We start from the raw sequence: 143,754 nt of genomic DNA on the forward strand, positions 1-143,754 counted from the left end.
CTTCCCAGTGGAGTAATCCCCTGGTAAATAACCCTAACCCCCGTTAGGCATGCTCTGTCCCGGTCAGTTCCATGGGACCAGGTCCAATTCTAAGTGTGCTTCCGTGTCGGTTATTTGGGATTCAAGAAGCAATGATATGATGAATGGAGCTGAAGTTAAAGGAGAGTTCAAGTTTAAAAACATTCCCACAGAGTCCCGTTACCTCCAGGTATTAAGACAAATAAAATGGGTGAAATGTTGGTATTTTATTCCTTCCAGGCTGGATAACGAAATTAAGACAAAACATCAAATGATCATCAATTTCTTTTAGAATAATAGAGACACAATAGAGGCAGATTTTCTCTGAAAGCAGGAGAGCATTGCCGGCCGTGGAGGGCTGAGCTTGTGTGTGAGTGAGAGAGAGAAAGAGAGGGAGAGAGTGTATGCGAGTGCGAGTGTGTGTGTGTGTGTGTGTGTGTGTGTGTGTGTGTGTGTGTGTGTGTGTGTGTGTGTGTGTGTGTGTGTGTGTGTGTGTGTGTTCCGGACTGGAGAGACAGACAAGCTGACAGCAGAAACCATTAAGGATCCTTACTGGCGCCCCACCCTGTGTCTAATGGGTGTGTACCACTCACCAGCCTAGTAACGCTCCATTCATGTGTGTGTGTGTGCGCGCATGCCTGGGTGTATGTGTGTTTTCATGTTCACTCCTTTTTATTTGACCCAACAATTGAAAGTGAATTAAACAGATGTTCATTGAAGATGTGAAAACACCTTAATTGAAACCAATCAGTCAGAATTCCCTTCCATCACTGTGACAGTTCATAGATGTCACTAAAGCTATGTACAGTTGTGGCCAAAAGTTTTGAGAATGACACAAATATACATTTTCACAAAGTCTGCTGCCTCAGTTTGTATGATGGTAATTTGCATATACTCCAGAATGTTATGAAGAGTGATCAGATTAATTGCAATTCATTGCAAAGTCCCTCTTTGCCATGCAAATGAACTGAACCAAAAAAACATTTCCACTGCATTTCAGCCCTGCCACAAAAGGACCAGCTGACATCATGTCAGTGATTCTCTCGTTAACACAGGTGTGAGTGTTGATGAGGACAAGGCTGGAGATCACTCTGTCATGCTGATTGAGTTCGAATAACAGACTGGAAGCTTCAAAAGAGGGTGGTGCTTGGAACCATTGTTTTTTCTCTGTCAACCGTGGTTACCTGCAAGGAAACACGTGCCATCATCATTGCTTTGCACAAAAAGGGCTTCACAGGCAAGGATATTGCTGCCAGTAAGATTGCACCTAAATCAACCATTTATCGGATCATCAAGAACTTCAAGGAGAGCGGTTCAATTGTTGTGAAGAAGCCTTCAGGGCACCCAAGAAAGTCCAGCAAGCGCCAGGACCGTCTCCTAAAGTTGATTCAGCTGCAGGATTGGGGCACCACCAGTACAGAGCTTGCTCAGAAATGGCAGCAGACATGTGCAGTGAGGCGAAGACTTTTGGAGGATGGCTTGGTGTCAAGAAGGACAGCAAAGAAGCCACTTCTCTCCAGGAAAAACATCAGGGACAGACTGATATTCTAGAACAGGTACAGGGATTGGACTGCTGAGGACTGGGGTAAAGTCATTTTCTCTGATGAATCCCCTTTCCAATTGTTTGGGGCATCTGGAAAAAAGCTTTTCCGGTGAAGACAAGGTGAGTGCTACCATCAGTCCTGTGTCATGCCAACAGTAAAGCATCCTGAGACCATTCATGTGTGGGGTTGCTTCTCAGCTAAGGGAGTGGGCTCACTCACAACTTTGCCTAAGAACACAGCCATGAATAAAGAATGGTACCAACACATCCTCTGAGAGCAACTTCTCCCAACCATCCAGGAACAGTTTGGTGATGAACAATGCCTTTTCCAGCATGATGGAGCACCTTGCCATAAGGAAAAAGTGATAACTAAGTGGCTCGGGGAACATAACATCGATATTTTGGGTCCATGTGCAGGAAACTCCCCAGACCTTAATCCTGTTGAGAACTTGTGGTCAATCCTCAAGAGGTGGGGGGACAAACAAAAACCGACAAATTATGACAAACTCCAAGCATTGATTATGCAAGAATGGGCTGCCATCAGTCAGGATGTGGCCCAGAAGTTAATTGACAGATTGCCAGGGCGGATTGCAGAGGTATTGAAAAGGAAGATTCAACACTGCAAATATTGACTCTTTACATCAACTTCATGTAATTGTCAATAAAAGCCTTTGACACGTATGAAATGCTTGTAATTATACTTCAGTATTCCATAGTAACATCTGGCAAAAATATCTAAAGACACTGAAGCAGCAAACTTTGTGGAAATTGATATTTGTGTCATTCTCAAAACTTTTGGCCACGGCTGTATACACACCTATATGGTATTATTTTTCTGGTTTGATTTCAGAATACAGTGCATTCAGAAAGTATTCATACCCCTTGACTTATTCCACATTTTGTTGTGTTACAGGATTTTTTCCCCAAACAATATCCCACAATGACAAAGTGAAAACATGTTTTTAAAAATGTTTGTAAATGTATTGAAAATTAAATACGGATATCTAATTTACGTAAGTATTCACACCCCTGAGTCAATACTTTGTAGAAGCACCTTTAGCAGCAATTACAGCTGTGAGTCTTTCTGGGTAAGTCTCGAAGAGCTTTCCACACCTGGACTGTTCAACATTTGCCCATTATTATTTTCAAGATTCTTCAAGCTCTGTCAAATTGGTTGTAGATCATTACTAGACAACCATTTTTAAATATTGTCATAGATTTTCAAGTAGATTTAAGTCAAAACTGTAACTCGACCACTCAGGAACATTCACTGTCTTCTTGGTAAGCAACTCCAGTGTAGTTTTGACCTTGTGTTTTAGGTTATTGTTCAGCTGAAAGGTAAATTTATCTCCCAGTGTCTGTGGAAAGTAGACTGAACCAGGTTTTCCTCTAGGATTTTGCCTGTGCTTATCTCCATTCAATTGATTTTTTTATTCTGAAAAACTCACCAACCCTTAATGATTACTAGCATACCCATAACATGATGAAGCCACCACAATGCTTGAAAATAAATGTTATTTGGGGATTTGCCACAAACATAACAATTTGTATTCAGGCCATCAAATTACTTGCTTTGCCAAATTTTTTTGCAGTATTACTTTAGTGCCTTGTTGCAAACAGGATGCCTGTTTTGGAATATATTTTATTCTGTACAGGCTTCCTTCTTTTTAATCAATTAGGTTACTATCGCGGATTAACTACAATGTTGATGACCCATCCTCAGTTTTCTCCTATTATAGCCATTAAACTCTGTAACGGTCTTAAAGTCACCATTGACCTCATTGTGAAATCCCTGAGTGGTTTCCTTCCTCTCTGGTAACTGAGTTAGGAAGGATGCCTGTATATTTGTGGTGACTGGGTTTATTGATACACCATCCAAAGGGTAATTAGTAACTTCATCATGCTCAAAGGGCTATTAAATGTCTGCTTTTTTTCTCTTTCTTTTTTTTACCCATCTACCAATAGGTGCCCTTTTTGTGAGGCATTGGAAAACCTCCCTGGTCTTTGTGGTTGAATCTGTGTTTGAAATTCACTGCTCCACTGAGGGACCCTACATTTAATTGTGTGTGTGGTGTACAGAGAATAGGTAGCCATTTAAAAATCATGTTAAACACTATTATTGCACACGGAGTGAGTCCATGCAACTTATGTGACTTTTTAAGGAACGATTTACTCCTGAATGTATTTAGGCTTGCCACAACAAAGGGGTTGAATACTTATTGACTCAAGACATTTAATATTTTCATTTTTTATTAATTTGTAAAAATGTCAAAAAAACATTATTCCACTTTGACATTATGGAGTATTGTGACAAAAAACATCACAATGTAATCAATTTTAAATTCAGGCTGTAACACAACAAAATGTGGAAAAGTTAAGGGTAGTGAATACTTTCTGAAAGCACTTTAGTTAAATGCATTAGATTTTGCATTGGTTAGGGTTTCATGTAATAATCAGTGTAGTTTTATTACCTGGTTTATGGCAGTAATATTGTTATATAATACCGCTATATAAAATCTGTAATTACTATGGTAGTTAGTTGTAAGTTATAATAAATAGGTTATATAAATAATGGTTAACCACTGTAGGCCTAGTTTGATATCAGTTTAGTTGAATGGTTTTAACAGTTTTATTGACACTGCACCCGGGGGAATGATATGACGTGATTTCTGCTCTCTGATTGGACGAAGCGCGCCAACGTAGCAAATGAAGTCATCCCGATTGACGCGTCTTTAGCAAATGAGCGCCGGCCAGAGGCGGGGCTAGCCGACCACAGAGCTAGACTCGCCTATCAGAGAAAACGACAGGAGTGGCAGGATTCTAACTTCAATATTCACCCACCTGTCTGTCTATGTAGTGATGTGTGCATTTATGTGTGTGTATGTGTTTGGCATAGATAATGTATGTGGATTTTAAAAAGCAGAAGTTTAGAAATCTTGCATCGCATCCCAACTAAAGGCAATAAAAAAATCGATTGTTCCTAGAAGGGAGTCATTCTCTGGAACAGTCTTAACTAGACCATCATCAGGCCAGTAGACCAGCAGCGCAGGGAGGATGGATCCGTTGTTGTATCTCGGTGGACTGGTAGTTCTCTTTCTGTTGTGGATCAAGGTGAAAGGCTTAGACTACGTGATCGTTCACCAGAGATGGATATTCGTCTGTCTATTTCTGCTGCCGCTCTCAGTCATATTTGATGTATATTATTACATTCGCGCGTGGCTCATTTTCAAGTTTCATGTGTTCCGCGCCAAAACAGTACTGGAACTGGACGACCTCACAGTCGGTACGCTATGCACATCATTATCATTATATCTGCATATCATCAGTATATATTGTTGGCTCAGGTTTTCTGGTGTATGGTGGTATATGTTTTTGTGTATGGTTTTGAGTTATTGGTATATGGTATATAATTATAATAATAATTGTTGCATGGCTGTTATATGGTATATATGGTGGTATATGCAATGATGTATATAAACCCCAGATTGCTGATGCTATGTATTGGCCATTGGCTTCTTTCACGCTTCTAGGTTTGTAGAACGGAAGTTCAGCAAAGTGGTATTGTTTATGTTCTGGTTTATCTTCTGGTCGCTAGCAACAGCGCAGAATTATCAAGCTTGCATAATGGCGGCACAATCCTCTCACCGAAGCTGTTGTAGTGTCCCTTTTTGTTCCAACAACAAACAAAAACCATATCTCAGCTTTCACGACTTCCCAAGGATGCAACTTTACGTGACAGCGGGGTGAGAGCAATTAGAAGAGATGAGGGCCCTGACGTCACTATTTTACGTGGGAGCACCTTCGTCTGTAGCCTGCATTTTAACCTGGCCAACTGTCGGCCATATTGGCACTCCCCAGTAGGAGCAGTCCTCCATAGGAATGAATGGAATTCTACACTATTTCAATTAAGGACAAAAGTATATGTATTTAAGTATTTTTATTGTTGTAGTGGAGACAGTAAAATTATACTTGAAGGAAAATGTTTTTACATCTATTTATTTTAATTTTAGTGTTTAGTTCACATAATAGAATTTATACTGAACAAAAATATATAAACTGTCACATCGTGTATGTAGGTAGCAGGGAAGTCAAGCGCAGGAGAATTAAACTTGGTATAAATGGAGTATTTTAATAACTTAAAACACAGACTCCAAAACCAAAGTCCATAATAAAATAAATGTGGGTACAAGAACCCGTCGCACATCAATCCATAAAACATGAACATAACAATAAACAATCTCTGACAAGGACATGAGGGTTAAATATACAACATATAATGAATGGGATTGGAACCAGGTGTGTAAGAAGACCAGACAAAACCAATGGAAAATGAAACATAGATCAATGATGGCTAGAAGACCGGTGACGTCGATCGCCGAGCACCACCTGAACAAGGAGAGGCATCAACTTCGGCAGAAGTTGTGACATAAACACAGGCCTCCCGAGTGGCGCAGCGGTCTAAAACACGCAGTGTTGCAGCGTCACTACAGCCTGGGGTTCACATAGGGAGTCCCATAGGGCGGCACACAATTGGTCCAGAGTTGTCCGAGTTAGGGGCAGATAATGCCAAGAGTGTGCAAAGCTGTCATTAAGGCTACTTTGAATAATCTCAAATATGAAATATATTTTGATTTGTTTAACACCTTTTTGGTTACTACATGATTCCATATGTGTTATTTCATAGTTCTGATGTCTTCACTATTATTATACAATGTAGAAAATTGTAAAAATAAAGAAAACCTCTTGAATGAGTAGGTGTGTCCAAACATTTAACTGGTACTGTATATAAACGCAACATGTAACAATTTCAAAGATTTTACCTTGTTATAGTTCATATAAGGAAATCAGTCAATTGAAATAAATAAATTAGGCCCTAATCTATCAATTCTGGGGCATAGGCCCACCCACTTGGCAGCCAGGGCCACCCACTGGGGAGCCAGGTCCAGCCAATCAAAAAGTGTTTTTCCCCAGAAAAGGGCTTTATTACGGATAGAAATACTGATCATGCAGCTTAATCAGTTTCTTGATAAGCCACACATGTCAGGTGGATGGATTATCTTGGCAAAGGAGAAATGCTCACTAACGGGGACGTAAACAAATTTGTGCACAAAATTTGAGAGAAAATAGCTTTTTGTGTGTATGGAACATTTCTGGTTGCACGGTGGCTTCAACCCAGCGCCCCATGTCAGTCATCTAGCGTATATATGAATCATTGGGTATATATTGTTGTTCGGCTGTGTTATATGGTGTATATATATGGTGGTATGTTGTTGTTATTGTTGTTGTTCTATAGAACAACTGACTGATTGTCATCCAGAGAGGTATACTACAAAGCAGGATCAATGAGTTAGCAGGATCAATGAGTTAGTCAGCTGACTTGCCTATCTATTCTGAAATAACCTTTTTTTAAGATAAGCTTGAAATGGGCATGGACTAATTGACTCAACAACCAAAAACACATATCTACTTTTAGTTTTCTTAATGAACCAGAAAATCAATAGTTATTTCTGGTTGTTGATCAAAGTTAGCTGGCTAACTCATTGATTCTGCTTTGTAGTATACCCCTCTGTAGCTGAGTGTTTCCATGGCATCTTATCCATCAGGGTTGTTTATTTCCTGTTGGGAGCATCATCACCCTCTCTTATTGGATTAGAGGATCAATTGTTTATAGATGGTAGAGTTCCGAGGGTGAAACTCAGAGGAAATGGCTTCAGAGTGCACAGCACTCCTGGATCAGATTCCATAATGGTTTTCCGGATCCATAAATGTTAGAGCAACAGCTTAATGTTTTCTCTTCAGCATGCTGTAGATTGATCTGGAGCACCACAGAGAATGACACACACACACACACACACACACACACACACACACACACACACACACACACACACAATAAACTGTTTGAGTGTTTACGCTGCTCTCTGCTTCACCTGTGAGGAGATTGAGTTCCCCAAGTCCCTAAAGTGTTGTTGTTTTGTCTATGTGTCCTGTATTGTTGGTGTTGTAAATTGACTGTGTCCCTGAGCACTAGTGTGCCCCAACTGTCTTTTGTTTACTGAATAATCAAGCATACCTGTCCACCCCACCCCTCCCTCTTTCTCGCTCTCCATCTACAGGAGGTCTGGTGATGGGAACAGGCAGGGTAGCCTAGTGGTTAGAGCGTTGGACTAGTAACCGGAAGGTTGCAAGTTCAAATCCCCAAGCTGACAAGGTACAAATCTGTTGTTCTGCCCTGAACAAGGCAGTTAACCCACTGGTCCTAGGCCGTCATTGAAAATAAGAATTTGTTCTTAACTGACTAGTAAAATAAAAAAAAATCCTCTCATATCTACGGACTCTTCCAGCACATCTGTGTTGCCTTTGAGCTGTTGCTGGCTGACGGCAGCCTGGTCCGCTGCACTGAGGTGAGCAGAGCGCTCTTTACTGCTCAGATCTTTAAGAGAACCTTGGTGTCGGAGCAGAGCAATACCTCCAGTTCTGAAGCTCACATCAAGTTCTGTAGCTCACAGAGCAATGCTACAGGCTTCCAGTTCTGTAGCTCACAGAGCAATGCTACAGGCTTCCAGTTCTGTGGCTCACAGAGCAATGCTACAGGCTTCAAGTTCTGTAGCTCACAGAGCAATGCTAAAGGCTTCAAGTTCTGTAGCCCACAGATCAATGCTACAGGCTTCCAGTTCTGTAGCTCACAGAGCAATGCTACAGGCTTCCAGTTCTGTAGCCCACAGAGCAATGCTACAGGCTTCCAGTTCTGTAGCTCACAGAGCAATGCTACAGGCTTCCAGTTCTGTAGCCCACAGAGCAATGCTACAGGCCTCCATTTCTGGAGCTCACAGAGCAATGCTACAGGCTTCCAGTTCTGGAGCTCACAGAGCAATGCTACAGGCTTCCAGTTCTGGAGCTCACAGAGCAATGCTACAGGCCTCCAGTCCTTAGCTCACAGAGCAATGCTACAGGCCTCCAGTTCTGAAGCTCACAGAGCAATGCTACAGGCTTCAAGTTCTGTAGCTCACAGAGCAATGCTACAGGCTTCCAGTTCTGTAGCCCACAGAGCAATGCTACAGGCTTCCAGTTCTGTAGCCCACAGAGCAATGCTACAGGGTTCCAGTTATGTAGCTCACAGAGCAATGCTACAGGCTTCCAGTTCTGTGGCTCACAGAGCAATGCTACAGGCTTCAAGTTCTGTGGCTCACAGAGCAATGCTACTGGCTTCATGTTCCGTAGCTCACAGAGCAATGCTACAGGCTTCAAGTTCTGTAGCCCACAGAGCAATGCTACAGGCTTCAAGTTCTGTAGCCCACAGAGCAATGCTACAGGCTTCCAGTTCTGTAGCCCACAGAGCAATGCTACAGGCTTCCAGTTCTGTAGCCCACAGAGCAATGCTACAGGCTTCCAGTTCTGTAGCCCACAGAGCAATGCTACAGGCTTCCAGTTCTGTAGCTCACAGAGCAATGCTACAGGCTTCCAGTTCTGTAGCTCACAGAGCAATGCTACAGGCTTCCAGTTCTGTGGCTCACAGAGCAATGCTACAGGCTTCCAGTTCTGTGGCTCACAGAGCAATGCTACAGGCTTCAAGTTCTGTAGCTCACAGAGCAATGCTACTGGCTTCAGGTTCCGTAGCTCACAGAGCAATGCTACAGGCTTCAAGTTCTGTAGCCCACAGAGCAATGCTACAGGCTTCAAGTTCTGTAGCCCACAGAGCAATGCTACAGGCTTCCAGTTCTGTAGCCCACAGAGCAATGCTACAGGCTTCCAGTTCTGTAGCCCACAGAGCAATGCTACAGGCTTCCAGTTCTGTAGCTCACAGAGCAATGCTACAGGCTTCCAGTTCTGTAGCTCACAGAGCAATGCTACAGGCTTCCAGTTCTGTGGCTCACAGAGCAATGCTACAGGCTTCAAGTTCTGTAGCTCACAGAGCAATGCTACAGGCTTCAAGTTCTGTAGCCCACAGAGCAATGCTATAGGCTTCCAGTTCTGTAGCCCACAGAGCAATGCTACAGGCTTTAAGTTCTGTAGCCCACAGAGCAATGCTACAGGCTTCCAGTTCTGTAGCCCACAGAGCAATGCTACAGGCTTCCAGTTCTGTAGCCCACAGAGCAATGCTACAGACTTCCAGTTCTGTAGCTCACAGAGCAATGCTACAGGCTTCCAGTTCTGGAGCTCACAGAGCAATGCTACAGGCCTCCAGTTCTGAAGCTCACAGAGCAATGCTACAGGCTTCAAGTTCTGTAGCTCACAGAGCAATGCTACAGGCTTCCAGTTCTGTAGCCCACAGAGCAATGCTACAGGCTTCCAGTTCTGTAGCTCACAGAGCAATGCTACAGGCTTCCAGTTCTGTAGCCCACAGAGCAATGCTACGGGCCTCCATTTCTGGAGCTCACAGAGCAATGCTACAGGCTTCCAGTTCTGGAGCTCACAGAGCAATGCTACAAGCTTCCAGTTCTGGAGCTCACAGAGCAATGCTACAGGCTTCCAGTTCTGTAGCCCACAGAGCAATGCTACAGGCTTCCAGTTCTGTAGCCCACAGAGCAATGCTACAGGCTTCCAGTTCTGTAGCTCACAGAGCAATGCTACAGGCTTCCAGTTCTGGAGCTCACAGAGCAATGCTACAGGCCTCCAGTTCTGAAGCTCACAGAGCAATGCTACAGGCTTCAAGTTCTGTAGCTCACAGAGCAATGCTACAGGCTTCCAGTTCTGTAGCCCACAGAGCAATGCTACAGGCTTCCAGTTCTGTAGCCCACAGAGCAATGCTACAGGCTTCCAGTTCTGTAGCTCACAGAGCAATGCTACAGGCTTCCAGTTCTGTAGCCCACAGAGCAATGCTACGGGCCTCCATTTCTGGAGCTCACAGAGCAATGCTACAGGCTTCCAGTTCTGGAGCTCACAGAGCAATGCTACAAGCTTCCAGTTCTGGAGCTCACAGAGCAATGCTACATGCCTCCAGTCCTTAGCTCACAGAGCAATGCTACAGGCTTCAAGTTCTGAAGCTCACAGAGCAATGCTACAGGCTTCAAGTTCTGTAGCCCACAGAGCAATGCTACAGGCTTCAAGTTATGTAGCTCACAGAGCAATGCTACAGGCTTCAAGTTCTGTAGCTCACAGAGCAATGCTACAAGCTTCCAGTTCTGGAGCTCACAGAGCAATGCTACATGCCTCCAGTCCTTAGCTCACAGAGCAATGCTACAGGCCTCCAGTTCTGAAGCTCACAGAGCAATGCTACAGGCTTCAAGTTCTGTAGCCCACAGAGCAATGCTACAGGCTTCAAGTTATGTAGCTCACAGAGCAATGCTACAGGCTTCAAGTTCTGTAGCTCACAGAGCAATGCTACAGGCTTCCAGTTCTGTAGCCCACAGAGCAATGCTACAGGCTTCCAGTTCTGTAGCCCACAGAGCAATGCTACAGGCTTCCAGTTATGTAGCTCACAGAGCAATGCTACAGGCTTCCAGTTCTGTGGCTCACAGAGCAATGCTACAGGCTTCAAGTTCTGTAGCTCACAGAGCAATGCTACTGGCTTCAGGTTCCGTAGCTCACAGAGCAATGCTACAGGCTTCAAGTTCTGTAGCCCACAGAGCAATGCTACAGGCTTCAAGTTCTGTAGCCCACAGAGCAATGCTACAGGCTTCCAGTTCTGTACCCCACAGAGCAATGCTACAGGCTTCCAGTTCTGTAGCTCACAGAGCAATGCTACAGGCTTCCAGTTCTGTAGCCCACAGAGCAATGCTATAGGCTTCCAGTTCTGTAGCTCACAGAGCAATGCTACAGGCTTCCAGTTCTGTAGCCCACAGAGCAATGCTACAGGCTTCCAGTTCTGTGGCTCACAGAGCAATGCTACAGGCTTCAAGTTCTGTGGCTCACAGAGCAATGCTACTGGCTTCATGTTCCGTAGCTCACAGAGCAATGCTACAGGCTTCAAGTTCTGTAGCCCACAGAGCAATGCTACAGGCTTCCAGTTATGTGGCTCACAGAGCAATGCTACAGGCTTCAAGTTCTGTGGCTCACAGAGCAATGCTACTGGCTTCATGTTCCGTAGCTCACAGAGCAATGCTACAGGCTTCAAGTTCTGTAGCCCACAGAGCAATGCTACAGGCTTCCAGTTCTGTAGCCCACAGAGCAATGCTACAGGCTTCCAGTTCTGTAGCTCACAGAGCAATGCTACAGCATTCCAGTTCTGTAGCCCACAGAGCAATGCTACAGGCCTCCATTTCTGGAACTCACAGAGCAATACTACAGGCTTCCAGTTCTGGAGCTCACAGAGCAATGCTACAGGCTTCCAGTTCTGGAGCTCACAGAGCAATGCTACAGGCCTCCAGTTCTGGAGCTCACAGAGCAATGCTACAGGCCTCCAGTCCTTAGCTCACAGAGCAATGCTACAGGCTTCAAGTTCTGTAGCCCACAGAGCAATGCTACAGGCTTCCAGTTCTGTAGCCCACAGAGCAATGCTACAGGCCTCCAGTCCAGAGCAATGCTACATGCCTCCAGTCCTGTAGCCCATAGAGCAATGCTACAGGCCTCCAGTTCTGTAGCTCACAGAGCAATGCTACAGGCTTCCAGTTCTGTGGCTCACAGAGCAATGCTACAGGCTTCAAGTTCTGTAGCTCACAGAGCAATGCTACTGGCTTCAGGTTCCGTAGCTCACAGAGCAATGCTACAGGCTTCCAGTTCTGTAGCCCACAGAGCAATGCTACAGGCCTCCAGTTCTGTAGCCCACAGAGCAATGCTACAGGCTTCCAGTTCTGGAGCTCACAGAGCAATGCTACAGGCCTCCAGTTCTGGAGCTCACAGAGCAATGCTACAGGCCTCCAGTCCTTAGCTCACAGAGCAATGCTACAGGCCTCCAGTTCTGAAGCTCACAGAGCAATGCTACAGGCTTCAAGTTCTGTGGCTCACAGAGCAATGCTACAGGCTTCCAGTTCTGTAGCTCACAGAGCAATGCTACAGGCTTCCAGTTCTGTAGCCCACAGAGCAATGCTACAGGCCTCCATTTCTGGAGCTCACAGAGCAATGCTACAGGCTTCTAGTTCTGGAGCTCACAGAGCAATGCTGCAGGCCTCCAGTTCTGGAGCTCACAGAGCAATGCTACAGGCTTCCAGTTCTGGAGCTCACAGAGCAATGCTACAGGCCTCCAGTTCTGTAACTAACAGAGCAAAGCTACAGACCTATATTTCTTTAGAAAACATAAAGCCAACACCACTGGAAATGGCAGTTAATCTGGAAAAGAAGGGTCCACAGTACAACCAGAGAGAGCGAGAGAGAAGGAAAGGAGAAAGAAGGAGGATTGCTTCTGCTATGTGGCTCTTACAGAAGGGGAACTGATGTTCTCTGTGTGTTGTGTGTGTGTCTTCTCTAACAGGAAGAGAACTCTGACCTGTTCCACGCAGTTCCATGGTCCTGTGGACCTCTGGGGGTCCTGGTTGCTGCAGAGATAAAGATCGTCCCGGGAAGGTATTGGGTTCGTCAGCAGTATGAGCTAATCAGAGGGCTGGAGAACATCTGCCGTCGTTTCAATGAGGCGTCTGAGGACAAGAACAACACATTTGTAGAAGGACTGCAGTACTCACTTGACAAAGTTGTTATCATGACTGGCACTATGACTGACACGGCTGAACCCGACAAGGTGAGAGAGAGAAATAGAGGAAGAATGATAAGGTACTTTCAGAAGGACAATGGAGGGGAAGAGTGCTGTTTGTCTTCAAGATCTAACCATAACCCTGCACTGTGTGTGTCTGTGTGTGTTTCAGATCAACAGGATCAGCCTGCACTATAAGCCGTGGTTCTTCAGGCACGTTGAGAGATACCTGACAGCGAACAACACAGCAGTGGAGTACATCCCTCTACGCCACTACTACCACAGACACACACGATCCATCTTTTGGGAGCTCCAGGTACACACATACAGACACAACAAAATCAAATTTTATTTGTCACATGCGCCGAATAAACAAGTGTAGACCTTACCATGAAATGCTTACTTATAAGCCCTTAACCAACCGTGCAGTTCAAGAAGTTAAAATAATTACCAAATAAACTAAAGTAAAAAATGTTAAAGTAACACAATAAAATAACAATAACGAGGCCACATACAGGTTGATACCGGTACCGAGTCAGTACGTGGGGGTACAGGCCAGTTGAGGCAATCTGTACATGTAGGTAGGGGTGAAGTGACCATGCATAGACAGCAAACAGCGAGTAGCAGCAGCGTACCAAACAAATGGAGGAGGGGGGGTGGTGTCAATGTAAATAGTCTGGTGGCCATTTTATTAATTGTTCAGCAGTCCCGTGACTTGGGGTAGAAGCTGCCAAGGAGCCCCCCGGTCCTAGACTTGGCGCTCCGGTACCGCCTGCCGTGCGATAGCAGAGAAAACAGTCCTCCTTAAAGGCTGTCTCGCTGTTGTCGGTTCTCAGGCCTACCACTGTTGTGTCGTCAGTAAACTTACTGATGGTGTTGGAGTCGTGTTTTGCCATGCAGTCGTGGTTGAACAGGGAGTACAGGAGGGACCTAAGTACACACACCTGAGGGGCCCCAGTGTTGAGGATCAGCGTGGCCGACGTGTTGTTGCCTACCCTTACCACCTGGGGGCTGTCCGTCAGGAAGTCCAGGATCCAGTTGCAGAGGGTGGTGTTTAGTCCCAGGGTCCATAGCTTAGTGATGAGCTTTATGGGCACTATGGTGTTGAACGCTGAGCTGTAGTCAATGAACAGCATTCTCACATAGGTGTTCCTTTTGTCTAGGTGGGAAAGGGCAGTGTGGAGTGCGATTTGAGATTGCGTCATCTGTTAGGGCGGTATGCAAACTCAAGTGGGTCTAGGGTATCCGGGAGGATGCTGTTGATGTGAGCCATGACCAGCCTTGCAGTAATCATTTAGGCAGGTTACTTTCGCTTCCTTGGGCACAGGGACTGTGGTGGTCTGCTTGAAACCTGTAGGTATTACAGACTCTGTCAGGGAGAGGTTGAAAATGTCAATGAAGACACTTGCCAGTTGGTCCGCGCATGATTTTAGTACACGTCCTGGCAATCAGTCTGGAGCCGCGGCTTTTTGACCTGTTTAAAGGTCTTGATCACATCGGCTACCAATCACGTTGTCACACAGTCATACAAAACAGCTGGTGCTCTTGTGCATGCTTCAGTGTTGCTTGCCTCAAAGCGGGCATAAAAGTAATTTAGCTCGTCTGGTAGGCTCGCGTCACTGGGCAGCTCACTTCTGGGTTTCCCTTTGTAGTCCGTAATAGTTTTCATGCCCTGCCACATCCGACGAGCGTCAGAGCCGGTGTAGTAGGATTCAATCTTCATCCTGTATTGACGCTTTGCTTGTTTGATGGTTCGTCTGAGGGCATAGCAGGATTTCTTATAAGCGTCCGGATTAATGTCCAGTTCCTTGAAATTGGCAGTTCTAGCCTTTGGCTCGATGCGGATGTTGCCTGTAATCCATGGCTTCTGGTTGGGACATGTACGTACGGTCATTGTGGGGATGATGTCGTCAGTGCACTTATTGATGAAGCCCGATGACCACTTCCGTATTGAGCGATTCACTGGTACTTTAGTTTTAGCATGTAAGCAGGAATCAGGAGGATAGAATTATGGTCAGATTTGCCAAATGAAGGGCAGGGGAGAGCTTTGTATGCATCTCTGTGTGTGGAGTAAAGGTGGTCTGTAGTTTTTTTTCCCTCTGGATGCACATGCTGGTAAAAATGTAGTAAAACTGCATTAAAGTCCCTGGCCACTAGGAGCGCCGCTTCTGGGTGAGCATTTTCTTGTTTGCTGATGGCCTTATAGAGTTGGTTGAGTTCCAGCATCGGTCTGTGGTGGTTGGACGGCTACAAATAAAATAAGTTTCGTCTTCATGCCCTTGCTGATGGAAGGAGGTTTTCACTCAAAATCGCACGATACATGGCCCCATTCATTCTTTCCTTTACACGGATCAGTCGTCCTGGTCCCTTTGCAGAAAAACAGCCCCAAAGCATGATGTTTCCACCCCCATGCTTCACAGTAGGTATGGTGTTCTTTGGACGCAACTCAACATTCTTTGTCCTCCAAACACGACGAGTTGAGTTTTTACCAAAAAGTTATATTTTGGTTTCATCTGACCATATGACATTCTCCCAATCTTCTTCTGGATCATCAAAATGCTCTCTAGCAAACTTCAGAGGGGCTGGACCTGTACTGGCTTAAGCAGGGGGACACGTCTGGCACTTCAGGATTTGAGTCCCTGGCGACGTAGTGTGTTTGTTACTTTGGTCCCAGCTCTCTGCAGATCATTCACTAGGTCCCCTCGTGTGGTTCTGGGATTTTTGCTCATTGTTCTTGTGATCTTAATGACCCCATGGGGTGAGATCTTGCGTGGAGCCCCAGATCGAGGGAGATTATCAGTGGTCTTGTATGTCTTCCATTTCCTAATAATTGCTCCCACAGTTGATTTCTTCAAACTAAGCTGCTTACCTATTGCAGTTGCAGTCTTCCCAGCCTGGTGTAGGTCTACAATTTTGTTTCTGGTGTCCTTTGACAGGTCTTTGGTCTTGGCCATCGTGAAGTTTGGAGTGTGACTGTTTGAGGTTGTGGACAGGTGTCTTTTATACTGATAACAAGTTCAAACAGGTGCCATTAATACAGGTAACGAGTGGAGGACAGAAAAGCCTCTTAAAGAAGAAGTTACAGGTCTGTGAGAGCCAGAAATCTTGCTTGTTTGTAGGTGACCAAACACTTATTTTCCACCATAATTTGCAAATAAATTCATTAAAAATCCTACAATGTGATTTTCTGGATTTTTTCCCCCTCATTTTGTCTGTCATAGTTGAAGTGTACCTATGATGAAAATTACAGGCGTCTCTCATTTTTTTAAGTGCGAGAACTTGCACAATTGGTGGCTGACTAAATACTTTTTTGCCCAACTGTACATACACACACACACACACACACACACACACACACACACACACACACACACACACACACACACACACACACACACACACACACACACAGTGCATTAGACAGATGATACAAAGTGACCCTTTTATCCTGCAGATTTCAGCATGTCATCATCTCCTCCCCCAGCACATAACTCTGCATTAGTCTCCCTAATGTACACAGACACACACGCTGCCATTAGGAAGCCACGTGTGGTTTGCTGGTAATTGTTCCTTAACCTTAAATTATGTTCGAAATTAAGCCAAGTTTTTCTCTGACAGTTATATGAGACATTGACGAGGGTCGTGTTCTGTGGGACATATAATAAACAATCTTTCTGAAATAGAAAACTAAAATGTGTTTCACTCCATTTCAAAACTGTTTTTCCCTACTGGACACAACTGTGGAGCTGGAAAGCTGATTGCTGTAAACATGAATGTGTGTTTTTGTCTCTAGGACATCATCCCGTTTGGTAACCACCCAGTGTCCCCGTGTTCCGGTGGATGGTTCCTCCTAAGATCTCTCTGTTGAAGCTGACCCAGGGAGAGACCATCTGACAACTGTATGAGTAGCACCATGTTGTGCAGGACATGCTGGCCCCCATGAAACACATCCAGACCGCTACCGCACGCTTTCACCAGGACATCCATGTAAGACACACAGACACACAAACTAGTACATTTCACATAAGACACATAGCATGCTTCCTCAGCGTAACATACCCTAATACATTATACACACAAGTGTGACTGAGTTGGTTTATCTCATTTTAGGGGTGTGAATGAGTTGGAACAGTATATCTAATTTTAGGGGAGTGACTGAGTTGATATATCTCGTTTAAGGGTGTAACTGTCTCATTGCAGGGGTGTAACTAAGTTGGTATGTCCCTCCCTGCAGGTGTACCCTCTGTGGTTGTGTCCGTTCGTGCTCCCGCCGGCCCGGGGGATGGTTCATCCTAAAGGTGAGGAGGCAGAGCTGTACGTGGACATTGGAGTGTACGGAGAACCCAGGGTTAAACACTTCATGTAGACAGCTGGAGCAGTTTGTCAGAGAGGTGCATGGGTGAGTTTCGATTGTGTGTGTGTGTGTGTGTGTGTAGGTTCCAGATGCTGTATGCTGATGAGTACATGGAGCGTAGTGAGTTCTGGGTGAAGTTTGTCGGGATGTTAAAATCACCGGAGCTGGGCTGTCGGGACGCTTTCCCTGAGGTATACGACAAGATCTGCAAAGCTGCACGTCACTGACCTCTGACCACTAACCCCTGATCCTTTAACATCTGCCATCCCACTAGTAACACGATGAAGATTAGAGCCTTTAAGGAGTGTTCTCAGCCTGTTTGTATTGTAAAGCCCAGTGAATGTGAATGTGCTGATGAAACATATACAGCCATAACACCAGCCTGTTTTGATGTACACTAGCGTTCAAAAGTTTGGGGTCACTTCGAAATTTCCTTGTTTTTGAAAGAAAAGCACATTTTTTTGTCCATTAAAATAACATCAAATTGATCAGAAATACAGTGTAGACATTGTTAATGTTGTAAATGACTATTGTAGCTGGAAACGGCCATTTTTTTTAAATGGAATATCTACATAGGCGTACAGAGGCCCAATTTCAGCAACCATCACTCCTGTGTTCCAATGGCAGGTTGTGTTAGCTAATCCAAGTTTATCATTTTAAAAGGCTAATTGATCATTAGAAAACTGTTGTGTTAACTACACTGCTCAAAAAATAAAGGGAACACTTAAACAACACAATGTAACTCCAAGTCAATCACACTTCTGTGAAATCAAACTGTCCACTGATTGACAATAAATTTCACATGCTGTTGTGCAAATGGAATAGACAACAGGTGGAAACTATAGGCAATTAGCAAGACACCCCCAATAAAGGAGTGGTTCTGCAGGTGGTGACCACAGACCACTTCTCAGTTCCTATGCTTCCTGGCTGATGTTTTGGTCACTTTTGAATGCTGGCGGTGCTTTCACTCTAGTGGTAGCATGAGACGGAGTCTACAACCCACACAAGTGGCTCAGGTATTGCAGCTCATCCAGGATGGAACATCAATGCGAGCTGTGGCAAGAAGGTTTGCTGTTTCTGTCAGCGTAGTGTCCAGAGCATGGAGGCGCTACCAGGCCAGTACATCAGGAGGCATGGAGGAGGCCGTAGGAGGGCAACAACCCAGCAGCAGGACCGCTACCTCCGCCTTTGTGCAAGGAGGAGCAGGAGGAGCACTGCCAGAGCCCTGCAAAATGACCTCCAGCAGGCCACAAATGTGCATGTGTCTGCTCAAACAGTCAGAAACAGACTCCATGAGGGTGGTATGAGGGCCCGACGTCCACAGGTGGGAGTTGTGCTTACAGTCCAACACCGTGCAGGACGTTTGGCATTTGCCAGAGAACACCAAGATTGGCAAATTCGCCACTGGTGCCCTGTGCTCTTCACAGATGAAAGCAGGTTCACACTGAGCATATGTGACTGACGTGACAGAGTCTGGAGACGCCTCCACGTCTCCTTGCATTGTACGAGATATTCAGTTTCTTGGTAATTTCTCACATGGAATAGCCTTCATTTCTCAGAACAAGAATAGACCGACGAGTTTCAGAAGAAAGTTCTTTGTTTCTGGCCATTTTGAGCCTGTATTCAAACCCACAAATACTCAACTAGTCTATAGAAGGCCAGTTTTATTGCTTCTTTAAATCAGCAAAACAGTTTTCAGCTGTGCATAACATAATTGCAAAAGGGTTTTCTAATGATCAATTAGCCTTTTAAAATTATAAACTTGGATTAGCTAACACAACGTGCCATTGGAACACAGGAGTGATGGGTGCTGATAATGGGTCTCTGTACTAGTAGTCGACCGATTTATGATTTTTCAACGCCGATACCAATTATTGGAGGACCCAAAAACACAGATACTGATTAATCGGCCGATTTTTATTTATTTATTTGTAATGATGACAATTACAACAACACTGAATGAACACTTATTGTAACTTAATATGATACATCAATAAAATCAATTTAGCCTCAAATAAATAATGAAACATGTTCAATTTGGTTTAAATAATGCAGAAACAAAGTGTTGGAGAAGAAAGTAAAAGTGCAATATGTGCCATGTAAGAAAGCTAACGTTTAAGTTCCTTGCTCAGAACATGAGAACATATGAAAGCATATGAAAGCTGGCGGTTCCTTTTAACATGAGTCTTCAATATTCCCAGGTAAGAAGTTTTAGGTTGTAGTTATTATAGACATTATAGGACTATTTCTCTCTATATGATTTGTATTTCATATGCCTTTGACTATTGGATGTTCTTATAGGCACTTTAGTATTGCCAGTGTAACAGTATAGCTTCCATCCCTCTCCTCGCCGCCACCTGGACTTGAACCAGGAACACATCGACAACAGCCACCCTCAAAGCAGCGTTACCCATGCAGAGCAAGGGGAACAACCACTCCCAAGTCTCAGAGCGAGTGACGTTTGAAACGCTATTAGGGCGCACCCCGCTAACTAGCTAACCATTTCACATCGGTTACACCAGCCTAATCTCGGGAGTTGATAGGCTTGAAGTCATAAACAGCGCAATGCTTGAAGCATTGCGAAGAGCTGCTGGCAAAACGCATGAAAGTGCTGTTTGAATGAATGCTTACGAGCCTGCTGGTGCCTACCATCGCTCAGTCAGACTGCTCTATCAAATCATAGACTTAATTATAACATAATAACACACAGAAATACGAGCCCTAGGTCATTAATATGGTCAAATCCGGAAACTATCATTTCGAAAACAAAACAAACCGTTCCGAATTTTATCTAACGGATGGCATCCCTAAGTCTAAATATTGCTGTTACATTGCACAACCTTCAATGTTATGTCATAATTACGTACAATTCTGGCAAATTAGTTTGCAATGAGCCAGGCGGCCCAAACTGTTGCATATACCCTGACTGCGTGCAATGAACGCAAGAGAAGTAACACAATCTCACCTGGTTAATATTGCCTGCTAACCTTTCTTTTAGCTAAATATGCAGGTTTAAAAATATATACTTCTGTGTATTGATTTTAAGAAAGGCATTGATGTTTATGGTTAGGTACACGTTGGAGCAGCGACAGTCCTTTTTAGCGAATGCGCACCGCATTGATTATATGCAACGCAGGACACGCTAGATAAACTAGTAATATCATCAACCATATGTAGTTATAACTAGTGATTTATGATTCATTGTTTTTATAAGATAAGTTTAATGCTAGCTAGAAATTTACCTTGGCTTCTTACTGTATTTGCGTAACAGGCAGGCTCCTCGTGAGGCAGGTGGTTAGAGCGTTGGACTAGTTAACCATAAGGTTGCAAGATTGAATCCCTGAGCTGACGAGGTAAAAGTCTGTCGTTCTGCCCCTGAACAAGGCAGTTAACCCACCGTTCCTAGGCTGTCATTGAAAATAAGAATGTGTTCTTAACTGACTTGCCTAGTTAAATAAAGGTGTAAAAAAAATAATGATAACAATAATCTGCAAAATCGGCTATTCCGATTAATCAGTCGACCTCTACTCTGTACGCCCATGTAGATATTCCATTAAAAATGAGCCATTTCCAGCTGCAATAGTCATTTACCACATTAACAGTGTCTACACTGTATTTGTGTTATTTTAATGGACAAAATGTTTTGCTTTTCTTTAAAAAACAAGTACATTTCCTAATTGACCCCAAACTTTTGAACAGTAGTGTACAACTTCTGACCCCTAACCCCAACACCTGCCTGTTCTGACCTCTAAACCCCTAACATGTTCTGACCCCCAACCCTAACCTGGTTATTTCTACTGCCTGGCAGAGAGAAAGGAGATCACTGCTGTTGTCCACAAATGTTTTTGTTGGTGTATGATGATAAAAAAGTTTGTTTTGTCAACAGCAAATCTCTACTACTTTCTACCAAACATAAAAACATCTCCAGTTGATCAATATTGATTTTAATATAGTTGAAAAACTAAACTTGAAATCTGATGGTTTGTAAACATGTATCCGGAGTCTTTGTTCCATGCTGCTTCGATGTGTGTGTGTGTCTAAGCTGATTTCATCAAAGTGTTCCTTCCAGGCTGCACCAGGAAACTCAGTCTGTCCACCGGAACATTTATCGCACGCAACCTCTCCCTGAAACACACAGAGCAATACACACACACACAACACAACACAACTATCACTGTATACTGATAGAAAATGTGATATTTCTTTAATTTCAGGTGAGGTGTATGTGTATGTGTGTGTCTTACTGTGTGTGTTTGTCTCTGTCTGGTTTGTGAAGATATCTCTGTGTCCGGGAACTGAAGGAGGAGGTGTAGCCATTGTCAGTCTTATTACACCCCTTTTCTGCAATGTCATAACGACCAGGACCAACCATGCTCTGATTGGAAGAGAGGCTGTTAGAGTTTTGGGGACAGGGTTAGAGGTCAGAGTTAGAGGTGAAGGTTAAGCTTAACTCACATAATTTCCGTTCTGCAATCTTTCTGTCCTACGGCTGGCACGGGGGGCAGAGGAGAGGAAGGGGGGATGGGTGTGACTCTCTGGACGGGACTGTGGAGAGACGACCTCATACCACCCTGGCCCTGGGAACGTCTGAGGGGAGAGGGATAGAAAGGAGGAATAGAGGGAGAAGAGAAAGATATTATATTTGTTCTTTCACTTTTTGGGGCAGGGGTTGGATGTTAAAGGTTAGCTAGAACGGTTGGAGAGCATTGGGCAGGGTTTGGGGTCAAAGGTTAGGGTACTCACAGCAGGTCGAGGGCATTGGGACAGGGTCCTGTGGTAGATTCTCTCTGTTGGAACAACTGGGTACTGATCCAACATTCCAAACACACCGTGGTTCCGCTTTTCACGACGACACAACTCCTCTCCAAAGCCCCCACTCCCACTGGGGTACTCCCCTGGAGTTAGATTTACACACTTCTACACATGTACACACACACAATAAGTTGATGGTGGTCCCTCAAAATTTGATGTGTTCTGAGGTGTGTGATGTGAGTGTGTTACCGGGGTAGCGAAGTATCCAGCGGTGATGGGTTTGTCTCGTGGTCCAGTGAAGAGATCATATGCGCCTCTCCTGCTGCTGCCGCTGGCCAACAACACCTCTGTGCTGCTCTTTGGAGTATAGGTACAGGGACTCAGCCCACAGTCCTACACAGATGCACACACAGTTAGTTGTAGTATAGCGAGTTTTATAAACTGTGTGGTTCGAGCCCTGAATGTTGATTGGTTGACAGCCATGATGGTATATCAGACCGTTTAGCACAGGCATAACAAAACATTTATTTTTAATGCTCTAATTATGTTGGTAACCAGTTTATAATAGCAATAAGGCACCTTGGGGTTTGTGGTGTATGGCCAATATACCACGGCTAAGGGCTGTATCCAGGCACTCTGCGTTGTGTCACGCTTAAGAACATCACTTAGCCGTGGTATATTGGCCATATACCACACCCCCTTGTACATTATTGCGTAAGTAACCTATACCTTGTTGTTTTCAGTTATAGTGTTGTGTTTGTCATACTGTACTGTTGCCTTCTGGGAAGCGTTGCAGTGAGGAGCTGAGGTGCATGCTAGGAGCCCCATTTAACCCCGACCTCTTCTCCTCCAGCGCTGCCCATGGAACACCCCCATTACCATAGCAACCAGGGCCTGGTGTCCAGCTCTGTAAACACAGAGTTTGAGAAGGGGTTGGGGTGTAAGGCACTTTGAGTATCACGGAGAAAGATTGATCTTAGTAGTTTGTAGCCAGTTTACACCTACTATTAACATTGTGTTAACATGTGACCTACCAACAGTATGCTGAGTATAACATATTGTGTCCTCCTGCCCTCTAGAGCTGCACTGTGGTACCTCTGTGTGTGTGTTGTGTGTTGTGGTACCTGTGCATTTCTGAACCGCTCTTCCCTGCTGTCACACACTCCTCTCACACTGCCTGGTTTCTTCTGCAGCTCCTCTATAAAGTCTGCTACTCTGTAGGTTCCTGGACCCACTTTAGTTTTCTATGGGACAGACAGAGAGACAGAGGTTAGGGGTCAGGTGTGTGTGTGTGTGTGTGCACACATGCGTGCATGTGTGTGTGACCCACCAGGAAGCGTTTGTTTTCCCAGGCATCCCTGTAGAGGAGGTGAGGTATGGCAGCCAACCTGGCAGTCTCCTGGGCCCTCTGCCACCCCGGCCCTTTGGCCCGCTCTGCCACCGACCGTTTACTGAAGTCCCCATGGCCTGCAGCATCATAGGTCCCCGGGCCCATCCGCCTCTCCTGATGTAAACGACACACATATCCTTATAAGTGAAACTGTTTGTTATGATTTTGAAGCATAGAGAGGACGTTTGAGAGAGAGAAATAGTTATTTCACTTTTGTTTATTATTTATTTCACTTGCTTTGGCAATGTAAACATATTGTAATGAAACAGGCAGGGAGCAGGTCACGAACCCTCGACCTTCTAGCCCGAGGTCCGGCGCGCTATCGACTGTGCCGCAAAAGCATGCTCAAAAGTGCCCATTGAATTGAATTGAGGGGGAGAGAGAGAGGTTGGGAGTTACAAGTCATACCAGGTCATTGGTCATATTTTTGCAGTAGGGGATCTCTGTGTAGTTCCCTACTCTCTTATTGGCTGGATGGACCGCTGACACATCAAACCTGCAAACGCACATTGCAGTAAGACATCAGGCCGGCAGTGCTACGGATAACAACATCCATATTGTTTTCCTTATTAATCTTCCATGATTCGCCAGGTCCTTTTGGCGCTTGTCTTACCTCGATGCCTGTGTTCCAAACGGGGCTCCTTTGAACTTTTTTTCAGCCATTGTTTATTTTAGCCTCCCCTGACACAAGAAATGAAACCTGTGTATTTGACAGAGACGTAGCTATGGCAACAGTGACGTATACGAATATCCCATAACGTATTGTTGATAGAGTTCGCGTTGCTAGGAGATACTATCTTTATTATCTTTTTATACAGCAGCACTCTGGCAGGCAGGGTTGCGATCTTCAGTTTGCTGCCTAATTGGCTACTTTCAAAACGATGTCGCCGGTCAAACTGTATTGATCGCGGGTTGCAGGTTTTTGGGCTACTTCTAAATTGCACCACGGCCGCCATGGCATTTTTCTTTCAAATATTTCACTGTGACCTGCTGCTGCTCACTATCAGGTAGTAAGGCAGCCTGTTGCTGAGTGTGTTAGTGGTGGGGAGGGGGCGGAGGGGTGTGCGTATGTTGAGACTGAGCGCCGCTGCAGGCAGAAGTCACATGAGCAGCACGCTCGCACGGCATGACAACTTTTTACCAGTTGTAGGTAGATTGTCATTATGGAGACACATATTCCCAACCCTTTTTCCATAAAACATATTAACGCGCTATGAACTGATGCGCATCAGGAAATAAGGCGTCAATGCACAGAAAAAAAAATACTTTAGGCGCTCTAGAGCGCATTAGATAATGTCGTTCGGAGGTGGTTTAAACTGGATTCATTTGTCGAAAACCACATCAAGAAAATGGTTTTACGTATGCTCCGTTCTTGGGTCTCGAGTGCTGCGCGATTGGAAATTTTAAATTGAAGATTTGGAACTCATTTGCATGCTTCTGACATGGGGAAAAGTACACTGTGAAACTGACATTGAATGTGGAGAGTGATACATCTGTTGACGATATCACTGACTGGAGTCGTTGCAAATCAATTTGTGCCACTTGTGTAGCCTACCGGAGCTGGCAAACTGATTTAATAAATAGGCTATAACTTCAGTTTATTGTTGTTGTAGCCTTGTGTTATTATGCAATTATTAATGGCCATGTTTAGTTAATGCAATTGGAAGTTATCAATCATAATCACAGCTCTATCAGCTGTTAGAATAGTGTAACGACCCTGGGTTTATGACCGCGGAAATCGACTATGCCGCACGAGCTTGCTTTTGCGACACAGTCGATAGCGCTCTGGACCTCGGGCTCGAAGGTCGAGTGTTCGAGACCTGCTCCCTGCTGTTTCATTACATTGGTGTCAGAAGTGGGATACCCAGGGTCGTTACAATACATTCGATTGAAGGTAACAGTCAATCAGATTAGTCTACAGGTTTAAAACAACAACAAAACACACTGGCTGATGACAAGCATAGGCCTATCCAGTTCATATCCATACGATTTAGTGATTGAAATTAAGACCCCATCCTCGGTAGCCTCTTCCAGCAGGCTATCGGGCAACAGAAGCACTTCTTAACTCTAAATCGCCTCGCTATTCATGTTGTATACATTAGTCTGTCAATATGAACTAAGCAAGCTTGCCTAAGCTATTGTAGGCTATAGGCTACCTGCGATTAACATAACTAAACCAAATTTAATTACAATCATAAACTCTGATTTTAGTAGGCCTAGCCTATGCCTATTGAAATGACAAGTCAATCTCGCTAATAGGCCATATATAATCGGTTGTAGTCTTAACGTCTGGCACATAATAACGGCACAATCACCAGAACATAGTTTTAACATTATTTTGACGTTCGTCCAAGTGCTTCTTGCACTAGTTAAATCAACATCCATTGATGGAACATTATCTGGCAACATATTGAAATTCCTTTATTAGTAACGGTTAGCTCGCAGTAATTAGACCAATTATTTTCATGGAAATCCAAATTTAGCTTCTTATGTCGTTACAAATGACTTTGATATTCCTTCTTAATTAATTTGCTCGATAACGTAATGGAAAAAGGGTTCATTGGCTAAATGTGGCAACTCGTCTTGCTGCAGCAAAAACAATGTGGGCTAGTTTTTAGGGTTTGTGGGCGGGTTTTGAGTAGTCATTGGGAGTGAAAACTTAGCTATACCTGGCAACCCTGGCAGGGCGGTTCCGACGTGCGATTCCGAATGCGCTGTTCCGGACATGCGATATCAGCTTCTTGACATCATCATCATGATGCTGGAGACAATAAACAGGAAAATAGCCTACAAAGAACTCTCGTCATACAAAGTTGAATACCAGTAAATTATATATCAAACCTACGGAAATCCCTAGTTAGTTGCAGTAGCAGTGTGTGAGTAAAATCACTGGGGAAGCCAAGCAAGAATAAAAAAACATTATAGGCAATGGGTTGTTATAATTGTGTTGTTTGCTCTAAAACATGTTAGTTCATATGGCTTGTTATATAGGCCTAAGGCCGATACAATATGAAGATGCTGGCAGAATAATTCACACCTTTGTTTCTTCACAAAACCAGAGAGCAACCACTGTTGTGTGAAGTGCACAAAGCTTATTGCATGTAACAAACATGACCTACAGCATGGTCAGGTAAGTTAATGTTCCCAACCTTTTCAGGCCACTAAACAACTATTGATTTAAAACCATGGAGAGTTACCACAAGTTTCAAAGAAAATAGGAGCTGCCTCCACTATTCCAGCACCATTTCAACTTCAACATAATCAAATCACCTATGCATAGTCTAATACAATGACAACTAAAATATACCAAAAACTATTTAGTCCAATCAACTTAAGCTAAATATGATGTGGCTGTCCATGGTTCTGATTTGTGTGTTTGTGCATGCGTGTGTGTTTGTGCAAGTAGAAAAACATGTTGACTCGCCCTACTTGTAGAGAAATGCCAATGCCATCCTCCTATCTTTCATTTTGAAAAATGGTCTCTGTCATACAGTTCAAGCTTTTATTTTATGGTATCCCACTACCTGGCTAAAATGCTTGTTCGCTAGCCCAACTTAATTTCATGTTCATCGTTAGCTAGTTAACATTAGCCTTCTACATCTAGCTACATATTGAACTTTCATCCTGTCCAACTAGGGGCACAATATATGCATTTATGGTTTGATCAGAATCGCCTTAATAGTCATTGACCAGTACGGAGAATTAACTAAAACCACCAGTGCAAATCCTTATCTCCATTGCTAATTTAGAAAAGGTACCATTTTAGCAAGCTAGCAACTGGAGGACAACAACACAATGAGATGCAACAATTCAAGTTGTTTCTGTCAATGAAATATGCTCTCAATGCAATGTGATTGGAGAGAAGCCAAATCCAAACTGGCTTCCCTTAACACTTTTCTTTTGGTGTGCCAAAAAAAGAAGACCATTCATAGTTGAGCTCACTCAGTTTAGCTGAATGCTGATTGGCTTTTATTATTTATTTTTTTATCAAGGGAGGCCAAATGCTTGCTGGCTTCCCTTGCATGCAATGCTACTGGTGGCAACAATGTCATTCTCTTTTGGACAAGACAGCATCAGATAGATGGCCTACCCATGCAGAGACAGAGGGGCGCAGAATGAAAATTATGAAACACAGAGAGATGAAAGATAAATTATTTCATATGTTTTCTGGGGAAGTCTGGCTTTATCAGGAATCAAGGTATGACCCAAGTGCAGACTGTGTGACGTAACAATGATTATTGTAACAGCAGGGGCAGGCAAACAACAGGTCAAGGTAGGCAGGGGTCGAGAATCCAGAGTAGGGGCCAAGGTACAGGACGGCAGGCAGGCTCAGGTCAGGCAGAGGTCGGTAATCCAGAGGTGGAGCAAAGGTAAAGGACGGCAGTCAGGGTCAGGCACAGGCAGTGGTCAGGCGGGCGGGTACAGGGTCAGGACAGGCAAGGGTCAAAAACCAGGAGGATGAGAAAAAAGAAACTGGAACAAGCAGGAGCTGAGACCCAAAATGCTGGTAGGCTTGAACAAACAAGACGAACTGGCAACAGACAGACAGAAAACACAGGTAGATATACACAGGGGATAATGGGCGACACCTGGAAGAGTGTGGAAGCAAGGACAGGTGAAACAGATCAGAGCGTGACAGGCTTCCCTTGGCATCCACGAATACATGCCACTGGTTAGTTGAGCATGCATAGGCTACAGACTTAATATACAGTGCCTTGCGAAAGTATTTGGCCCCCTTGAACTTTGTGACCTTTTGCCACATTTCAGGCTTCAAACATAAAGATATAAAACTGTATTTTTTTGTGAAGAGTCAACAACAAGTGGGACACAATCATGAAGTGGAACAACATTTATTGGATATTTCAAACTTTTTTAACAAATCAAAAACTGAAAAATTGGGCGTGCAAAATTATTCAGCCCCCTTAAGTTAATACTTTGTAGCGCCTCCTTTTGCTGCGATTACAGCTGTAAGTCGCTTGGGGTATGTCTCTATCAGTTTTGCACATCGAGAGACTGACATTTTCTCCCATTCCTCCTTGCAAAACAGCTCGAGCTCAGTGAGGTTGGATGGAGTGCATTTGTGAACAGCAGTTTTCAGTTCTTTCCACAGATTCTCGATTGGATTCAGGTCTGGACTTTGACTTGGCCATTCTAACACATGGATATGTTTATTTTTGAACCATTCCATTGTAGATTTTGCTTTATGTTTTGGATCATTGTCTTGTTGGAAGACAAATCTCCGTCCCTGTCTCAGGTCTTTTGCAGACTCCATCAGGTTTTCCTCCAGAATGGTCCTGTATTTGGCTCCATCCATCTTCCCATCAATTTTAACCATCTTCCCTGTCCCTGCTGAAGAAAAGCAGGCCCAAACCATGATGCTGCCACCACCATGTTTGACAGTGGGTATGGTGTGTTCAGGGTGATGAGCTGTGTTGCTTTTACGCCAAACATAACGTTTTGCATTGTTGCCAAAAAGTTCAATTTTGGTTTCATCTGACCAGAGCACCTTCTTCCACATTTTTGGTGTGTCTCCCAGGTGGCTTGTGGCAAACTTTAAACAACACTTTTTATTGATATCTTTAAGAAATGGCTTTCTTCTTGCCACTTCCATAAAGGCCAGATTTGTACAATATACAACTGATTGTTGTCCTATGGACAGAGTCTCCCACCTCAGCTGTAGATCTCTGCAGTTCATCCAGAGTGATCATGGGCCTCTTGGCTGCATCTCTGATCAGTCTTCTCCTTGTATGAGCTGAAAGTTTAGAGGGACGGCCAGGTCTTGGTAGATTTGCAGTGGTCTGATACTCCTTCCATTTCAATATTATCGCTTGCACAGTGCTCCTTGGGATGTTTAAAGCTTGGGAAATCTTTTTGTATCCAAATCCGGCTTTAAACTTCTTCACAACAGTATCTCAGACCTGCCTGGTGTGTTCCTTGTTCTTCATGATGCTCTCTGCGCTTTTAACGGACCTCTGAGACTATCACAGTGCAGGTGCATTTATACGGAGACTTGATTACACACAGGTGGATTGTATTTATCATAATTAGTCATTTAGGTCAACATTGGATCATTCAGAGATCCTCACTGAACGTCTGGAGAGAGTTTGCTGCACTGAAAGTAAAGGGGCTGAATAATTTTGCACGCCCAATTTTTCAGTTTTTGATTTGTTAAAAAAGTTTGAAATATCCAATAAATGTCGTTCCACTTCATGATTGTGTCCCACATGTTGTTGATTCTTCACAAAAAAATACAGTTTTATATCTTTATGTTTGAAGCCTGAAATGTGGCAAAAGGTCGCAAAGTTCAAGGGGGCCGAATACTTTCACAAGGCACTGTACCTCAGTGGCTACAGAGCATGAAGTCTGTTCTACAATTGTCCTGCAGGGACTCCTCAACTTCAAACTGCAAAATGCACATCAACCCCAGTTTTAGTTCAAGAGAGGAGTTCAACCAGCAATATATCTTTCAATAAAATGATTTCAGTATAATTTCTGATGGGTTTTTCCTGTATGGTGAAATACCCTAGCATTTTATGAGAGCAAAGATCATTTACTGATAATGCGTTATTGTATGTCTTGTATTCATGAGCCAACAAGGAAGCTTCACCCGGAGTCTGTATTACATTTAATATGCTTCTGAATGTTCTTCCTAAATAGATTTGCAATCAGCTAATTTGGTGTTAATAGCCAGCAATCAGCTGGAAGAGTAGAGCTACCCTCCACAGGCGGACCAAGTGTAATGTGTGAATCCATGTTTCTCATGAACAATCAATGATTGAATTTGAACCTAAGATGTGCTTGACAAAAACCTTCACTGGTGAAAAATGTACCACATTATAGGTAATGTATCCAGGGCCGTGTGAATGGTTAATCATTACAGTTTCCCTGAATTGTAAAAGTGTAATGTTACATTAGGTCTACCTTCATCTTTGTTATGTTACCTTAGTACTGTAGAAGCTGATGTGACACTGATGTGTCCCCCAAATGGCACCCTATTCCCTATAGGGCTCTGGTCAAAAGTAGTGCATGTATGTATGGAATAGAATGCATGTATGTATGGAATAGAATGCCATTTGGGACAGAATCACTGATACTCGTAATAAAGGTATTATTAACTGTAAACACCCAGAAGAGAAGTTTCGGCTGTCTTCCTTGACCTCAGTGTGACCTGTAGTGGAGCATAAGTCTGAAGGTGTCAGCTCTCCAGGTTGGGAAAAGTACTAAAAATATGTTCATAGATGCTACAAACCTCCTACGAGTGGGTTGTTACAAGGATGTACTGTATTATCAATTATTGTCAATTATTTTATTTTGTCTGGCCAAATTCCCCTTAGGCTCTACCCTTGTTGAGGGATCTGAATTTGATCACTCGGTTGTCGCTGAGAATTTTCCTGTGCTGCATGATTGACATAAATTCACTGAAACCCTGCAATAACACACGGTTATATTAACAGTATTGCACTTTTCAAGTAGCCTGATTTTGGCCAGCTAATAGCCTAACCACTGATCAAGCAACATTACATCAACGGAAAAGTGTGACTGGACTAAACGTTAAGATCCTGTTGCTGCATGATTATTGTGCTGCAACAATACTGGTCATTTTAAGATCCCATCTGTGCAGTAAAGCAGGGTAACTGGGTAAACAAAACAAGACTGGGTCTGTGTGTTTATCTTCCCGAGGTCTGCCTCCCTCTCACATTATCAAACCTCTTCCAATTCTTGGCTTGGACAAATAGTGCTGACACTGCTGCGCACGCACTGCTGTTCTCACATCATTCTGCTCTTTGGGCAGGCTATCTGTACTGTTGGTGACAACTGTTATAGGGCTGTTACATTTTTAAAGGTGGGCAGGGAGAGTTTTAGCTAGCAGCTGTGTGTGTCATAGTTTTAACCAATAAAACCTGGTAGTGGCCACTCCAAGGTCTGTTTGATTCCATTGTTGGACTGCTCCTTCAACTTTAATGTCTGACAACTGGGACTTTGACTACGCCAGCAGCACAGCAGACTCTTTCTTAGTTCTGTTCTTATCCTCAGGAGGGGATGTTGGTGTGGATCCTGTTTCTGCTCTGCCAGGTGGGGGCACCTGCTCTGGCACAAGACCTCTGCCAGCGCGGTGAGTGACTCAGAGTAGCTAGGTTTATAAGACGCTCACATCCTCATAGCTGGAATTACTTGGTGTTTGGTTTTTATTATTTAGTTTGTAAGTATTACCATTTGTACAATACCAGTTTATTGCTTCCCTGAATGTTTGTTTCAGCTAATATTCCAATAGTTTAATGTAGGGAGAAAGACAGTTTAATATGCCAGCTGATCAGAGTCTTGAGGAACAAGGTACTGGTTGTGAGTGTTTTCATGACTTCAAATGGTCTACACAGGATGTTATCTTGTCTTTGCATTAAATTTGGCTAGTTTAACAGCAGCGAGTGCCTGAGTGGGCAGAGGGCGAACGCGCAGTAAATATTAAAATACTTTATGGTTTGTGGTACAGATAGTGTCCTTCATACTGTCCTGATAAAGAACTGTGAGACTAGATGAGCAGGGTGTCCTATTCACTGTTTGTTTAGTTGGTGTCCTGTTTTTTTGTTATTATACAGTTTATATCAACCGATGTGACTCAAGTCAACATCTTCGTGACTTATTAGACTAGACTATTGTATGCTAATGTTTCATGGTGTCTAAAACATTGAGCACACAATATTTGAGGTAGGGGAGAGAGATAAAAAAAACAACTGTTATTCTCTCTGTAGATACTCCAAACGGCTACAAAGTGCGCATCAGCCTCAAAACTGCGTTGGGAGAGGATGCTGTGAGTACTATGCTTACCAAAAGATACAGCAGATTATTAAATTATTTTCAGAAATGTTCTCTGAAATCAGTAATATGCTCTAAAATACAGAAGGGGTCCTATCGATCAAGAGCTTTGAAATGCTATTAATTTATTATTTTCAACATTATCAACTCAGAAAAATGTGTTTGAATATTGTGATTGGTGATGAGATTATACTTTTTTGTCTGCAGTATGAATGGAATCAGAGTGAAATGTTCTTTTTCCAAGCTACTATGGCCTTTGCCATGAGGAGGCACTTCCAAATGGAAACGTACAAGTAAGAATATATACAGTGCCCGAAAAATGTCTGACACATTATTTAATCAGTCGCTATTTGAACTCAATACAAAGCACATGCTACAGTACATCAGCTTGTAGTACATTATAAATTGGGTTGTTTGAGCCCTGAATGCTGATTGGCTGACAGCTGTGGTATATCACTGTATACCACAGGTATGACAAAATGTTTATTTTTACTGCTCTAATTAAGTTGGTAAGCAGTTTATAATAGTAATAAGGCACCTCGGGGGGTTGTTGTATATGGCCAAATATGTTTTTTCACTTCTTAAAAAAAAAGGTTTATTTCCAGCCTTCCTGTGAGCATGTTTTATGACTTCTGTTTAAGTCAATAAAATTGTCTTCCTGGTGTGTTGTGTAATGCTGTCAACATGGCATTTCTGGCAGTATGATGTTTGTGGGACTTTTCCAGTGTCGACAACATTATCCTGTGTGTTCAGACTTCGAGGGTGTCCTTCTGGTTTGTGGTGACATCACCAGACAACACCACCATGCTTATTCCTAAGGCAGATGTGGAGAAAGCTGTGAGGTAATGCTCTGGTCTACTTTAAAATAAAATGTTCTGGTCTACACATGTGGATAAAACTAAAGTAAGAAAATGAACATAAGCATCCACCTGAATACCTTATAAAACAGAAAATAGATATTCTGCTTACAATGTGAAACACAAGGCAAGCGGTATTTAGACAGATTCAAGTACAGTTTGAGATAACAGACCTGTAAAAGAAGAGATGTACTATCTGGACCTAAATGAACCCCATCTATAACCAACAGGATGTCAAGGCATCGCATCAACAATGCCTTCCTCCTGTCAGATAGGACCCTGGAGTTTCTGGGCATCTACCCTACACTAGCAGTGCCAGTCAACCCTGACACCCCTCCCTGGCTCATCGTGTTTGGAGTGGTCATAGGTGCTGTGTGTGCTGGAATCATTGCCCTGCTCATATCCTCTCTGCTTCAAAAGAGACGGTGAGTCCACCCTTTGACAATACTTCAGTCTTTCTGTTCATAATGATATGTTTGGTTATTTAACTGGTGTTGATGGTTCATCTTGATCTAGGAAAGAGAAAGGGATGACAGAGGATGGGCAGGATGAAGAGGACATGCAGGTGAAAGGAGTGGAGAATGGCATTAACCTGGATGGCACTTACAATAGAGGATTCATAGATGATGATCGCTTTACAAAGCTGTAAAGGCTTTTCCGGTACAATGCTGCCAAGTAAGCACTCCAAAGACACTTTTATGCACTGTGTCTACAGTAAAACAGACTAGCCACTAGGAAAATAAATAAGTGAAAAGAACAGTAAGACGGGTAGCCTTCAACCAATGCGAATTCAATGTGAAATCAACAAAACATGTCACCATGACATTGGATTTAGGTTAAAAGTTGTGGAAAAAAATTACAAAATTCCCTTATGTTCATGACTTTTTAAAAATCAAATCAGTTTTCCACATTGATTTAACTTCATCACATTGCATTTTTGTGGAATCAAGCAGTTTTTGCCCAGTGGGTTCAATCCAATTGTAAATGTATGAAAAGGTGTATTGCATATTTGTTTATACTCAATGAATGAATAAACATTATCTCAGTGGTAGTTTATAAATCAAGCACAAGATTATATGGTTGGGTTTCCTTTTTCCTTTATTTTTGTGGTAGGCTATATGGCGAATATCACAATTCAGTTACAGTTAAAGTCGAAAGTTTACATACACCTCAGCCAAATACATTTAAACTCAGACATTTAATCCTAGTAAAAAATTCCCCGTCTTAGGTCAGTTAGGATCACCACTTTATTTTAAGAATGTGAAATGTCAGAATTATAGTAGAGAGAATGATTTCTTTCAGCTTTTATTTCTTTTATCACATTCCCAGTGGGTCAGAAGTTTACATACACTCAATTAGTATTTGGTAGCATTGCCTTTAAATAGTTTAACTTGGGTCAAACGTTTCGGGTAGCCTTCCACAAGCTTCCCACAAAAAGTTGGGTGAATTTTGGCCCATTTCTCCTGACAGAGCTGGTGTAACGGAGTCAGGTTTGTAGGCCTCCTTCCTCGCACACGCTCTTTCAGTTCTGCCCACCAATTTTCTATAGGATTGAGGTCAGGGCTTTGTGAAGGACACTCCAATACCTTGACTGTGTTGTCCTGAAGCCATTTCCCCACAACTTTGGAAGTATGCTTGGGGTCATTGTGCATTTGGAAGACCCATTTGCGACCAAGCTTTAACTTCCTGACTGATGTCTTGAGATGTTGCTTCAATATATCCACATAATTTCCCTACCTCATGATGCCATCTATTTTGTGAAGTGCATTAGTCCCTCCTGCAGGAAAGCACCCCCACAACATGATGCTGCCATCCCCGTGCTTCACAGTTGTGATAGTGTTCTTCGGCTTGCAAGCATCCCCCTTTTTCCTCCAAACACAACGATGGTCATTATGGCCAAACAGTTATATTGTTGTTTCATCAGACCAGAGGACATTTCTCCAAAAAGTATGGTCTTTGTCCCCATGTGCATTTGCAAACCGTAGTCTGGCTTTTTATGGTGGTTTTGGAGCAGTGGCTTCTTCCTTGCTGAGCGGCCTTTCAGGTTATGTCGATAAAGGACTCGTTTTTACTGTGGATATAGATACTTTGTACCGGTTTCCTCCAGCATCTTCACAGGGTCCCTTGCTGTTGTTCTGGGATTGATTTGCACTTTTCACACCAAAGTACGTTCATCTCTCGGGGACAGAACGCGTATCCTTCCTGAGCAGTATGATGGCTGCGTGGTCCCATGGTGTTTATATTGGGGCGGCAGGTAGCCTAGTGGTTAGCGCGTTGGACTAGCACACCGAAATGGTTGCGAGATTGAATCCCCGAACTGACAAGGTAAAAATATGTTGTTCTGCCCCTTAACAAGGCAGTAAACCCACTGTTCCTAGGCTGTCATTGAAATAAGAATGTGTTCTTAACTGGCTTGCCTAGTTAAAATAAAATAAATACTTGCGTACTATTGTTTGTATAGGTGAACGTGGTACCTTCAGGCAATTGGAAATTGCTCCCAAGGATGAACCAGACTTGTGGAGGTCTACACATTTTTTTCTGAGGTCTTGGCTGATTTCTTATTATTTTCCTATAATGTCAAGCAAAGAGTCACTGAGTTTGAAGGCAGGTCTTGAAATACAGCCACAGGTACACCTGTGACTCAAATGATGTCAATTAGCCTATCAGAAGCTTCTAAAGCCATGACATAATTTTCTGAAATTTTTCAATCTGTTTAAAGGCACAGTCAACTTGGTGTATGTAAACTTCTGACCCACTGGAATTGTGATACAGTGAAATAATCTGTAAACAATTGTTGAAAAAATTACTTGTGTCATGCACAAAGTAGATGTCCTAACCAACTTGCCAAAACTATAGTTTGTTAACAAGAAATGTGTGGAGTGGTTGAAAAACAAGTTAATGACACCAACCTAAATGTATGTAAACTTCCAACCTCAACTGTACAGTATAGGTTATCCATGGCTTTAGTTAAGCATTTCTGCAAACCAAGGAGGTGACAATGGTCTACAATTTTAATATTGTCAAAACTGTGAAATTATAGAAAGAATCCATAAGCATGTTCATTTAGAGATCACAAATACTTCTCAGTGATCGCAGATCTGAAAATAATCCAAATGGAGCAACAATTCAATAAATGTATTTGAGAGGGAGGAAAACCCCACGATAATTGATTTAACTAAGAAATGCATGTAGTTAAGTGTTAAACGCCTATTAATGTTTTTTACCGCTTGTTTTGCACAATGTGAACCACTGGAGAAGAACACGTGAACAGATTGGTTTAAACTTTAAATGGGTTTTGTAGTGGATGTTCTAGTAGTTTGACATAATGGCCATTTTGATATTACTGTAGATTGCTGAATTATGGAAAAATAAACAAATTGTGTGAATCAGAGGATGTGCAAACCATCTGTGATTTAGATGGAACCTCTCTAGTTTGTTGAGATTAAAGCAAATTAAACTTCATTAAGGACGTGAGCTTCCAATTGGCTCATTTATCCCCCTCTGTTACTATTCACCAGGTCGATGCTGTAAATGACAATATGTTCAGTCAATTTACCTGGGGGAAATAAAAAAAGTGTTACCTCTATTCACCTACAGCATACGACAAAAGATTATGGGCACATGATGCAACGCACATTCAGTCAATGCCAGCAATTACATGCATAAGGGGTAGATGTGGGGTCAGCTGTACAGGCGGCGACAAATGCGGCAACGCCCTGAAACGTGGTAGGCCACCAAAAGCATTGTCGCAGAAAGGCCAGGGTCCGCTGGGAGCCTGGGTGGCAGGCAAGCCTAGAGGAATGGGCCCACTCCAGGACAGCGGAGCGGACCGCATCAGGCACGAACATCCGGTTATCTGGGACTCCCCCAGGGTACGGCTGGGACCTGTTTCCCAGCTGAGTCCCGTCACCAGGCACGAGCTGGGAAGGATGGTCTTGGGCTCCGGGGTGGTAGCCGTGCGGCGAGACAGAATATCTGGCTTGTAGGAGAGGGAAGAGTTGAACCGGATAAACAGCAGGGCCCATCTCAATTGCCTGGAGTTGAGGCACTTGGCGGTGCGGAGATACTCCAGGTTTTTGTGGTTGGTCCACACAATGAATGAATGTTCCGCCCCGTCACGCCAGTGCTTCCATTCCTCCAATGCCATCTTCATTGCGAGAAGCTCCCGATTCCCCATATCATAATTCCTCTCTGTGGTGGTGGAAGAAGGCGGCACGGGTTGCAGTTTAAGGTCCAGTGCAGAATGTTGGGACAGAACAGACCCCACTCCGAAGCATCGACCTCCACCATGAATTGACGGGAAGGGTCCAGATGAACCAGGATCAGAGCCGTGGTGAAGCGGTATTTACAGTCCCTGAACGCCCTGTCCGTGGCCTTAGACCACGTGAACGGAACCTTGGTAGAGGTGAGGGCAAACAGGGGGAGGCTAGGATGCTGTACCCCTGGATTAAGCGGCAAAAAAATTGCCGAACCCCAGGAAGCATCGCAGCTGCACCCTGGACGTAGGCTGAGGCAAATCCACCACCACTTTCACCTTCTCGGGATCCATCTTGACGCTCCCAGCAGAGATGATATAGCCCAGAAAGGGAATGGTGGAGCGATGGAGCACTTTTCCACCTTAACAAACAATTGGTTCTCCAGAAGGTGCTGGAGAACCTGCCAGACATGGAGCTAGTGTTCTTGGGGAGAGTGAGAGAAGACGAGGATGTCATCAATGTAGACGAAGACAAACCGGTTCAGCATGTTGCGGAGAACGTCATTCACCAGACCCTGGAACACAGCAGGGGCGTTGGTGAGACCAAAGGGCATGACCAGATATTCGTAGTGGCCGCTGGCAGTGTTGAAGGAGGTCTTCCACTCATCCCCCTCTCGTATCTGCACCAGGTGGTAGGTATTATGTAGATCCAACTTGGAGAACACAGTGGCCCCTTTGGAGTTGTCATGTCCCGACAGTGACTACAGACGCCCTGTGCTGATCCGGTGTTGCCGTTCCGCTGGCGACAGCCCAGCCCTGCCTAGTTGCATGGGCTTGGGAAACAGTGCCTCAGCCCTCCACTGTAATTCTCGAGGAAGGTCAGGATATCTCGGGTGCTCTCGGCCACGGGACCGCCAATGACTTCCGGGATGACTCGGAGGCAAGGTGGAATCCCTGGACGTAGGAGTGAAATCGAATTTCCTCTCCATTCGTCATTCCCGCAGTCGCCCATCGAGGCAGATGGTCAAAGCGATGAGGGAGTCAAAATCTGTGGGTAACTCCCGAGCCGCAAGCTCGTCCTTAACCTCCTCCGAGACGCAGTGCAGGAACATGTCGAACAGTGCTTCCGGGTTCCACACACTCTCTGCATGCCAAAGTACGGAAATCCACCGCATAGTTGACCACAGTGTGGGCGTCCTGCTTCCGGGCAGCTTCTCTCCTGGAGAACGGGGCATCAAAGACCTTCCTCACCTCTCCCACGAACCCCTTCAGGCTCGCACATACGGCCGGCTGCTGTTCCCATATGGTAGTAGCCCAGGTGAGAGCCCTTTCAGACATCAGCGTGATGAGGTAGGCTATTTTGGAGCGGATCCAGGGGGAAGGAGGAGGGCTGAAGCCCGAGAATGGGGGCACACTGAGCTAAAAACGCCCAACAGGTGATTGGCTCTCCATCTATCACCTACTTTTTGCCTTACCTCTCTAACCATACTACATTTGCACACACTGTACATAGATTTTTATATTGTGTTTTTGACTGCATGTTTGTTTATCCGATGTGTAACTCTGTTGTTGTTTTTGTCGCACTGCTTTGCTTTATCTTGGCCAGGTCGCAGCTGTAAACTGGCCTACCTGGTTAAATAACAAAGTAAAATCAGGTATCAAATCAAATCAAATTTATTTATATAGCCCTTCGTACATCAGCTGATATCTCAAAGTGCTGTACAGAAACCCAGCCTAAAACCCCAAACAGCAAGCAATGCAGGTGTAGAAGCACGGTGGTTAGGAAAAACTCCCTAGAAAGGCCAAAACCTAGGAAGAAACCTAGAGAGGAACCAGGCTATGTGGGGTGGCCAGTCCTCTTCTGGCTGTGCCGGGTAGAGATTATAACAGAACATGGCCAAGATGTTCAAATTTTCATAAATGACCAGCATGGTCGAATAATAACAAGGCAGAACAGTTGAAACTGGAGCAGCAGCACGGCCAGGTGGACTGGGGACATCAAGGAGTCATCATGTCAGGTAGTCCTGGGGCATGGTCCTAGGGCTCAGGTCCTCCGAGAGAGAGAAGGAGAGAATTAGAGAACGCACACTTAGATTCACACAGGACACCGAATTGGACAGGAGAAGTACTCCAGATATAACAAACTGACCCCAGCCCCCCGACACATAAACTACTGCAGCATACATACTGGAGGCTTGATACAGGAGGGGTCAGGAGACACTGTGGCCCCATCCGAGGACACCCCCAGGCAGGGCCAAACAGGAAGGATATAACCCCACCCACTTTGCCAAAGCACAGGTATGAAGGTAAGACCCAAATGCAGACCACATCAAATAAACAATAGTTTAATATTCCAACAGGGGCAGCCAATAGACAGGTCAAGGCAGGCAGGTGTCAGTAAACTAGAGGTGGGGCAATGGTACCAGGCAGCAGGCTGGCTCAGGGTAAGGCAGAGGTCGATAATCCAGAGGGGGGCAAAGGTACAGGTCGGCAGGCATGCTCAGGGGCATGAAGGTGGGCTCGGAGTCAGGACAGGCAAGGGTCAAAACCAGGAGGACGAGAAAAGAGAGACTGGAAAAAGCAGGCGCTGTGACACAAACCGCTGGTTGACTTGAACAAACAAGACGAACTGGCTACAGACAAACAGAGAACACGGGTATAAATACACAGGGGATAATGGGGAAGGTGGGCAACACCTGGAGGGTGGTGGAAACAATCACAAAGACAGGTGAAACAGATCAGGGTGTCACAAAATGGGTGGCAATTAACTTCCTACAACCTCTAATGGTTAGGTATTCTACCAGTTTCAGCTCTGGTAGTGGAACACACAAGGGCCTTAGATTTGTTAAATCAAATGTAGCATCAGCAACTAAAGCAGCTTGCAACAACCTCAAGTGTGGCGCTCAAGTGCCTTTGATCCTTCTCCAGAAAGGACATGTTACAAAGGAAAAGCTTCTGTGAGTCATTTGTTTGAGAACATTCTGTTCACTGGCTGAATTGTTTTCTTCCCACATCATAGCCATTTCTAGACAGAAGGGGGAGGCTTTAGCCATGCGGTCAGAACATACAGTTGTTTAGGACATACAGTTGTTTTAGCTATATATGTGTAATATGAGCCAAGGTCGATTAGATTGTCCTTTGCCAAGGCAGCAGCTACTCTTCCTTGGTTCCAGCCAAATTAAGGCTGTTATACAATTGTAAAAACATTACAATACATTTCACAACACATTAAGTGTGTGCTACTACTCTACAACACAAAATCCATGTGTATGTGTGTGTATAGTGCTTATATTATCATGTGGGTTTGCAGTCTTATTATGGCTATTCATTTGATAGATAAGGGGATAACTTCCACCTCCAAAGCATGTATTGTAGGCCTACGGAGACCATCGACAGACTGAAGTATGACCTCTGCTGGTCGATAAGTGTATACCGAAGGTGATTAAGCTGAAGTTTGGAAAGATCTCAATTGAATACTCCTCTCCTTGTCTCCTTCTCAAAACCCATTAGATTCCCTCAGATTACACAGACCCAAAAATAATTTGAAAACAAATCCAATCTTGATAAACTCCCACATCTATTACATGATAAACCACAGTGTGCCATCACAAAAAAGGGCAACCAGTGAAGCACAAACACCAATGTCAATACAACCTATATTTATCTGTTTATATATTTTCCCCTTTTGTACTTCAATTATTTGCTCATTTTTACAACCAATAATATAACATTTGACATGTCTAATCTTTTAAAGCTTTTGTGAGTGTAATGTTTACTGTTCATTTCTGGTTTATTTCCCTTGTTAAATTTATTTTTGTCTATTTTCTATTTCACTTGCTTTGGCAATGTAAACATTTTTCCCATGCCAATAAAACCATTTGAATTTAATTGAAAGACAAAGGTCTCTTCCCTCTGACCTTCTCCTCCAATGGGTTCTGAAAAGAAGAGAGGAAGCTTCATATCCATTGCCAAAACCACTGGCTCCAGGTCATCTATAAGTCGTTGCTAGGTAAAGCCCCGCCATATCTCAGCTCACTGGTCACCATAGCAGCACCCACCCGCAGCACTCGCTCCAGCAGGTATATTTCTCTGGTCACCCCCAAAGCCAATTCCTCCTTCGGCTGCCTTTCCTTCCAGTTCTCTGCTGCCAATGACTGGAACTAACTGCAAAAATCACTGAAGCTGGAGACTCATATCTCCCTCACTAGCTTTAAGCACCAGCTCACAGATCACTGCACCTGTACAAAGCCTATCTGTAAATAGCCCATCCAACTGCAAGTTGATAGCTTGCGAACGTAAATTACTTCCAGACATTGAGAACACTTCACTCTGACAATTTTGCTCGCCGTAGCAGAACTAGTTAGGCTATGTTCATGTTATCTAGAGCGTTAGTGGCTGTAACTGTGTTGCTAGCAACAATTTAATTCAGTTTTTTGTCAACCTTTACTGATACATGTCATATTCAAAGGATGTTTTGCGTTCGTAAATTCATCAGTTAATCTGTGCTCTGGCAGATACGATTCCAATGTAGTTTCCCCATCTCCTCAAAGTATCACTGGTATAGCTACCAATGTGATCTATTTGTACTTTTACTTTCGCATCTAGATCTTCTGAGCACATAACCACAACTACCACACTGGATGTAGCTAGCTTGTCGTAGATTTTACGATTATCTGGGTCAGTTAGCTACTAGATAATTGAAACAGTTACTGCTTAACTCAGAAAATAGCTAGCTATGTCCAAACCAAAGTTTGTTGTGTTTGACCTGGGTAAATTGAACATATAACTACTGTAACGTTAGCTAGCTAACTTTATCTAGCTATGTAGCTAGCTAGCAATGTTATGAGAATGAAGACTCAACAAATAGCATACCTTGCTAATACCAAAGCAGAACAAGAATATTGTTACAGCTAAAGTAGCTTGTCTAGCTATCTGTTATGTGTTTCTGTCATCCTCCATCGTCTGTTTTGTTTTTTCCTTATCTCAGATTATACTCTTTGGCCCTTCTGGGTGAATAGATATGTGGACCCACAATTTCACAAAGACAAAGAGTGGGTTTATTGGTTAAAATCTTGTTGAGTATCAAGCTAATGATGGCTATATCTTTCTCTAAATCCTCTCCCTTCCAACTCTTACACACATCAGCCATGTCTTTTCAAATTTCAAATAATATCTCATCAGCCTTTCCCGACAGGGGAGTGGTGTTGAATGCAAGGAGGGAGAAAATCCAACTGTTCCCCGAAACAGTGGACATATTGACTTCTCTACATGGCCAAGGGATCCAGATTGGAGTGGCATCACGGTCAGTTCATACAGTGATCAACGAATTGTAAAACAAAATCATGCTATTTTATAATCTGATTAAAAATATGTTTTAACATCTATGTAAAATGTGTTTAGACAACGGGCATTTCTGTTTTTAGCCTCTAGAGGATTGTTTGAAATAACATGCCATTGTAAATCAACATTTTATTTATATTTCTCAGCACAGATGAGGTAGATGGAGCCAATCAGCTGTTGTCCCTCTTCAATCTCAACCAATATATATCCTTCAAGGAAATATACCCGGGGTCAAAGGTCCCTCACTTCAAAAAGTAAGTGTCTGAATTTGAGATTACCTTGTTCACGTGCTAGTTGGAACTAGGAAACTCTGACATTTCTGACTTGCTATAACTGGTTGTAGTTAATCACGTGCCACGTTAAGCAAATTAGCAAATCTGAAATTTCTAGCATGTGAATGCAGCATTAACGACCACTACCACTGGACGATTCTTCTGTGAGGATGGAAGTGTGTGTTTGTGTTCATGTCTGGCCGTGAAAGAGTGTTTATAGTGGAACTCACTCTCATTGTGTCTTTGTTCAGGCTCTAGGCAGACAGTGGATTCAAATTCAGTGAGATGATGTTCTTTGATGACGAACACAGGAACATCACAGCAGTCAGTCGACTAGGTACAACTTTCATAACTTTCCACCTCAACTCAAACCAATTTATAATTTCATAAAGTCCACTTTAACTTCGTAAAGTCATTCAAATGCATGCACAACAGGGTAGGTAAAAATATAGATGATTTAAAATGATTCCATATCATGAGTTGACCACGGACATTATGACATGATATCTGTTTTGAAGTATAGCAAATTAGCAAGTACTGTATATTGCATAAACCATTCACACCCAAAGGAGATAACAACACACGTACTTTAACTTACCCTGAACTCTGGTTTCTCTCTCAGGTGTGCACTGTGTTCTGGTCCCTGAACTCTGATTTCTCTCTCAGGTGTGCACTGTGTTCTGGTCCCTGAACTCTGGTTTCTCTCTCAGGTGTCCACTGTGTTCTGGTCCCTGAACTCTGGTTTCTCTCTCAGGTGTGCACTGTGTTCTGGTCCCTGAACTCTGGTTTCTCTCAGGTGTCCAGGTTCTGGTCCCTGAACTCTGGTTCTGGTCCTGTGTTCTGGTCCCTGAACTCTGGTTTCTCTCTCAGGTGTGCACTGTGTTCTGGTCCCTGAACTCTGGTTTCTCTCTCAGGTGTGCACTGTGTTCTGGGTCCCTGAACTCTGGTTTCTCTCTCAGGTGTCTGTGTTCTGGTCCCTGAACTCTGGTTTCTCTCTCAGGTGTGCACTGTGTTCTGGTCCCTGAACTCTGGTTTCTCTCTCAGGTGTGCACTGTGTTCTGGTCCCTGAACTCTGGTTTCTCTCTCAGGTGTGCACTGTGTTCTGGTCCCTGAACTCTGGTTTCTCTCTCAGGTGTGCACTGTGTTCAACTCTGGTTTCTCTCTCAGTGTGCACTGTGTTCTGGTCCCTGAACTCTGGTTTCTCTCTCAGGTGTGCACTGTGTTCTGGTCCCTGAACTCTGGTTTCTCTCTCAGGTGTGCACTGTGTTCCCTGAACTCTGGTTTCTCTCTCAGGTGTGCACTGTGTTCTGGTCCCTGAACTCTGGTTTCTCTCTCAGGTGTGCACTGTGTGGTCCCTGAACTCTGGTTTCTCTCTCAGGTGTGCACTGTGTTCTGGTCCCTGAACTCTGGTTTCTCTCTCAGGTGTGCACTGTGTTCTGGTCCCTGAACTCTGGTTTCTCTCTCAGGTGTGCACTGTGTTCGGGTCCCTGAACTGGTTTCTCTCTCAGGTGTGCACTGTGTTCTGGTCCCTGAACTCTGGTTTCTCTCTCAGGTGTCCACTGTGTTCTGGTCCCTGAACTCTGGTTTCTCTCTCAGGTGTGCACTGTGTTCTGGTCCCTGAACTCTGGTTTCTGGTGTGCACTGTGTTCTGGTCCCTGAACTCTGGTTTCTCTCTCAGGTGTGCACTGTGTTCTGGTCCCTGAACTCTGGTTTCTCTCTCAGGTGTGCACTGTGTTCTGGTCCCTGAACTCTGGTTTCTCTCTCAGGTGTGCACTGTGTTCTGGTCCCTGAACTCTGGTTTCTCTCTCTGTGCACTGTGTTCTGGTCCCTGAACTCTGGTTTCTCTCTCAGGTGTGCACTGTGTTCTGGTCCCTGAACTCTGGTTTCTCTCTCAGGTGTGCACTGTGTTCTGGTCCCTGAACTCTGGTTTCTCTCTCAGGTGTGCACTGTGTTCTGGTCCCTGAACTCTGGTTTCTCTCTCAGGTGTGCACTGTGTTCTGGTCCCTGAACTCTGGTTTCTCTCTCAGGTGTGCACTGTGTTCTGGTCCCTGAACTCTGGTTTCTCTCTCAGGTGTGTACTGTGTTCTGGTCCCTGAACTCTGGTTTCTCTCTCAGGTGTGCACTGTGTTCTGGTCCCTGAACTCTGGTTTCTCTCTCAGGTGTCCACTGTGTTCTGGTCCCTGAACTCTGGTTTCTCTCTCAGGTGTGTACTGTGTTCTGGTCCCTGAACTCTGGTTTCTCTCTCAGGTGTGCACTGTGTTCTGGTCCCTGAACTCTGGTTTCTCTCTCAGGTGTGCACTGTGTTCTGGTCCCTGAACTCTGGTTTCTCTCTCAGGTGTGCACTGTGTTCTGGTCCCTGAACTCTGGTTTCTCTCTCAGGTGTGCACTGTGTTCTGGTCCCTGAACTCTGGTTTCTCTCAGGTGTGCACTGTGTTCTGGTCCCTGAACTCTGGTTTCAGGTGTGCACTGTGTTCTGGTCCCTGAACTCTGGTTTCTCTCTCAGGTGTGCACTGTGTTCTGGTCCCTGAACTCTGGTTTCTCTCTCAGGTGTGCACTGTGTTCTGGTCCCTGAACTCTGGTTTCTCTCTCAGGTGTGCACTGTGTTCTGGTCCCTGAACTCTGGTTTCTCTCTCAGGTGTGCAGGTGTCTGGTTTCTCTCTCAGGTGTGCACTGTGTTCTGGTCCCTGAACTCTGGTTTCTCTCTCAGGTGTGCACTGTGTTCTGGTCCCTGAACTCTGACTGTGTTCTGGTCCCTGAACTCTGGTTTCTCTCTCAGGTGTGCACTGTGTTCTGGTCCCTGAACTCTGGTTTCTCTCTCAGGTGTGTACTGTGTTCTGGTCCCTGAACTCTGGTTTCTCTCTCAGGTGTGTGTTCACTGTGGTCCCTGAACTCTGGTTTCTCTCTCAGGTGTGCACTGTGTTCTGGTCCCTGAACTCTGGTTTCTCTCTCAGGTGTGCACTGTGTTCTGGTCCCTGAACTCTGGTTTCTCTCTCAGGTGTGCACTGTGTTCTGGTCCCTGAACTCTGGTTTCTCTCTCAGGTGTGCACTGTGTTCGGGTCCCTGAACTCTGGTTTCTCTCTCAGGTGTGCACTGTGTTCTGGTCCCTGAACTCTGGTTTCTCTCTCAGGTGTGCACTGTGTTCTGGTCCCTGAACTCTGGTTTCTCTCTCAGGTGTGCACTGTGTTCTGGTCCCTGAACTCTGGTTTCACTCTCAGGTGTCCACTGTGTTCTGGTCCCTGAAGGAGTGACTATGAAATTAGTCAATGAAGCGCTTCTGCAGTTCTCCCAAGGTGCAAAATGAGGACTTGAGGACAGAGTTGATGCACTACATACAGTGCCTTGCAAAAGTATTCATCCCCCTTGGCATTTTTCCTATTTTGTTGCATAACAACCTGTAATTTAAATTGATTTCATGTAATGGACATACACAAAATAGCCCAAATTGGTAAAGTGAAATTTTAAAAATAAATCTAAAAACAGAAAAGTGGTGCTTGCATATGTATTCAAGCCCTTTGCTATGAAGCTCCTAAATAAGATCTGGTTCAACCAATTACCTTCAGAAGTCACATAATTACTTAAATAAAGTCCACCTGTGTTCAAGCTAAGTGTCACATAATCTGTCAAATGATCTCAGTATATATACACCTGTTCTGAAAGGCCACAGAGTCTGCAACACCACTAAGCAAGGGGCACCACCAAGCAAGCGGCACCAGGAAGACCAAGGAGCTCTCCAAACAGGTCAGGGACAAAGTTGTGAAGAAGTGCAGATCAGGGTTGGATTATAAAAAAATATCTGAAACTTTGAACATCCCATGGAGCACCATTAAATCCATTATTAAAAAATGGAAAGAATATGGCAGCACAACAAACCTGCCAAGAGAGGGCCGCCCACCAAAACTCACGGACCAATCAGAGAGGCAACAAAGAGACCATAGATAACCCTGAAGGAGCTGCAAAGCTCCACAGCAGAGATTGGAGTATCTGTCTATAGGACCACTTTAAGCCGTACATTCCACAGTGCTGGGCTTTATGGAAGTGTGACCAGAAAAAAGCACACCCAACACCTCTCATCACCCTGACCACAGCATCCCCACATTGAAGTGTGGTGGCAGCATTAGGCTGTGGGGATGTTTTTCATCGGCAGGGACTGGGAAATTGGTCAGAATTGAAGGAATGATGGATGGCACTAAATACAGGGAAATTCTTGAGGGAAACCTGTTTGTCTTGCAAAGATTTGTGACTGGGATGGAGGTTCACCTTTCAGCAGGGCAATACCCTAAGCATACTGCTAAAGCAACACTCAAGTGGTTTAAGGGGAAACATTTAAATGTCTTGGAATGGACTAGTAAAAGCCCAGACCTCAATCCAATTGAGAATCTGTGGTCTGACTTAAAGATTCTTTATCCCTTTACACTTGTGTGTATAAGGTAGTAGTTTTGGAATTGTTAGGTTAGATTACTCGTTGGTTATTACTGCATTGTCGGAACTAGAAGCACAAGCATTTCACTACACTCACGTTAACATCTGCTAACCATGTGTATGTGACAAATACATTTGATTATATTTTGATTTGAAGATTGCTCTACACCAGCGGAACCCATCCAACTTGAAGGAGCTGGAGCAGTTTTGCCTTGAAGAATGGACAAAAATCCCAGTGGCTAGACGTGCCAAGCTTATAGAGACATACCCCAAGAGACTTGCAGCTATGATTGCTGCAAAAGGTGTCTCTACAAAGTATTGAGTTTGCGGGGGTGAATAGGTATGCACGCTCAAGGCAAAAAATGTTTTGTCTTATTTCTTGTTTGTTTCACAATAAAAAATATTTTGCATCTTCAAAGTGGTAGGCATGTTGTGTAAATCAAATGATTCAAACCCCCCAAAAATCGATTTTAATTCCAGATTGTAAGGCAACAAAATAGGAAAAATTGCTACGAGGTGTGAATACTTTTGCAAGCCACTGTATACTTTACCTCTTGGGACATTGTTGTACTGCCACAAACCTGATTCATACAGATTTTTTTTAAACTCCAGGCTGTGATCTCAAACCTCATTACTTCACTTCATATAGTGTTACTGCAAGATGAGAGCAATGTTTGAGAAGATGGACAAATGTTTTCTTCGTGGCTTTTTATGTGTATAATCAACGATACTTCAAGGGTGGCCAGAGCCATGCAATCAATATGTTATAAATGTATTGAACTGGAATTCAAGGTACATGAAATAATGTTCTCTGTCTTGTTTTTTAATTTGACCAATTCTATTACACTTATTATTACTGTTGCAGAGAAAATATATACAAGTATTTGTTTTTGGCTTCATTTTGTCTTATTTCCATATTAATTTATTTCCTATTCCATATCAACTGTACATAGTCGTGGTAATTTTTTTTATTTTACCTTTATTTAACTAGGCAAGTCAGTTAAGAACAAATTCTTATTTTCAATGACGGCCTAGGAACAGTGGGTTAACTGCCTGTTCAGGGGCAGAACGACAGATTTGTACCTTGTCAGCTCGGGGGTTTGACCACTAGGCTACCCTGCCGCCCCATCATCATTATGTATTCTATTTGTCATTAGTTTTGATATCAATGTTCAATACTCAACTCACATGTTCTATAATATATGCACTGTTATTTTCTGTAATTTAGCCTTAGACTATTCATTCATAGTTTTAATTTACTCCTCTTTCTCATTACCTATTCTTCCTAGAAGCCCCAGGACAATCTCCACACCTAATTTTCTACCCAAAGAACTAAGGATTTTTTTGTCAAATGTATCAAGTACAAATCTAATTCTCATTAAGATGGTTGGTTGATTGAGATTTAATTCCCCTTGATGATCACATAGAGGCCTGGTGGAACAAACAAATGTCAGTTTGACCAAGGCTCCTGGTCTATGCTAAATGTAGTCGTCATATAGTAATCGAAAGTAACATTGTAATCATTCTAAAAGCGATGAGTTTTTTGCAGTATTAGTAGAAATTAGCCATATTGTTTGCAAATCGTGTGTATGTTTTCCCAGTTCCGTCTCAGGTTTAAAGAAAGAGCCGGCTTGTGTAGTAGGAAGGGTTGCAAATATGAAAGCAGACCAGAATATCACGACAGCCCTAAAATCAAGGAACAGGTTTATATTGCCCAACATGTTATATCTGAACTATCTGGGGGAAATAACGTGACGAGACATATTCAACACCAACCATTTAATCGCTTCAAATTATGGGTGTCATTTTTTTGTATTCAGTGAGTGAAATAATGACAGTGTTACTCATAAAGGGACGCTTTCTTGGTTTGTGTGAAATCCTCCACTGAATAATCACCACATTGCAGAGGTTGATATTTACAAAATGCACATAATCATGTCTCTATAGTAGGAAACATTACACTTTTTACAAGGCTCCTTCAAGGACATATTATCTCAGGTATGTGTGCAAATTGCATAGTGTTTCATAGAATTTACTACTGTGATTATAATTACTGGGAGTTACACAATACATAGCTTGTTGGCTACACAATTCAATTCAGAGGAGCCCCTCCTGATTGTGAAGCAACTTAGCACCTGTATACTACAGTGTGTCTACTAAGATGTTATCATCAGAACAGCTTCCATTTGACTGGATGTAATGTGGACAGATTATTCAGTCATGCCTATATATTTATATTAACTCCATGTAAAGTGTGCTTTTTAAATTGGTTCAATTCAGTTTAAATTTAGCATTTGGGAACACAGTGTTCTGAGTGAGAGTGCCCCTATTAAACTATCTATATTAAATATCACAATTCCATTACATTTTTCATGAGGCCTATTTTTCAACAATGCGGCTTTCAGGGCTGGGAATCAATATTTCAGAAAGTTAATTTTTCATAACTTTAGCTAAGTGAATTATTCATATCAGTTACAAGAGAAGTCTAAAAGTGACGGATTTTATATGCTCTTTAATAAACACAGAATGGTGAGTTCATGAGGTGTGCTGAATGGATCCTCTGGCATGTCTCGGCTGTGCTGCATTGCCAATGAGCAGGAAGTTTAGTCATTGAACAGAACATAACTTTCTCTCTGAAGTTGTGCATAACACCCTCGTATTGCTTTTTAAATTGAATCCGTTGGAGTGTTTCTCCTTTCCAAACTGCTACTCAGTGTCTTTGATTCGCAGGTTCTCTAAAAATCCCACCTTGAGACCTCTTTTTCTTCACCCACACTCTCTGTTTTGCTTGTGTCATTGACAACCAAACCTTGGCTTCTATCTCCTACCAGTGTCTCCTCCTCCACTGACCTTCTGTCACACTCCTTTTCTTGTTCTCTCTCTTTGATTATCTTCACCAGCCTTTGGAACTTCTGGTCCAACTTGTCTACTGTTTCCCTCACCCTCTCCTCCTCTCTCTCTCCCTCGCTCTCCAGTGAGCTCAGCGACCCCGCTCGGGAGTCCCCCCCCTCAAACTCGTAGGTCTGCAGTGAGTCGTAGGGTGGCTGGGATAGGTCTAAGGTCACCTGGTCCAGACGGTGCTTCAGGAAATCCTCCATCCTCACAGGCAGGGAGGAGTTACAGTTAGCCCCACCCCCTGCCATGTCAGCCACCAGTCCCCGCTCACAACCCCACCCCCTGCCATATCCCAGCATGCCTCCAGAGAGGGGTAGTAGCTGTGGGGTCAGGTCCCTCCTACTCAGCGCATACATGTTCAGGAATTCTGCACTGCCTGGATACAAAGTAGTCCCGGACACAGGTATCTCTCCACTGTCCTGGTTTAGTGAACCCACAATGCTGTATGTTGAGTCCCCCAGTAGATTAGTGTGGATGTGATTAGTATTTATCTGGCTAACACCAACAGCGTCTTCATTCTTCTCTGAGCTGGGGAGAGAAGAGGGATCTGTGTCTGTGTCTTCTACTGCAGAGCTAGAAGCTCCGGTGGTGGTGGTAGTGTGGGAGGGAATGAGGTCTGGATTGTTCTCCTGCTGCTCTGATGAAGAGATGCTGCTGCTGTGACTCTGAGAGGATGAGCCATTTGGGACAGAATAGGTCAGAACCAGTGCTTCATCTGTCAGTACAGACTCAGGCTGTGTCTGGGGAGGAAATACACAATACTTTTATAACGATTATCAAATACTTTAAAATGAAAAATAGCCTGAGAGATTTACAAAAATAATATTGAGACAGCTGAGGTTGATAATAACAACATTGTTACATCCATTATATATGAAAGCTAATATCTGACTCTGATTGGGCCCCGCTCTGGATGCAGCTGCTGCTGGGTGTCAGTGTTGGTCTCCCTGCCTCCCTCTTTTTCTGTGGGTCTGCTGTTAGCCACCCAGATCTCTGGTCCATCTCTGCTGGGGCACCATGGCTCAGCGGAGTTGAGATGAATCGCCTCAGGCTCCAGTAGATCAAAGGTGCCCTGGTTCTGGATGACTAGGGAGTTATTATCCATGTGATGGCCAGGAAGCCCATAGGTTCCCATCGGTTTGGCCAGCTGCAGACCTGACTGGAACGGTGTTTTCCCCTTGTGACAGTCTCTGAGGACAGGCAGGGTGTGAATGCTGTAGCAGAGGCGTCCGTATACAGGGGCTGAGCCTGGACGCTGTGGGTCCGCAGTAGAGTGTGGGGTTCGGCTCCAGCTGTACGTCATGTCCCTGGCCTGATTCTGCTGGGTGTACCATCTGGGGGAAGACAAGAGCATAAGGCAGAGCAACACAGAGACACGTGCACGCCCACACTCCCTCACGCATGCTCACACACACACGGCCACAAACAGACGTCACAGCTCACATGTTCCTGCTGTCCTGCATGCTCTCTACTCTGTGCATGCTCTGGAGCGCGGTGATGTCAAAGGCAGCAGTGTCTGCCTCCCCTCCCCCTTCGTCATCGTAGGTAATGATGTTCTCCCTCACATCCTCCTCCTCAAATGGGGAGTGGGAGTCTTGCTTCTGATGCCGCAGAGACAGAGACAGAGCACACATCACTGGGGGAGAGAGAGAGAGGCACATTATCGTAAATACCACACACTGACACTGCAGTCCATTTCACGGGATACTGATCTTCAGACAGACAGACACAGGCAGTATACTGAGAACAGTAGAAACAGGCATGTACTATACATCAGACAGTAGACCTCAAGTCTTACCTAGCAGTGTAGTGACACAGGCCAGCAGGGCCAGCAGGGTGACCATACTGAAGATCAGTGATGGAGAGGTTGAGGGCCGGGGCAGACATACCGTCTGTCTCTCCCAGCCCCTGTCCCTCTGTCTCCCCTGCTCCTCGGCCCGCATGCCCCCTCTCAGACAGGGACATACGTTCACGGTGACCGTCCCGGTGTTGGTGAGGCCAGATGCCCCATCCCGCAGCACAATGGGCACGTACAGGGTGAGGAGGGAGAAGGAGAAGTCAGGGAGGGGTTGCAGTGCCGACTGGAGAACAAGGCTGGCTGTGGCACCTGGGATTGAATAAGACAATAACACCAAAAACTCAAGTCAGTCATCAGGTCACTTGTACATGAATGCCATTCTCCAGTTATACGTCATAATATGAATTTCAGTTAACTTCAACAGGCCTATATCGTTACTGTAAGATGCAGGCGCACTGTCATCAAGCATGTAAAATAAAAATAAGCATATTGTCAATGATAATCTAGTTGCATAATTTCTGATTTGACATAAGGGGTTTGAAGAGGGTGACAGCTTGACATAGAGGTTGAACATAGCTAGAATTCACCTCCACTCTCCCTGATGGTGAGGTTTAGAGCAGAGCTGGACTCTGGAGGAATGCTGAAGTGGATGGTGACGCCCTGTCCTCCCTGGTCCCTATCCACTGCCCTCACCACCTGAACAACCTGCGAGACAGAGCAGAGAGAGGAGAACTTCTATTGGACCTGACAAGCTAGGTTTCCATCCAATTGGCGACAGATTTTCATACGAATATTCAAAAATCTGCATAAATAATATATGTACATTTTCCCACCAGAGATGTGATTCCATCAAATTGACTTGTTGCGGATAAAATTCTGTGCATGAAGCATTGACATTAAAGCCAGTAGATGGTGTTAGTGCTGACGTCATCCATGTATTCCTTTGGAAAACTCTCGATGGCGTATGAAGACGGAAGTATTTGAATTTGAAGAACGCCATATTGCCACAGATAGAACAATGAGCAAGATGTTTCAACAGATGTATAAATCTGAAGCCTCCGGTTGACATTTTCCCTCACCAACAAATGGCCCAGTGGCCGGAAGTGGGAGAAGATGGATTTTGGCTGTCATTCTGCTAATTCTCTCATCAATGAAACATTTGATCTCAATACAGTCTTCTTTTCCTGAAAAATATCATCTGTAGTGGACTAAGTTTTGTAAACTTTACCCTTTGCCAAAGTTTCAATATGTTTTATTGTTTAGTAGGAGTGCAAGGGTGAATTTAGTTATTGCACATGCTCACTTCAGGAGTAGGCGTTTCCTAACGGAAATATTCAAATACATGATAGAACATTCCAAAAGGATCTCGCTAGCTCGTGCTTGGCTTGGCCCACCTCCTTGCTTGTTTTGCCCACTATGATTAATTTGCTCCCATGGAAAATTACAGGCTGTGGTCTATCTTGGGTTAGTTGTAAAAATCTTTGATATTGCTGAATGGGTTTGAATGGCACCATAAAATCATGGTGAAAGTGACCGTAACTAGCACAGGATCAAGGTTGATGTAATTGTTTTCATCCTGCCTGAGAGAGTTAACTGGGAACCTCATTGTAGCCTACCAGCCCATGATTGGTCTGGGTCAGCATGTAGTCCTGCGTGACAACAAATGTAGTAGTCAGAATGGATCTCTATTTAATCTCGATTTGTAGCGAACTTGAAAATAATTCACCGTGGGGATCGAATTTGATCATAATAAGCCCATTTTAGATCCCAAAATGGGGGTCAATTTTTGGCCGTTCTGATGATCGTAATTTACATAGGCTTTCTTGGTCAGACCAGGGCTTTTGGCACCGCTCGGTTGCTACTACTGAGGTATAATAAGAACAGTTGCTATGCAGTAGCCGTCCGACAGAGCTTGTGACTTCACGCTCCAGACCGGACATTTTACTTACAAATGCGAGTGTAGCGAAATGCTTGTGCTTCTAGTTCCGACCATGCAGTAATATCTAACAAGTAATCTAACCTAACAATTTCACAACAACCACCTTATACACACAAGTGTAAAAGAATTAATAAGAATATGTACATAAAAATATATGAATGAGTGATGGCCGAACGGCACAGGCAAGATGCAGTAGATGGTACAGAGTACAATATATACATATGAGATGAGTAATGTGGGGTATGTAAACATGACATAAAGTGCTATTGTTTAAAGTGGCTAGTGATACATTTATTACATCAAGATGCAGTAGATGGTATAGAGTACAGTGTATACATATGAGATGAGTAATGTAGGGTATGTAAACATTAGTGGCATTGTTTAAAGTGGCTAGTGATACATTTATTACATAAATATTTCCATTAATAAAGTGGCTAGAGTTGAGTCAGTATGTTGGCAGCAGCCACTCAATGTTAGTGATGGCTGTTTAACAGTCTGATGGCCTTGAGATAGAAGCTATTTTTCAGTTTCTCGGTCCCCGCTTTGATGCACCTGTACTGACCTCGCCTTCTGGATGATAGTGGGGTGAATAGGCAGTGGCTTGGGTGGTTGTTGTCCGTAATGATCTTTTTGGCCTTCCTGTGACATCAGGTGGTGTAGGTGTCCTGGAGGGCAGGTAGTTTGCCCCTGGTGATGCGTTTTGCAGACCTCAATACCCTCTGGAGAGCCTTACGGTTGTGAGCGGAGCAGTTGCTGTACCAGGCGGTGATACAGCACGACAGGAAGCTCTCGGTTGTGCATCTGTAAAAGTTTGTGAGTGTTTTTGGTGACAAGCCAAATGTCTTCAGCCTCCTGAGGTTGAAGAGGCACTGCTGCACCTTCTTCACCACGCTGTCTGTGTGGGTGGACCATATCAGTTTGTCCGTGATGTGTACGCCAAGGAACTTAAAACTTACCACCCTCTCCACTACTGTACCATCAATGTGGATAGGAAGGCTGCTCCCTCTGCTGTTTCCTGAAGTCCACGATCATCTCCATTGTTTTGTTGACATTGAGTGTGAGGTTATTTTCCTGACACCACACTCTGAGGGCCCTCACCTCCTCCCTGTAGGCCGTCTCGTCGTTGTTGGTAATCAAGCCTACCACTGTAGTGTCGTCTGCAAACTTGATGTGCATGGCCACGCAGTCGTGGGTGAACAAGGAGTACAGGAGAGGGCTGAGGACGCACCCTTGTGGGGCCCCAGTGTTGAGGATCAGCGGGGTGGAGATGTTGTTACCTACCCTCACCACCTGGGGGCGGCCTGTCACGAAGTCCAGCACCCAGTTGCACAGAGCGGGGTCGAAACCCAGGGTCTCGAGCTTAATGATGAGTTTGGAGGGTACTATTGTGTTAAATGCTGAGCTGTAATCGATGAACAGCATTCTCACATAGGTATTCTACTTGTCCAGATTGGTTAGGGCAGTGTGCAGAGTGATTGTGTCATTTGTGGACCTATTGGGGCAGTAAGCAAATTGGAGTGGGTCTAGGGTGTCAGGTAGGGTGGAGGTGATATGGTCCTTGACTAGTCGGTTGGTGTATGTGTCCTGGAGGGCAGGTATTTTTGCCCCCAGTGATGCGTTGTGCAGACCTCACTACGCTCTGGAGAGCCTTACGGTTATAGGTGGAGCAGTTGCCGTCTCAAAGCACGTCTCAAAGCACGTCTCAAAGCACTTCATGATGACAGAAGTGAGTGCTACAGGGCGGTAGTCATTGAGCTCAGTTACCTTAGCTTTCTTGTGAACAGGAACAATGGTGGCCCTCTTGAAGCATGTGGGAACAGCATACTGGGATAAGGATTGATTGAATATGTCCGTAAACACACCAGCCAGCTGGTGTCCAATGGCATTGGATAAACATTTGATAATAATAACTCAGCCAAGGGCAATGGATAATAAGAACTCTGGAGAAACAGGACTCATTACACCAATAAGGTGAAGAAGAAAAACAGAAACAGTGATCTGACATCAATTGCTCTTGAGTCAAAAGGAGACGCAATAAAAGGAATAGGAAATCTTCAAAGACTTCTACAAATAATTGTACTGAAGGTTGTAATCAGAAATTAGCATTAAGGTTTTCCGCATGCAGGGCTATAGCTAGACAGACTGATAAAGTGGAGTGTCAAAGTTACATGGGTAAGTGTTAGCAGCACTGACCTGTCCAGGGGTACTGGAGTCACACACAGATGTTGTGTACTGTCTGTCCAACTCTGGTGCATTATCATTCTGGTCCAGTGTCTCTATGGCAACCACAACCCCGGTCACAAGGTTTGGATTGTCTAGAAAAGGAAAGGAGTGCCTAGTGAGTTTAACTTCAACTTCATCACAGCCATCACCAGGGCTACAATGAGTGATATGAGGGAAAACATGACTCTGTACTAAGCCAGAGTGAAGGTATTGTCTGTGGCAGCTGGGTCTGAAAGGGCTTGAACCTCACACCTCTCTGTGTGGCGATGACAGTGATATTATGCCATTGCTCATGCTCCCGGTCCAACTCCATCACCGTGGTGATAAGGCCGCTGTCAGAAGTAATACGGAACAGAGCCTCCAGGTCAGACTGGGGATCAATGGAGTACCTGAGAGAGAGACGGGAGGGGGAGAGAGAATAGTTTGAGTAAAGAAAATGTGAGTGAGTGACAGACACACAGACAGATGGACGGACTGACGGACGGACAGACTGACAGGCTGACTAAGTGAGTGTAGCCTACCTGATGTTTGTGCTTTGTCCTGTGTCTGGGTCAACAGCAGATACTCGGCCCACGCTGCAGACAGGAGGACAGTTCTCAGACACGTCCAGACGGTAACGGGATCGGGAGAAGCGGGGGGGCTCGTCTGCATTGAGGACCATGACCCATACGGTCGCAATGTCCTTAAAGGGACCCTTCCATAGGAACCGTGCATCCACCATGGGGTTCACAACTTCCACTGAGAATGAGAATGAACTGCGACTCTCATAGTCCAGCAACTGAGGAGAGAAATACAGCCAATTATGTTTTACTATACTTTTCTATAACAATTTTTGTCTATTATTTATCTGTCTCCTTTACTTCCTCTCTAACTCGGACACTCTTTCTTTCCCTCTTGTCATCATGCCCTTTTCCTACCCTTGTTCCATAATTATTTCGCTCCCACATTCACTCATCATCACCTCATCCTATCTCATACTCTCACGCTTGTCACACAAACTTTGTTAAATGGAGCTTGCGATGCCCCATGTACTCAACACCACACTGAAAAATACACAGGCTCACAGCCTATTTTCCGGTTGGTGATTTAAATTCAACTGCTAGTCGGAATCTTTAATTTAAATTTGCAGGACTCGTGCAACCACACAACAGGATTGCAAGGGAAAACTGTTAAATGACTGTTTCCAGGGCCTCCCGGGTGGCGCAGTGGTTAAGGGCGCTGTACTGCAGCGCCAGCTGTGCCACCACAGACTCTTTGTTCGCACCCAGGCTCTGTCGCGACCGGGAGGTCCGTGGGGTGACGCACAATTGGCCCAGCATCGTCCGGGTTAGGGAGGGCTTGGCCGGTAGGGATATCCCTGACTCATCGCGCACCAGTGACTCCTGTGGCGGGCCGGGCATAGTGCACCTGACCAGGTTGCCAGGTGCACGGTGTTTCCTCCGACACATTGGTGCGGCTGGCTTCCGGGTTGGATGCGCGCTGTGTTAAGAAACAGTGTGGCTTGGTTGGGTTGTGTATCGGAGGACGCATGACTTTCAATCTTCGTCTCTCCCGAGCCGGTACGGGAGATGTAGCGATGAGACAAGATAGCAGCTACTAAACAATTGGATACCACGAAGTTGGGGAGAAAAAAAGGGTAAAAAAAGTATATTTTTTTACAGATCACATGGCCGTACTGTCTGTTCATCATCATGGCTATCAAATGGCATATAACACGCAGCTTGATAGGAGTGTGTATTATAGGCCTATTAGACCTGTCTGAGGATCCACAATTATTATTATTTTTTTTACTGTTTCCAGACCAAATATTTATTCAAAGCATCCTATTACCAGGCCTGATTATGACTAACTGAAGTCTCTGCAGGCAACACTGTCCTGCTGTTTTAAATGTTTTTCACTGAATTAACTTCCTGGTAAGAGTGCCATGGAGGAGCTATGCTTAGTTTAGCCCCTCATTTTACGCCATTGTGGATGTTTTTGACTTGAGTCTGATTAAGAGCTAAATGCAGTATAAATCTGGTCTCCATTATTTATTTCTCACCTTGTTTAGTACAATGACAGCTTCTTGGTCTCTTCTGGTGATGTTAAATGTGTCTTCCTCCTCTCCGTCCAGGATGGTATATTCCAGCATGGCATTATCTCCCAGATCAGCATCTGTTGCTGAGAGGCGACCCACCTCCACCCCTGGTGCTGCCAGCTCAGAGATAGAGAATGACCAGGCACCTACAGACAAACAGACAGAGAGAGAAAGAAAGAGCGAGAGAGAGAGCGAGAGAGTGAAAGAAAGAGCGAGAGAGAGCGCGAGACCACACAGATGAGTGACAGGCATGGACTAACTAAACATACCGTTTAGACCATAAAATGATAGAGTAGTCATCCAGTAGTCCTCAGGGAAAATGTTTACAGTAATGATAAGTGGAGGGAGAGTATAGGGACAGTCAGAAAAATAAGGACACAGTATAGAGGAATGTATTGTGTCTCAGAGCATTATATTTGGCAGTGATTTTATTGTCTCGGAGCGGAAACGAGTGAACTTTAGATGAAATATTAATAGAATAGAATGTAGAAGCGCTTGGATAAGAAAAGGCTGACATTATCTCTCACTGTTTTTCATGAAGAGCTAGCTTAGTGCTGTTGAGGACCCTAAATAGAGCAATCTCAAGATGTTATTAATTCAGATTGATGACAATGATAACAATAATGATGATGAATACGATGGTGATGATGATGATGGTGGTGAGGAGGAGGATGAAGAGGTAAGCAGCTCATTCATGGAATGTATTCATTAGTTTGCAATGATGAAGGAAGAGTCACATGCACATATCAAGCAACACGGCCTAAAATGAAATCAAAATCAAATATTAGCACAGTAGTCTCTTCTCACAGCTGCTGTGTGACAACCCTGGCAGAGGAGACCCTAAAGGTGCACTTAGCAGCAGAGAGATCAGTGCACCATCACAAGTGCCACAGTACAAGGCATTTCATCACTCTAATCACACACACACACACAAATGGAGCATTACTAGGTGGTAATACATGACATATGCCAATAACAAAACAGTAACAGTAATGTTGCTCACTCTTTCTGAAGTGAGGGGGGTTGTCGTTGACATCACTCAGACTCACAGTGACTGTGGTCGTCCCTGACATCCCCCCCAGGTGCCCCCCATGTCTTTGGCCTCAAGTACTACCAGATAGGTGTCCTGACTCTCCCTGTCCATGTCAGTTACAGCAGTACGTAGGACACCTAGCAGAGAGGAAAAGGAGAGGACATAGGACAGTAAATAACCCCATTACAATGACAAGGACAGCTAAAGGGACAAGCAGACTGTACCAGGATGAGTTATCTGCTTTAATATCACATATCGATATGTCACAAGCTTTTATGTACATAGAATACCTGTAGACTGTCTATGGCTGTACATACAGACAAACAGAAGTGCACAATGTTGTATCTTTACAGATCACATGGCCGTACTGTAGTCTGTTCATCATCATGGCTATCAAATGGCATATAACACGCAGCTTGATAGGAGTGTGTATTATAGGCCTATCAGACCTGTCTGAGGATCCACAGAGAAATACTGCTGGCCCTGGGTCACAGCATACACCAGCCTGGCACTGTTACCATACGTAGGGTCGTCTGCATCCGTGGCTGTCACCTGGATTATGGATGTACCTGTTAGTGAGAGATGGAGTGGTGAGACTACAGCAATGAGAAATAAGCCCTTGAGATAGCCTGACCAGACTGTAATGTAAACCACAGATCAGGACCGGAGACCTGTCAGTCACATGTAGTACCTATATTGGCCATCTCGGGCACAGTGGCGGTGTAGGGCTCATTCTGGAAGACAGGTGGGTTGTCGTTGATATCCTGAACTCTGATGATGAACGTGGACGAGGGTTCGAGGGCGCGGCCTGTCTGGCGGTTGGTTGCTGTAGCAATCAGGCGGTACTGGTCCTTGTCCTCTCGGTCCAGGGACTTGGTGACGTGGATGTTTCCTGTGTTCCCGTCGATGACAAACACAGACCCCACCCCCTCTCCTTCTAATATGTACTTAGTACGCCCATCGCCCCTGTCCATGTCTGTGTGCAGCTGGAGGAGATGGGTATGGACAGAAAATAAAGTCATAACAGTAATCTATGCATTCTGCTTTGAGCCTTGCTTAATGAGCGACTTCTGTTCTCTCTGCCCTATTCTCTAAAACGCCAGGGTTTATGGTTTAACTGATGCTTTTGATATATTGTGTCTGAGCCACCACTGACACAGACAATGCATCCCTCATCAGCTCCATTTATCATCAGCCTAAACAAAAACATGTGATTGTGAAATGAGCGATTGAATCAAGCTCAAGATGTGGTATTCAGTGAGTGTGAATTGAATGGCACCAGGTGTGAAAGGGACAGAGGGGAGCTGAATGAGTACTGATGCGTACCGCTAATTAACTCATTGGACCAAGCAGGCCACTGTGGGATTGTTCGGGGGTTAAAGTACATGACTGTGGACAGTGGCCCCAAATGTCCTGCTCTCACACATACAGAACACTGACAGCCCAATGTGTCCATCTGCATGTGTCGCTCTTTCTGTCTTCTGTTCTGTTATGTTCTGTCCATCTGTCTGTTTCCTTTCCCTCTCTGAATCCATCTGTTTGTTTGTCTCTGTATCTCCCCTTAACTTTGTTTTTCTGTCACCCTCTCTCTCTCTCTCTGGGAACGTGCCTCTCTCTATGACAGTCCATCTGCCCATCTGTTTCTCTCTCTCTCTCTCTGGGAACGTGCCTCTCTCTCTGACAGTCCATCTGCCCATCTGTTTCTCTCTCTCTCTCTCTCTGGGAATGTGCCTCTCTCAATTCAATTCAATTCAAGGGCTTTATTGGCATGGGAAACATGTGTTAACATTGCCAAAGCAAGTAAGGTAGATAATATATAAAGTGAATAATCTCTCTCTGACAGTCCATCTGCCCATCTGTTTCTCTCTCTCTCTCTGGGAACATGCCTCTCTCTCTGACAGTCCATCTGCCCATCTGTTTCTCTCTCTCTCTCTGGGAACGTGCCTCTCTCTCTGACAGTCCATCTGCCCATCTGTTTCTCTCTCTCTCTCTGGGAATGTGCCTCTCTCTCTGACAGTCCATCTGCCCATCTGTTTCTCCCTCTCTCTCTGGGAACGTGCCTCTCTCTCTGACAGTCCATCTGCCCATCTGTTTCTCTCTCTCTCTCTGGGAACGTGCCTCTCTGACAGTCCATCTGCCCATCTGTTTCTCTCTGACAGAGAAACAGATGGGCAGATGGACTCTGGGAACGTGCCTCTCTCTCTGACAGTCCATCTGCCCATCTGTTTCTCCCTCTCTCTCTGGGAACGTGCCTCTCTCTCTGACAGTCCATCTGCCCATCTGTTTCTCCCTCTCTCTCTGGGAACGTGCCTCTCTCTCTGACAGTCCATCTGCCCATCTGTTTCTCTCTCTCTCTCTGGGAACGTGCCTCTCTCTCTGACAGTCCATCTGCCCATCTGTTTCTCTCTCTCTCTCTGGGAACGTGCCTCTCTCTCTGACAGTCCATCTGCCCATCTGTTTCTCTCTCTCTCTCTGGGAACGTGCCTCTCTCTCTGACAGTCCATCTGCCCATCTGTTTCTCTCTCTCTCTCTGGGAACGTGCCTCTCTCTCTGACAGTCCATCTGCCCATCTGTTTCTCTCTCTCTCTCTCTGGGAACGTGCCTCTCTCTCTGACAGTCCATCTGCCCATCTGTTTCTCTCTCTCTCTCTGCGAATGTGCCTCTCTCTCTGACAGTCCATCTGCCCATCTGTTTCTCTCTCTCTCTCTGGGAACATGCCTCTTTCTCTGACAGTCCATCTGCCCATCTGTTTCTCTCTCTCTCTCTGGGAACGTGCCTCTCTCTCTGACAGTCCATCTGCCCATCTGTTTCTCTCTCTCTCTGGGAACGTGCCTCTCCCTCTGACAGTCCATCTGCCCATCTGTTTCTCTCTCTCTCTGTGGACAGTCCATCTGCCCATCTGTTATTCCCTCTGACACAGTCCATCTGCCCATCTGTTTCTCTCTCTCTGGGAACGTGCCTCTCTCTCTGACAGTCCATCTGCCCATCTGTTATTCTCTCTCTCTGGGAACGTGCCTCTCTCTCTGACAGTCCATCTGCCCATCTGTTCCTCTCTCTCTCTCTGGGAACGTGCCTCTCTCTCTGACAGTCCATCTGCCCATCTGTTTCTCTCTCTCTCTTTCTTCATCTGTATCTCTATCTGTCTCTGTTTACTTTGCAGTAAACAGTGCTTGCTTGTTCAGTATTTAATGGCATTAGGGGGACATTACAGGGAGCTGGTTGGGTAAAAGGCCAGATACACAGAAATAGAAAGCTACAAGGATTACTCAAGCCTTCATCACACAGGGCTTTCTGAACAGGAACCTCAACATCTCACTCCCCTTAAGGCACATCTGCACATGTCCATAATCTACTAGGTTTATTCATATCACATCATTTCCTCCGCTCTGCTGCGGACCCTCCGTAAAAGATCAACACAACCTCTATCTTAAACCACAACCCTTTATTTGAACTAAACTCAGCAAAAAAAGAAACGTCCTCTCACTGTCAACTGCGTTTATTTTCAGCAAACTTAACATGTGTAAATATTTGTATGAACATAACAAGATTCAACAACTGAGACATAAGCTGAACAAGTTCCACAGACATGTGACGAACAGAAATGGAATAATCTGTCCCTGAACAAATGGGGGGTCAAAATCAAAAGTAACAGTCAGTATCTGGTGAGGTCACCAGATGCATTAAGTACTGCAGTGCATCTCCTCCTCATGGACTGCACCAGATTTGCCAGTTCTTGCTGTGAGATGTTACCCCACTCTTCCACCAAGGCACATACAAGTTCACAGACATTTCTGGGGGGAATGGTCCTAGCCTCACCCTCCGATCCAACAGGTCCCAGACGTGCTCAATGGGATTGAGATCCGGGCTCTTCGCTGGTCATGGCAGAACACTGACATTCCTGTCTTGCAGGAAATCCCGCACAGAGTGAGCAGTATGGCTGGTGGCATTGTCATGTAGGAGGGTCAGGTCAGGATGAGACCGCAGGAAGGGTACAACATGAGGGAGGAGGATGTTTTCCCTGTAACGCACAGCGTTGAGATTGCAAGCTTAGTCCGATGATGTGACACACCACCCCATTCCTTTGACAATAAACGCGAATCACCCAAGTTGAGACAAAACCACGACTCGTCAGTGAAGAGCACTTTTTGCTAGTCCTGTCTGGTCCAGTGACGGTGGGTTTGTGCCCATAGGCGATGTTGTTGCCGGTGATGTCTGGTGAGGACCTGCCTTACAACAGGCCTACAAGCCCTCAGTCCAGCCTCTCTCAGCCTATTGCGGACAGTCTGAGGACTGATGGAGGGATTGTGCTTTCCTGGTGTAACTCAGGCAGTTGTTGTTGCCATCCTGTACCTGTCCCGCAGGTGTGATGTTCGGATGTACTGATCCTGTGCAGGTGTTGTTCCACGTGGCCTGTCACTGCGAGGACGATCAGCTGTCCATCCTGTCTCCCTGTAGCGCAGTCTTAGGCATCTCACAGTACGGACATTGCAATTTATTGCCCTGGCCACATCTGCAGTCCTCGTACCTCCTTGCAAGATGCCTAAGGCACGTTCATGCAGATGAGCAGGGACCCTGGGCATCTTTCTTTTGGTGTTTTTATCAGAGTCAGTAGAAAGGCCTCTTTAGTGTCCTAAGTTTTCATAACTGTGACCTTAATTGCCTACCGTCTGTATGCTGTTAGTGTCTTAACGACCGCTCCACAGGTGCATGTTCATTAATTGTTTACGGTTCATTGAACAAGCATGGGAAACAGTGTTTAAACCCTTTACTATGAAGATCTGTGAAGTTATTTGGATATTTACGAATTATCTTTGAAAGACAGGGTCCTGAAAAAGGGACCATTCTTTTCTTGCTGAGTTTATAATAAACAGAATGGGTTGTTTGATATTTACTGAGCAGTATACTGCAGGTTTTTACATTAATATGGACACAGCTTTGTGGTCAAACTGTGGTTGTTATATTTATCACGTGAGAATTAAATTCAAGACAAGCCACAGGCAAGGAACATTGTTCATGTTATTATGTCACATAAGCATGGAGAGAGCAAGAGCAAAAGAGTATTATGGCCCCATAGGACTTAAATCACATAGACGTGCATTTCTTCTACAGAAAAACACCAAAGGGATGCATAAACACATTGGTAAACAAGTAAACTGTAATGCATAAACCACAGGTGTATACAGCCGTAGTACACAAGTGTCTCTGGGTGTGAGTGTGTGTGTGTGATGTGTGTGTTAGAGAGAGAACAAGAAAAAGAGAGAAACAGTATGTGTATATGCGTGTAGTTGAGCGTGCAGTTAGGGATTAAAGAAAACACATGATAACACACAGTAAGAAATGCTAGATGAGGGAGTAGGGGGTTTATTCTCCCCAACACCCTCCTGCTCTTCTTCCTCCTTGAATCTGCTTTTATTTGTATCCCACACATCACCACGGGAGACATCTTTGTCATTCTTCCATCCCACTCTCCTAAAAAACATCCCCCCACCCTCTCTCTCTCTCACCAACCCATACCCCCCTACTCTCAATCCAATTGCTAGCTCAGTCCTGCTGTGCATCAGTCGCCATGGCAAAATATTTCTCTGTGGGGTTGAAACTTATCCAATCCATAAAAACAAGAGTGGAGGGGAATTCTTTTTTGAAATGATCTCTGATGGAATTCCCAGAGATCTACTTGTCTTTCCCTATCCTGTTGTCACTCTCCCCACTCTCTTTAATTTAAATGTTCTGTATTCTGCTTGTTGATTTTCTCTTCCTGAAAATGTCTCATTCTTGCCATGATGTACATTATCTTACCCCACTCAATGCTTACTATCAATGACTTTCAAACAGCATAGAACATACACTCTAATCATGTATGTGAGTCTGGGCGTTAATGTATGTTTGTTTCTTTGCGTTGTTTGTAACTTATTTTTTTAACTTATTTTGCACATAATGTTGCTGTTACCATCTCTTATGACCGAAAATAACTTCTGGATATCAGAACTGCGATTACTCACCACGGACTGGCAGAATCCTTCTTTTCCTTTAAAGAGCCTGATGAGCCCGACATGAATGATATACTGCTTTCCCAGGGACAGGCCGAGATCCCCGTTATTTGTGTGAAGAGGAGTTGGAGAAAAAAGGGCCTGAGGGCGGGCTGCCTTCTGAGAATTCGTAGGAGATCGAATAAACCTCCACTTCCTTCCATTCTGCTAGCAAACTTGCAATCTTTGGAAAATTAAATCGATGACCTACGATGAAGATTAAACTACCAACGGGACATTCAAAACTGTTAAATCCACGGAGTCGTGGCTGAACGATGACATTATCAACATACAGCTGGCTGGTTATTTGCTGTTTCGGCAGGGTAGAACAGCGGCATCTGGTAAGACAGGGGGTGGCAGACAATTAATTTTTGTAAATAACAGCTGGTGCATGATATCTAAGGATGTCTCGAGGTTATGCTCGCCTGAGGTAGAGTATCTCATGATAAGCTGTAGTTTACACTATCTACCTAGAGAGTTTTCATCTGTATTTTTCGTAGCTGTCTACATACCAACACAGACTGATGCTGGCACTAAGACCGCACTGAATGAGCTGTATTCCACCAAAAGCAAACAGGAAAACGCTCACCCAGACGCGGCTCTCATAGTAGCTGGGGACTTTAATGAAGGGAAACTTAAATCCGTTTTACCAAATTTCTATTAATGTGCAACCAGAGGGAAAGACAACTCTGGACCACATTTACTCCACACACAGAAATGCATACAAAGCTCTCCCTCACCCTCCATTTGGCAAATCTGACCATAATTCTATCCTTCTGATTCCTGCTTACAAGAAAAAATTAAAGCAGGAAGCACCAGTGACTCCATAAATAAAAAAAGTGGTCAGATGAAGCAGATGCTAAGCTATAATACTGTTTTGCTAGCGCAGACTGGAATATGTTCCGGGATTCCTCCGATGGCATTGAGGAGTACACCACATCAGTCATTGGCTTCATCAATAAGTGCATTGATGACGTCGTCCCCACAGTGACCGTACATACATACCCCAACCAGAAGCCATGGATTACAGGCAACATCCTCACTGAGCTAAAGGCTAGAGCTGCCGCTTTCAAGGAGTGGGACTCTAACCCGGAAGCTTCTAAGAAATCCCATTATGCCCTCCGACAAACCATCAAACAGGCAAAGCATCAATACAGGACAAAGATCGAATCATACTACACTAGCTCTGACGCTCGTCGGATGTGGTAGGGCTTGCAAACCATTACAGACCACAAAGGGAAGCATAGCCGAGAGCTGCCCAGTGACACGAGCCTACCAGACAAGCTGAACTACTTCTATGCTCGCTTCGAGGCAAATAACACTGACACATGCATGAGAGCACCAGCTGTTCCTGAAAGTCTGTGTGATCCCGCTCTCCGCAGCAGATGTGACCATTAAACAGGTCAACATTGGCTGCAGGGCCAGACGGATTACCAGGACGTGTGCTCTGGGCATGTGCTGACCAACTGGTAGGTGTCTTCACTTACATTTTCAACCTCTCCCTGTCCAAGTCTGTAATATCAACATGTTTTAAGCAGACCACCATAGTCCCTTTTGCCCAAGAACACTAAGGTAACCTGCCTAAATAACTATCGACCTGTCGCACTCACACCTGTACCATGAAGTGCTTTGAAAGGCTGGTCATGACTCACATCAACACCATTATCCCAGAAATCCTAGACCTACTCCAATTTGCATACCGCCCTAACAGATCCACAGATGATGCAATCTCTATTGCACTCCACACAGCCCTTTCCCACCTGGACAAAAGGAACATCTATGTGAGAATGCTGTTCATTGACTACAGCTCAGCGTTCAACTTCATAGTGCCCTCAAAGCTCAGCAATAAGCTATGGACCCTGGGACTAAACACCCCCCTCTGCAACTGGATCCTGGACTTCCTGACGGGCTGCCCCCAGGTGGTAAGGGTAAGGGTAGGTAACAACACATCCGCCACGCTGATCCTCAACACTAGGGGCCCCTCAGGGGTGCGTGCTCAGTCCCCTCCTGTACTCCCTGTTCACTCATGACTGCACGGCCAGGCACGACTCCAACACCATCATTAAGTTTGACGATGACACAACAGTGGTAGGCCTGATCACCGACAACAAGGAGACAGCCTATAGGGAGGTCGTCAGAGACCTGGCCATGTGGTGCCAGGACAACAAGCACTCCCCCATTCACATTGACAGGGCTGTAGTAGAGTAGGTTGAGAGCTTCAAGTTCCTTGGTGTCCACATCACCAACAAACTATCATGGTCCAAGCACACCAAGACAGTCATGAAAAGGGCACGACAAAACCTATTCCCCCACAGGAGACTGAAAAGATTTGGCATGGGTCCTCAGATCCTCAAAAGGTTCTACAGCTGCACCATCGAGAGCATCCTGACTGGTTGCATCACTGTCTGGTATGGCAACTGCTCTGCCTCTGACCGCAAGGCACTACAGAGGGTAGTGCGTACGGCCCAGCACATCACTGGGGCCAAGCTTCCTGCCATCCAGCACCTCTATGCCAGGCGGTGTCAGAGGAAGTTCCTAAAAATTGTCAAAGACTCCAGCCACCCTAGTCATAGACTGTTCTCCGTGCTACCGCACAGCAAGCGGTACCGGGGCTCCAAGTCTGGGTCCAAGAGGCTTCTACACAGCCTCTACCCCCAAGCCATAAGACTCCTAAACATCTAATCAAATGTCTACCCAGACTATTTGCATTGCCCCCTCTCTTTTACACCACTGCTACTCTCTATTGTTATCATCTATGTATAGTCACTTTAATAACTCTACCTACATGTACATATTACCTCAACTAACCGGTGCCCCCACACATTGACTCTGTACTGGTACCCCCCTGTGGATAGTCTCGCTATTTTTATTTTACTGCTGCTCTTTAATTACTTGTTACTTTTATTTCTTATTCTTACTCATATTTTTTTCAACTGCATTGTTGGTTAAGAGTTAGTAAGTGAGCATTTCACTGTAAGGTCTACAGCTGTTGTATTCGGAGCATGTGACTAATACAATTGGATTTGATTGGATTTGATCATAAAAACTCCCTCAAAGCCCTAAAAAGCTGCACAAAAAACAACTCCTCCATATGTGAGATCCCTTATGACATCATAGCTATCTCAAGCCCAGAATCAGACTGGTGCACTAACTGCAACATTGCTCTCCACCGCTGGACTACCATCCCTTCCTGACTGTATCAATAAAAGGCAGAGAGGAAGATGGAACATTTACATGGCTGCTTCTACTGTGGCTGGCACAGTTCCGTGTTAGCGTAACAGCTAATAGAATTCACATACACACTAAAGCTGCCAGCAGCTGCATTAACGGTCCACCGCTTTGCCTGTGATGTGCTACAAGTAACCTCCAGGGCTCTAGGTGGATCAGGTGCGAACTGGCTTAAAACGTATTCAATCATCTCATCATCAGACTGGTTGAACCATGACTTCCTGTCAGCTCTATGGTGTTCTTGGTGTGGTGCGACCAACCATATTTATTGACTAACCTTAGTGAACTACAGTATGTCTGACTAGTAGAGTACTGTATCATCAGGCTATTGTTCTAGGAATAACTTAACCAAAGCTACAAATATGACATTTGTATGAACCAAAGCTACAAGTATGACATTTTTTTATGAACCAAAGCTACAAGTATGAACACTTTTATAACACTTTAATTCACACTGTACTTTTAATGACATACAGTATATGAGCATTTGTTTTGATGAGGCCTTACCCGTCCGATGAGCACTGGTTCTGGTCCTCTGTACTCCTCAATCACAAAGAACTGGTTCCACTGCCAACTCCGCCTATGACGAGAGTGAGGCCGCTCCCAGGTTAGAGTTAGCCCCACCACCCCCGCCTGAGACACCAAGCCCCGGGTAGAGATGCTCTTTTTAAGAACTCTGGACTCTGGATGGAAGTCAGTCTGGAGTTTCAAATGATGGCTGGGGTCTCCATTGGGATCTGCCTCCATGGACTCTTGTGCCTCCAGTGACTGAGTGTGAACATTATCCACAGCATCACTCTTGGATATAATTACATTCCAAGTGGTGTGAAGGGTAAAGGCAGTTTGGGTTGATATCTGTACTAGTTCATCCAGGCCATTCTTTCCCTTTTCTGTTAATCCAGGAGCCAGTGGGATGTGGGTAGTCATAAGAACCTCAGCATTCTCACCATGATTCAGCAGAGAGACAGTGTTTTCTCCAGCCGTGACATCTGTTAGGGTTTCCTCACTGTTCTGAACTGGAATTGGTAAACTAACAATTAGTGAGCTCTCACCTCTGTGCTCCTCCCACATACAAACCAAAACTAGAAGAAGCACCGTTGGGGTGGTCATAGTGGAGTTGGTATGTTAGTCAACTAATTTCAACATGAATTCTCCAGAGATTTTTGTTCTTCTCCTTGGATTCTGCTGTCTTCTCGCCACATTGTGCTTTCCTTTGCTATGTCCAGGGTCAGTCTTCATTCTGTTTGGTTTTCATTCAGAGCTGTATTACCTGAGAGGAGAGATAATTAGAGTAATCTCAGCTGTTTTAATTAAAAGGAGAGCAAACAGCTCTGAGGTGTAGGAGGCATGAAGACATGCAGATCTGTTGACAGTATTCTCATTATCTCCTCAAGACCCTCAAGACCAAGCTGGCTGCCATTTTACAACTCCACATTGTGGGGAATATATTGTAATAGCACTGTTCTGTCTGCACAGTTTTTTTGCCTACTGTCTATGTTCAGATTTGTCCATTGTTTAGTGTTTGGTGAATTGAAGGATTAGACACCATAGTCATAGCTAATAGAAAAGCAGAGGCTATTGTCAGTATGTTGTAAAATTGCAGCATATAAATATCTATTGTCTATTTATAACATAATAAAACATTTCAAGGGCTCAGACATGCTCATAACCAGTGAAAAGCATAACACCGGTTAGTTAAAGAATGTCACTTAATACTTAATGACAGAATGGGGCATTTTGGACCTGAATGGGGAGTTTGGACCTGAAGGGCAGAGTGTGTGTCGCAGCCCACTACTTTACTGTGTCAGACACAATTGTCAGTCCATCCGATGATTGATTTCATCCTAAAGATGGCCTCCTCATACCTCAATGCCCATTAGTAGAAGAAGTTACCCTTAAGAGATGAATTGGACTCATGAATATTTTAATACATTTCTGTCCTCATTTCCCAAAAGTTTAACGATCTGAGTTTCGTTGGTATTAGAGTCAGACCCCAGCTATCGATCTTCCAGGCTTTGTACAATGAAGGCTCGTCACCAACTTAACAAGACTTAAAATGTGTAATCCCAATTTCTCCATCTCCCTCTATTTTCTGCAATCGCCGCTCTTTCTTGTGAATCTTCCTGTGAATTTGTCAATGTCACTCTTTACCTTTTTCCTCTCTCACATTTAACACACAATCACAAACACACACTCATATTCAAAGGTCAATTTATATCTATCGATAAGAAATGATATAATGGCCTCATCCCTACAATCCCTGATATAGTAATCCTCTTTTTTATATTGAATAGCCGTATCTGTACTATACAGTGCAATTAAATTATCTGCAATTGTATTACAACACCCATTCATTTAGATGCAAATGAGGGCCTAAGTTAAAATATTATTAACCCAAAATTACTGTGTAATATGTATCAGAATGTTTAATTTATCCAATTGTAGAATGTTTACAACAGGGACACAATACTCATTCATTCCAAATCAGCAATTGCCCTAGTTTCTTAATACTTGAGAACAAAGTACTAATTTGAGCTTTTGATCATAAGAAAAATTGTTGCTTTGTTCTACCCTTCTCCACTCTTCACATCTTTCCTTTCGCAGATAAAAAAATGACTGTTGAAAAGGAATAAGGCTATTTTTTTGCACATATTAAAGCCACCTCATCAATATGAATGCCAGATGTGCACTCAGTCTCTCTGAGCCGATGTGTCTGTTCCCTCATCTTTAAACCATCCCCTATATCTCCGCTCTGGCGCTTTTAGAGCTATTCTCTTTCTTCTGTATAATGTTGCATCTTTAAATCCATTTCTTGGCCCATTTTAAAACAATTAGTTTGAGTATTTTCATATTGTTTTTCATGTCTACCACTCCACAATTAAAGAAAAAACATGCCATTTAATATTATTTTTCAGTATGAGAGATGTAAGTGTTCGTGAGGGGATGGATCGTGGCTAGAAAGAGATAGAACGATAAAGATAGGGAATGAAAGAGGCAGGGCGATTTACTGTTGCTGGCTGATGAGTGGTGACACAGGTCTAAATTGCAAATCGCTGTTTCAGTCTCCCTTCACTCTGTGTGCAGCTTCACTGCAAGGAAGCTGTTTCATTTTTATTAAAAATAGCCTGTGCATGTCAGGCCTTTACATAGATATATAGAGAGAAGAGAGGTAGAGGGGGTAGAAAGGGAGACACAGAGAGGGAGGAGAGAGAGAGAGAAAGAGAGAGGGAGGTGGGGGGGAGAGAGAGAGGGGGGCGGGGGGAGAGATAGAGGAAGAGGGAAAGAGAGAGGGGAATATGTGGTGAAGGGAAAGCTTAGCTGGCTTAAAGACATGCTCTGGAACTTTGGCGACTACTGAGTATTTTTTAAACCTCCCGCTTTGGGCTGGATGTGTCAACGTATAGTTCATACATGCATAATCTATGAGCAGAATTACTGTTTTACCTCAATTGGCCACAAAATCCCTAGTTTTAAAGCGACTGTTTTTCTGGAAGCTATGCTGCACCATTTTCCAATTATTGTCCCCCACATGACCACCCCCCTAGCAAATCGAGTTATAACCAATGAGCTTCAGGCCCTAGACATTTGAGTGACAGCTAGCAAGATGCACACACAGCAGAGCGAGAGAGCAATGACGTAATGCACATATCTGCACATATGTGACTTAGTACTCAATTTTCGGGGAACACTTTTGGCTCGTGAGCGCTAATTTCAGAACTACTGGCTAAAAAGTATACAAAATTACTAAAGAATCTTGGTAAACAGCTAAGGGATGGGACTGGAGAATGTCACTCTCAAATTCATAGACATGGATGCATGGACTGACCATCCATGTTATCAAAATTTGATAAATCACTGCCACTCCAGCTGCTCTTTCTTCATATCTTCTCTCATAGTCCGAGAGCATCTGCGGTAGTGGCACAGGCCTACTCATTTCTCCCAAATGGAGATTTTGTCTTTTCTCCCTCTCTTAACTGACCATCTCCTCATTTCAATTCCATGCTGTCACTGTAACTTTTTCGCTCAACCTTAACATTGTTGTCATCTATCGCCCCCCCTGTGCCCTTGGAGAGTTCCTCAATGAGCTTGACACCTTGATAAGCTAATTTCCTGACGATGGCTCACCGCTCTCCGTACTTGGCGACTTCAATCCCCGGACTTGTGCCTTGGATTCATTTCTTTCTAACTCTATCTTTCCCCTCCTTGCCTCTTTTGGTTGCACCCTTTCCCAATCTCCTCCAACTCACAAGCAAAGCAATACGTTTGACCTCACTAGAGGCTGTTTGCCTACTAAACTCACTGCAACCCCCTCCAGGTCTCTACTTTGTTTCCTTGTCTGTCTCCCTTTCCTCCAACGCAGGCAGCTGAGTGAAAATGGAGGAAAACTAAACTACCAAAGGACCTATTATTCATTCACTCCCTCCTCTCTACCTTCTCTTCCTCTGCATCCACTGCAAAGCCACTTTCTATCACTCCAAAGCTTCTGCTTCTAATGCTATGAAACTCTTTTCCACCCTCTCCTCCCTCCTTTATCCTCCACCCCTCCCCCTCCCTCCCTACAAACAACTTTGTCAACCACTTTGAAAAGAAGGTTGACAACATCCGCTCCTCAGTCACTCAGCCTATTGAGTCCACTGGTTCCACACACACATAATTACCATATGCCCTGTCCTCTTTCTCCCCTCTTTCTCCAGATAAAATCCTGTGACTAGTGAGGTCTGGCCACCCTACAACATGCCCGCTCGACCCCATCCCCTCCTCTTTTCTCCAGACCATCCCTGGAGACCTCCCATTCCTCACTTGCCTCATCAACTCATCCCTGACCACTGGATGCATCCCCTCTGACTTCAAAATGGCTTGAGTTTCACCCTCCTCAAGAAACCAACACTCGATTCATCTGATGTCAAAAACTATGGACCAAGATTCACAAAACCTTCTTAAAAAGAAATGTCTTTTTTCTTTTTTTTGCATTTTCCAATTAAGACCATTCAAAACAAAAGTGAAAAGATATTAGACAACGATAGGACAAAGTGACAGTAACAGACGAGCGTAACAAAACAAATAAAAAAATAATTATATATACAAACATACAATAAGAAAAAAATAATAACGAGACATTGGATCACCTGTCGTAGGCTACATATTATACATTACGTGTGAAACATTATGTGAGGATTATATATAGATTCAATCAATGAGATGTGGGGGGAGATTCTCCATATAGTCAATAAAAGGTTGCCAAATTCTGTAAAATGTCTTTAACTTATTCCTCAAGCAGTAAGTGATTTTCTCCAAAGGGATACAACTATTAACTTCCGATAGCCACATTGCAACTGGCAGGGAGGAATCCAATTTCCATTTCAAGGCAATACATTTCTTGGCAATTGCTAGCAATATTTCTGTTAGCTTTATAGTATGGCTTTGCCTAAGATTGGTGTTAGTAAAGTTACCCAGTAGACAGACCTCCGGGTCTAAAGGGAATGCAACCCCGTGAATTGAGGATATGGTATCGCATACCCCCTGCCAGAAACCGTGTAGTTTTGAACACTGCCAAGTGGAATGGAGGAATGTTCCTTCATCTGAGCCACATCTAAAACATAGGGAGGAGATATCTCGGTTGAACTTGTGCAGTCTAGATGGGGTGATATAGAGCTGATGGAGGAAATGAAACTGGATCAGTCTGTATCTGGAGTTCAATGTGGATGTAACACCATCCCTGCATAGGTCACTCCATAGATCCTCATCAAGATCAATACCCAGATCTTTTTCCCATCTAAGTCGGGGTTTATCTAGCCCAGGCAGTGTTAGTCCTGACATAAGAGCATCGTATACATGGGAAATGGTCTTGAACAGTGGTTGGTCTGCGTGGCAGAGTTGTTCAATAGGTGACATCTTAGGTAGGTTCCATTGTCCCTTGAGAGTCACCCTAATAAAGTTTCGTAGTTGTAGGTAGCTAAAGAAGTCCCTGTTAGGCAAGTGGTATTTCTGTTTCAGCTGATCAAAAGACATAAGAACTCCCTCCTCGTAACAATGTTCCAGAAGAGTGATCCCTTATCAGACCATGGTCTAAAGTTACTATTCTGGAAAAACAAAGGGATCAATCTATTGTTCCATAAAGGGGTTTTGGGGGAAAGGAATCGCTCTCGTCCGAACAACTCATGCAGTTTGCACCATGCCAGGACAGAATGTATGATTAAAGGGTTGTCTGTGATGGTTTTTATAGATTTTCTGTCCCATTTGTAAAACAATTCTGCCCCAGTGTCATCATTTACCTCAAGCTTTTCAATGTTCAACCATGAGGGAGAGGGACCATTGTCAAACCTCTGAGCCAGAAACCTAGACTGTGCATCCCAGTAGTACATTCTAAAATTGGGGAGGTTTAAGCCCCCTTGACTGTAATCAAGGGTCAGTTTATCCAGGCCAACCCTAGGGGTTTTGCCGTGCCAGATAAACCGTCTGGTCAGCTTGTCGAGAGAGGAAAAAAATGCTGCGGGAACAGGGATAGGGAGAGATTGAAACAGATATAGAAATCTGGGCAGGACATTCATTTTAATTACATTGATTCTACCCAGTAGAGTGAGAGGTAAGTCCATCCATTTACAAAGGTCAACCTCCACCTTTTGCAACAAACTGGCCAGATTGAGTTTATAATGGTTGTTCAGATTACCATCCACCATTATGCCCAAATATGTGAAGCCCATAGGCGACCATCTAAAAGGAAACTTGTGCTTGATGGTATGATTGTCAAAGACAGACAATGGTAAGATTTCGCTTTTATCAAAATTGACCTTATATCCAGAGAAAGAACTATAACACTGTAGTAGGATCTGCAAGTGAGAGAGGGAATGTTCTGGGTTTGTTAGCAATAAGATAAGGTCGTCCGCAAAGAGTGATAATTTATGGGTATGGGGGCCCACCTCAAAGCCATGTATGTCAGGGCACGTTCTGATAGCCTCAGCCAATGGCGAGGGCAAAGAGGTGGGGGCTAAGTGGGCAACCTTGTCTGTTCCCCCTATAAAGAGGGAAAGAGGAGGAAGTAATCCCATTGGTAGCAATCCTAGCTTTAGGAGATTTGTAGAGTGATTTTATCAAATTTACAAACACGGTACCTAAACCGAACTTTTCCAAGACTACTCTATCAAAGTCCTTTTCAGCGTCGAGGGAGACCGCAACACCAGGTATTTTGTTTTTGTTAGGCAAGGTGCATTATATCAAAGAACCTTCTGAGATTATTGGAGGACAATCTATTAATTATGAAGCCAGTCTGATCTGGGTTGACCAACAGGGGAAGACGACTCCAGTCTCTTAGATAGCATCTTGGTGACCAGTTTACAATCTGTGTTAAGGAGAGAGATTGGTCTATAGGAGGCGCACATAAGCGGGTTTTTCCCTTTCTTGTGGATTACAGTAATCACTGCTTGAGAGAAGGACTCTGGAAAGCAGTTGTCTTCTCTGGCTTTTTTTAAGTACCTCCATAAGGTAGGGGACCAACAGCTCCCTAAATTCTTTATAGAACTCTGGAGGGAAGCCATCCTCCCCAGGAGATTTATTAGAAGGTAAGGATTTAATGGCCTCCAACAATTCAGGAACTGAGAAGTGTTCACTCAGGCGCTTGCTGTCTTCCCCTGACAGGCATGGGCGGTTGAGAGAGGAGAGAAAGGAGTCTATCTCTGATAGATCATCGCTTGATTGGGAAGTGTAGAGGTCTTCATAGTATTTCTTAAAAGTATTATTAATTTCAATAGGGTCGAAAGATATCTCATTAGTAAGAGTTTCTATGGCATTAATTGTCCTCTTACTTTCCTCTGCTTTCAGTTGCCATGCCAATACTTTGTGAGCTTTCTCTCCAAGCTCGTAATAACGCTGTTTTGATTTAGTGATGGCCCTCTCAGCTTGATATGTGTTCAGGATATTATATTTAAGTTTTTTATTTACCAAAAGCCTGTATAGATCTTTAGTTGGGCCTCTTTGGTAGGTTTTCTCCAGCTCGGAGATTTCAGATTCAAGGGCACTCAGTTCCGCACCGTGTTTTCTCTTCAGCCCTTTAGTATAGGAAATAATCTGTCCCCTCAGATAGGCCTTCAATGTGTCCCAAAGAATGAAGCTGTCAGGAGCAGAGGGTTTGTTTGTCAAAGTAAAAATATTGATCTGCTCTTTGATGAATGCACAAAATTCAAAATTCTGCTTGCTTTAGGAGTGTAGAATTTAGTCTCCATCTATATGCTCCATTTACCTTGGTAGATTGATAATACCAGAGGAGAATGGTCACTAAGCAATCTGGGGAGATACTCGACATCTAACACTCTATGAAACAGTTGTGTCGAAAGTAAAATGTTATCTATGCGTGTGTGTGTCTTGTGTGGGTGTGAATAAAAAGAGTAGTCCCTATCCTGTGGGTGCAACTGTCTCCAGATGTCTATTAAATTGAGATCTTTCATGAATGACAAGAAATGTCTTCTTAACTGACATTTTTCCGTTAACTATAGACTTAAGAAGAAAGTTAAGGAAAGTTGCTATTCCTAAAAATGGTTATTGGAAATGTTCTTGCGGTAAGTAGATTCTTGAAAATAAAGTTTTTGTACACGTTCTTAATTCCAAGATAGCTAAACCCTTGTCTTAAACTCAGGGCAGTGAGATAAAAAGCAATTGAACATATTTCATTCACTCACACACTTCATCTGAAAGTTTCAGTATTGATTATTTTAAACCCAAGAACATGTTTTAGATCAGCAACCTCAGTAATAAATATGCTAAAATCATTGCCATTGTGAGCTAGATAGCTACCTAAAATGTTTGCCTAGCAACAAACATCTTAAGAAGATTTGTAAGTTCGTAAGAAATCATTCAATCTTAAGACATTGTTGAGGAATTGCACTTCTGAACTATGTATATTTTTTCTTAAGAAGCTTCTTTTTTTTCTTTCTTTTAAATGTTTTATTTTTTTTACCCTTTTTTCTCCCCAATTTCGTGGTATCCAATTGTTTTAGTAGCTACTATCTTGTCTCATCGCTACTGGCTCGTGAGAGACGAAGGTTGAAAGTCATGCGTCCTCCAATACACAACCCAACCAAGCCGCACTGCTTCTTAACACAGCGCACATCCAACCCGGAAGCCAGCCGCACCAATGTGTCAGAGCGCACCAATGTGTTAGCACCGTGCACCTGGCAACCTTGGTTAGCGCGCAATGGGCCCGGCCAGCCACAGGAGTTGCTGGTGCTCGATGAGACAATGATATCCCTACAGGGCAAGCCCTCACTAACCCGGACGACGCTAGGCCAATTGTGCGTCGCCCCACGGACCTCCCGGTCGCGGCCGGGTACGACAGAGCCTGGGCGCGAACCCAGAGTCTCTGATGGCACAGCTGGCGCTGCAGTACAGCGCGTAAGAAGTGTTTTGTGAATCTGGTCTTTCCAAAACACTTGAGCGTGTTGTCTTTGATCAACTTTCTCGTTATCTCCCTCAGAGCCATCTTATTGACCCTAACCAGTCAGGCTTCAAGACGAGTCACTCAATCTAGACTGCTCTTCTCTGTGGCACGGAGGCTCTCTGCACTGCCAAAGCTGACTCTCTCCTCTGTTCTCATCCTCCTAGATCTATCTGCTGCCTTTGACACAGTGAACCATCAGATCCTCCTCTCCACCCTTTCAGGGCTGGGTGTCTCAGGCTGTGCACACTATTGGATTGCATCCTACCTGGCAGAGCCGCTCCTACCAGGTGAAGTGGAGAGGATCTGTGTCTGCACCACATACTCTCACTACTGGTGTCCCCCAGGGATCGGTTCAAGGCCCTCTCCTCTTCTCTCTGTACACCAAGTCACTAGGCTCCGTCAAATCTTCGCATGGTCTCTCCTATCATTTCTATGCGGATGGCACTCAACTACTTTTCTCCTTCCCCCTTCTGACACCCAGGTGGCGACATGCATCTTTGCAAGCCTGGCAGATATCTCAACTTGTAGCAACTGTTAATTGCCCCTTTAAGTAACAAAGACAGGCAGAGATTTTACTCCACCCATGCATCTCCCTGGCACTCTTCTTCCTTCCATTCAATTTAACATTTTAAGACTGCTCATCCTCTCTCTCCCTTCTCTCTTTCCCTCTCAGTCTTCACAGCCTGTCCAAATCAAACTGATGAAAGGCCTCATTGTGACTATACTTGGCACATCCCCCATCTTGCTATTGTCACCATCTTACATTCAGACAGTCAGTAAGTAGTAGTTCAATACCCAATCAAAGCTCTGTGTTGTGGCAGGTGTATGCTCTAACAATGTGCTAGTGCTTACGACTCAGCTGTACATTCACTTGACAAATAAATGTGTTCAACAAAGACTACGGTGAGCGGGGACTAGGGAATATATATACCGGCTGGCTGGATACTCTGTGTGTGTGTGTGTGTGTGTGTGTGTGTGTGGAGACTAGCCTATATGCCGAGTGAAATTGGCTGATAATGAATTTCTCTTTGATGTCTAAAGTCAAAGTGTTGTTGATGTGTGAATGTGGTACATGGTCTCTCTCGTTCTCATTCCAAGAGTTTGTTATTTATCTTCCTACTTTCTCTCCTCTTGTGTCACACACATACAAACACACACACACCTCAAAGCTGGGCATTAGCATACTTTAGATAAACTGAACAGCCTGGAGCATGACCTTGTCTTGTTAGAGAACGTTGGAGCTGTGACCCCTCTGACGCATGTTATTGTGATCTGCACACAAACGCTAAAATGTTAACACTGTGGGAACAGTGCCAGGGAAACTTATCCAAGGGATGGATTGCTGTCATAGCTTGTCCATAGACTGTTTACAGGGTAAGGTAACCAATGTGTAATTTGATGAACTAACCCTTTAAGCATGAGGAAATCCGTGTGGACTGTGGAACCAGTGCAGGCTGCAGGTGAGCGTTTCTGAGAGCGCACGCACGCATGTGCATGTGCAAGCGCAAACACACACACGCACGCACGCAAGCGCACAAACACGCAAGCGCACACACACACAAGCAAACGCACGCACGCACGCACGCACGCACGCACACACACACACACACACACACACACACACACACACACACACACACACGCACACACACGCAAGCGCACACACACGCAAGCGACACGCACGCACGCACACACACACACACACACACACACACACACACACACACACAGCCTAGTCCAGGAAGGGAGGTAAGATGACAATCACATTGGTACCATCTGTCAAATCTCTGAGTTTAGTTCAGTCAACCAGAATAGCCACAGTTTGGTCCCATAATTCCAACAGATCTCTTGGATAACTCTGTATTTGTCTGCATTTAGACTGCCGCTAAAACAGCTGACATCTGTTCCTGACATTTGAAGGCGAACATCTTTATTTTGCACATTTTATTTTGGTATAAGCACGTGCACCACACAATTTAGGCTGTATTTCAGATTATATCTATTCAGATTCAAATGGATAGGCTTTTTGTATTGACATTAAAATAAACAAATTTGGGCATGCATAACCCTGTCAACAGTCAATAGCCGTGATAAACCATCCATACCCCATTCATTCTGCAAGATAAATGGGCTAAAGTGAAAGAAGGCTACAAATAAACTGAACCATATTAAGAACAAAACAATTTGTCCTGATGCATTTTTCTCACACCAATTTCAATCTTACCTTTCAATAAAGATATAATCTCATAGCTCTTTCAACTGCCTGTGATTTAAGTGAGCGCGCTGAATGAAATACAACTAGAATCCAACGTTGGAGAGAAGCCTGTGTTCCTTGTGTGCCCGCTCTCACTCTCTCTACTCTCACTGTCCCTGAAAATTATATATCACTCCCCCTCTGTCCTCACAGACCCCTTCCTCCTCCTTGCGGGGCTGACAGTTTGTTTGTCAAATTTTTGGGATATTGTAGACTAGGCTACTATTTTGCCAGCCTTCATGCCATAATGTAATTGTGGGCATGTTTGCTTTGCATCATGTGAATGAATATTTAGCCTAGGGGTTCCCAAACTGTTTTCCTCACAACCCCATTTTTATATCTGAAAATGTTTGGGACCCCAACCATGTGAAACAAATTATGTAGACTTTTTTATTTGGGGCTATGGCAATCAATTGAAAAACATTTTAACAGTATTTCTGACTGTCTTCTCAACTCACAATCACATACTTTTAATGTTTGGCTATGACAGTCAATTACAAATTAGTCTGACAAATTAGTCTGACAAAATGTATATTATCTCACCACCACTAATAAGATGGGTGTGCTTGATGCATGTCATGTCGGAGCATCTCAAAGTCCAGGGGCGTGGATGACAGTGCACACCTCAATACAATGCCATAGATGTCTCAAGTTTTGAGGGAGCGTGCAATTGGCATGCTGACTGCAGGATTGCTCACCAAAGCTGTTGCAGGATGATTTAATGCTAAATTAAGCCATCGTTTTAGTTAAATTGGCAGCAAGTCCAACTGACCTCACAACCACAGACCATGTGTAACCACGCCAGCCCAGGACCTTCACATCCGGCTTCTTCACTTGAGGGATCGTCTGAGACCAGCCACTCAGACAGCTGATGGTTCAATTGTTGTGGAGAAGGCTTCAAGGGCGCCCAAGAAGGTCCAGGAAGCGCCGGGACCGTCTCCTAAAGTTGATTCAGCTGCAGGATTCGGGGCACCACCAGTACAGAGCTTGCTCAGGAATGGCAGCAGGCAGGTGTGAGTGCATCTGCACGCACCGTGAAGCCACTTCTCTCCAGGAAAAACAAACAGGGACTGATATTTTGCAACAGGTACAGGGATTGGACTGCTGAGGACTGGGGTATAGTCCTTTTCTCTGATAAATCCCCTTTCCGATTGTTTGGGGCATCCGGAAATAAGCTTGTCCGGAGAAGACAAGGTGAGTGTTACCATCAGTCCTGTGTCATGCCAACAGTAAAGCATCCTGAGACCATTCATGTGTGGGGTTGCTTCTCAACCACTCACAATTTTGCCTAAGAACACAGCCATGAATAAAGAATGGTACCAACACATCCTCCAAGAGCAACTTCTCCCAACCATCCAGGAACAGTTTGGTGACGAACAACGCATTTTCCAGAATGATGGAGCACTTCACTTTAACTAGTGATCCATTTATTAAAGTGGCCAATAATTTCATGCCTGTATGTAGGCAGCAGCCTCTCTGTGTTAGTGATGGCTGTTTAACAGTCTGATGGCCTTGAGATAGAAGCTGTTTTTCAGTCTCTCGTCCCAGTTTTGATGCACCTGTACTGACCTCATCTTCTGGATGGTAGCGGGGTGAACAGACAGTGGCTCAGGTGGTTGTTGTCCTTGCTGATCTTTTTGGCCTTCCTGTGATATTGGGTGCTGTAGGTGTCCTGGAGGGCAGGTAGTTTTCCCCCGGTGATGCGTTGTGCAGACCGCTCCACCCTCTGGAGAGCCCTGCGGTTGTGGGCGATGCAGTTTCCATACCAGGCGGTGATACAGCCCAACAGTATCAAGTCTCAAGTGTGCATCTGTAAAACTTTGTGGTTTTTAGGTGACAAGCCAAATTTCTTCAGCCTCTTGAGGTTGAAGAGGTGCTGTTGCGCCTTCTTCACCAGACTATCTGTGTGGATGGACTATTTCAGGTTGTCCATGATGTCCAGGGCGAGGAACTTGAAAACTTTTCACCTTCTCCACTGCTGTCTATCGATGTGGATAGGGGGATGCTCCCTCTGCTGTTTCCTGAAGTCCACGATCATCTCCTTTCTTTTGTTGATGTTGAGTGAGAGGTTTTTCTGTCATCACACTCCGAGGGCCCTCACCTCCTCCCTGTAGGCTGTCTCATCGTTGTTGGTAATCAATTACTGTTGTGCCATCTGCAAACTTGATGAATGAGTTGGAGGCCTGCATGGCCACGCAGTCATGGGTGAACAGGGAGTACAGGAGAGGGCTGAGCACACACCCTTGTGGGGCCCCAGTGTTGAGGATCAGCGAAGTGGAGATCTTGTTTCCTACCTTCACCACCTGGGGGCGGCCCGTCAGGAAGTCCAGGACCCAATTGCACAGGGTGGGGTTGGACCTTGTATGCATTGTGGAAGTTAGAGTAGCAGTGATCCAGTGTTTTTCCAGAGCGAGTGCTACAGTCGATATACTGACAGAATTTAGGTAGCCTTGTTCTCAAATTTGCTTTGTTAAAATCCCCAGCTACCATAAATAAAGCCTCAGGATATATGGTCTGCAGTTTGCATAAAGTCCAGTGAAGTTCCTTGAGGGGGATATACACGGCTGTGACAATAACTGAAAAGAATTCTCTTGGGAGATAATACGGTCGACATTTGATTGGGAGGAATTGTACGTCAGGTGAACAAAAGGTGTTGAGTTCCTGTATGTTGTTAGAATTACACCATGAGTCATTAATCATGACACATACACCAGCACCCTTCTTCTTCCCGGAGAGATGTTTATTCCTGTCGGGGTGATGCACAAAGCATCCAGGTGGCTGTACCGACTCTGACAGCATATCCCGAGAGAGCCATGTTTCCGTGAAACAGAGTATGTTACAATCCCTGATGTCTTTCTGGAAAGCAACTCTTTCCCTGATTTCGTTGACCTTGTTATCTAGAGACTGGACATTAGCGAGTAATATACTCGTAAGTGGTGGGTGGTGTGCCCGCCTACAAAGTCAGACCAGAAGACCGCTCTGTCTTCCTCTTCCCCCGGCAGCGTTGTTTTGGGTCAGCCTCTGGAATCAGTTCAAATGCCCTGGGTGGTTCGGACAAAGGGTCCGCTTCGGGAAAGTTGTAATCCTGGTCGTAATGCTGGTAAGTTGACGTCGTTCGGATATCCAATAGTTCTTCCCGGCTGTATGTAATAACACTTAAGATTTTCTGTGCTAACAATGTAAGAAATAATACATGCAAAATACTGCAAAGATTTCTACGGACTAGAAGCGAGGCAGCGCTCTCTGCTGGTGCCATCTTGATCAAGCCTTCATCTGTGACCAACAGATGCGTATCAGTATTCCCAGTCATGTGAAATCCTTAGATTAGGGCCTAATGAATTTATTTCAATTGACTGATTTCCTTATATGAACTGTAACTCAGTAAAGTCTTAGAAATTGTTGCATGTTGTGTTTATATTTTTGTTCAGTGTACTGTACAATCAAAGTTACCTGCTGCAGTTTATCTCAGAGTTCTGTACTCAGCTCTTTTGCCACCAGTTGCTCTCGGTGTATTATACAATGCGTCCATGTGGCAGAGGGATACACATTAATAACCAAAGTGCAGAGGCCTGCCAGCCGTTCCGCTATAGATGAAGCCCCAAACGACCATCATTCAATCCCATGGAATATGTTTTTCGTCAATATAGCCACGCAGCACACTGAACATCCCCTGTGCTGTTTCATGCTTGGGAAACGTGAGACAGAACAATATGTCCTCATGAATATCATCCCCTGACATGTATAGCGAACAAAGGCCAAAACATGGGCATCTCAGCTTTCACAGCTAATGTCCACTTGGAGAGCATAAGCTGGGGAGTCTTGATTGCTAGCAATAGCATAAATTCTTCTTTTAAGTGTTATCTGACAAAGATATTGATGTGAGTTTCTCTGCCTCTGTCTCCCCACACATTGCTTTTACTATATAAATTGTGGCCAGTAATATCAAAGTCTCTGCAATAGTGTGTGGGTTTCATAGCGTAGCAGGCCTAGCAAACACCGTGGGAATGATTCAAGTGCAATGGTCAACTGCGGCACTTTCTCATGATCTAAGGGCACTCTCTGGTTGAATTTTATCTTTTAGATTTGACTGATTTTAATTTATATTTTTAAGGTTAACCACATTACAATGACTTTAAAATACAAAGACCATATTTTTTTGTTGTTGAATACATATGTAGTGCATTCGGAAAGTATTCAGACCACTTAACTTTTTCCACATTTTGTTATATTACAGTCTGATTAAATAGTTATTTTCCTAATCAATCTACACACAATAACCCATAATGACAAAACGAAAACAGATTTTTACATTTTTTAAAATAATTTATTAAAAATGTAAAACAGAAATATTCAGACCCTTTGTTTTGAGACTCGAAATTGAGCTCAGGTGCATCCTGTTTCCATTGATCATCCTTGAGATGTGTCTACAACTTGATTGGAGTTCACCTGTGGTAAATTCAATTGATCGGACATTATTTGGAAAGACACACACCGGTCTATATAAGGTCCCACAGTTGACAGAGCAAAAACCAAGCCACGAGGTCGAAGGGATTTGTCCGTAGAACTCAGAGACAGGATTGTCTCGAGGTACAGATCTGGGGAAGGGTACCAAAACATTTCTGCAGCATTGAAGTTCCCCAAGAACACAGTGGCCTCCATCATTCTTAAATGGAAGAAGTTTGGAATCACCAAGACTCTTCCTCGACCTGGCAGCCCTGCAACACTGAACAATCGGGGGAGAAGAGCTCCAGAGTTCCTCTGTGGAGATGGGAGAAACTTCCAGAAAGAAAACCATCTATGCAGCACTCCACCAATCAGACCTTTATGGTAGAGTGGCCAGGCGGAAGCCACTCCTCAGTAAAAGGCACATGCTCTCAGGCGATGAGAAACAAGATGATCTGGTCTGATGAAACCAAGATTAAACTTTTTGGCCTGAATGCCAAGAGTCACGTCTGGAGGAAACCTGGCATCATCCCTACGGTGATGCATCGCAGCATCATGCAGTGGGGATGTTTTTCAGAAGCAGGGACTTGGAGACTAGTTAGGATCGAGGGAAAGATGAACGGAAAAAAGTACAGAGAAATCCTTGAAGAAAACCTGCTCCTCACCTTCCAAACAGAACAACGACCCTAAGCACACAGCCAAGACAACACAGGAGTGGCTTCGGGACAAGTCTCTGAATGTCCTTGAGGGGCCCAGCCAGTGCCCGGACTTGAACCCGATCCAATGTCTTTGGAGGGAGAGACCTGAAAATAGCTGTGCAGCGACGCTTCCTATCCAACCTGACAGAGCTTGAGAGGATCTGCAGAGAAGAATGGGAGAAACTCCCCAAATACAGGTGTGCCAACACTCAAGGCTGTAATCGCTGCCAAAGGTGCTTCAACAAAGTACTGAGTAATGGGTCTGAATACTTATGTAAATGTGATATTTCAGTTTTGTATTTGTAATAAATTTGCTAAAAACTGTTTTTGCTTTGTCATTATGGGGTATTGCGTGTAGATTGAGGGGGAAAACAATGTCAATACATTTTAGAATAAGGCTGTAACGTAACAAAATGTGGGAAAAATCAAGGGGTCTGAATACTTTCTGAATGCACTGTATATATTTTTTCTTCAGAGTTCTGGGTCTGAATACTTATGTAAATGTGATATTTAGTATTGTATTTGTAAAAAATGTGCTAAAATGCGTAACCTGTTGTTGCCTTGTCATTATAGGGTACTGTGTGTTGATTGAGGCGGAAAAACTATTTCATCATTTTTTAATAAGGCTGTAACGTAACAAAATGTGGAAAAAGTCAAGGGGACTGAATACTTTCTGAATGCACCATATATATTTCCCATGACCCCATTTTCATTTCAGGGACACAACCCTTAGTTTGGGAACCGCTGATATAGCCTATTCTTGTACACTCATCCTAGCACCTGTGACCCAGTACACATTATCACTGACGTCAGAGGGTGCATCCATCAGCCAGTTGTAAACAATATGGTGTTTTTGTTATGGGAAAGTGGAAAGGTTTGAGTCTGAAAATAGTCCGTCACCTTGCAGCCTTGCACTCACAAATAAGAATGCTCTGCATTAGTCATCTCCCCATCAGTCACTCTTCAATGGCCTCTTCGAGGTGGTGGCTGTTGAGGTAGGAATATGCTGTCCCATTGCTGTCCCATTTTGTCAGATAACAGTAGCAATGGTGATATAGTGAAGTTGACCTCTGCAAAAAAACAGCCTAGTCTGACCAATATGAATATGCTTAGTAGAGTAAAACTGAAGTTGGTGAATACCACAAGAGGTTGGTGGCACTTTAATTTGGGAGGACGGGCTCGTGGTAATGGCTATAGCAGAATGGTATCAAATACATCAAACAAATACACTGTGTTCGAATACTCATACTAACCGTACTATTTGTGATGTAAATTGAGTATATAGTATGTTTATTGGTCATGTATGGATATAGTTAAAATGCCAAAAGTTCCCGGATATCGTACTAAATTCTCCAAAATAGAAAGTATACATGCAGTGGACACCATTTCCGTGCTTTTAGGGCCCATAATGCAATTCTTCAGAAAATGGGCGTGGCTTCACAACGTTTTCAGATTTGAAGAAATTGGTGGAAAATATGCAGCTGAAGTCCGACGAGAGCAGATACAAATGAATTGCTTTAGCTAATTATGACAAATGTTAAGAAAATGTTGAGCAATGTAGTAAAGTAATGACTTTTCAAATAAGTTATGTTACACGTTATGTTAGCTGTCAATTTGTTTGCTACGCTATCCTTACGAACCACATAGCATTACAGCAGTATGTACCAGTATGTTACCATTGTTATCTAAGTTAGTTACCGAACGTTAGTTGGCTACTAATACACCGAACAAATGCCAGGCAGTATATTAACTATCTGATATCTAACTGACTACCCAACGTTTAGTGACTTGACTATTCACATCATTCTTAGCTAAGTGGTATAGTCGTTGTGCGTTCTCAATGGACATTGGTAATTCTGGCTATGTGCTACGATTTCAGAGCACTCTCGTCTGAGTGTGCCAGAGCACAGAATAACTGATGAATTTACTAATGCTCAACACCCGTTGAATATGGCTGCTGTCAGTAAACGTTGGCAAAAAAAAAAGAGTAATTAAATTGTTGCCAGCAGCACAGTTAGTCACCAACTCTTACAGTTACAGTCACCAATGTTCTGGATAACATGAAAACAGCCTAACTAGCTTTGCTAGGGTGAGTAAAATGGTCACAGTGAGGTGTTCTCTGTGTCTGGAAGTAGCTAGCCAACGTTAGCCAGTTAGCTTGGGTGCTTAACTGCCGTTGAATGCTTGGATCAATCCTACTCCTCGGCCAGACCGGTCCAGTGTGTGCTCTGCACACTCTGAATTTACGAATGGACAATCTGACAACATTATGGATTTACGAACGCCCAGAGGTCACTCTGGCACTCCAGATTGAATTTACGAACACTTCAAAATTGTAAAATGTTTAGCTAGTCATTTGTTATGCTAACAAGAGGTTGCATAGCAACAGCATAATTTTCCAGTAGACAGGCAAAGCACTAGTACGCTTAACTGAAACAATGCCATCCCTTTAAAATATACTTAAATGAACTAATACTATATAGTATATTGTACAAAAGACTATTGAGAGTAAATATTAGTTCATCATAGGAGAGCTGTAGCTCCGCCCACTGGTGATGTGGCGCAGGGCTTGCTGGCGATCTCTAACTGAGAAGGAAGTAACTAGAGAAAGTACACAAGCCGTGATATGTTCCAGCCATCTCCTGTGACAACCACTAGTTAGTATTCTTTGTTTAATCCAAGGCCAGTGTGCCTATTTCTCACAGTTCATGTGTTGTGGTTGTGGACGCACTCCTTTGTTATGCTAATTATAGTTTTTATTGCGAGCTAGCAACTGTAAGCTTGCTAACCATGTTGTTTTTGTCATCTTATTTCAGACATTTAGTCACAGCCATGTTGTTAGGTTGTATTACACTGTACAGAATTGTAACCATATTATTTATAGCTTATGTAATTGGAGGTTGTATTAAGCCTATACCTACCATTTGCTATTGTATTTCATTTCCCCCTTTTCAGAACCACACACACTCTTGGTTTACACAATTGTCAGGCCATACACTGTGCTGTGCTGAGCTACCACAAAGAGCCGCCAGCCAAAGGCAACCAGAGCACCCACCAGGTCACTAACCAGGTCAGGTTCCATGGATACCTAGGCCAGACACTCAACCCCATCCGCAGCCCCCTAGAGACTTCACTGCCGCAGCAGCAGTGCAGACCTACAGAGGGCCTAGGCCAACCATCCATAACTTCAACAGCCGAGACCCAAGTGAGTTTGCTCTCCTGAAGATCGTACTAGGAAACCTCATGCCAGCTGACGGGAACAAGCTCTTCATCTGATCCTAGTGGATCACTTAAAGCTAGAAGAAACCTGGCTAGTGGCAGATTCATACCTCAACTCCCCCACGCCTTACTCAGACACCATGGCAGCCCTGAATGGGAAGTTTGGACAGCCACACCATGTCGCCTTGAAGAAGATAGCCAGTGTCATGGCCTCTCCCGATGTACGACGTAGAGATACAGCTGCCTTTGAGAAGTTTGCACTACAGGTCCAGTCCTTAGTGGGCATGCTCCAGACACTGGGTCCAGATGGCAACACAGAGCTGATGTGTGGGTCTCATGTGGCATGCCTACTCAGCAAGCTACCACCCGAGATGAGGTCAGACTTCTGCCGTCGCATGTTTCATCAGTCAGGTACCACATACACCTTACTCGAGTTCTCAGAGTGGTTACAGTATGAGTCCTGGTGTCAACACTATGATGGCCAGTCATCAAGCAAAGGGCATAAGGACAGACTTGGGCAGAAGTCAGAAGGTCACCATGGGAAACGTTTAACGTCCATCCTTTACTGAGCTAAAGACAACCCTGAGAGTGGAGCCGCTGCCTCAGCATTCAACAGTTCAGCTGCAAGAAGAAAGGTAAGGTGAAGCCATACTGTCGTTATAGTAACAGCCCTGAGCACTATGGATACCTCAGCCTTCCAGACACTCATCAAGGAGCAAGTAACAGAGTGGAGCAAGACCAAAAAGAAGTGCTGGCGTTGTGGAAGGGACCATCAGGCATCCCAGTGCACCTTCAAGAAGCCCTGCAGTCTCTGCAAGTTAACACATCTACAAGTCCTTCATGAGGTCAACCCCCAAAGAGGCACCCAAAGAGGAGAGCTGCCTGGTAAGCACAACCACATAGGTGCTCTACCTAGACAGACCAGCTGACTGTAATCGCATCCTATTGAAGGTGATCACTTACACTTATTCTGGATAACGGGCCTGAGCGTACCATGCTCCTTCCAGATGCTGCACAGAAGTCTGGGTTACAGGGGACCCCGGAAGAACTAGCCTTCAGAACCATTCACCAGGACATCCAGACCCTCCGTGGTGCATCAGTGACCTTCCTCATCTCTCCTGCCTCGCAACCCAAGACCAGTTTGCAGATCAAAGGGTCCTTCAGTTGCTGGTCTCCAAGAACCAGATGTCAGCCAGTGTACCACATGGAAGGAGCTTCTAGAAGTCACTACGCAAGTGCTACACGGGGCGGCAGGTCAGGGTAGTGACCCTACTGCCGAAGACTACCAGAAAGCGGAGACCGTCAGCTACAAGAGAGCCCAGCGAGTTTCCCAGATAAGCTCCGTCTCCTCAAAGCTGGTAAGCCTGTCATGTCCAGCAGTCGCCTACTTACTTTGTCACCGGAGCTTGACGAGTCTGAAGAGCTCATCGGAGTTGGTGGTAGACTATGTAGTGCCGAAGATCTAGAACATGCTACAGTTCATCCCATCCACCAGACTCCCGATCAAAAATTACGACAACCGTTTGTGCCATCCTGGCCCTGAGAGGGTGTTTGCAGAGATCAGCCGCACCCTCTGCAGGCGGGAAGTCATCCTGCGCTTCCAGCACACCTGCACAGAATGCTGTAGATGGAAATCCAGACTTGCTGTCCCCAAGATATCTGACCTGACAGCTGCACGTCTGCGCCTCTTCAAGCCAGCCTTCCACGCCATGGGCATGTACTGCTTTGAGCCCTTCCAGGTCAAACTGGGGCAGCGCATCGAGACGAGATGGAGGATAATCTTCAAGTGTCTCACCATGAGAGGTGTATGCTTGGACCTCCTGACCAACATCGATGCCGACTCCTTTTTGATGGCCCTTAGAAGATAAATAGGCCGCCATGGGATGCCGGCTAAGCTGTTCTCTGACAAGGGAATGAACTTCTGGAGAGGAGAGAAGGCTCCCAACCTGCAAGAGCAGCTTGCAAAACAGAAGATTCCCTTCCTCTTTAACACCCCTGCAGCACCGCACTTCGGAGGAGTTTGGGAGAAAGAGATTTGCTCTCTTAAGACTGCCCTCTACACTACAGTGGGTGCCCAGTCAATGACCAAAGAAGTGCTCAGAACTGTCCTCATTGAAGTGGAGGGTATCCTGAATTCGAAGCCCTTGGGCTACGTGTCCTCCAGTATCGCAGACCTGGACCCGTGACCCTTAGCCTCCTGTTGATGGGGCGGCCAGACGGATCCCTATCGCAAGTGGTGTACCTGGAGACTGAGCTCCTCAGCAGACTTCGATGGAGACACTGCCTGTTCCTGATGGATCACTTCAGGTGCAGTTACATCAGGTACTATCTCCCCAGCCTGTAAGCCTGCCAGAAGTGGCATGCCATCCCTGCCAACCTCAAAATGGATATGGTGGTCATGTTGGTTGACCCCCAGCTCCCAAGAGCCCTCTGGCACATCGGACGTGTTATTAAAGGTCACCCAAGCGCAGATCGTCATGTGAGGTCAGCCGAGGTAGGATCAAAGACATAACATACACCCGTACTGTTGCCCGGTTGGTAGTCCTGCCAGCTCTCCCGGACAGAGAATACAAAGTCTGCCGTAACCACTCCCAAGAGCCCTTAGCCTTTCTCAGGAGCAAATTGGCGTTGCAATTTGGGGTATGAAAGACTATTTAGAATAAATATTAGTTCATCATAGGAGAGCTTTAGCTCCACCCACCGGTGATGTGGAGCAGAGCATGCTGGGCAATCTCTAACTGAGGAGAAGAAAGTAACTTGAGAAAGTACACAAGTCGTGATAAGTTCCAGTCATCTCCTGTGATTACCTCTAGTTAGTATTCTTTGTTTTAGCCAAGGCCAGTGTGCGTCCTTCAGAAATGTGTGTTCATATTTCTTACAATTTGTGTGTTGTGGATGCACTCCTTTGTTATGCTAATGAGCGTTTTTTACCACGTCCTAGCAACTGTACGCTTGCTAACCCTATTGTTACTGTCATCTCATTTCAGACGTTTAGCATTTCAGTGTCTAGTCTTATATGCCCTGTGGATTTTTGGATGTATACTGTATAGATTATGTGGGTATTTCGTTAGCAATGTGCCTTGTGGATGCATTATACAATCAAGTGCATGCAGTTGTGTGAAGATGATGGTGCTGCTCAGTAGTGCTGTGTAGTTGCACTCTCCTGATCATTCATTAGTGAAGTCACAGCCATGTTGTTAGGTTGTATTGCCCTGTGCAGAAGATAAGCTATACATAATATGGCTACAATTGGTTATGTAATTGGAGGTTGTATTAAGCCTATACCTGCCATTTGCTATTGTATTTCATTTCCCCCTTTTCAGAACCACACACTCTTGGTTAACACAATTGTCAGGCCGTACACTGTGCCATTACTGCTCTATGTGAATCAGCGTCATTAAACAACCACAACTGGAATCCTACTGGTCTGTCACCTGTGCCCTTACAAGCACCTAGGGGAGAACATAGTGCTAAGTATAACCTAACCCTTAAGAATACAGTCCACCAAGTACTCAACTACATCATATATACGCATTAAGTATGTTGTATGTTAGTATCCAAAATGAAATCTAGAATCGGCTTCCTATATCGCAACAAAGCATCCTTCACTGCCAAACATACCCTCGTAAAACTGACCATCCTACCGATCCTCGACTTCGATGATGTCATCTATAAAATAGCCTCCAACACTCTACTCAACAAACTGGATGCACTCTATCACAGTGCCATCCGTCTTTTCAACAAAGCCCCATACACTACCCACCATTGCGACCTGTAAGCGCTCGTTGGTTGGCCCTCACTTCATACTCGTCGCCAAACCCACTGGCTACAGGTTATCTACAAGTCTCTGCTAGGTAAAGCCCCGCCTTATCTCAGCTCACTGGTCACCATAGCAGCACCCACACGTAGCACACGCTCCAGCAGGTATATCTCACTGGTCACCCCCAAAGTCAATTCCTCCTTTGGGCTTTCCTTCCAGTTCTCTGCTGCCAATGACCGGAATGAACTACAAAAATCTCTGAAGCTGATCACTGCACCTGTACATAGCCCATCTATCTACCTACCCCATCCCCATACTGTATTTAACTTGCTCCTTTGCACCCCATTATCTCTACTTGCACATTCATCTTCTGCACATCTACAATTCCAGTGTTTAATTGCTATATTGTAATTACTTCGCCACCATGGCCTATTTATTGCCTTAACTTACCTCATTTGCACTCACTGTATATAGACCTTTTCTTTTGTTCTACTGTATGTTTTGTTTATTCCATGTGTAACTGTTGTTGTATGTGTCGAATTGCTATGTCCAAGAGGCTTCTAAACAGTTTCTACCCCCATGCCATAAGACTCCTGAACATCTAATCAAATCACTAACGAGACTATTTGCATTGCCCACCCCACCATCACTACTGCTCCTCTTATGTATGCATAGTTACTTTAACTCTACATATTACTTCTATACCACCTGTATATAGCTATTTACTGGTGCTCTTTAATGTTAGTTTTTTTTCCCCCTTTAGGTATTTTCTTAACTGCATTGTTGGTTAAGGGCTTGTAAGTAAACATTTCACTGTAAGGTCAGCGCACGTGAAAAATAAAATGTTAATGTCTGGGCTGCATATTGAACCTGGTTAATTCCTTAAGCCTTGAAAGTGAGAGTAGCGCTATTGCTGTTAGCTGAAAACCGCTCATATTTCCTTTGCCCTAATTCTTCATGACAATAATGGAATCGTAAATTACTGGTCTGTTCAATTCACTGTTACCAATAACATTTATTTTATTTTAAAAAGCACACGTTAGATGAGAATGAATGACAACATTTATTAAAAATGTTACAGAGCAGTCAAAATAAAAACAAAAGTCAGCAACACCATTACGTAGCAACACCCCTTTATCGCTGGCAGAGCATGGAAAATGTAGTGACAACCAGGTTACAAATATCTTTAAAGGTCATTTTCAGTCATCCAGATCCTGTGCCAAGTTTGGATGTGTGTAAACACCATTATTTTTTTGATTGAATGGTCCCCAAGGCTGTCACATAACATCTACCCTCCCATACATTCTATTAACCCCTGCCCTTCTCTCACCATACATGAACCAACTCCTCTCTATGCCTTCTCTGCCTGGTACTGTTGGTGCAGCATTAGGACATCTGACTGGGACACTCTGGTCCAGCCCTCACTGTGGACGTGGTAGAGGTTGACCTGTCCTCCACTGTAGGCATCACGGTATGTGGCCTGATAGATGGCCCTGCGACCCAGATCACAGGCCTCCTCCACTGTCAGGTCCTTCTGCTTCAGACCGCTGTCCACGATGCCATACGCGTACATGGAGCCAGAGCCCACTGCAAACAGGTCCCCACACACACGGTTCCCCTCAGAGTCCACGTAGTAGAGACCTGGAAGGGGGCGAAAGTGAAAAGTTAATATTTGTGAACGTTAGCCATGTGCAGTAAATCACCTGTTGGTGTCGCCGAATGGAAGAGATTGAACATGTAGAATCGTTGGGAAAAAATAAATGACGGCGGCTGTACTGTGGTCTGAGGTGATAGGACGGTGTGTTTCCCTTTTTGGATTGTTGTCTTTAGTGCACTTTAATAGGAGCTTTCCCTCCCCAAGGGGAAGGATGTGCCATACATTTATAAAATCATGGGAGATATGACATTTACGCTACTGCAATATGTAAACTCAGCAAAAAAAGAAACGTCCCTTTTTCAGGACCCTGTCTTTCAAAGATTATGTAAAAAAATAGCTTCACAGATCCTCATTGTAAAGGGTCTAAACACTGTTTCCCAGACTTGTTCAATAAACCATTAATGAACATGCACCTGTGGAACGGTCCTTAAGACACTAACAGTTTACAGACGGTAGGCAATTAAGGTCAGTTAGGACACTAAAGAGGCCTTTCTACTGACTGACAGATCACGTGTAACACCTGCACAGGATTGGTACATCCGAACATCACATCTGCGGGACAGGTACAGGATGGCAATGACTGCCCGAGTTAAACCAGGAATGCACAATCCCGCCATAAGTGCTCAGACTGTCCTCAATAGGCTGAGGCTGGACTGAGGGCTTGTAGGCCTTGTAATATTCATGTGTAAACATACTGAATTATAATAAAATGCAGTACTGCAGGATATTTCCTAAAGTAGCTCTTTATTAGCTAGCTATAACCTGCATGTCCACGTATCTCCAACCATGATCAACTGCCCATGACCTAACCATCTGGTTGGTCTTAACCAATCATAGCACAGTATGATACGGCGGTAAAATGCATCCAATTATAATTCAGTATGTTTACACATGCGTGCAAAACAAGACAGTGTCAGAGTAAAAGGTCTTAAAAGATTGAGTTTCTTCACCTCGAATGGACTGGGAGTCTACAAATTTACCCGATGCATGGCGTAAGTACAAACAGCATGTGGAGCTAATGTTCACGGGTCCTCTGAAGGACAGAGGAGAAGAGGAAAAGTGCAGCTACCTGCTACTCTGGATCAGTGAAAAAGGGAGAAATATTATTACAACACATGGACACTTACCGTGGCTGAATCAAAGGTACTGAAAACATACTACGATCGATTTGAAGCATATGTTGTGCCGAAGACCAATATGATTTTCGCTAGGTACAAATTCCATGAGAAAGTACAGGGAGTGAGCGAGTCTTTTGAACAGTTTGTGACTGAGTTGCATCTGCCTGAGGAGAAAAGAAAATGCCCTCAGAGCATCTCAGAATTCTGGAACCATCGTGATGAACTATCACAGATCAACGGAATAATTTTCAAAGGAGAAAATCATTATTCCTACCAGTCTCAGAAGAGATTTTGAAGAAGATCCATGCTGGACACATGGGCGTGGAAAAGTGCAGAGAGCACGGGACATTTTGTTTTGGCCCGGAATGTGCAAACAAAGAGGACATTGTTGGTGAATGCGCCATACGTCTTGAACGACACTCCTCAAACACCAAAGAGCCAATGTTACCTCACTGTATCCCAGGTCGTGGCAACCGATCTGTTCACCTGGAACAACGAGGACTGCATTGTAACAGTGGACTACTACAGCAGATACTTCGAACTCGACAAGCTTCACAGCACCACATATGCAGCTGTGATACACAAGTTGAAAGCAGCCTTTGCCAGGCATGGTATTGTAGAGACTTTAATATCTGACAATGGGCCCTGTTACAAATCAAATGAGTTTGAATCCTTCACAAAAGCATGGGAGTTTACACATGTCACCAGAAGCCCACATTACCCTCAAAGTAATGGCCTTGCTGAAAAATCTGCGCAGATTGCTAAATCACTCATGGACGAGGCCCCTACATCAGTCTCCTTGAATACCGCAACACTCCAGTTGACAACTTTAAATCACCGGCCCAGCTGTTGATGAGCCATAGACTTCGCGCAATCCTTCCCAGCACCAACCTGAGGTCGTCAGCTACAAGGAAATGCATGAAAAACGTGCACAGACAACAAAAGCGATACTACAACAGGTCAGCTTGACCACTGCCACAACTGATGGATGGCTTATGGAATACAGCAGTCGTCATCCAGCCAGCTGATACTGAACATTCATATCACATGTGCACCGCAGAAGGAGCGGTGTACCGCCGCAATCGTCGTCACCTACTGAACACAAAAGAACACCACACTGAGGAGATGAACTGTTCCTCTGAAAGAGAACGTGATGGACTAAACACACAGCACAACATACACCATACTTACCTGCAACACCACAAGAGCTGTTGACTGACACAGAAGCATGCTCAGCATCATATCGCACAAGGTCAGGAAGGGAGGTCAAGCCCAGAGCTGTCCTAGACCTGTGAAATGTCAAAGGGTGTAGGCGGATCGCTGCCCTAAAAGAGTTCCAGACTGTAAACTTGTTATTGAAAGTTCACTTGAAATGCTTTGGTATTGTATTGTTTTGAAATGTTAAGATGTAATTTCTACAGCGAAAGCTGAGTTGCTGAGAGTCGCTTGTTCGAAAAGTAACAGTATGTTGGATCATTGTTCAGAGTCTGTTGATTCAGTTGGTGTAGTATGCAATATAAATGGTTACTTACCTTGAGTTCAAACTGCAGAGCATGTTTTCAAAAGAAACACTTAGAATATGTACACATTTTTTTTAAGGGGGATGTAATATTCATATGTGTAAACATACTGAACTATAATTGGATGCATTTTACCGCCGTATCATACTGTGCTATGATTGGTTAACCCCACCCAGATGGTTAGGTCATGGGCAGTTGATCATGGATGGAGATACGTTGACATGCAAGTTATAACTAGCTAATAAAGAGCTGCGTTAAGAAATATCCTGTAGTACATTTTATTATTTTGTACAAAGCGTGCAAAACAAGACAGGCCTGTTGTCTGGTGAGGACCTGCCTTACATCACCGGCAACAACGTCGCCTATTGGCACAAAACCACCGTCGCTGGACCAGACAGGACTGGCAAAAAGTGCTCTTCACTGACGAGTCGCGGTTGTCTCACCAGGGGTGATGGTTGGATTCGCGTTTATCGGCGAAGGAATGAGCGTTACACCGAGGCCTGTACTCTGGAGCAGGATTGATTTGGAGGTGGAGGGTTCATCATGGTCTGGGGTGGTGTGTCACAGCGTCATCGGACGGAGCTTGTTGTCATTGCAGGCAATCTCAACACTGTGAGTTACAGGGGAGACATCCTCCTCCCTCATGTGGTACCCTTCCTGCAGGCTCATCCTGACATGAACCTCCAGCATGACAATGCCACCAGCCATACTGCTCATTCTGTGCGTGATTTACTGCAAAACAGGAATGTCAGTGTTCTGCCATGGCCAGCGAAGATCTTAATCCCATTGAGGACGCCTGGGACTTGTTGGATCAGAAGGGTGAGGGCTAGGGCCATTCCCACCAGAAATGTCTGGGAACTTTCAGGTGTCTTGGTGGACGAGTGGTGTAACATCTCACAGCAAGAACTGGCAAATCTGGTGCAGTCCATGAGGAGATGCATTGCAGTACTTAATGCAGCTGGTGGCCACACCAGATACTGACTGTTATTTTTTATTTTGACCCCCTCTTTGTTCAGGGACACATTATTCAATTTCTGTTAGTCACATGTCTGTGGAACTTGTTCAGTTTGTGTCTCAGTTGTTGAATCTTATATCCATACAAATATGTTAAATTTGCTGAAAATAAACAGTTGACAGTGAGGACATTTCTTTTTTTGCTGAGTTTGTGGCTCATGTGTGTAATTCAAATTCAGATCCCTAGTTGTCCAATCTTGCATCTGATAGAGGTTAGGGTCTAGATTCCATCCAGACCATGGAATATCCGTATGATATTGTGATTGAAATTTAAAGATGTTTGCGACAAAAATTGCACGTCGGCTCAATCGGAAAATCCCTTTACATTTCAATCTCGCTATAAAATGGATCTTCCATCCTGATGAACCTTGCCCTAGATTTATCAGGGCTGATCTTGTGTGATAGAATGGGTTAGCCTATATTGTCCCTATCCAGCTTAGACTATGTCAGTTGGTGCACGTGTAACAGAGATAAGATCATACTGTAATCTCACTCCACAGCTTCGAATGTCTCCACTCATGTTGCCAAATGACTTACTTTTTGGTGGCGCAACTGGCTAGCATGTTGTCAGTCCTGTGTGTTTGCGAAGCAGAGGATCACTTGTTTGAGCCCAGTAAGAGGACATCGACAGTGAGGGAGGCTATACTGCTATTAAGCTAGAACAGTGAAGCCTGACACACAGTTCATATCATATCCATACCTGGCCCAGTCTTGTCCCAGCCACACACCATGGTTCCCATGCTAAGGCCCATGCCTTTGTACTGGTACACCATGTTGGCCAGTAGTTTTGAGGCGGCTGCCACTGAGATGCGTTCCTTGTTGCGGAGCTCGTAGACGCGGCACTGGCGGGCCAGCAAGCGCTCCCAGAAACTGCAGTCAGCTGCACCTCCAGCCATGGTGCCCAGCAGGTATGGGTTGATCTCTATTACCTTCTTCACTGTCTGGGAGGCGATGTAGGAGCCGGCTGTGGCTCTGGAGTCCACAGCCACAATGACACCATGCTGGAACTAGGGAGAATGGATATGAGGCAGAAGACAATGGTTAGCCTTGATTATTTCAGATGTAGTTGTTTAAACAAGTAGCCTATCGAGAACTAAAATTACCATGGAGGAGCCATTTTAGTCTGATTATATTCTCATTCAATATGCTGTTTGTTGTCTGTCTACGGATGTTACTGGGGGCCCTTTCACATGGGGTTATAGGTCACTTGATGTAGGTACACAGGTGACCTGGAAGTGCTAGGTGTCACAGGTGAGAATTTCTTATGGGATGCACCTCACGTTGGTTCAGTAAGTTAATGTCTTTGCATTGGAACGCTGTAGTTAGCTACTTCATATTCAGTAATACATGGCCCAACTAAAGATCTAACTAACGTTAGCTAGGTCTAGAAAACAAAATGTACGTGGACGCGTGATGAACTTCTCTTAAACTGCGACAATGGCGTTTCATAGTGTTAGCGTTAGTTAATTCATTGATACAAGCTAGCTAGTTAGCTAGCGTGCAAAATGTTGGCGAACTATTCTTTAACTAACTAAAGTTAGCTATGTAGTTAGCCACCGTTCGCAAGCATATTAGCTAGCTACCAAGAAAATTAGCTTAGCATACTTACTTTGAAGGCTAATGTGGTTGTGCCATGAAGGAATTCAATCTTTCTATCTGGTCCATCGCCGTTGGAGCACGAGGTGCTCAGAGCGAAAGAGAGTCGATCTCCTCCAACAGTCTCCAAACCCAACTCTGCTTCATACAAACCCCTGGCGAAGCCATGACGCTGGCGACCATAGTTGGAAAAATCTACTGACTCACTCTGCAACACACTAGCAAGCGCCATCTTTGAACTATGGATGATGATGACGATAGGGAAGGGCTTCTGTTGTTATCGAAGCAATTTTGCCGGTAAAAGGAAATACGTCACTGTTTTGAACATCGTTCGGGGTTTTCTCAAGATAGCTAAAGGACGCAGTATTGTATCCAATGATTATTTATAAATAATGCCTCGTTCAAAATCACTGGGAACTCGGAAATCTCTGAATTCCGTGCGTTCAAAACAACTGGGAATTCAGTTAAGTCAGTTAAGAACAAAGTCTTATTTACAATGACGGCCTACCAAAAGGCCTCCTGCGGGATACAAAATAAAAAATAAATACAATATAAATATAGGACAAAGCACACATCACAACAAGAGAAACATCACAACACCATATAGATGCCTAAGATAACAACATTGCAATCAAAAGCTTTGGCCAAGTCAATAAAAATAGCAGGACAATATTGCTTAGAATCAAGGGCAATGGTGACATCATTGAGGACCTTTAAGGTTGCAGTGACACATCCATAACCTGAGCGAAAACAAGATTGCATACCCGAGAGAATACTATAGACATCAAGAAAGCCAGTCAGTTGATTATTGTCAAGTTTTTCCAACACTTTTGATAAGCAGGACAACATAGAAATAGGCCTATAACAGTTAGGATCAGCTTAACTGTGGCTGCCTTCCAAGCAATGGGAACCTCCCCAGAAAGGAGAGACAAATTAACAAGTTTGTAGATAGGCTTGGCGATGATAGGGGCAGCAACCTTATAGAAGTAAGGGTCTAAACCATCTGACCCAGATGTTTTTTGGGGTCAAGTTTAAGGAGCTCCTTTAGCACCTCAGACTCAGTGCCTGCCAGCAGGGCGAAACTTTGTAGGTGGGCAGGGGAAAAAGAGGGAGAAGCATCAGGAATAGTCGCACTGGAAAGGGTGGGAGATGAGGAAATGTTAGACGGGCAAGGAGGCATGGCTGAGTCAAATAGGAATCCTGACTTAATGAAGTTGTGATTAAAGCGCTCAGCCTTGTGCTTCTTGTCAGTAACAACCACATCATCAACATTAAGGGACATGGGCAGCTGTGAGGGGGAGGGTTTATTCTCCAGGTCTTTGCTGTTTTCCAGAACTTCTTGGGGTTAGACACACAGAGAGAGAACTGCTTCTTAAAGTAACTAACTTTGGCCTTCCGGATAGCCTGAGTGCACTTATTTCTCACTTGCCTGAACAATAACCAGTCAGCCTGAGTATGTATGTGCCGAGCCTTTCACCAAGTGCAATTCTTGACGTGGAGTAACTCTGCAAGATCACGGTTGAACCAGGGGCTGGACCTGTTTTTTATTCTCATTTTCTTTATGGGGCGTGTTTTTTAACAATAGAAGGTCCAAGTGTCTTCGAAAGAGGCGATCAAGCTGATTCTATACCATTTTACAGAGGCCAGTTCATGAAGGAAGGCTTGCTCATCACAAGTTTTTTAGCAAGCTTCTATGACAAATCAGGACAGCAGCCGTTATGAGCACAGGCTGTAAAACAGTGATCACTAAGGTCATTACAGAAAACACCAGACTGATACCTATCAGGATTATTTGTGAGGATAACATCAAGGAGAGTAGCCTTTTCTGGGTGTTTGGAGTCATACCTTGTTGGATTGTTAATAATCTGAGAAAGATTTAGGGAGTCCCATTGCTTTAGGACTTGGTCAGGTGGTTTAAGCATGTCCCATGGTCAGGTCACCTAGCAGGATAAATTCGGATTTAGTGTAAGGAGCCAGGAGAGAGCTTGGGGCAGGTAGGGTACAGGCCGGTGCTGATGGAGGACGATAGCACCCAGCAACAGTCAACAAAGAGCTATTTGAAAGTTTAATGCTTAAAACCAACAAATCAAATTGTTTGGGGAGATACTTGGTGGAGACAACTGAGCACTGAAGTTGATCCTTGGTAAAGATTGCCACTCCCCCCACCTTTGGAAGATCTGTCTTACCAAAAAAGGTTAGAACCAGAAAGGTTAGCATCAGTATTCAAAACACTCTTCCTTAACCACGTCCCAGTAATGACCAACACATCTGGATTGGAGCTGTGAACCCATACTTTCAATTGATCCATTTGAGGTAATACGCTTCTAGTGTTAATGTGCAGAAAACCAAGGCTTTTATGAGAGCAGAAATCAGTGAAGCAGATATCAGAGCACAAGTCAGAATTGAGGCTAGCAACAGTAGATGGGCCAGGGTGTACATGCACATTTCCAGATATCATCAACAGTAATACAATCAAGGCACAGCAGAGGACAGGGAGAGCTCTGCAGTGCTCATTTTTGACATCTGAATGTGCATCAGATGGCAACAAGATCATATTGTACAGCAATTTCATCAGGTAACTTGAATACAAAGCGAGAGGTGGTTAGAATAGGATGGGAGGCCAAAAGTCTGAGTAACCAATAGAGAGTCAGAGTCCCGAGTGTGGGAACATACATAATCTGTCCCATGGTTGGGTAAAGAAAGTTTGTAGTCAACAAAGTATGCAGGAATCATGAGGAAATTCAGAGTCACTCACCCCAACAGTGTGTGTGTGCTGGAGGCGAGCGAAAGCTCAGGAGAGAGTGGTGAGTGTGGTGGAGGTACCTGTACCAGACAGGGGGAGACAGGCCAGGGCAGACGGTGAACAGATCACCAGGTGAAATCCAAGCAGCAGTGCAGTAGACAACGGGGGTAGGTGTCACACCCACTTGGAAGAAGCTTTTATTTCTGGAGGCAGATTTCTTGTAGAAAATGAATGAATGGTCTTTGAACAGCAGGAGGGGCTTCAGAGGATGCTTCAAAGACTCCTGACACTTGTTGGGCCCAAAGTCCTTGCAAGCCTGGGAGCCTTAACTCAGCATTCAGTCCCCATAACGTAAAATATATCATTGTAATGTACATTATTTTAATTGTTTATTTTTCTTCTTGGCTTTCAAAATAGCATCAGACCAAACACTACTCACTCAGTTCCGGGTTGGATGGTGTCCTCAGGTCTCTGCTGTTTGTTTGCTAGAGTACCCTCTGTATGGCTTGGCATGATCCTATCTGTGTTGTATCTGTCCCATTATGGCGTCTGTGAAAGCATGGGCACAGCCATTGAGGCCATCTACTTCTATAGGTTGGTAAACAAACTAAAAGGTACATACTGGCACTTGGAGTGTGTTGTTTAAACCGGTATAAAGCTAAGGTTGGCGATTTACTGCCACCTGTAGTTATGGAATGTTTGCTCACAAGTATAATGCATTGGCCGATCCCTCCTGATGACCTGCGTGGAATTATGTGACCCTTCCTTAAACGCATAGGAAATCGCACCCAGCTGAGTACTTCAAAATGGTGAAAGTCCTCAATGGGCTGCCCAGCTAAAATGGGATTTCGGATATTAGAGTCCTTCATCTCAGTAACTGTAGTTGGCCCCACTAAGATATTTGGATGATTGCCTATAGGTCATTGTCAGCTATAGATGGGTTATGAAAACGATGCACATGCTTCAATGGGTTAGAAGTCTGTGTGTTGTTGTGATTCTGGATGGCCAGATAGCTAGCAACAATGTCAAGAAGCTGCCACGTGTGTAATCGTAGGTGGCTCGTTCTTGATACCATGTCTTGTTTTGAGATGTTTGACTGATGTCAAGTCTATGTTAATATGGCAAAAAAATAGCTCGCTAGCTAACCAATAACTGTAACAATGTATTTGAGAGACAACAAGTGCTCATCGTGCACATTTATTTAAAAATGTTCAATAAACATTGGAGACGAAATATAGTTTATATGTTGTCAACAATCTAAGCCAACCCCCTCTGTTTTGCCCCATAGTTGCGTACAAGCTGATTTTGTTACTAAACAACCAACCCGTCTATAGGCAGAGAGGAAAAGGGTATTTCAATATTATAGAAGTTCATTATGGGTTATTATTTGGTAGAAGTTTGTTTACACATAATAAAGAAAAATATTTATGAAAATATGATGGTTCGCAATAATGAAAATGCAGTATTAGGCTTCATGATACATATTTCTTCTTTGTTGAGAGAAATTACATGTGGTTTTACTGTACTGAAGATCTCTGAACACACAGTATGATTGATTTACCTTAAACAAATACTATGGATTTTACCACCTCACCTCATCTTCGGCCTTGGTTGACCTGTCATGATATATTGCTTGTTTGTTTTCTTGCTCTTGAAGCACTTTGAGATTCTATGAAAGCGCTATAGAAATGTAATAAATTCATATCATTATTATTATTATTAACCTATCCCACCTCCCCATTCTCCCCTCCTGTCAACATACCTAAACAATGAATGACATCACAGTTCTTACAATGTCATAAAAGCTGTATTGTGTTCTGTTTCCATGGCAATTTTTGGGGTATTTTTCTTAAAACTGCATTGTTGGTTAAGGTCTTGTAAGTAAGCATTTCACTGAACCTGTTGTATTCGGCGCATGTGACAAAAAAACAATTTGATTTGATTTTGATTTAGATTTGAATTATGCTTCTAAATTTTTATTTTATTTTATAAAGACAAGAAACTTTCCAAGAGCTTAATTTTGAAAATGTAAAATTAAGAGGAAAGGTGGTAGTACATGTTTCTTATGGCTATACAGACAAGGTGGAGTCCACCCACAGCTACAGTAAAATACAGAGAACTATCAAAGCAAACCCAGACTTTGTCAAAGACAAATATAAGGACAATCCCAGCTATGGACAAGAGATCTGCTGGTTATGGATCGACACGCAACCTTCTTGGACTGGCGAATTTGAGGGTGTCTATGTCCTCCTTGTCCTTTTTATGGATAGTTTCAGAGATGACCTGTCTGCTGCTGACAGTTAAGTCTCGGACGGCTCAACCATACTACCCCAAGGAACCATGCATACATATCCTTTGATAAGACGCAGGCGCACCCAACAGTGACAGTACTTCTTTCTACTGTCAGATCGTGCCCCTTTTATCTCCCGAGGGGCACAGAGCCTCCAGCATGTGGACAGGGTCCCATTCACAGGAAACAAGGTAGATGCAGGTTGAGGACCAGGTTGTGGCCCACCTTCCTTCTGCAGTCCAGAGACATCTTGCATTAATGCCTCCAGAGGCGTCTTGGCAATTCTCCGAAATAAATATGTTTTTAATTCAACGTCATTGTGGTTTAAGACTAAATTCTAAATCAAGCACTACATTTCTATCAAGAATAAATGTGAATGATGTAGTCCATAATCTGGTTTTGAACATAAATTAACACATGACCTCCGATGTTTACAAAAATGATCAATATTCATCAGTCTCCAAACAATCTCAGTAAAACCCTGTAGGGTACAGTTATTGGTCACTTACAAGTTTCTTGTTTTCTTTCTTCTTCTAAGCCTTTATTTCCAACTCTCTTTTGCCTTCTTTAGTTTCACTTCTTTCTACCACTGCTCTGCCCATCTTCCACTCCTTCCTGTTTCTCCCTCCTTTCCTTCACCTTCACTCGTTCTCTCTCCTTCTCTCTGTAATACTCCTCTCTCAATTCCTCTCTGTCCCTGCGAGTCCACCCATGTGAGGTGATATGGTACACATCCACACAGTTCCCAGAGTATGCATCCCTGTGTGTGGCCCTGTACACAGCCTCTCTGGCCAGTGAGATGGCCTCCTCCACCGTCAGCCCCCACCGTACCCCTCCGTCCAGCACAGAGTAGGCATAGGGTGAGCCAGAGCCCACAGAGAACAGCGCTCCCTGCAGGCGAGTCCCGTCACTGCAGACGTAGTACAAGCTGGGGCCAGAGAGCACTAGCTGTTTACCTCCAGCAGAACAGTGCTGCTGACTCATGGCTGGTGAGAGGCACGGATTCCTTCCCCGTGCCTCTGCTTCAGAGATTGAGTCACTTTCTGATGTCTTTGCCAGATCATCTGTTTCATTCCCCATCTTTGATTTGTTCTCTTGCTGATCCGCCCCTTTGCTGCCATGCTCAAGAGGACATGTCTCCAACTCACCTCCGTCCCAACCACACAGAGTGGCTGCCACACACAGCTCAGTGCCCTTAAACGGGTGCAGCATGTGGGCTAGTAGCTTGGCAGCGCCAGCTGTGGACAGCCTTCTGCCATGGCGGAGCTGGTAAAGCCGGAGCTCCCGAGCCAGTATCCTCTTCCATAGGGCACAGTCGGCAGATGTGCCCGAGGTGGTGCCCACCAAGTGGGAGTGGACAGGCAGGATCTTCTGTGAGGCTGGGCAGGCAACCAGCCCATTGCAGCTGGACCGTGTGTCTGCTGCAGCTATCACTCCCCCCTGGAACATGAAGGCCAGGGTGGTGGTGCCATGAGACATGGGGAAAGGCAGAGGGACAGAGGGAGAGGAGGAGGGAGGAAAGCCAGGAGGAAAAGAGAGGAAAGGTAGGGTTGAATCCTGGTGAAGGGGGTTGATATGGTATGGTGCAGTGTTGGGGTTGATTTGGCCAAACTGTATCGGGCTTTCACTGAGGTATTCCGCAGCTGGTATATAAAGATGCAGTGGGCTCTCACTGTTACTCCACGACAATCCCCTGCTTGATATATCTCTGGTTCTCTTCCCAAAAAGCATGGAGGTGTCTTCCTGGGCCATGTGATGTGAAGCTGGAAAATTCCATCTAGAGTTGAGAAAAGAGTCCTTGAAACCGCACAGATCTTGTAATGCCATTGAAAAACTTGTCCCTCAATATATAATGTAACCTATTTATCCATATTTAATTCCCCTCCACCGTTAATCATTGATTCTTCTGTTTTTTCTTTGAGAGTCCAGGTCGGGGTCTGTTTGTCTCTGTGATTGGGGATGCACTGACCTAAATGTAGTAAATCACATCCTTTTATATAGTAAATGATCCCTCAGTTGTATTGTCCAAACAAGTAGCATGACATCAATAGCATTGCATTACCTCATTACTGGGACGCAGAAAAAGTGTGGAGTAAGCCACGCCAGTCATCAAAAACTGTGCTTTTGAATGTGATACCTGTCTCATAAATCATATTGATATGCTGATTGTACTGGCGTTTATTTAGATTGATGAAATGAGATTATGTATCTGTAGTTCAGTCTATCCCCCTATTGGTGAGCCAAAAACTTGCACACCTGTGTTAAAAAAAGTAGGCTACACTGGTCAGGAATCATGAATTTGCCCAAGGTGTGGAAATTCTGTATACAAGGTTAAGGCGAACAAATTCTATAAAGGTTTATTAGACAAACAATAGACAGACATATCCATATGGGGAGACAAGCACTTTCGTCCTCCAAGTGTTCCGGGCCCCTGGTAAAAACATTAAATCAGAGCTGAGACCACTCTGGTCAAAGTAGGCTATACATTTGAACATCTTAATTGCTTGAGAGTAACCCTGACTGGATTACAGCTAAGGGCCCGAATACCAAGCAGGTTCTGCTTTATGGTGACCTCTGACCCTAGAGAGGTTACACAGAGGCTAAATTCCAATTGGGAAGAAGCATACTTTAAAAAAAAATCTTAACGTTACACACTTTTTCTTTGGAGGAAAGTGACTCTCTTTTCCTCCTTTCTATCAGGACATTTCAAACAGCGGGAGAATGAAAGCAGCTTCCATGAACCCAAAAATCCTTCCAGGAAATGAAGAATGATATAAGGAAGGTAAATAGACTTCATGGAACTAACCTACTCTATTGAATAATTGTACTGGATAGGAAGAAAAGCCTGAAGCAATGTTCTGCAGAGGGGCAAAAATCAACATCACATCAATTATACTTTATTAAACATCTCATGCATCATGGTACTCATGGTCTATCAGTTGAAGTCAAGTGAAATGAGTGTTGACTGTATGGTTCATAGTAATATGTTATTAGTAGCTTTCAGCAAACACTTTAATAATGCAATATCTTAGTAAGATCAAGCGTTAACAGCATTCCATTGTTTGATTACGCTCCTAATCTAACAGAGGGATCGAGGTTGCCATTCCTCTCCCGCCCCAGTACATCTGGTGTTTGGGTGAGAGATAAGATGTGCCCCTGGCGTTGTGAACTCAAACAGACTGTAAGAGGCACAGTGAATTTTTTTTAACATACATATATAAATAATTGAATAGGATGCGTTTTTGTCACAGTCTATGTTTTATTTTGAGTGTGTTTCCTTAGGTTACTGCTGGATGGCACCCTTACCTTGTTTCCAGTTTACCCTAATGGTTTCTTATTGGTTTCACCTGTGTTTGATTGCCCTCTCTGTTCACCTGATTGCCTGGCTATTTCGGTTCCTCTGTTGGCCTGGATCCTTGCTTATGTCTTATGTTTTGTTTAGTGCACTCTTGTGCTATTGCCTTGTTTCTGTCAATACTTTAAGTTAAGATCTGGATTTACCCTTACCTCTGCTTGCTGTGTTTCTCTGCGACTGGGTTCGAGTTCATACAAGCATTACTGTAACAGTAGACCTAAGCCAACAATGGACCCAGCAGACATTTTTCAATCGTCTGAGGAACATGCCGAACTCCACCATTTACGGTCGGCTCTCACCCACCATAGAACTATGATTGGCCACCATGAGGCATGGCTGCAGACATTGTCAGATGATTTAATAACTCTTGTGTCCGCTCTGCAGACAGGACAGATGGGAGAAACTGGTGCTGCACCTGTGGCTGTTCCTAACCCTCCAATACCTACCAGCTTAGCATCTTCCTCCCTCTGGGAGCCTCATCTCCCGGCACCAGAGTGCTATGAGGGGCATCCTGGGAGGTGTCGTGGGTTCCTGCCCCAATGCTCTCTGGTCTTCAAGCTGCAGGCATCAACGTTTCCCACAGCGTTCTAGAGTGGCATACGTTATCTCCTTTCTATCAGGACAGACTCTGGCCTGGGCCACGGCCATTTGGGAGCAGCAATCAGACATTTGTTTCGATTGGCAAAGCTTCACCCAGGAGATGAGGGTTTTTTATCACCCAATCAGTGGCTGGAATGCTGCTCAAAGACTCGTGCTTCGGCAGGGCAGCCGGAGCGTAGCGAATTACGCTATTGACTTTCGGATGCTCGCCGCTGAGAGCGGTTGAATACAGAGGCATTTCACTCAGCCTTTCTGAGCGGATTCAGCAAGGTTCTCAAGGATGACCTGGCTTCCCGGGACAACACTGACACTCTGGATGAGCTCATCGTTCTGGCCATTCGGATTGACAACTGGCTTCGGGAACATCGTCGTGAGAGGACGGCGGGGTTCCGAGTGGTTTCCAGTGTTTCGGGTCCCGTTGAGGGAGTCAATTCTTCGGTTGTTCCTCTGTCTTATGTTGCGTCTGCTTGTTCTGTACCCCGTCAGAGTTCTCCACTCTGGAGAGAAGGTGCAGGATTAACGAGCACCGTTTTCTTTGCTGTGGACAGTCTGGACACTTCCGTGCCTCCTGTCCTGAGCTGACGGGAAACGGGATGACTCGTCAGTAGACGGAAGAATACTGGCGAGTCAGATACAGTCTCCAGCTGCCAACACGGTACGCACCTTGCTTCCGGCCAACCTGCGGTGGGACAATGGGCAGTTGGACATTCCTGCTTTCATAGACTGGGGCTACCGGCTGTTTTCTGGATCCCACATTAGCCTAGTGAGATGGGCTGCCTCTCACTAAGTTGGACATTTAGTTGTCGGTCACTGTGCTGGATGGTCAACCCCTAGGGTCTGGGAAGGTGAAACAACTCACCATGCCTATTCAGCTACGAGATCTGGATTATCATGTGGAGTTTATCCAGTTACATCTAGTGGACTTTCATGAGCTTCCCCTGGTTCTTGGACATCCGTGGCTTTCCTCAAATCCTCAAATTGACTGGCCCTCGGGAAGGGTTCTGGGATGGAATCCTTCATGCCAGCTCACATGCCAGCAACTCTTTTCTCATCTTTCCAGTCCTGCTCGTCTGGAGGCTTCCAATGCTCCTGTTCCCCCGTCCGGGGATGGCAAGCCTAATCTTTCCCGCGCACCTCAGGATTACTGGGATCTGGGTCAGGTCTTCAGCAAACGAAGGGCCAGCGAACTGCCTCCTCACAGGTGCTACGATTGTGCCATCACCCTCCTGCCTGGAACAACTTCTCAGAGAGGAGTTCCAGAGACTACAGCCATGAACAGTTACAGTATATTAAGGAGGTGCTGGAGGCCGTCCACGTCACCTGCCGGAGTGGGGGTTTTCTTTGTTGGGAATATGGATGGGGGATAACATTACCATCAAGAACCGCTACCCTCTGCCTCTTATGTCATCATCTTTTGAGAGTCTTCAGGGGGCTACGGACTTCTCAAAATTGGATTTACGGAACGCATACAATCTGGTGCGCATCAGACAGGGAGATAAGTGGAAGACAGCGTTCAACACCCCAAATGGACATGAGTAACATGTCATTCCGTTTGGACTTACTAATGCTGTAGCCATTTTCCAGGCCCTGGTTCATGATGTGCTGTGCGACTTCCTTCACCAGTTCGTGTTTGTATACCTGGATGACATCATCATCTTCGCCAGGTCCTTCAAAGACTGCTCTCTCACCACTTGTTCATGAAGGCCGGAAAGTGTGAGTTTCACGTTCCTCAGATCTCCTTCTTGAGGTACATCATGTCTCAAGGCTGTGTACAGATGGACCCCCAAAAGGTATAAGCTGTGGTCAACTGGCCGCGGCCCAGCACTGTCAAGCAAGTCCAGCGTTTTTAGCGTTTTGCTAACTTCTACCGGAGATTTGTGAGAGACTTTAGTTCTGTGGTGGCGCCATTGACATAGCTCACCAAGGGCTCGGCTGGGCATGTAAGCTGGAATGCATTCCAGGACCTGAAACGTCAGGTTTTCTTCTGCACAGATTCTAGGTCATGTGGATCCTTCTCTTCCCTTCGTGGTAGAGGTGGATGCCTCTGATGTTGGTGTGGGTGCGGTTCTGTCTCAGTGCTCGGCTAATGACCAAAAGCTTCATCCCTATACCTTTTTGTCCAGACTTCTCACTCCAACAGACAGGAACTATGATGTCGGCAATCAGGAGCTGCTTGCGGTCAAACTGGCTTTGGAGGAGTGGTGGCACTGGTTGTAGGGTTCGGAACATCCTTTTACGGTTTGGACAGACCACAAGAACCTGGCCTACATCCAGGAGGCTAAACGCCTCAGTCCCCGACAGGCTCGTTGGGCTCTTTTCTTCACTCAGTTCAGATTCACGTTATCTTACCGTCCGGGATCTAATAACGTAAAGCCGGATGCTCTGTCTCGCCAGTTTCCCAGCTCCAGTGAGGATCGGTCGCTTGGGTCCATCATCCCCAGGTTGCTCATTCTCACGCCGGTGCCCTGGGGTATATACTGTAGTGAGGGAGGTGCAAGGTAGGGAGGCAGTTCCTGATGGCTGTCTTTCTGACAGACTTTTCGTTCCTCTTGGGGCATGGTCCAAGGTACTTCAGTGGGCTCACTTGTCACGTTTCACCTCTCATCCACAAGGGCAGAGAATGCTAGAGTTTTTAGGAGGTTTTGGTGGCCCTCGTGGAGGTGGACACACAGACATCCGTTGCTGCCTGTCTGACATGTGCCCGGAACAAGACTCCACGTCAGCAGCATCTGGGGCTTCTTCATCTGCTGCCAACACCTTCTCAACCATGGTCTCATCTCTCTATGTATTTCATCACAGGTCTTCCATCCTCAGAGGGCCACACTGTCATCCTGGTCATTATGGACCGCTTTTCCAAGGCGGCACATTTCATTCCGCTGCCTAAGCTTCTATCTGCCTGTGAGACTGCTCAGCTAGTCATTCAGCATGTTTTTCGCGTTCACGGACTGCCTCTGGACATCGTCTCCGACCGGGGCCCCAGTTTGCCTCCAGATTCTGGAGGGCATTCTGTACTCTTCTGGGGTCATCAGCCAGTTTGTCCTCAGGCTATCACCCTCAGTCCAATGGTAAAACAGAGCAGGTGAACCAGGATCTGGAGCTGTGGAGCCTTATGGAGCTGTGTGTCCGCCAACCCCGCCACTTGGAGTCAGCACCTTCCCTGGGAGGAGTATGCACACAACACTCTCCAGTGTTCCTCAACCGGCCTGTCACCATTCCAGTTGTTGTACGGTTACCAGCCTCCTCTGTTTCCAGATCAGGAGCTTGAAGTGGTGGTCCCTTCTGCTCAACCTCTCATCTCTTGTTGCCGCCAGACCTGGAAGAGGGCTCGGTCAGTGCTCCTGAGGTCCTCAGCTCAGGTTCAATGACAGGCCAATTGTCATCAACGCTCTAGTCTCCTCCTGCATCCAGATGTCAATCTGACATGATTTCAAATTATTATTTCTCAATTCGATAGAGTTTGAATAACTCCAGTGATTTAAGTAAGATGGCAATTTAATATGAAAAAATGTTTCCATTGCGTGGAACACTATCCAAAATGTCTTAATGTGTTTCTTTTTCTTTTTTGGTTTTGTATGTATTGCTTTGAATGATGTATTACTGCATCTTTGGAGCTAGAAACATAAGCATTTCGTCCCACTTGCGATAACATCTGCAAAGTATGTGTACATGACCAATAAGATTTTATTTGAAAATGTAATTAAATAGATCCAAAGAAATGTTTTTAGTACAAGGTGTTGTGAAACAAAAAGAGCTGATAAGCTGGCACCAACTTTTTCAGGCCAGAATTGTTAAACAACAGGTTTCATGTTTTGACTATTTGATCTCCCAGGGACAGAAAGTACAGAACTCAAGCCATACGTCAATGCAACAGGTCTAGACGATAAGATTACAAATGGAAGGATGTCTGGGATTGTTTTACTTAAGTAGGTTCCTATTTGCTTAATGGGACCATGTGATTATTATTATTTGATCATGCTGGTCATTAATGAATATTTGTACATCTTGGCCATGTTCTGATATAATCTCCACCTGGCATAGCCAGAAGAGGACTGGCCACCCCTCATAGCCTGGTTCCTCTCTAAGTTTCTTCCTAGGTTTTGGCCTTTCTAGGGAGTTTTTCCTAGCCACCGTGCTTCTACACCTGCATTGTTTTCTGTTTGGGGTTTCAGGCTGTACAGCACTTTGGGATATCAGATGATGTAAGAATACATATATATAAATACATTTTATTTTATTTGATGTGTTGTCTGATGTGTCTCCAGTATGAGTATATGTATGGTTTTATCTAGGCTTCCTGACAAAATGCAGTAAGATTGATTAGAAAAGAGAGGGAGGTACATAGGCCTAGTAATAGCGAATATTGACCTTTTTGGACTGATTTATGATTTAGCATACTGAAAACAAATTATTCCAGGAGAGGTCCCCTACCCAGTATTCTGATGAGTTTAACAATTATTCTGTATCACTCCCTTTGAAATGCTTCCTTATGCCTGCTGCCTTGAGAGAGCAGTTAGTGAAATTCTGCAGCTCTATAAAGGTACCCAAAACGGGCCATTAAGGGAGCTACTAATTAATTAAGGCCTGGCCATTTGTTTGTTTTTGCCCCTACATTTTCTGAAGTATCGATTGTCTGAATATTGGTTTCACACATGCAAGTTCTCCTGATGAAACATATACTAGAAAACAATGTGTGACCCTGGAAAGTGTTCCATATTTGTTCTTTGACTTAGAAAATGTGGAGTAAATTGTGTAGTTTAGTAAGAAAAATAATCGAATTGATTCTCTTTGAGATTTAATTTTAAGGCAGCAAAATATTTAGACTATGCAATGGGTGTGTAGACTTTCACTGGGGACTGTAATTTCTCCCTTTCTGTAAGTGTATGTTCTGCCAGTGTCTGTTTTGTGCTAAATTGGGTCTTAAATTCGAATGGTAAACTCATAGTTTATATCTGTTGATAATTTTGACGCCAGGCTGCTGAAGGTGAAGACCGTTTCTAAACCCAGAGGTGCAACATCGCGAGACTTCCGGGAACGATTGCGAAACAGACCAGGCAGGGGTTTGAGAAGTCAATGAGAAAGGTGAACAATTCTTCCTTAGTTGTACATTTTTTCAAAATCTAAAGGCACAACCTAGATTCCAGCAAATGTTTTACATAGTTTAACCTGATATTACTCCAACCTCGTGAAAGTGACAAACTGACACATTTTAATTTGCGTCAAAAACAACTTTATATCGAACGAGTTCCTAAAATTATAAGACTTGCACATGCGCAATTGATGTGATTCTGTGCAGCCAAGACATCGCCTACAAGTGTGATGGGGGATTTCTGTTGGAGAAGCACTTTATGCTTATCTTCACACTGTACTGTCTTTGGCTTTATCGTGCGATAAACTGATTTCCTCGTGTTTATGGAACATTGGTGCTGTGAGATTATGATGTATGAGGAGAAACGTGTTGCTGAAATACTGCCTAGGAATGTATCCAATGATGATGTTTAATACATAATATTTTTTTTGCCACTCTGCACAACCTCGCCAAAGGATCACTGGCTCTGTCGGGGGCGAATGACAGAGTAGCGGAAAGATTTAGTGTATCGTCAGGCTAATTTTGCACGGCGTAATAGGCTCCACCTGCAGAACAGGTGCTACCACATAGCTCCACCTGTATCACAGAAGTGAGGAATAACGAGGCAACGCAACAGAAAGCCGTATTTGGATTAATAACAATGAATTTATCACATTAATACAACTATAACCACGATTTGAACATTAAATAACATTCGATATAGTCCTAAAAAATCGGGAAGACAGAATTCAAGGATTGTATGAAATGCACACTTGAAAATGAAAGTTTTTGAAAGTTTTAACCTTTGTGGACATGCTGTCTCCGTTGTAATTGTTTTGTCGCTGGTAAGAAATATACACAATTGAGTATCTAATACAAGGATAATGAATATGACTATGTAAACGGTAATCTATTTGAATAAATTGCAAACTTGTCTAAATATTTGTGTGTAGTTTACAGACTACCACCACACATCACAACTCACAACTAATATCCACAAATGTCACATTTAGTGCCTGGTCAATAGCTGACCTCGTTTCAAATGTGATGTTTAATATGTACATACCAGACTAGGCCCATGATGCTTTTGGCCATTTTCAGCTATTTAAATCTGTATGAATATGCATTTGACCAGTCTTAAATTTCAACAAAGTGATTATATTCCAGCCATAACACACTGATAGTCACCAGTGTTGCCTGGAGGCATCTCCAAATGGATCTTACAAACAAGTTAGAGTGAGGAAAATTCCCCCAGGCTTTACTCATTATTTCAGTTTTCTTGGTTTTATAAAGGGATAATACACTAGAGACATGACCTATTTATTACAGTAAACCATTCAAGGAGAGGTCTTCTGAACACCAAGCAAGAATGCTATGCAATGGACTTAACGTTACTGTTGAATCCAGCTAATTTCCACCTATATTTAATTCATCTCGACCAGGCACTATGTGAGTCTTCATCCCACATCATGCCTACCTCCTCATCCACAGCTGGAGAGAGCTCAGTGCTGCATGGTGATTCCATACAGTTTGACTTGGTCCCAGACATAGTGATGCATGGCTCAGTGGTCCAAGTTAGTTACCAGTGCTCCAGGGCCTGTGAGGTGGGAGTGGAGGTGGTGGTCTCCACACAGACAAAGACAGGAGTGGCTGTCTTCAGGAGGAGATGGACCAACCACAGACGCCTCCGTGTCCCCAGGACTCATCCAGTGAAGCTTTGGTTCCCTCCAGGCATGGCCTACAGAAAGGACCTCCCCATGAGGCGCACATTGGACGTCCATAATGTGATGGTTCGAGCCTGGTTGGACCACCTTGAGCAAGGCAAAGGAGACAAAGGCCATGTGAAGAGGACCAGCACATACAATGGGTCCCTGGTGAGGACGTTCAAAGTGCTTCAGGCAGTACTTCCCTCTGAGCGTCCAGCTAGACTTTATCCTGGGTGCCCCTCCTGGATGGCTGATCTTATGTGGCAGCTGACCAGAGACAGAATCCGCCAGTGCCCACATGAGTCAGGTCTGGTCTCAATCAACCAATCAGGTTTTGTACTATATGTGTGTGTTACAATTAGACTCACATTGCTGTCAAGTACACTTTATGATAAATAGTTTGGTGCCAGTGAATTGAGACATAGAAAGAAAAATACTGACATTATTTATTTTGTTAAAGAAGGTATTCTCAGTCCTTGTTATAGTTTTAGTGTATACTAATATTTTCTTGAATTGATTTGTAGACACTGTGGATATATTGACATTTCCAATGGTTAGCACTGGAAAGAGTTTTGGAGTGATTCGCAAGATCCACCCTTTCATCAACAGAGATCTTGAGAGAGATCGTGTCCTCACTGTGGAGCAGCCCAGGTTTGGATTTAACTTCCCTCTAAATAGTATTTATTTGCATTCATGACACATTTCCCTACGTTATCACGAGGGCTGATCCTTTGGGTAGTCTTGTGGACAACAACTGCACTGACAATGGCACCTGGAATGACTCACATAAACATGAATAAGTATAACCAGTATAATGCCAAATTAATTATACAATATATATTATGACCTCTCTTACAAAGTGAGTTATTTTAAAGTTCAACTAAAAGGGTCCATGATTTAGCATTTTGAAAATGATAGTTTCAGTCATCTGATATTTCTGACTCCATGCACCTCCTTAGGTCAGTTACAGAAAGATCTCTGTCTGTTCAATGCTGACAGCTCATTTCACTTCCATTTTTAATTCACTTAGCATATACATTTCCATATGCTACAGTTCTTTATTGTTTACACGCTTTAAACAATGCATTGAAAGATCAGCGAACTAACCTATGTAGAAGATGATACCAGTGGGCATGCTTTATGGATGCTTAAGGATGGATGCATAATCTAAAATCTAATCAAGATATAATCACAGATTACAACTACACAAATTCATTAAATCTCCTCCCTGCGGCAGCTATGGAACAGTGACACAGAAAATGTAATGCGAAAGATCTCATTAATCTCCCTTTCCCCAGTATCACAGTGTCTATATGGGTCTTTCTGGTGCAGTGGTGTGACAAGGAACTGTGTGGAATCATCCATCATGTTGATCAGAACAGCAAATACGACACTCCTCTGATGCAGCTCACTAACACAGGTGAGGCATAGCATGGTCTAACATGATACTTATGATGTAATGTTGGACTGTGAATGGGATCAAGCTGCTGTGTCTTTGAGCGGTAGGTAGTGTTATGATTGGATATCAGCATGCATTATGGTAGATGTCTGTCTTAGGATTTAATAAAGTACTGTCTACTGTTTAGGAGATATCATAATTCAGGTTCGTGTGGTGTCTGGGGGAGATAAGGCATTCAGAGCCCACACAGCTCTGCCTCTCTGGACCTGGATCAGACTAGACTGCTTCATACAAGGCTCTAAGGTACCATACAATTGAATTTAATAAACTATTATTCCAATGATTGGAAATTGGATTTATCACCAGCAAGATGTACTGAACAGAAATCTAAATTAAACATGCATTAATTGAAAATATTTTACTAAGTTGCATTTCATATTCATAAGAAATCAGGCAATTTAAATTAATTCATTAGGCCTTAATCTATGGATTTCACATGACTGGCCAGTGGTACTGGGGAGCCAGGCCCAGCCATTCAGAATGAGGTTTTCCCCACAAACGGCCTTTATTACAGACATAAATAATCCTCATCATCCACCACCCTTCAGACGTTCCCACAGGTGAAGAAGCTGGATGTGGAGGTCCTGGTCTGGCGTGTTTACATGTGTTCTGCGGCCAGTTGGACGTACTGTCAAATTCTATAAAACGACAATGGAGGCAGCTTATAGTAGAGAAATGAACATTAAATTATCTGGCAACAGCTCTGGTGGACATTCCTGCAGACAGCATGCCAATTGCATGCTTCCTCAAAACTTATGACATCTGTGGCATTGTGTTGTGTGAAAAAACTACACATTTTAAAGTGGCCTGTTATTGTCCCCAGCACAAGGTGCACCTGTGTAATGGTCATGCTGTTTAATCAGCTTCTTGATATGCCACACTTGTCAGGTGGATGGATACACTTGGTAAAGGATAAATGCTTACTAACAGGGATGTAAACACATTTGTACACAACCTTTGAGATAAAGAAGCTTTTTGTGTGTATAGAAAATGTCTGTGATTTTTTATTTCAGATCATGAAACATGGGACCAACACTTTACATGTTTTGTTTATATTTTTGTTCAGTGTACATACAGCAACAACATATGCGTCAGAGACACAATTGGTAGCTTAGGGTGCTACAGTTAGGAATGGGGTATATCATTAAAGTCCCATGTCAGAATCTACATCCCATCTTTTCACATCATGGTATTTATATATAGTTTATATATTGGAGTTTTGGGGCTATGATTATGAATTTATGTCTTGTGTGTCTTTCAGGTGACACTGCAAGTTAAACCTGAAATGGCATCGGGAGGAATGGTGGGGAACACACACATATTTGAGTAAGGCATCAAAGCTTTTTGGATAATTGCAAACTTTTTTCTGACATAAATATTTTGATATGTAAACACTGAAATGGGATTGGAGTGAACTTTGGTGTTTTTAAGACTTGCACACTTCAAACTGCACCAAAAGCCTTGGGGAGAGCTTTGCATAACTTAGTGTCAATATTTATTTCGAATGTTGAGTGTTGAATATTTTGCAGCTTTCAGAGTGACATCCATTACAATGACACTGGTGGATACTTTGTGATTGGAGGGGGCAGGTTCATGCCAGGTTTCCATGGCTATTTTGGACCAATCAAATACTATCGTTTGGGCACAGAAAAGGTGTGTTCAAATGCCTTAACTTTTTTAAAACAATTGTTCAATATGAGAAATGAAAATGTACAGAAATGTACTATATAGGCCTTACTGTACTACTGTATTAAGAGGTATATGTTCATGTTGTTACAGTTTTATGACATTTAAATATATTACAGGTGATCAACTTCCTTTCCCCTGCCAAGACATTAGAGGGCCTGGAAAAGACTCACAGAGAGTGTGATGTTATCAGAGAAGTCACTGCAGCCTTTCTTCAGGCTGTGACACACAACCAGGAAGTCTTTATGACAGGTGAGCTCTATACTGTGTAGATTCATGTTTAGTCATCTGTGTGAGTGGTGTGCCAACACCAAATGGATCTGTGTCTTGAAGGCAAACCCTAGCACTGTGAATATGGAGTCTGGGGTAGTTTTATGCCACATTATTTTGGAGAAACCAGATCTGACTGAGTTAGATTTTTCAGGTTTGTGTCACTCTCACTACATCAGTTTATGGAGAAGGTTTGGACAGAATACATGTAGGCAGACATGGACCTGGGAAGCACAGAAGAAGCACCGTGTACTTTTCACCTTCTTAGAGACCCAGCTAAAGGACTTCACCACAGGTATATTACCTATAGGCTACCCATCTCATACAGGTGCCTTATGTACTTAAACCTACATCGCCTGCAGGTAGTGTTTGACTGCACCTCACATATTCTTGTTTACATTTACTGTATCTACTCCATTGATACCTGTAGGAACTAAGAACAGGAGATCACCCCTTTACCTTGGAAGCAGATTGTTTGAGCATGTAGTGAATAGACTGTCCAATAGAGGAAGCAACCAGATGGACTCCACCACCACCACCTCCTCCCTGATAGCCCTGCTGCAGATGTCCTCCTGCTATGGCTACCACCACTCCTCCTTGCTGCTCTCCACCATCCACCTGGCTGGCCTGGGGGCCCCTGTGGACCAACAGCAGGTAACGACCAGTCACCTGACCTCGTCACGGGTAATACCACCTTTGTCATGAGCTGTATGTGACCCCGGACCCATGATGAGTGACCTTGTTATGACCTCTGTGTATTCCAGGGTCATGTCTACAGTCTGATTGGTGCCCTGGGAGACAACCGTTTAGCCCTCATGCATTTGGGCTACAAACACACACAAGGAATTGACGGGTTCCCCAAAGACTTTGACATGGCATACAGTTACTACTCCAATGTTGGGGCACAGACCAGTATTGACCAAGGCCGGGTACTGGGGAATCAGGTGAATTTATAAAAAAAGGACTTGTGGAACTTTAGTTGTACTGTTACGTTAGTATAACTGTTAACCATACATTTCCTCTCACCCCAAGCAACATATCACGGAGCACATTCTTATAAGCAACGAGGACCACCTGAACAGCCTAACTCATGAGACAGGTGACACCTTTCAGTATATCAAACTTCAAGCTGACAGAGGAGACGTTGAATCACAGGTACAGTATATATCAAAATACTTAGAATTCATTGCACTTTTAGTCTAGACTAAAGTACTTAGAACCCTCTTCTACGTCAAGTTAGGAATGATTCAAGGGAATCAATCTGAAAATGACACAACTTCATTTATGCAGAAACTTCTTGCAAAGCTTCTATTCTGGGGTCAAAATGGTGTCTCTAAGGACGTTGGGAGTGCAGTTAAGTGGTATGCTAAGAGTGCCATGGAGCTGGAGGATCCTGCAGCGATGTATGAGTACTCTATCTTATTATTTAAGGTAAGCATCATGTCTTGTGTAAGTAGGGGATATAGGACTTCAATATTGCCAGATATGTGTTGTGTATGTGTAGACTGATTAGAGGACTGATCGATAATGGTCTCTCCAGGGACAGGGGGTGAAGAGGAACATGACTCTGGGTCTTCAGATATTGGAGAAAGCTGCAGCCAAGGTATGTGTGCTGTAATACTCTACCTTGTGGTGTGTGTTTGTGTGTGTCTATGTGTGCTTGCCTTTAATGTGCATCTCTGACCCCCAGGGTTCAGTCCAAGCCTTGAATGGGCTGGGATGGTATTACAGCACCATACTGAGAGACTACAAGACTGCCTACAAGTACTTTGAACAGGCTGCCCACAATGGCAGTCATGACGGCATGTTTAACCTGGGTGTGTATCACTTAAATGGGAAGAACCCACACAACCCAGAAAAGAATGAGGTAGGACCAACTTCACCCATCCTTTTTCAAATCTACTTGAGTTTTAAGTTGGAAGCCTTTTTCAGGTTTATGAAGGGTCTAATACTCATTGTGTTTTCTGTACTCCCCAGACTGCTGCGTTTCATCTCTTCCTAAACTCCTCCCTCTATGGTCACGTGGACGGGGCGGTGGAGGCGGCCTGGTACCTGTCCACAGGAAACCTGGAGGGGGTCTCCCGGGACACAGAGAGGGCTGTGATGTAAGTCTCTATTCCGCTCAGCTCAGGGAGTGAAGAAAACCACTGTATGGTCCACTGCACCAGAGGGTAGCTGCAGAAAAGTGTCATCTGACTAAATGCTGGACTAATTTAAGGACCTGTGTATTTGCATATATAAAAATAAGTGCCACTGTCACAGCGTGGCTTAGAGCGAGAGACCCTGCGAAGTGCAGTTACTCGTCTTATGAATCCCCAGATGAATCTGTTAGTGTCACAAAAATATCTTAGATCAGGGCTGATGCATCAGAGTAAGAGTAAACCTTTAGTCACTGAGCTTATTGTAGTCCTTGGTGTTCTGTACCAAATGTGTACAGTCGTGGTCAAAAGTTTTGAGTATGACACAAATATTAATTTTCACAAAGTCTGCTGCCTCAGTTTGTATGATGGCAATTTGCATATACTCCAGAATGTTATAAAGAGTGATCAGATGAATTGCAATTAATTGCAAAGTCCCTCTTTGCCATGCAAATGAACTGAATCCCCAAAAAAAACATTTCCACTGCATTTCAGCCCTGCCACAAAAAGACCAGCTGACATCATCTCAGTGATTCTCTCGTTAACACAGGTGTGAGTGTTGACAAGGACAAGGCTGGAGATCACTCTGTCATGCTGATTGAGTTTGAATAACAGACTGGAAGCTTCAGAAGGAGGGTGGTGCTTGGAATCATTGTTTTTCCTCTGTCAGCCATGGTTACCTGCAAGGAAACACGTGCCATCATCATTGCTTTGCACAAAAAGGGCTTCACAGGCAAGGATATTGCTGCCATTAAGATTGCACCTAAATCAACCATTTATCGGATCATCAAGAACTTCAAGGAGAGCGGTTCAATTGTTGTGAAGAAGTCTTCAGGGCGCCCAAGAAAGTCCAGCAAGCGCCAGGACCGTCTCCTAAAGTTGATTCAGCTGCGGGATCGGGGCATCACCAGTACAGAGCATGCTCAGGAATGGCAGCAGGTAGGTGTGAGTGCATTTGCACGCACAGTGAGGCGAAGACTTTTGGAGGATGGCCTGGTGTCAAGAAGGGCAGCAAAGAAGCCACTTCTCTCCAGGAAAAACATCAGGGACAGACTGATTTTCCACAAAAGGTACAGGGATTGGACTGCTAAGGACTGGGGTAAAGTCATTTTCTCTGATGAATCCCCTTTCCGATTGTTTGGGGCATCCGGAAAAAAGCTTGTCCTGAGAAGACAAGGTGAGCGCTACCATCAGTCCTGTGTCATGCTAACAGTAAAGAATCCTGAGACCATTCATGTGTGGGGTTGCTTCTCAGCCAATGAAGTGGGTTCACTCACAATTTTACCTAAGAACACAGCCATGAATAAAGAATGGTACCAACACATCCTCTGAGAGCAACTTCTCCCAACCATCCAGGAACAGTTTGGTGACGAACAATGCATTTTCCAGCATGATGGAGCACCTTGTCATAAGGCAAAAGTGATAACTAAGTGGCTCGGGGGACAAAACATGGATATTATGGGTCCATGGCCAGGAAACTCCCCAGACCTTAATCCCGTTGAGAACTTGTGGTCAATCCTCAAGAGGCGGGTGGACAAACAAAACCCCACAAATTCTGACAAACTCCAAGCATTGATTATGCAAGAATGGGCTGCCATCAGTCAGGATGTGGCCCAGAAGTTAATTGACAGCATGCCAGGGCAGATTGCAGAGGTCTTGAAAAAGAAGGGTCAACACTGCAAATACTCTTTTCATCAACTTCATGTAATTGTCAATGAAATCCTTTGCCACTTATGAAATGCTTGTAATTATACTTCAGTATTCCATAGTAACATCTGACAACATATCTAAAGACACTGAAGCAGCAAACTTTGTGGAAATTAATATTTGTGTAATTCTCAAAACATTTGGCCACGACTGTACTTTCTGTTGTTTTACGGTAGTAATGATGTCATGATAATAACAATAGTTTATTGATGTCGTTATGTGATGAACCTCTCTGATTCAGTACATGTTTTATGTATTATGTTGTCCTGCCCTCTAGCATGCTGAAACAGATCTGTGAGCAGAATGGTTACCTGGGATACATCGTAAGAGAGGCTCTCCAAGCCTACCTCCAGGGCTTCTTGTGAGAGAAGCAAAATATACTCTAGTTCATCAATCCAATTCTCCTCATATTCATTTGATTTGTCAAATCGAGTTACTGATGTTACAGTGTGTGTGTGTGTGTGTGTGTGTGTGTGTGTGTGTGTGTGTGTGTGTGTGTGTGTGTGTGTGTGTACATGGGTATGGGTTGATGTATTGTATTGTTCCTAAAGGGGAGAGGCTCTGGTCAGGTATGCCTTTGCCGCTGAAACAGGTTTGGGAGTGGCCCAGAATAATGTTGCCTACCTATGTGAGGTAAGGAGTCTGGCATTTGAATTCTTATTTTCTCATAGAAAGATACTGCATCTCTCATATTCTTCTAAAGCCAATTAGTTCAGATTTAGTGACACATTAATTTGAGAGACACACAAAGACACCCCAGGGCATTGACAGAGAGACATTCATTACCATAAGCCATATCATACACTTGAGTTACCACTCTTTTTTGATTGCAGGAGTTGAAGCAGAGCTATGATTGTCAATGGAGGTATTATAACCATTCCACAATGAACTATGCCCCACATGATTCTGGTGAGTTCCTGTCCTACAGTGTCCTCACAGACTATAGTCAGTAGTGGAAAAGCTAGTTTACATAAAGCACCTGTTTCATCTGTTAGCATGGTCCCAGATCTGTTTGTGCTCTTGCCAACTCCATTGCTTTCATTGTCAAGCCAAACATTTGGCATTACAAAGAGTGACAATGAGTAGGCATGATGGCACAGACTGACACTCAGGCTATCGCTCTGGTTCCAGGTTTGCTGAAGATGGGCGACTACTACTACTCAAGCAGCAGGCTAGGAGCTGTTGATCAGGCTATATCACTGTACAGCAGAGCAGCCCTTGCAGGCAGTTCTCAGGTGTCTTACCATGTATTATCACTGTCATTTACATGCTACAATTAAGCCTCCAGAATCTTTGAGCCTTCTGTAAAAGTAACAGTAATCAGAATTATAATGCGCTCATACATGTCAGTTTGCATGTTTTTGATTACTGTTCTTATAATGATTTTTTTCCTTATGAACCCTCAGGGAATATATAAGTTGGTGGTTTTGGCAGAAGAGGGACATGATGTCCCATTGATCATCAGAGACAGATTAAACATATCAATTCATGATGGGCTCGACATTGTGGTGGAGAGACTCTTACAAAGGTACTTCCCCTTCTATATAGCAGAATCATATCAGACTCATCATGACTAATGAATAATAGACTGTGTATGCCAATGCCAATGCTTTGTTTTGTTCTGTTTTTCCCCCATAGATGTGTAGAGTTGGATGAAGATGAGGATCTGACACCATGTACTTTAACTCTACTCAGAGTCCGCATGGGAAAATCCTGGAGAAAAATGACTCAAGACCCTATACAGCTGTCACTGGTAGGCCTTTATCTTTAAGTATGACAAGGACCAGGGTTTCTCCTGCTCATCATGTGATCTGACCATGACTAGTCAGACCCATATGACAATGTCTTTATCAATCACATCCCACTGGTCACTGACGTCAGCTCAAATTTCATCATGTCATTGGATTTAGGTTAAGATTTGGGTGAAAAAAAGACGAAATGGCCTTACGTTGTTGACTTTTTGCAAATCCAATCAGATTTCCTCATTGATTCAACCTCTTCACATTGATTATTTTGGTTGAAATGACATGGGAACAATGTTGATTCAACCTGTTTTTTGCCAAGTGGGATAGCTCATGGTTTTTAACTAAATAAAATGCAAGACAATTTCCAAGCTGTCTAATGGAAATGCAAATGTGATCCTGTATATCCTGTCTTCCAGGTTTACATATCTGTCGTTACTCTCATCATTGCTCTCATTACTGTGCTAATCCAAAGTGCTCTTGGTAAGTCAGTTTCCTGAATACCTCCTTGCTAAAATACTGTTACATTTCAGTGTAATAGTGAATAGTCTTAATGTCCACCTACCATGATCACATTATCCATATCTTATCACCACCTCTGTATAGGCATCTACATATGTATGCCACACGGTGGTACTGTTGCCTCAGTTGGTTATCTGTCACAAACTTGTTGTGTTACAGCTACAGCCTAATGTTAAATACATCAGAGGAGGTTGGTGAAGGGAGGACCGCTTATAATAATGGCTGGATTGGAATCAATGGAATGGTATCAAAAACTTGGAAACCATGTGTTTGATAGTGTCCCATTTATTCCATTCCATCCATTACAATGAGCATGTCCTCCGATTTAGCCACCATTTGAATACTGTGCCGTTCTGCACGTGTCATATTTATTTTTGTCCCCTACATTGTAAATATAGAAAGGCCATGTTAAATTGTAAAAACGACCCATTGTTTTTTCATGACAAACTCTTGTGATTTATTACATCAATGCTTGACTGGTAAACAATTTCTTTGCCTCCAGAGTGTCTCCAAGTGCACATCCCAGCTGGACAACATAGGCATACCACTGACCGTGCAGTAGATGACAGGACAGGGACATCCCCTGTCAATCAAGCAGAAGTCAATGGGAATGGACAGCAGGATCAGAATGACCCCATCAGGAGAGAAGACAGAATGTCCAGAACTGTTAGAATGGCCCAGGGTCTATGGTCCATTCTACTGAGTGATGGACAGAGAGTGCAGCAGACAGTTGACCTGGCTGTTACTGTGTCTGGGGTGTGTCTCTGTGTCCTCTGCACATTGATCCTCCATCATCTGCTCTGATAGTTGTCTTACACAGCACAGGAAATGCCTGAGACAGAAGATAACATATAAAGGAATGTATATGCTTTATGTTGGGAAGCAAGCCTGTAAATATTATAAAACTGCATTTTCTGAGATATCTGACTAATTTTAACTGACAAGTGGGAGTGAACAGACTCATATGACTGATACAGATGTAGGATCTTAATTTGATCACTCTTTTGTTGCTGAGAAGTTTTCTGTACAGCAGGAAATGCAGATGAACTTTGTGATTTGCATAAATTCACTGAAAACTCACATTTACAAACAGTTACATTAACAGTATTGCACTTTTCATGTAGCCTACTTTTGGCCAGCTAATAGCCTAACCGCTGAGCAACATTGTGGACTAAATGTTCAAAACCTGTTGCTGCAGGATTATTTTTCTGTGACAATATAGGGCAAATTAAGATCTTACATCTGTAGGTGTATGAGTCTGCTATCTGTTTGTTTTGTTTCAGCCACATGGTGCTGAATCACACGTTTTTTTCTGGGGCTCCTAAACGTCTGTCTGTTTGGGGCCGGTACGTTAGGTTAGTCCAAGGCCGATCAGAAGGACTAGTGTTTGCTGGTTAACTTATTACAGTTTTTGTCTGAACAATTGTCCAGAATCTGCTTGATTTATTGGTAAGGGTTATGAATCATACGTACAGTTAAAGTCTGAAGTTTACATACACCGTAGCCAAATACATTTAAACTCAGTTTTTCACAATTCCTGACATTTAATCTTAGTAAAAATTTCCTGTCTTAGGTCAGTTAGGATCACCACTTAATTTTAAGAATGTGAAATGTCAGAATAATAGTAGAGATCTTGGTGGTTCCAAACTTCTTCCATTTAAGAATAATGGAGGCCACTGTGTTCTTGGGAACCTTCAATACTGCAGAAATGTTTTGGTATCCGCTCCTGTATCGGAGCTTTACGGACAATTCCTTCGACCTCGTTGCTTGGTTTTTGCTCTGACATGCACTGTCAACTGTGGGACCTTATATAGACAGGTGTGTGCCTTTCCAAATCATGTACAATCAATTGAATTTACCGCAGGTGGACTCCAATGAAGTTGTAGAAACATCTCAAGGATGATCAATGGAAACAGGATGCACCTGAGCTCAATTTCGAGTCTCATAGCAAAGGGTCTGAATACTTATGTAAATAAAAAAAACTAGATTTCTGTTTTAAATTGTTCATACATTTGCGAAAATGTCTAAAAACCTGTTTTCATTTTGTCAGGTGCATTAGGGACACTCATGTGATAATAATAAATGCCATTTAGCAGACACTTTTATCCATAGCAACTTACAATCATGCATGCATACATTTTAGATATGGGTGGCCCCAGCGGGAATCAAACTGACAATATTTGCTGTTGTAAGCGCCATGCTCTACCGAATGAGCCACACAGGACCACCTATGTTGTAACAATCTGTCAGTCGATGACACAGTCGATGATGTAGCACGCAACCATTGGTTGATGTCTGCAATGTCTGGGCAGGAGCAAAAGTACTATCCTTTGCTTGCTCATAGTTAAAATCCCATGATGTACACCAGATGACATCATCCAGAATAGCATTTTATATTGTGATTAACAAGATGCTTCATGATGGTTAAATGCAGCTGTGTCAGTTAGGATTACCACTTAATTTTAAGAAAGTGAAATGTCAGAATAATAGTAGAGATAATCATTTATTTCAGCTTTTATTTCTTTCATCACATTCCCAGTGGGTCAGAAGTTTAAAAAACTCAATTAGTATTTGGTAGCATTACCTGTAAATTGTTTAACTTGGGTGAAACATTTCGGGTAGACATTTCGGGCAAACTTCCACAAACCTACACAATAATTTTGGCCCATTCCTCTTGACAGAGCTGACCCATTTGCGACCAAGCTCTAACTTCCTGACTGATGTCTTGAGATGTTGCTTCAATATATCTCATGATGCTATCTATTTTGTGAAGTGCACCAGTCCCTCCTGCAGCAAAGCACCACCACAACATGATGCTCCCACCCTCGGGCTTCACGGTTGGGATGGTGTTCTTCGGCTTGCAAGCGTCCACCTTTTTCCTCCAAACATAACGATGGTCATTATGGCCAAACAGTTCTATTTTTGTTTCATCAGACCAGAGGACATTTCTCCAAAAAGTACAATCTTTGTCCCCATGTGCAGTTGCAAAGCGTAGTCTTGTCTTTTTTATGGTGGTTTTGGAGCAGTGGCTTCTTCCTTGCTGAGCTACCTTTTCAGGTTATGTCGATATAGGACTCGTTTTACTGTGGATATAGATACTTTTGTACCTGTACCCTCCAGCAACTTCACAAGGTCCTTTGGTGTTGTTCTGTGATTGATTTGCACTTTTCTCACCAAAGTATGTTCATCTTTAGGAGATAGAAAGAGGCACTGAGTTTGAAGGTAGGCCTTGAAATACATCCACAGGTACATCTCCAATTGACTCAAATGATGTCAATTTGCCTTCCAGAATCTTTTAAAGCCATGACATCATTTTCTGGAATTTTCCAAGCTGTTTAAAGGCACAGTCAACTTAGTGTATGTAACTTCTGACCCACTGGAATTGTGATACAGTGAACTATAAGTTAAATAATCTGTCTGTTAACAATTATTGGAAAAATGACTTGCCAAAACTATAGTTTGTTAACAAGAAATGTGTGGAGTGGTTGAAAAACGAGTTTTAATAACTCCAACCTAAGTGTATGTAAACTTCCGGCTTCAACTGTAACTATGATGGGTTACCCAGAGTAAATATGGTGGGTCCACAAGAGTATGTGCAGTGTGTGCAGCATTCCTAGACCCTTGCCCAGGGTTAAGTCTGAATTTTATTCATGCAATGAACTGTCTGTTCTCAGTATGTGGGTCAATGAGTGAGATATGATTGTATTCTGTGAAACACACTACGCCCCGTCTTCATGTAGATACAGTACTTCAGATAAGGATTTCGTATTATGGGGATGGTAGAACTGTTACTCTGTATCTGAGTTATGGATTTCATAATAGGTTGGGGAACTTTGAGGAGTTAAACAGCAGCATCCTTTCTAGTATTTGCTTGATCAGCTGTTATTTACAGCATAAACTGCAACTGTTGGGGGGCTCTCTCTTTCTCATTAATATGCAGTTATTTAATCATTATGTGACGATTGATATTACCTTGAATCTTGGCAACAACAAACACTGTGGCCAAATGTAATAAATGTGACAGTTTAACTGCTGTCACGTTGTACTTTGTAATACTGTTCTGTTTAGTCAAACTCATTTAATAGAAATGTTTCCCAAGGGCAACCTTTATAATCATTTATGTTTTTTTTTCATGGAGACTTTTTGACTTTGTCAACATCCAGGACATACAGAGATTGAGTTGATGTGTGGTCTCAGCCATGCATTATACCATAGTCTATAAACTGTCCTTTCAGAAAATAAAGACCAACATTTATTTGAAACAGCTGAGTATTCAACTATCTATCCAAGGTTATCACCAGTTCCAGAACTTTCTCTACCTGCATATTTTCTTTAATTACTATAACATTACTCAGTCTGAAAGAATAGATTGAATTGGTAATGTATGAATCAATATTTGAGAAATCATAGCAATGATAACCTTGTATTTGGTTTTCTGATTTGCTGCCATTTGTGCCAATTGATGTAGACACTGTAGTTAACTATAAAGTACTATCACCGTATTCAGAGTTCTACTCATGAAGTGCACCTTGGCTTGAGCAGGGGTGGTCTCCCAGGTGAACTATAGGGCAGGACAGGCAAATGCGTGGCAGGAGGTGATGCAGCGTGCGCACAGTGTACCTGCTGGTCTCTATGGGCCAGCAGGATGTTGGCCTTCACTCCTGACCAGGGAAAGGTTCTGCCCAGATAGCTACTGTCCAAAGGCACATTGATACATTTCACTTACTACTATCAGTAGTACACACTGATTCAACCTCCCAAAAACCGGCTACAGCAATGGAGCACAACTCACCCGGGGTAACCAGTCTACTGTACCCATTAGCTTACAGTTATGCATTATCAACCACATGACCAGGCATTTTGAAATCTACAACATAAAATGTATCATAATACCAGCTCAGCCATGCAAATAACCTTTCAGTTGTTTACCTATAAGCATGACACAAACTGATGCATTGGTTTCTAATATTTATTGATGAGAGACAATACTGTGAAACCCATATAAAACAAATACCAACATGTATTCAGTCCGACAGAATGTAAAATTACAGTCAGTCATGCTACAATATACAATGCAATACAGTAAATTATCAAATAGGAACATTACACTATTTGGAAATTATCACAACATTCTGTTTACAACTAACAATTTGTATTACTTACAAATATCAAAAGGTAAAACATTTTTAAATAGTCAGTGTTGCATTAATAATATATTTTTTAAAGTGCATGTTTATCCCATTCTATTTTATCATGAAAGTTGAAATGATACATTCAATAAACATGATCAAAAATATATGACGGATGTGCATAATGAGTCTGTATGATACCATGGAGTGGTTTTAGCTATATATGGTGATGTTCTCCTACAAGAAGTACAGTTGCTGTGTTCGGGCCTTCACCACTTCATGATACAGTATCATCTAAACAGAGACTGGTTAACTCCATAAAGCCTGAGCAAATGTGGAGGATTACATATATGTTATATATGTCTTACAGATATGTTACAGTGAATTCATAACTGTGTCAGAGCTGTGTAGCTTTCACAGTTTCCTTGGGAGCTTCTAGTGGTTCATCGTCTCTGGTTAGGGCTGGGTTATCATACATCTCTTGACTCTTCTTCCTCTCCTTACCACCCTTCTCTTCATCCTCAGTCTTCTGGCAGCACTTACAGCAGCAGCAGCAGCGGGTTCTACAGAAGGCCATGCCAGACATAACCACTCCATCCCAGGGGGCCATGGAGTGCAGGGGGCGGGGCAAGAAGTCCCAGTTCCGGAGCCTGCTGGGCAGGTACCGAGGACAACGCGTCTGCATCAGGTTGACGATGATGATGAAGATGGCCAGGACAACGATGGGCACGGCCACCCCCACCAGGGCCTGCCAGCCGGCCAGGGAGAGCCCCAGGATGGTTAGGGGCATGAGGAAGAAGCAGAGCAGGAGGTAGATCGCTGCGAACCAGCGGTAGTTGGCTGTGCGGTTCCCCAGGGCTCTGGCCAAGCGGATGGGGATCCGAGTGAAGGGGATAGGATACCACAGCAGGATCCCCGCTATGTTGAAGAAGAAATGGCACAGTGCAATCTGCAGAGGAGATGCAAACAGGGTGAGTGAGACTTCAATAACACTGATGTATAGAGAGACAGAGTGGACAGAGAGCAATATGACACCGCCATAAAAATAAATGATTACTACAACAAACCTGGAGTGAGTTGGCCAGGGTTTCCCCGGGAGCAGCCATAGCAGCAAGAATAGCAGTGGTAGTTGTGCCGATATTAGAGCCCAATGTCAGGGGATAGGCTCTCTCAAGGCTAATAACACCAATACCTGTTGGACGATAGAGAGAAGGAATAAGACATGGACCAGAGAAAAATAATACAAGCAGGGTTACATGATACTGAAAGAATACTTGAGTGTACCAGTAGGTTTGGATGCCATAGGAGCCAGCTAAAGGTAAATGGATAGATAGACGCTAAACAAATATGCCTAACTACTCACCGACAAGGGGCGTGATTGCAGAGGTGAAGACAGAGCTGCTCTGAACGATGAAGGTCATTCCTGCTCCGACCAGGATGGCAATGTAACCAGTGACCCAGCCGAAGGGGAAGGGGAAGTCTGAACAGACAAGACAGAGCAGGTTAGGCATGGGCTCCCGAGTGGCGCAGCGGTCTAAGGCACTGCATCTCAGTGCATCTCACTACAGACCCTGGTTCGATTCCAGGCTGTATCACAACCGGCCGTGATTGGGTGTCCCATAGGGCGGCGCACAATTGGCACAGCGTCATCCGGGTTAGGGTTTTGCCGGGGAAGGCCGTCCTTGTAAATAAGAATTTGTTCTTAACTGACTTGCCTAGTTAAATAAAAGTTAAAAAGCTTGGAGACCATAACCTTAAGATCACTTTGACTGTATTATGACCCCTTCAACATCAAAGTGAATTTTAGGATTACTTTCAACATAAACATCAAAGTGAATTTTAGGATAACTTTCAACATAAACATCAAAGTGAATTTTAGGATAACATTCAACATAAACATCAAAGTGAATTTTAGGATAACTTTCAACATAAACATCAAAGTGAATTTTAGGATAACTTTCAACATAAACATCAAAGTGAATTTTAGGATAACTTTCAACATAAACATCAAAGTGAATTTTAGGATAACATTCAACATAAACATCAAAGTGAATTTTAGGATAACTTTCAACATAAACATCAAAGTGAATTTTAGCATGACTTTCAACATGAACATCAAAGTGAATTTTAGGATAACTTTCAACATGAACATCTAAGTGACCATAAGAATCACAGGATAGTCATGTAACAGGACCAGAGCACCTGATGTGACCTTCAATCTGCAGAGTGTTATCAAACAGGGTGTATGTTCTACCAGCGTTCTGAGTAGATTGGGAAGATAGCCAATGTCTTCTCACCTGTGTTGAGCACCTTTTTGATGACCACGGCCACCTGTCCCTTGAGCATGGAGTTGAGCAGCTTGACGATGAGGATGAGGCAGGTACAGAGGATGAGCAGGGACAGGGCCAGCAGAATGAGGCCCACAGCCAGGTCAGGCAGGTTAGCATAGGCAAAGATATGGTTACCTGCATGGGAAGATGCCAAATGTTATTAAATATATACCTGAGACAAGGGTGGGATAAAACTGAAAGATTAGAGAGAAGGTAATTATTTTATTGAGATTAGTGATAAGGTAATTTTTCTGTCCTGACAGGACTTCCACCGATTTGATGGAAAGGATAGGAAGGAAGAATGTTACTTCAACAGTCAACATGTTTTTTTGCCCATAGCTTCTACACTTAGCCCTGACATGTCTGGTGACCCAAAGTAATGGGTTACTTTACAACTGGATCTGATCCAAGCCAAAATGAGTGATGACCCTTTCCCTTATTTTGATTGGCTGATCTTCCAAGCATACAGGTATTAATTTTGTTTGGCTGTGTGGAGTGCTGGCCCGTCGATCGGCCTTGGGCCACTCAGGTGCTTCAGCTGGCCAGAATGAATGGGACTTTTAAGCGGGTAGAGGGGGTGAGGGGAGGGTATTTGAGCAGGTAGAAGAGGTGAGGGGAGGGTATGTGATGAGTCACTAAATCGACTGAATGGAAGTCATTGTCCTTGTGACAGGTGGTGGTGGGGGGGTTGTTCTCTGATTTCACAGATGTTTGGCTGAGCGTATCAGGTAATCCAAATTGCTCTGTATAGGCCTTTTATGGGACCATGGGCACAGTGATTGTACTGTACTTACATCTCTCTAGATTGATCGTCTCAGTAACATTTATCTGCGTCCATGTCTTGTTGCCTTCCACCCAACAGGGGACGCCGATCGTGCAGTTGGCAGCTGAGGGAACTGTTATATTTAAAAGAGTCTAAAAAATAATAATATATGTTTTTTCGCCAATACAGATAAAATGCACAGTGCATAATCATTGTAATCAAAACATATGAAAACAATAACATCCACATTGACTAGTAAAGAAAAGGCATTTTATTAAAGGTCCAACACAGCCGGTTTTACCTCAAAATCAAATCCTTTCTGGGTAACAGTTAAGTACTTTACTGTAATTGTTTACCAATCAAATGGTCAAAAAGAAACAAAAATAGCTTTTTAGCAAAGAGCTAATTCATGCTGGAATTTTGATAGGACTGTCTGGGAGTGGTCTGAGTTGGGAGGGGAAAACTGAAAATGTACTGTTTTTCGCAGAGAGGTTTGGAACTCTCTTATTGGTCTATTAACTGATTTACCACCTGGTGATGTCACAAGACATGCCAAAACAGGCTGACACCAAAATAGGCTCACATTTCAGGCGGTCTTTTCAAACAGCGCACACACTAAAAGGGCATTATAATAATTTTCACAATTTCACGGTATTATTCCAAACTCATAGTGGAAAATATATATAAAAACACAGGAAATCACGTTTTTGACTGCACTGGGCCTTTAAGAAAATTCCACCTTCATCATGATATAGTGGCAATAAAGGACTGGTCCTTATAAGTAGAATCACTCTGGCCAAGCTAAAAGCTGTCAAACATTAACCATGCGACAGAGGGCTTAAGAGATAACACTCCCAGCTATACTACAGATTTATCTTGTTTTCTTACTGTTGGAAAAGTCTTCATCATCAATCATCACAAACTTGGTCAATAATAACCCATTGTTTGACTATCTGATTAATCATTTCGTGATTTACCGTGATTTTCTCTGTTTTGCACCAGATTTTGATCAGACTCTTGTTTCTGGCCGCTGGGTCACCCGTGGCAATGTCACTGATGACCGTTTTATCCAGCTAGAGGAAAAGAAAGGCTTCTGTTCAGTTGTATGTCATTTTATTATGGCCTACTAAAGTTCTCTATCAACTCAAATGTAATATTAAGCTGATGTTTCAAATATGTTTCAGGGTTGTATAGGTGTCTTGCTAGTCTTTGGAAAGTATTCAGATCCCTTGACTTTTTACACATTTTGTTACGTTACAGTCTTATTCTAAAATGTATTAAAAAATATATTTCCTCCAATCTACACACAATACCCCCTAATAATGAAGCAGGATTTTTGCTGATTTATCAAAAAATTTAAAAACTGAAATATAACATCTACCTACATAAGTATTCAGACCCTTTACTCAGTACTTTATTGAAGCACCTTTGGTAGTGATTACAGCCTTGAGTCTTCTTGGGTATGACGCTACAAGCTTGGCACAACTATATTTGGGGAGTTTCTCCCATTATTCTCTGCAGATCCTCTCAAGCTCTGTCAGGTTGGGTTGGGAGCGTTACTGCACAGCTATTTTCAGGTCTCTCCAGAGATGTTCGATTGGGTTCAAGTCCTGGCTCTGACTGGGCCACCCAAGGACATTCAGAGACTTGTCCCAAAGCCACTCCTGCGATGTCTTGGCTGTGTGCTTAGGCTCGTTGTCCTGTTGGATGGTGAACCTTCGCCCCAGTCTGAGGTCCTCAGCGCTTTGGAGCAGGTTTTCATTAAGGATCTCTCAGTACTTTGCTCCGTTCAAATTTCCCTCAACCCTGACTAGTCTCCCAGTCCCTGCTGCTGAAAAACATCCCCACAGCATTATGCTGCCACCACCATAGGGATGGTGCCAGGTTTCCTCTAGAAGTGACGGTTGGCATTCAGGCCAAAGAGTTCAATATTGGTTTCATCAGACCAGAAAATCTTGATTCTCATGGTCTGACAGTCTTTAGGTGCCTTTTCGCAAACTCCAAGTGGACTGTCATGTGCCTTTTATTGAGGAGTGGCTTCTGCCTGGCCACTCTACTATAAAGGCCTGATTGGTGGAAAGCTGCAGAGATGGTTGTCCTTCTGGAAGTTTCTCCCATCTCCACAGAGGAACTCTGAGTGACCATTGGGTTCATGGTCAACTCCCTGACCAAGGCCCTTCTCCCCCGATTTCTCAGTTTGGCCAGGCGGCCAGCTCTAGGAAGAGTCTTGGTGGTTCCAAACTTCTTCCATTTAAGAATGATGGAGGCCACTGTGTTCTTGGGGACCTTCAACACTGCAGAAATGTTTTGGTATCCGAGATCTGTGCCTCGACACTTTCCTGTCTCGGAGCTTTACGGACAATTCCTTCGACCTCATTGCTTGGTTTTTGCTCTGACATGCACTGTCAACTGTGGGACCTTATATAGACAGGTGTGTGCCTTTCCAAATCATGTACAATCAATTGAATTTACCGCAGGTGGACCCCAATGAAGTTGTAGAAACATCTCAAAGATGATCAATGGAAACAGGATGCACCTGAGCTCAATTTCAAGTCTCATAGCAAAGGGTCTGAATACTTATGTAAATAAAAAAACTAGATTTCTGTTTTAAATTGTTTATACATTTGCGAAAATTTCTAAAAACCTGTTTTCATTTTGTCAGGTGCATTAGGGACACTCATGTGATAATAATAAATTCCATTTATCAGACACTTTTATCCATAGCAACTTACAATCATGCATGCATATATTTTAGATATGGGTGGCCCCAGCGGGAATCAAACCGACAATATTTGCTGTTGTAAGCGCCATGCTCTACCGAATGAGCCACACAGGACCACCTATGTTGTAACAATCTGTCAGTCGATGACACAGTCGATGACGTAGCACGCAACCATTGGTTGGTGTCTGCAATGTCTGGGCAGGAGCAAAAGTACTATCCTTTGCTTGCTCATAGTTAGTTAAAATCCCATGATGTACACCAGATGACATCATCCAGAATAGCATTTTATATTGTGATTAACAAGATGCTTCATGATGGTTAAATGTGGCTCCTACCTCTATGATGGCACTGGTGAGGGGGTCAGTGATGACGTTTAGCAGGTCAGGGGCATTGTCACCCCCCTGGATGTTAAAGGAGTCGATGACAATCTTGGTGAGTTTATACAGGACACCAGTGGCTGCCTCCAGCGGCAGCAGGATCAGCACAGACAGCCAGTTAAAGAAGTCATGCACCGTGGCACCAGCAAACGCCCTGGAAGAAATAACACCAGGATCGACCTCTCACTATTTATCCAGCATGATACAATTCTGCATGTTACCAAGCAACAAATTAGAATGATTTTTTATAGTCCAAAATGGTGAAGTAAACTTCTATCAATTTAGGCTGCTTAGAAAGTGATCCAGTCAGATGTACCTGCGGAACTCATTTCTGTCTCCTGCCTGCATCATCGCCACGATAGTGTTGGTGACTGAGGTTCCAATGTTGGCTCCCATAATGACAGGCACGGCAGACTGGACCTCCAGCACTTCAATGACGATACAATCACTTTAGGTTTATATGAGACAATAATCACGTGGCTTGGATCATGTAGTTATGTATACAGATGCGTATGTATGAGTGAGTGCAAATGTGTTTGTTTACATTTTAGCAGACACTTTTATCCAGAGCAACTTATAGGAGCAATTTGTGTTTAGTGCCTTGCACAAGGACACATACAGATTTTTCACCTTGTTGGCTTGGGGATTCAAAATAGCAACCTTTGGGTTACTGGCCTAACACTCTTAACACTCTAACACTCTCATCCTGTACATGCATGAATGTCTATGTGTGCATGTGTGTATGTGTCCCATGTGTACTTGTATGTGTGTGCATACTCACATCCAGAAGACACCATGCTGACCACAATAGAGGAGGATGTGCTAGAACTCTGGACTAACACTGTGACCAGCACTCCAATCACCAGGCCAGCCACAGGGTTGGACAGCACCGCATTGTCTTGGAAAATGTCCCCTGCTGCCTTACCTATGGACACACAGTGACACAGCCAAATTCATCATGAAAACATTCCATAAATGCTTTGATATCCATAAACAGCCAATTTTATGATATTTAGAAATAGAATAAGAGGACAGTTGTAATTGTGAATAATATTGTGTAATGTCATCAACATGAAAGTATGAGAGTATCATTAAATGAGCAGAGCTAAAACACAAGTATGGACAATAGGTCCCTTTTCAGGACCTGGTTGACAACAAAGATTCACTTTTAATTACTTTATTTTGATTATGACTGTATATTATATGATTGGCTTGGGTTGGGTTGAATTCATTTTGTCTACACTGACAGAGAGAGAGTGCAGGTTTAATGTTACCTCCAACTAGCTGGAAAGCAGAGCTCAGGACGTCCAGAGAGCAGACGAACATGTAGAGAAATCCAACCAGCAGAATAAACTTGACGATGGAAGTCAGAACCCGCATAACCTTCCCTTTGGCATCCAACTCTGTTTCCAAAGAGAGACTGAATTTTTGTTGGTGTAGTCACACAGGTTCTCACTTCAACATTGATTTTCATCCCAGTGATTGGCATTTTTCCTATTTTGTTGCCTTACAACCTGGAATTAAAATTCATTTTGGGGGGGGGGGGTTGTATCATTTGATATACACAGCATGCCTACCACTTTGAAGATGCAAAGTATTTTTATTGTGAAACAAACTAGAAATAAGACAAAAAAATAGAAAACTAGAGTGTGCATAATTATCCCCCCCCCCCAAAGTCAATACTTTGTATAGCCACCTTTTGCAGCAATTGTAGCTGTAGGTTTCTTGGGGTATGTCTCTATAAGCTTGGCACATATAGTCACTGGGATTTTTGCTCATTCTTCAAGGCAAAACTGCTCCAGCTCCTTCAGGTTGGATGGGTTCCGCTGGTGTACAGAAATCTTTAAGTCATGCCGCAGATTCTCAATTGGATTGAGGTCTGGGCTTTGACTAGGCCATTCCAAGAAACTTAAATGTTTCCCCTTAAGCCACTCAAGTGTTGCTTTAGCAGTATGCTTAGTGTCATTGGGATGGTGGTTCACCCTCCTACTGGAAGGTGAACCTTCGTCCCAGTCTCAAATCTCTAGAAGTCTGAAACAGGTTCCCCTCAAGAATTTCCCTGTATTTAGCGCCATCCATCATTCTTTCAATTCTGACCAGTTTCCCAGTTCCTGCCGATGAAAAACATCCCAGCAGCATGATGCTGCCACCAACATGCTTCACTGTGGGGATGCTGTTCTCGGGGTGATGAGAGGTGTTGGGTTTGTGCCAGACATAGCGTTTTCCATGAAGGCCATCTGACGAGAGTACCTCCTTCCATATGTTTGGGGAGTCTCCCACATGCCTTTTGACGAACACCTAACGTGTTCGCTTATTTTTTTCTTTAAGCAATGGCTTTTTTCTGGCTACTCTTCGGTAAAGCCCAGCTCTGTGGAGTGTACAGCTTAAAGTGGTCCTATGGACAGATTCTCCAATCTCAGCTGTGGAACTTTGCAGGGTTATCTTTGGTCTCTTTTTTGCCTCTGATTAATGCCCTCATTGCCTGTTCCAGGAGATTTGGTGGGCGACCCTCTCTTGGCAGGTTTGTTGTGGTACCATATTCTTTCATTTTTTTATAATGGATTTAATGGTGCTCCTTGGGAAGTTCAAAGTTTCTGATATTTTTTTCTAACACAACCCTGATCTGTACTTCTCCACAACTTTGTCCCTGATCTGTTTGGAGAGCTCCTTGGGCTTCATTGTGTCACTTGCTTGGTGGTGCCCCTTGATTAGTGGTGTGGCAGACTCTGGGGCCTTTCAGAACAGGTGTATATATACTGAGATCATATGACGGATCATGTGACACTTAGATTGCACACAGGTGGACTTTAACTAATTATGTGACTTCTGAAGGTAATTGGTTGCACCAGATCTTATTTAGGGGCTTCATGACAAAGGGGGTGAATACATATGCATATACCACTTTTCCGTTTTGTATTTTTTAGATTTTTAAGTCATTTTTTTTCATTTCTCTTCACCAATTTAGACTATTTTGTGTATGTCCATTACATGAAATCCAAATAAAAATCAATGTAAATTACAGGTTGTAATGCAACAAAATAGGAAAAACGCCAAGGGGGATGAATACTTTTGCAAGGCACTGTATTGCACACTGTATTGAGTGCCCAGTGGTCAAAAGCTGTGCACTTTGTTGGGAATGAGGTACAATTTCAGATGCAACCACACTCTATCTCACCTGACCACTTGAGTCCAGTGTCCTGCAGTTCAGGGAGGTTCCAGGGGTCATCCTCATCCGGGTCCTTGTCCACCAGGTCCATGGTAGAATATGCCGACAGGACGACTAAGTCTTTCGGTGCCTTACCAGCATCATCTGTGAGATTAGGATAATTGTGAGAGGAGGTTGCCTCTGTGTGTGGTGATGCTGCCTGGTGGTGAGTTATGGACTTCATAGATATTAAAGCGTAGCCTACTGTACATACCAAGAGTGGGAGACGGAGTATCTCTAAATTCTGGATGAAGAGGCATTGCCCTATAGGAAAAAATAACTTACTTTGCGGTAAACCATGACGATCATGTAGCAAACCTCAAGGGATATTGGAATAAGGCTAAACAGTTTTGACTTGAATAAATCAATTTGGAAAGAAAAACATTTAAATGTGAAAAGCCAGTAACGGTTCACTTTTTAAATCTTTTTCTCTCTCAGAGGAAACAAATACACAGTCCTTTTATATTGAGACACCTCTATTTGATAGTTCCTTAATATTTTATATTTTTGTATCCTCCAACACATAGCCAAGCAATCTTGTGCCTGTCACAAGATGTTACCAAATATGAGAATTTCTCCTTTAAATTATGGAAACTTATTCCATGGGAATAACTCATGGTGATGTTGCTTTTTCACATCCACATTGATAAAGTCCACAGAGAAATACAAATATGACTGTATGCTAGGGGCCTACAATCCTCAAGAAACCATACAAAAAGTTGAATCAGAAAAGCTCTCTAAGCTCAGATTTTCCAAGGTTCAAAATGAGTCTCAAACACAAGTTGTGTACAACAGAGGCATACTATGTATATTACTAGGCTTTAACTAATACAATGAATACCTATTGTTCTAATAATAACAATAATAGTTATATCATCGTTATCTTTGCAACATTCGACAAAAAAAGAAAGCGAGGTTAAACAGCAGAAGGTAGCACTTCTGAAAACAAGCTCGACCAGTCATTGGCTCCACATTGTGTGTAGCTGCATGCCAACAACAATAATAATAATAATCATCATTTAGAGGTTATAAGCAAATACAGCTAGGTAACAATTCCTAACATAACTTTGTTTGTTTGTTGTAGTTGTATTTTGTTGTGATATTACCTGAATTGAGTCTTGTTTGTAATGTATGGTGTATTGCAGTATGAAGAGTGGTGATACACACCTGCAGTGGAGGCTTTTGCAGGAGTCCTTCACCTGAGCTCCCTGGATACCGCAAGCTGCTTATAAAGCACGAAACACGCTGGACCCTGACTGTTCAAAGTCCGTGGCAAAAGGGGCGCTCTGACAGTGAGTGAGTGATCTTACCAGAGCATCTGCAGTGAATGTAGACCAGGCAACATCAAATGATTAGTGTATGATGGAATATTACTACTCTGGCATGGGTTTTTACAACTTTGTTGGCACTAGGTAGAAAGTAGGCTAATGCCTGTCATAAACTTTTTTTTGTGTTTTTTTTTGCGGGATGATAGCAGCAGTCAATCTCAGAATATGGCGAAAAGAAAAGTAGCAAATGAACGAGGCGTAACCAAATAACCTTGATGATTTCAACATGGATTTACTGTATTGCCACATTTTCAAATATCTAAAAGGCCAGTCTGTGAATATTTATCACACTTTGATTGAGAATTGGGTATTCAAATAACAGATTTATAGAAGTTTTGTCTTCCAAATTTAATTAAGACTTTAAACAGGTTTAGACCATCTAGATTATTGCTAACCCTAGCCCTTTTCCTGACCTTAACCTAATTATCCTGAACTTCTACGTTAATTATCTTGACCTGCTACGTTAATTATCTTAACCTGCTATGTTAATTATCTTAATCTGCTGCGTAAATTCCCCTAGAACCTGCTACAAAAAAGTCGCTTTCGATTTGAGCTGTCTCAAAGTGGCATGTTTTAGGTTGTCCTGGCCGGCTCATTTTGCATTTGTGTGTAATGCATTTCTCATCTGAGTGGAGAAAACATGCTCTCTGGTGGTGGCTTGTGATGGCATTTGTAGGTTAAGCCAAATTTTATGGCAAATATTGTAGAGAACAAAAACAACAGTCAAGTATGTTGTGGGTAAAAAATGTTTAAAATCTACAGTGGGGCAAAAAAGTATTTAGTCAGCCACCAATTGTGCAAGTTCTCCAACTTAAAAAGATGAGAGAGGCCTGTAATTTTCATCATAGGTACACTTCAACTATAACAGACAAAATGAGAAAAAGAAAATCCAGAAAATCACATTGTAGGATTTTGTAATGCATTTATTTGCAAATTATGGGGGAAAATAAGTATTTGGTCACCTACAAACAAGCAGGATTTCTGGCTCTCACAGACCTGTAACTTCTTCTTTAAGAGGTTCCTCTGTCCTCCACTCGTTACCTGTATTAATGGCACCTGTTTGAACTTGTTATCAGTATAAAAGACACCTGTCCACAACCTCAAACAGTCACACTCCAAACTCCACTATGGCCAAGACCAAAGAGCTGTCAAAAGACACCAGAAACAAAATTGTAGACCTGCACCAGGCTGGGAAGACTGAAAATGCATTAGGTAAGCATCTTGGTTTGAAGAAATCAACTGTGGGAGCAATTATTAGGAAATGGAAGACATACAAGACCACTGATAATCTCCCTCGATCTGGGGCTCCACGCAAGATCTCACCCCGTGGGGTCAAAATGATCACAAGAACAGTGAGCAAAAATCCCAGAACCACACGGGGGGACCTAGTGAATGACCTGCAGAGAGCTGGGACCAAAGTAACAAAGCCTACCATCAGTAACACACTACGCTGCCAGGGACTCAAATCCTGCAGTGCCAGACGTGTCCCCCTGCTTAAGCCAGTACATGTCCAGGCCCGTCTGAAGTTTGCTAGAGAGCATTTGGATGATCCAGAAGAAGATTGGGAGAATGTCATATGGTCAGATGAAACCAAAATAGAACTTTTTGGTAAAAACTCAACTCGTCGTGTTTGGAGGACAGGAATGCTGAGTTGCATCCAAAGAACACCATACCTACTGTGAAGCATGGGGGTGGAAACATCATGCTTTGGGGCTGTCTTTCTGCAAAGGGACCAGGACGACTGATCAGTGTAAAGGAAAGAATGAATGGGACCCTGTATCGGGAGATTTTGAGTGAAAACCTCCTTCCATCAGCAAGGACATTGAAGATGAAGCGTGGCTGGGTCTTTCAGCATGACAATGATCCCAAACACAACGCCCGGGCAACGAAGGAGTGGCTTCGTAAGAAGCATTTCAAGGTCCTGGAGTGGCCTAGCCGGTCTCCAGATCTCAACCCCATAGAAAATCTTTGGAGGGAGTTGAAAGTCTGTGTTGCCCAGCAACAGCCCCAAAACATCACTGCTCTAGAGGAGATCTGCATGGAGGAATGGGCCAAAATACCAGCAACAGTGTGTGAAAACCTTGTGAAGACTTACAGAAAATGTTTGACCTCTGTCATTGCCAACAAAGGGTTTATAACAAAGTATTGAGATAAACTTTTGTTATTGACCAAATACATATTTTCCACCATAATATGCAAATAAATTCATTCAAAATCCTACAACGTGATTTTCTGTATTTTTTTTTCAAATTTTGTCTGTCATAGTTGAAGTGTACCTATGATGAAAATTACAGGCCTCTCTCATCTTTTTAAGTGGGAGAACTTGCACAATTGGTGGCTGACTAAATACTTTTTTGCCCCACTGTATATAGGCCTACTTTATTATATAAACAACCAAAGGACCATAGGCAATACACTTCAGTATATCAGAGATAAGACTATTATCTGATTAATGTTTGATATAGCTTGGCTTGATCAGGACTATAAGATAGACCATATTATCATGTTGACACTCTTATTATGACTCTGGCAGTATGTGAGAATTTAAAATATCAGTTTCATACTGAATCATACAGGGTTGAAGAGCTCAACTGTGATTATCACATTATTACAACAATCTAAGCAACTGTGAGGAAAGAAAAGTCTAAAACATGATAGCCCTACAGTAAGTAACTTCATGTTAAAATGTAATACAGTATGGCAATGAAAGACTATGAATCCAAGTTGGCAAATGTAATTACATTTAGTACCCCTCTCCCTCTCCTTCTCCCTCTCTTATGCGCACCCATGCTCACACACACACACACACACACACACACACACACACACACACACACACACACACACACACACACACACACACACACACACACACACACACACACACACACACACACCCTCTTATCAATCTGCTGTGTCATACATTTGAAAGTACTTTAAGTTATCCCACATGTTGGCCAGCAAAAACAAACCAAGCAACCAACCAAACAAACATGGACTCTACAAAGCATTCCACAGGGTGCTGGCCCATGTTGACTCCAATGCTTCTGTCAAGTTGGCTGGTGGTGGACCATTCTTGATACACACGGGAAACTGTTGAGCGTAAAAAACACAGCCTATGATATCCAATTGGTAGTTACAGTCTTGTCCCATCACTATAACTCCGCTGTGGACTTGG

General features: G+C 43.8%; 7 protein-coding genes and 2 pseudogenes across 10 annotated transcripts; 4 read left to right on the plus strand and 5 right to left on the minus strand.

The window, feature by feature from the left end:
- The first annotated feature begins 7,884 nt into the window (after positions 1-7,884).
- LOC135511747 (delta(24)-sterol reductase-like) lies at positions 7,885-17,705 on the plus strand (annotated as a pseudogene).
- Positions 17,706-21,273: 3,568 nt separating this feature from the next.
- LOC135511749 (ciliary microtubule-associated protein 2-like) lies at positions 21,274-24,522 on the minus strand. Its single transcript, XM_064933223.1, has 10 exons — positions 24,234-24,522; positions 24,029-24,116; positions 23,561-23,734; positions 23,355-23,474; positions 22,997-23,137; positions 22,480-22,623; positions 22,222-22,395; positions 21,934-22,065; positions 21,723-21,853; positions 21,274-21,603 (listed from the first exon to the last, which is right to left on the minus strand). Exons 1-10 carry the CDS (start codon positions 24,281-24,283, stop codon positions 21,516-21,518), a joined length of 1,242 nt encoding a protein of 413 aa, XP_064789295.1. The 5' UTR covers positions 24,284-24,522; the 3' UTR covers positions 21,274-21,515.
- A 6,840-nt stretch (positions 24,523-31,362) lies between these two features.
- LOC135512980 (collectrin-like) lies at positions 31,363-36,679 on the plus strand. 3 transcript variants are annotated; one of them, XM_064935551.1, is made up of 7 exons: positions 31,363-31,463; positions 31,655-31,733; positions 32,368-32,426; positions 32,639-32,724; positions 33,157-33,273; positions 33,519-33,713; positions 33,805-36,679. In XM_064935551.1, exons 2-7 carry the CDS (start codon positions 31,661-31,663, stop codon positions 33,935-33,937), a joined length of 663 nt encoding a protein of 220 aa, XP_064791623.1. In that variant the 5' UTR covers positions 31,363-31,463; positions 31,655-31,660; the 3' UTR covers positions 33,938-36,679. The 3 variants fall into 3 exon arrangements, with proteins under 3 accessions (XP_064791623.1, XP_064791622.1, XP_064791624.1); XM_064935552.1 differs by lacking the exon at positions 31,363-31,463 and adding an exon at positions 31,476-31,541; XM_064935550.1 differs by lacking the exon at positions 31,363-31,463 and having other exon boundaries at positions 31,470-31,733.
- Positions 36,680-42,218: 5,539 nt separating this feature from the next.
- Positions 42,219-46,396, plus strand: mdp1 (magnesium dependent phosphatase 1). The gene is given in 6 exon segments (XM_064933224.1): positions 42,219-42,252; positions 42,471-42,534; positions 42,678-42,785; positions 42,970-43,077; positions 43,347-43,432; positions 46,311-46,396. Coding segments are annotated over 6 exon segments (486 nt in total).
- Positions 46,397-49,284: 2,888 nt separating this feature from the next.
- Positions 49,285-80,508, minus strand: LOC135512981 (cadherin-2-like; annotated as a pseudogene).
- A 13,016-nt stretch (positions 80,509-93,524) lies between these two features.
- Positions 93,525-99,704, minus strand: LOC135512982 (proteasome subunit beta type-5-like). Its single transcript, XM_064935554.1, has 3 exons — positions 99,453-99,704; positions 98,544-98,850; positions 93,525-94,175 (listed from the first exon to the last, which is right to left on the minus strand). The coding sequence occupies exons 1-3, from the start codon at positions 99,669-99,671 to the stop codon at positions 93,886-93,888; spliced, it is 816 nt and encodes a 271-aa protein (XP_064791626.1). The 5' UTR covers positions 99,672-99,704; the 3' UTR covers positions 93,525-93,885.
- Positions 99,705-105,045: 5,341 nt separating this feature from the next.
- LOC135511472 (proteasome subunit beta type-11-like) lies at positions 105,046-105,969 on the minus strand (the record flags this gene model as incomplete). The annotated part of the gene is made up of 1 exon (XM_064932970.1): positions 105,046-105,969. A coding segment is annotated over one exon (924 nt), but the record flags the coding sequence as incomplete, so codon positions are not given.
- Positions 105,970-114,003: 8,034 nt separating this feature from the next.
- Positions 114,004-128,972, plus strand: LOC135512983 (protein sel-1 homolog 3-like). Its single transcript, XM_064935555.1, has 24 exons — positions 114,004-114,337; positions 114,935-115,505; positions 115,723-115,849; positions 116,497-116,618; positions 116,785-116,900; positions 117,919-117,983; positions 118,187-118,310; positions 118,463-118,595; positions 118,768-118,908; positions 119,044-119,267; positions 119,378-119,557; positions 119,646-119,768; positions 119,904-120,044; positions 120,154-120,216; positions 120,304-120,480; positions 120,591-120,718; positions 122,736-122,819; positions 123,010-123,091; positions 123,292-123,367; positions 123,590-123,693; positions 123,865-123,986; positions 124,097-124,211; positions 124,620-124,683; positions 125,225-128,972. Exons 1-24 carry the CDS (start codon positions 114,272-114,274, stop codon positions 125,524-125,526), a joined length of 3,450 nt encoding a protein of 1,149 aa, XP_064791627.1. The 5' UTR covers positions 114,004-114,271; the 3' UTR covers positions 125,527-128,972.
- A 705-nt stretch (positions 128,973-129,677) lies between these two features.
- On the minus strand, positions 129,678-140,500 carry LOC135512984 (sodium-dependent phosphate transport protein 2B-like). 2 transcript variants are annotated; one of them, XM_064935556.1, is made up of 13 exons: positions 140,416-140,500; positions 139,463-139,512; positions 139,219-139,353; positions 137,318-137,446; positions 136,825-136,968; positions 136,360-136,471; positions 136,002-136,197; positions 133,922-134,017; positions 132,976-133,096; positions 132,149-132,316; positions 131,215-131,331; positions 130,919-131,043; positions 129,678-130,800 (listed from the first exon to the last, which is right to left on the minus strand). In XM_064935556.1, exons 2-13 carry the CDS (start codon positions 139,506-139,508, stop codon positions 130,249-130,251), a joined length of 1,941 nt encoding a protein of 646 aa, XP_064791628.1. In that variant the 5' UTR covers positions 139,509-139,512; positions 140,416-140,500; the 3' UTR covers positions 129,678-130,248. The 2 variants fall into 2 exon arrangements, with proteins under 2 accessions (XP_064791628.1, XP_064791629.1); XM_064935557.1 differs by having other exon boundaries at positions 140,355-140,500.
- Between the last annotated feature and the right edge of the window lie 3,254 nt (positions 140,501-143,754).

This window comes from Oncorhynchus masou, chromosome 24 (assembly GCF_036934945.1).
Source record: "Oncorhynchus masou masou isolate Uvic2021 chromosome 24, UVic_Omas_1.1, whole genome shotgun sequence".
NCBI classification, from domain to species: Eukaryota; Metazoa; Chordata; class Actinopteri; order Salmoniformes; family Salmonidae; genus Oncorhynchus; species Oncorhynchus masou.

Excerpts from the sequence above, each read along its gene's own strand:
- LOC135512980 (XM_064935551.1), top strand. The coding sequence starts at position 31,661 with ATGTTGGTGTGGATCCTGTTTCTGCTCTGCCAGGTGGGGGCACCTGCT. Across the intron at positions 32,427-32,638 it reads CTGCGTTGGGAGAGGATGCT|TATGAATGGAATCAGAGTGA; the intron begins GTGAGTACTATG and ends TTTTGTCTGCAG. Across the intron at positions 33,274-33,518 it reads GATGTGGAGAAAGCTGTGAG|GATGTCAAGGCATCGCATCA; the intron begins GTAATGCTCTGG and ends TATAACCAACAG.
- LOC135511749 (XM_064933223.1), bottom strand. The coding sequence starts at position 24,283 with ATGGCTGAAAAAAAGTTCAAAGGAGCCCCGTTTGGAACACAGGCATCG. Across the intron at positions 22,396-22,479 it reads CTGGATACTTCGCTACCCCG|AAGTGTGTAAATCTAACTCC; the intron begins GTAACACACTCA and ends GTACATGTGTAG. Across the intron at positions 21,604-21,722 it reads GACAGAGACAAACACACACA|GGAGAGGTTGCGTGCGATAA; the intron begins GTAAGACACACA and ends TGTGTGTTTCAG.
- LOC135512983 (XM_064935555.1), top strand. The coding sequence starts at position 114,272 with ATGAAAGTTTTTGAAAGTTTTAACCTTTGTGGACATGCTGTCTCCGTT. Across the intron at positions 118,311-118,462 it reads ATCGTTTGGGCACAGAAAAG|GTGATCAACTTCCTTTCCCC; the intron begins GTGTGTTCAAAT and ends AATATATTACAG. Across the intron at positions 123,987-124,096 it reads GTGGAGAGACTCTTACAAAG|ATGTGTAGAGTTGGATGAAG; the intron begins GTACTTCCCCTT and ends TTTCCCCCATAG.
- LOC135512984 (XM_064935556.1), bottom strand. The coding sequence starts at position 139,508 with ATGCCTCTTCATCCAGAATTTAGAGATACTCCGTCTCCCACTCTTG. Across the intron at positions 134,018-136,001 it reads TCACCAGTGCCATCATAGAG|CTGGATAAAACGGTCATCAG; the intron begins GTAGGAGCCACA and ends CTTTTCCTCTAG. Across the intron at positions 131,044-131,214 it reads TGCAATCACGCCCCTTGTCG|GTATTGGTGTTATTAGCCTT; the intron begins GTGAGTAGTTAG and ends ATCGTCCAACAG.
- LOC135512982 (XM_064935554.1), bottom strand. The coding sequence starts at position 99,671 with ATGGCGCTTGCTAGTGTGTTGCAGAGTGAGTCAGTAGATTTTTCCAAC. Across the intron at positions 98,851-99,452 it reads CAACCACATTAGCCTTCAAA|TTCCAGCATGGTGTCATTGT; the intron begins GTAAGTATGCTA and ends CATTCTCCCTAG. Across the intron at positions 94,176-98,543 it reads CTGGGACAAGACTGGGCCAG|GTCTCTACTACGTGGACTCT; the intron begins GTATGGATATGA and ends GCCCCCTTCCAG.